At 45.0% G+C, this 144,179-nt stretch overlaps 4 protein-coding genes and 1 long non-coding RNA gene across 11 annotated transcripts in view; 2 read left to right on the forward strand and 3 right to left on the reverse strand.

The window, feature by feature from the left end:
• G3BP1 (G3BP stress granule assembly factor 1) overlaps positions 1-19,864 on the reverse strand; it is a 28,188-nt gene extending 8,324 nt beyond the window's left edge. Inside the window, exons 1-6 of one of the 5 annotated variants that reach the window (XM_043464903.1) lie at positions 19,624-19,864; positions 7,496-7,608; positions 5,109-5,190; positions 4,480-4,653; positions 1,424-1,514; positions 544-637 (exon numbers count right to left, since the gene is read on the reverse strand). In XM_043464903.1, coding sequence (XP_043320838.1) covers positions 544-637; positions 1,424-1,514; positions 4,480-4,653; positions 5,109-5,190; positions 7,496-7,590 — 536 coding nt within the window. In that variant the 5' untranslated portion in view covers positions 7,591-7,608; positions 19,624-19,864. Of the gene's footprint in view, positions 1-543; positions 638-1,423; positions 1,515-4,479; positions 4,654-5,108; positions 5,191-7,495; positions 7,609-9,142; positions 9,167-18,630; positions 18,655-18,942; positions 19,153-19,237; positions 19,367-19,623 lie in introns of those variants that run through there. The other 4 variants (XM_043464904.1, XM_043464902.1, XM_043464906.1 and 1 more) reach the window with 4 other exon arrangements.
• A 4,883-nt stretch (positions 19,865-24,747) lies between these two features.
• On the reverse strand, positions 24,748-25,164 carry LOC122439670 (60S ribosomal protein L36-like). Its single transcript, XM_043464909.1, has one exon. The coding sequence runs from the start codon at positions 25,111-25,113 to the stop codon at positions 24,796-24,798; it is 318 nt and encodes a 105-aa protein (XP_043320844.1). The 5' UTR covers positions 25,114-25,164; the 3' UTR covers positions 24,748-24,795.
• Positions 25,165-33,431: 8,267 nt separating this feature from the next.
• On the reverse strand, positions 33,432-85,303 carry LOC122439672. Of its 2 annotated transcripts, XR_006268959.1 has the most exons (5): positions 85,108-85,303; positions 55,052-55,227; positions 40,524-40,745; positions 34,424-34,576; positions 33,432-33,592 (listed from the first exon to the last, which is right to left on the reverse strand). It is a non-coding gene; the product is annotated as an uncharacterized LOC122439672 (long non-coding RNA). The 2 variants fall into 2 exon arrangements; XR_006268958.1 differs by lacking the exon at positions 33,432-33,592 and having other exon boundaries at positions 34,027-34,576.
• ATOX1 (antioxidant 1 copper chaperone) lies at positions 36,019-68,861 on the forward strand. Of its 2 annotated transcripts, none has more exons than XM_043464911.1 (4): positions 36,019-36,165; positions 44,224-44,299; positions 48,161-48,329; positions 66,926-68,861. In XM_043464911.1, exons 1-3 carry the CDS (start codon positions 36,160-36,162, stop codon positions 48,283-48,285), a joined length of 207 nt encoding a protein of 68 aa, XP_043320846.1. In that variant the 5' UTR covers positions 36,019-36,159; the 3' UTR covers positions 48,286-48,329; positions 66,926-68,861. The 2 variants fall into 2 exon arrangements, with proteins under 2 accessions (XP_043320846.1, XP_043320845.1); XM_043464910.1 differs by lacking the exon at positions 66,926-68,861 and adding an exon at positions 51,658-51,797 and having other exon boundaries at positions 36,020-36,165.
• A 9,417-nt stretch (positions 85,304-94,720) lies between the features above and the next one.
• On the forward strand, positions 94,721-117,344 carry SPARC (secreted protein acidic and cysteine rich). Its single transcript, XM_043464908.1, has 10 exons — positions 94,721-94,866; positions 105,076-105,145; positions 105,966-106,028; positions 106,633-106,720; positions 108,101-108,222; positions 110,020-110,140; positions 111,882-112,015; positions 113,216-113,364; positions 115,515-115,663; positions 116,126-117,344. The coding sequence occupies exons 2-10, from the start codon at positions 105,089-105,091 to the stop codon at positions 116,152-116,154; spliced, it is 912 nt and encodes a 303-aa protein (XP_043320843.1). The 5' UTR covers positions 94,721-94,866; positions 105,076-105,088; the 3' UTR covers positions 116,155-117,344.
• Positions 117,345-144,179: the final 26,835 nt, after the last annotated feature.

Raw genomic sequence — 144,179 nt, forward strand, 5'->3', positions numbered from 1 at the left:
GGTTTTTACAACCAAAACATTTTCTCATGCTAAAAACACATAAGGAATTTTGGAGGGGGAAAAAAAAAATCAGCTGTAATTCAAAGTAGTTTTTAAACTTTCACATAAGTCATAGGAACAGTCTTTTAAAACTGCATATGCTTTCCCCCTGAACTTCTAATTTGGTAGGCTTGTGGTAGGATAACGAATCTTCATTTTCAACCAGCAACCCAGGTGAGTAAAGTCAGTCCTATCACACCTTCTAGTTCTCTCAAAGCACTTAATGCTTATGTATTAACACTTGATAAATCCCAAATCTATTTCCACTTATGGTGAAGAAAAAAACTGAACAAAAAACGACTTATGGATACTATTTAAGTAGGTATCAGAGTGCAATCTATATTAAACATGCTTTATATATTTATGCTAAACACCAAAAGCAAAACCTTTCTTCTGGGAAATTATCACTGAGATAATTCTGAGCATTATGGCTGCCCTCCAGCAAACAGGCCTACACAACTCGTTTCCATGCAGCTCTGGACAGACGAACAAAGTTTTCCTTACCTGACAGTTTGATCATAAAAAGTTCCAGAATCATCAGGTACCACCTCAGGTGTCTGCTGTCTTTCTTCAGGTTCCTCTACTTCTTCTTCAGATTCTAAATGAGAAAAGAAATTTAACATCTTTGTGTTCACTTAATTCACAAACATATTCATTTTCACAATGTTCATCATGACAAAAAAAGGCAATGATATAAGTACATACACATAAAAAGATATAGAAAATAGGGCAACTGGATAAAATCATGGTACAGGATTTAAGGACAGAATTAAGGCTATTTTAATGTCTGGATTACAAGTATGGAATCTGAGGTAATCCAACAAATGGTTCTACCACCTAACTAGCTATATGACATCAGGCAAATGACTCCTATGCCCTAGTTTATTAAATGGGAACAACAGTACATAATGTACTTATCTGTAAGGTTGTTGTATTACAGCCTTAAATAAATACAAAGTACTTAGAGTTCTCAGTCATATAGAAAACACTAAAATACAGTCTCTCTCCAGAGCAATGGGCAGGTGTATTTGCTGACCATTCTAAGGTTTCAATTCCTTAATTAGGGTTCCACTCTAGTAACACTCCACTGCAGTGGAGGTACCATCTAAATTTCTGCAGAGTCCTACGCAAACTGTGACCAAGATGCTACTACTGCTGCCATAACTTGTCTACTAACTTAAAACTTCGATGTGTCCCATCAGTACCAGTGGCGTAGACTTAAGCGGTTGGCCTCAAGGTTAAAATCACCAAGATTTCTTATATCTTAACAATTAAAAGTCACTAATGAAAAATACAGAGAATTACGAAACCATTCAAGAAACTTACACTCTCTTCAAGTCAAACTGATGCCATCCAAAAAAAAAAATTTAGACAAGTAACTTACCCTCCTGAGGTTCAGTGATAAAGCCACCAAAGACTTCATCTTGGTATCTGAAGATATCGTTGTGAACATAGAACTTATTTGCAACAGAGCCCTGTAATGCCAACAAAGTTTCATTTATCAGCAGACTTTTAAAACTCCAAATTACCCTACACAAAATTACCCTGGCCATTAGTTCTCAACTAATGGTGATATTGCCCATCCCAAGAGACATTTGGCAACTTCTGGAGACAGTTTTCCCACTGGGGAGCAGAACTGACAGTTACTGAGTGGAGGGCAGGGATGTCGCTAAGCATCCTACATTGCACAGGATAGCCCTGACAACAAAATTATCCAGGCTCAAATTTTAGAGTCAAGGTGGAAAAGATCCTTGCTCTACCCTCAAATAGATTAAAATCTCCAAGATTTTAAGACTTAACATGTTTCTTAAGAAGCACTCATATATACCGAGTGCTTAAAATACCACCCGATGAATATCTAAAAATTGACCAATTATTTAAGATGCCAAAGCCCAAATCTCAAATCACTTCTTGAAAAATAAATACGTATTACCAACTGCGTATTTTAAAATCCCCTAAATCTGTATCTATGAATACTGACACAAGCACTCAAATGTGGTATAGCTAAAAAGGTTTGCCTACCCTAGATATAAGACACACTTATGTTGAAATCTAACTATGTCATTTACTAGTCATTCAATTTCTAAGACTGTTTCGTCACCTGTAAAATGAGGGATACTAGCTCATACTAGAGTTTTGATTATTAAATGAGACAGTTTATGAAACAATCCATTATACTTAGGTAATATTGAAATCTTCCTCTTTAAAGATAATAAGTAAATTTATGATACTTATTAATATCCCATGATTTCTTGCATATTTAAGTCAATCAACAATTTTAACACTACAGATAATCTAAGCCTTTTCAAGAAATCATGACTAAACTGACTTCATATGATTTTTCAAACAAACTGAGTTATTTTATATTTAAACAGTAAAACGACAGGGATTTTAGATTCACTGTCCTTCAACAGAAAATTATCTTAAGGGTAATGCTATAGAAAACTTTCAGCCAGCAAGTCATCATAGCCCCTTCCACATGCTCACACAGATCAGACAGGATTCCTAACTTTGCTCATTCTGGACCAGGCGAGAAGACACTTCAAATGCACTTAATCAACATAAATCTGTGGTCCTTTCATGATAACATGAAAACTAAAAAAAAAAAAAACAAAAAACAAAAAACCAGGATTCCTTGAAGAAACAACTGATTCCAGAACCGGGGTGGAGACTGGAGCAGGGAAAGTGCAAGGTGATCCTGAAACCTCCTGTGCCATGAAGTGCCCTGTTCCCAAAAAAACCCCATCAAACAAAAAAACCAGACCCACTCAAAACAGTTCACACTTAGCAGATCTGGGACATTTTAGAAATCAATAAAAGTTATTAAATCTATTAAACAAAGATTCCATGATAGATAGGAGAAAAGGTAAAGTTACTTACAGGAGAATGCCAACGAATAGACAAAAAAAAAATTTAGATGATCACCATTTGTACCCATCAGAGTAGCAGCTGATTCTGGCAAGAATTAATGAATGCTTAAAACTAATACCTAAAAAGTTTGATGAAAAACGTAAGTACATGCACAGTCTCAAAAAAGCCCACAAGGAATCAATCCCCTGGTGGTACAGTGGATAAGAACCCATCGGGCCAATGCAGGTCTGGGAAGATTCCACAAGCCTTGGAGGAACTAAGCCCATGAGCCACAACTACTGAAGCTCACACACCAAGAGCCTGTGTTCCACAAGAGAAGCCACTGTAATAGAGTAGCCCCAGGAGGCCACCAGGTAGAGAAAGCAACAAAGACCCAGCGCAGCCAAAAATAAAATAAATAAAAAAGAAGCACGCATAATTTACATACTGATGAGAAAAGCAAAAACATTAACTTTACATGTCAGCCTGGTAACCATCACCTTAACTAAGTAATACTAATAATAGGACTGCTAATTGCTACTGCTAAGTCGCAAGAACACTGGAGTGGGTTGCCATTTCCTTCTCCAATGCATAAAAGTGAAAAGTGAAAGTGAAGTCGCTCAGTCATGTCTGACTCTTTGCAACCCCATGGACTGCAGCCCACCAGGCTCCTCCGTCCATGGGATTTTCCAGGCAAAAGTGCTGGAGTCGGGTGCCATTGCCTTCTCCGAATAATAGGACTAAATGATATCAAATGCTGAAAGACACGTATAATCTAAAACTAATATGGAAATACCAGACAATTTAAACTGACACATTCTACATGGTAACTTGATTGTCCTCTTTAAAAATGTCTACATCTTGATAAACAAAAGATTAATGAATTACCGCAGATTAAAGGAGCCTAAAAAGACATAACAGCTAAACAAAATGTGTCATAATGAGCTGAATCTTGGATAAGGGAAAAAAAATACTATTCTTTGTATTACTGGAACAGTAACTGAAATTTAAATATGGACTATAGATGGATAATTTATTTGGCTGTGCCAGGTCTTAGCTGCGGCACATGGATCTAGTTCCCTGCTGCTTAGTCACTCAGCCGTGTCTGCCTTTTCGACCCTATGGATTGTAGCCCGCCAGGCTCCTCTGCCCATGGAATTCTCCAGGCAAGAATACTGGAGTGGGATGCCACATCCTCCTCCAGGGGATCTTCAGGAATCAAACTTGGGCTCCCTACACTGGGAGCGAGGGGAAGTCTTAGTGACCAGACCACCAGGAAGTCCCGTAAATACCTCCTGACTTTGATTAAGTGAAATGCTCATTCTTAAGAAATGTTCACTTCAGCATCTGAAGATGACTAGCCACAATGTCTCCAACTTACTTTTCAAACAGTTTAGAATTAAAACTGACAGGTATATAGAAAAAGAACTATATAAAAAACAATTATAAATGTGTGGGCAAATGTGGCTCTAGGTAAGAGAACATGTAGGAGTCACTACTGTACTATTTCTTCAACTTTTCTGTAAATTGAAAGTTTCAAACATTAAGTTTTTACGACATGTACGAATTTTTGTATCTTTTTTTTCATACCTCAGGAGCAAGGACAAAGGTCTGCATGAATCTCCTCAAAGCCTGGTTGTTATTAGAGAGCAAGCCCATCACCTGGACCACCACACCATCATTCAGAGTAGCATGAGCATCAACATGGCGGATCTTAGTGTGGCAATTGGTGAAGTTCTGTGACATCACTTTCCTATGGATTTCCTAAGGAATCAAGGCAAGAGATAAGGCAGAATCTCCAAGAATAACAAAAAACTTTCTAACACAACAAAGAGCATTTATCTGTGTACATCTGAATTACAAACTACAGAGACCTCACTATAATTTGTCTTAGTATACTATATTTCCAGTGACACCCTGACTTTTTTAAATTGTCTTCAATTAACATACCTAAAAACGTTTACAATAGGTGATCTCCATGATAAAACCATTTATCTTCAAACATAAAAAAACTTCAGAGTATATCACACCAAATGAACAAAAAAATTTTCAATGACTGATAAATCAAGTAGTTAACTGAATATCTAAATTTCTAAACAGCAGTTAACAATTTTGATTTTCAAATATCAACAAACATTAAGCATGTATCCACCTCAATTCTATTGGTTATTTCCTAGCTGATCAACATCCTACATAAAGCTTGTTATGCTTATGCTTACTTTCTGTCCATAGACGGCATCTGCTGGCTTTCCATTTGAATCCAATCCCCCATGGACATAAGAAGAGTTCTTTCCATAAAACCTGTAAAACAGAAAGATACTTGTCATCTTGAAGCACCGTAAGACCAGGTATTTATTGTTCATGTTTGAACCCATCTGCTTCACTAGTACATTCTTGGAGGCATGAACGTGTTTTCTTTTTCATCTTTGTATGCACTCACCCCCTACATTCATAACATTTGCTTAATGGGCATGAATTTGGTCAAGGAATTTTACAAGTCAAAAGTTCCAGGTCTCAGGAAAGGATGGTGTTGGAAGGGATCTTGTAGTGCACCTCAGGAAGGCCACTTAACACACAAGTTCCTGTTTTCACTCATGGAGAAGAGACGTAGTCTTGAGATAGATAAGGAGATCTATGGACTTCCCTGGTGGCTCAGAGGTAAAGAATCCACCTGCCAATGCAGGAGACTCAGGTTCGATCCCTCAGTGGGAAAGGTCCCCTGGAGAAGGAAATGGCAACCCACTCTAGCATTCTTGGCTGGAGAATTCCATGGACAGAGGAGCCTGGTAGGCTACAATCCAAGGGGTCGCAAGAGCTGGACAAGACTAAATAGCTATTCTCTCTAGTCTTGGAGAGTCCTTTTCTCCTATCTGAGAATGCATGTGATGAATTCCCATTAAAACCCAGTAACTCAGGCAGAAGGGTTTAAGAAGTTCCATTTTTGTTGATGCATTACGAGCTTCAGACTTAATTCTCCATACCTTTAATTCACCTATCTCTTCAACTGTTTTGTTTTCATTACAACAATACTGAATTAGGAAGGTGCCAACTTCTGCCCTACCCTGCCAACACAAACACACACACATGCAATGCCCTAACTCGGGGATAATCACTATTAGGATTTCTTGGCACCTGTACTCCAGACAAACAATCATTCACAAACGAGCCCATATTTTTCTCTATCCTGATTGTTTCCCCCCTGCTCTCCAAAAAAGGACAGATCTGGGCCCTTCAGTTCAGTTGCTCAGTCCTGTCCGACTCTTTGCGACCCCATGAATCACAGCACGTCAGGCCTCCCTGTCCATAGGGATACCCAAACTACCTTTCAACTTTTCAAGTTACTAAAAGGCTCCACATCAGCAGTCACTTAGTTCACCGCTGGCTAATCCACTTTTCATTGTATCTAAAATGTACCTCAGAGATTAAGTGTGAAAAAATACATGTGTTAGAATCAATAAGTAACAATGACAAGAAATATATTTGGTTAGTTTGTTTCAACTCCTACTCCATTTTAAATTCTAAATGTATCTAACTACTAAAAGGAAAGAATACAATTGACCAAAAAATAACAAAAAGGGGGATATGTATGGTTTACAGACTTATTCTATCACTCAATAGTCCTGTGAATACCAGCAAATTTTTAAGCCCTTGGTGTCTTTACCCATGAAATGAAGTTAATTATTCCACAAGGCCTTACACTAAGAGCTTCTTTTTTTTTTTTCAAAGATCAACAAAGGTACAGGAGAAAAAATAGTTCTGTTCCAACAAATATACATGCATTTTAAAATTTCTAAAAAGTATTCTAATAATTCCACATAAATAAGAGTTTTCTATAATGCAGCATTGTTTATAGGAGGAAATATCGTTAACTTATATATTCATCATTAGTGGAGTAACAACAATTTTTTAGAAAATAAAAATTCTATGGGTATTAAAATTAATATGATACATGTACTATCCTTGTAAGATAACATATTATCAAGCTAAAACACAGCATAGTAAAAATATTTGCATCTACACAGAAAAATTAGCATTGTTTTTCTAAAGACTCCCATGTTTATTTCATACATGTTTTAATTTACAACAAACAAATCATTTCCACAAAAAACATACATCCTTATTTTTTTAAAGCATATTAACAGAAATATGTCAGAACAGGGAACAGTCTTGTATCTTCAATACATTCATAACTAAATAATTCACAGTTCACCAAAAGAGAAAAATAAGCAAAAAAAAAAAAATCAGAAGTACAAATATACATTTATATTTCAAGCATTATTTTCCTGATAATGTATAGGAAACTTTGTCCAGTTTTCAAATATTTACATATTCTACTATTATGTAATTTGAATACCCATCACTTTTTGGTAGTTACAAAGCATTTTTATGCAACAACCCTAGACAGCACATAATGAATCAGAGAATCTTTTTTTTTTTTTTTTCAACTGAAGGTTAACTACAATATTGTGTTGGTTTCTGCAATTTATCAATATGAATCAGCCATAGGTATACATATGTCTCCTCCCTCTTGAGGGAATAAGAGCATCTTAAATACTCACATACTAAAACACGCATTAGGTGATACTCAGGGAAAAAAAAATTTTACCTGTGTAGCATGTCTGGGGCCTGGTTCAACAGTGTGTAATACTGTCTCACAAATTCCCGCCCGACCAGCAGGGGACTAGGCTTCTCCATAACCATTGCTTTGGTCAATTCAACCTGGAAAAAAATAAAATAAAATATTTTCTACCTGATAGATCAAGTATAAGGGGAGAAAGGAGCAGGGGAGAAGACTGAATCATTTAGCTGAGACTGACTCACAGACCAAAAAGATCACTTCAGCAATTCCTGGGTTTTAAAAGGAATAAACATTATAAGAAACAAAGCAAACCCACACAGACCAGTGAGATTTTATACATTCAAATTTACTGTAATCAGACACATGCTATGGGGGAAAAAAATCCTATGAAGAATTAACTCATTATCCCCAATATTCAATTTTTATAAACTGAACATAACAACATCAAAGGTACATATTTTCAACATGCATTCCAACTTTCCCAAGCTAGTAAACTCAATTAAGAGGGTTCCACTTGGGGCGGGGTGGGGGGGGGGGGGGAGTGTTCCACCTGTAATATTACAACATATTACCGTGGCAGTATTAGGTTCAAGTGCGACAATACAGCTTTGACAATACAGATACACAATATCACATTTTTAGTTAAACTAAATCAGAAATTTTTACTACCTTAAAAAAATTCTAAATTGCTTAGTTTATTTTATAACAAGATCAAAAAATGAAAACAAGCAAAAAGTAACACGCAAGATGTTTTTATTCAACAAAATAATGCCTGCCATCTCAAAATTAAGACTTAAAGTGAGTGTGCTGGAATATTTAAAAAGGCACCTGGCACATAGTAAGTTTTCAAACACTGTCACTTACTACTTTTAAAAACCCTTTCAAAGTATTTGGCATGAGATCACCCAATTTTTCATTTGAGGAGATAAAATCACCCTGAACTTTATAAACATAAAGGCAAAGAGAGGTATGTAAAATTAACTATAGCATAAAGATGAAATGAGAAATTGCATCACAATTTTCTTAAAAGAATGGGCAAAATGGATTGAGTTTGATTCTTGCACAAGCAGGATGTAGAGATGTTTATCCTTCACTAGTCCATGACTGCATTATTCTTAAATTACCTGTACCATTTATTACTTGTTTCACCAAACTCTAAGAAACTACACTAATAACATCAATCTAATTGTATCCTTTGACACTAAGTAGTTTCATTAAAATTTCTAAATAATACTTTATCAAATATTGCTTACCACATTCAATCTTCTCATGCAAAATGATGAAAATACTTCAGGTTACAATATCAAAGGTTAAGAAAAACTTACAGACCACATCTACAACTTCTCCTTTCCCTTTGAGATTATCTAGATAATTCAAATTAAAACAAAACAAGCCTATCAGCTTGATTACACCATTATCATCAATGTTGTATCTCAGGTCACTCCATAAAGCCAAGAAAGGGTAACATACTGATATTTATATAGCAAATTGATCTTTACTTCATTTGTGATTTTTTTTCCTTTGTTATGATTCTGCAGCTTCTCATAAAAATCTGTATTATTCACCAAGTTTCTTACTAGTTTGACAGTTTATAGGATTGAGTATCTTGCAAACTAGGGTCTCAATTAGCATTTTTAAATGTTTCAAATAGATGACACTTTATTTTAGGATTACCTCATATAGCCTTGCAGACTCCCAAGGATTATATTCACACTACAAGCACTATATGGTTCCATTAAATTGGAAACTCCAGCTCAAGTCTCTCCTTTAAGCCCATCTATAACAAATATCAACCAATCAGCTCAAGGGAAATGGTAGCAGTACTTAAAATAATACTTCTGTCAATTGTATCTCAATAATTGAGGGAAAAAGGGGAAAAAAACAGTATTTGAAAAGTAATTGTATCTCAATAATTGAGAAAAAAAAGTAACAGAATACACACAGTATTTTAGTGATAAGAAACTATACTGCAAAAAAAAAAAAAAAAGAAACTATACTGCTTCAATGCTTTAAAAAAAAAAGGGACTGATTCTTAAAATAGCCAATGGCTTCAAGAATTCTACCTAAGTCATGGTCAGATAAAAAGAACATTTGCAAGAAGGCTGCAAGCTTCCTTTAAGAGTTAAGTTTCTTAAGGGACCATTTCTTATATAACTTTCTAGCTCCAAAACTGTTTCTGACACACTCAGGAATAAAAAGCTTTCTTTCATTCATCATTTTCATCACAAAAGAGGTTTATCTTTTTTTGTTGTTGTTGTTAGAATTTTAAACAAGCAAAGCAGATTTTTGATCATCCATTTGTCAGGCTGAACCGTCAAGGTTTTCCAGAATTCAGATTATGACAGCAGGTACATATTTTTTTTCCCAATGATTAAGAAAAGGCCAAAGAGAAAACTAAGCAAAGGTGCTTAGGGAAAAAAAAAAATTTAAGTTGTCTGAGAGGGAACAGACTGGGAAGGACCTGACGGGAACTGCCTGGGGTGAGAGGACTCACATTTGAGTGATGACTTATTGTATAAAACTAAAAAACTTTTCAAATTGAACCTTTAAATTCTATAATTTTGTGGTTTGTAAATTATGCCTCAAAAATTTAAATAAAAATGCTTTCACATGAAAAAAAAAATTTTGACATGATAAACTGTTTTAGAGTAATTAAGAATACTGAACACCCAACAGCACCAGTTGACTACAAAATGTTTGGGGAAGTTCTTCAGTAATCTAAGACCATATTCCGTAAGTTTTGTGAATAATATCAGCATTTCCAGTAAAAAAACAAACTGTAGGACTTCCCTGGTGGTAAAGAGGCTAAGAATCTGCCTGCCAATATGGGGGATGCAGGGTCGATCCCTGATCCAGGGAGATTCCACATCTTGAGAAGCAACTAAGCCCGTGAGGCCCGAGTACTGGTCCCACACTCCAGAGACTGCGAGCAACAACTACTGAGCCTGCGTGCACTAGTGCCTGTGCTCCACAACAAGAAAAACCACTGCAACTAGAGAAAGCTCACATGCAGCAAGAAGACCCAGCCCAACTAAAAAGAAAACTTTGGCATTTGAACCCAAAAGATTTAGTCTATATGAGACTCAATCAATTCTCATCAGAAATTTGGTAAATTAGCTCTCTGAAATCTCCATCTTCATTTCTGGCCCAAACATAAACCAGAAGCTATGAGGAATATGTTAACATCATACCTCCTGAGAATAAAGTTCTCACCCTGGTTCATAAAGGGTGAAATAAAGGGAAAGGGAAGAAATCACTCACTTCCATTCAAGTTTACATTCCACTAATTTTATATACAACTTTGTAATGTTGTGACTGTCATAATATGCCAAAAGGGGCATGGGGACAAGAAAAACATATTTTAAAAATTATATTTTCTCTTACTTTTTCAAGAAATACTTTAAGGTACCAGGTTAGAGAAAAGGGAATTACAGAACAGTTCTTGCTCTAAAGAAGTAAAGGAAAACGTGGCCACTTAGAAATACTTAAAGAAGCAAAAATAGAAAATACCTTCAGTTTACCAGCTCAAACTGAACTGATAAATCTAGGACCAGTAAGATATAACAAGTGAACTTTGAAACGGAGTGCTCTATTTTAAAACAGTGAATGACTACTTCAGATGCAGCAAAAGGAAACCCTCATATTTTCTTTGACCAGTTCTCCCAAGGCAAAAGTTTAACACCCTCCACTACTGTATTCCTGAGCTAGTAACAATTTCTCTAATGCCTCTCAGTTCTTTCATCTCTAAAATTAAAGTCATAACTGCAGGAACTTAGTGTTTGGTAGTAAGCACTTAATATTAACTGTTACAATATATATGTTACAATTTAATGATATTGTAACTATTAACTGTAACAAAAGAAAACATTTCTACATTCCACCATTTTCTGTCACCCAGAAGACTATTTCCTTAACCATTTTGCTAGCAAAATAAAAACAGGATTATCTCCTGCAAGAATAAGAATTTCTGTCCAGAGTACCCTTGGACTACAAAAACCCAAGCACCTAATATAAAACTATATTTCATTGAACTTCTAGGTTAACTTGATGACAACAGTGTTCGACTCATGAATGCCACATAGGAAGACTCGCCTGTATGCCCACAGATTGTAACTGGTCCAATTAAACTATAAAACCAAATCAAGTGCATGTCTTAGTATCTTAACTTTTAAAACATGCATCGTGAAGATAAAATAATTTTTGTATGTTTACACTATGTTACGTATAAAAGTTTCTACTCTTTAAAAAATATAAACAAAGCATCATGTATATTTTTGCTCAGTGGCTCAGTCATGCCCAACTCTTTGCCACCCCATGGACTGTATCCATGGACTACAGCCTGCCAAGCTCCTCTATGCACGGGATTTTCCTGGCAAGAATACTGGAGTGGGTTGCCATTTCCTACTCCAGGGGATGTTCCCAATCCAGGGATCCAACCTGTGCCTCCTGCACTGGAAGGCAGATTCTGGGAAGCCCCAAGATAGTCACATAGGCACTTAAAAGATTAAAAAATGATACAATTGATAACTACACCAGTTTAACTGGAGTGAATTTGAGAATTCCTGGCAAACTATGATATAAATTCACCCTATTTATAGCAGTCATATAAAGTCAGTATGAACTAGATCTCAGAAACACAGTCACTTGCCAAATATGTACTTATATGATAGCCCTGAAATGTTTAAGTGTATTCAGTATATGTAAAACAGTACATTGTTCAGATAACAGGTAAATATATTTTTAAAATAGTCTGGATGTAAAAATAGACAAATAGATCCACCAAACAGAATAAAGAAATATACTCACACATAAATAGACAACTGATTTCCAAAAGGGCAGACAATTCAGTAGAAAAAGGGTATTCTTTTCAACAAATGGTGCTGAAACAACTGCATATCCATATACACAGAGAACCTCAATTCAAGCCTCACAGTATATTAAAATTTAACTTAATAGTTTTAGATGAAACCTAAAACTATAAAACTTCTAAAAAGAATCTTAATGACCTTGGGTCATTTTTGGATATAACAAAAATGTATTCTATAATCAGACAGATTGATAATGTGAACTCCCATCAAAATTAAAACCTTTCAGGGACTTCTTTGGAGGTCCAGTGGTTAAGACTCACTGCTTCCAATGCAGGGGGTGCAGGTCTGATCCCTGGTCAGGAAACTAGGATTTTGTACACTGGGTGATGTGGCCAAAAAAGTTTTCACTTTGCAAGAGAGACTATCAAGGGAATGAAAAGGCAAAGGCTTGCAGTTAATATCTGGAAAGCAACTTGTATCCAGAATATAAAGAACTCTGAAAACTGAATAACCCCATAAAAAATTAGTGTAAGACCTAGAGACAATTCATCAAAGAAATTATGAAAAATACTGAACATCAATACCACCAGTAATTAAAGAAATGCAAAATAAAACCACAGGAAAGTACCACTGACACATCTGTCAGAGTGACAACTTCAAAGGCTGAGTATACAGTGCTGCAGAAAAGGAAACGGCAACCCACTCCAGTGTTCTTGCCTGGAGAATCCCAGGGACGGGGGAGCCTGGTGGGCTGCCGTCTACGTGGTCACACAGAGTTGGACACAACTGAAGCGACTTAGCAGCAGCAGTAGCATGCAGTGCCGGCCAGGATATGGAGGAAAAGGAGCACTCAAACACTGCTGGCAGGAATGTCAAACAGCACAACCACTTTGGAAAGTTAGGCAGTTTCTTAAGAAGTTCTGTTTTTAACAGCCAAAAGCTGGAAACAAACCAATTTCCACCAGCAGGTGAATGGATAAACAAATTGTGGTATACTTACAGAACAGGACAGTCAATACTAGTCAGCAATTTAAAAAAAAAAAACACATATTGTATGATTCCATATAATAATTCTAGAAAGTATAAACTGATCTTCAGTGACAGAAAGCAGGTAAGAGATCCCTGGGGGCAGAGGAGGAGGGGGAGTGGACAAGAGAGAGAGAATGCAAAGGATCATGAGCAACTTTGGGGGATGATCGCTATTTTCATTGCAGTCTTGACTGTGGTGATGGTTTCATGGATATAAACAATGCCAAAAGCTATCAGATTCTACACTTGAAGTATGTGCAGTTTATTGTATGTCAATCATACCTCAATAAAGCTATTTTTTAACTCACTAATGTAACAGCTTGGAAAGACAAAAGGTTGTCTCACAAGGAGAGAGCAAAATGGGAACCTATACAGGAAAATAAGCAAATTTAAAAGAGTGATGCAAAATATTAACTGTCAATTCTGAGACAGAGACATTTAAGGGATTCTTTTACTCTATTGTAATAACTATCAAAAACACTAAGGACAAATAAAGTGAGGGTTTCTGTCTACTAACGTAAGTGTACTAAACTGTTGTAAAGTTTGCTGCAAGGCTGTGCTATGTATTCAAACACGTGAAATCTGCCTTAACTATAAGAAATAAAAATGCTTTCCAGGAACAAGAGAAACTACTGCAGAAACCAAGCTGCTCTAGCTCACAGCAAGAGCAGCATAACCATTACTGAACCTACTACTGTTTAAGCTATTTTCCAAACTCCTCACATTTACCACCTGTTACCCGCCTTCAAAGTTCTTCCTGACAACTCCTTGGAGAAATGGGACAGGCAAAAATACAAGGTGAGTCTGAAGTACCTGATAAAGGAAATGCTTTAAAAAAAAAAAATAGGCTAACATCAAAAGGACAGAAGTCAAAACTAGAACAACTGAATCAATAAAGTAATAAGTAGAAGAGCAAAAATAAGGTAGAATAACACTGGATTACAACCCCAAAGAATAACTAAAAATCTAAAAATTAATGGGTAAAGTGTTTAAAAAATGGGAAAATGAAGTTCTTAAAAGAACTAGATCCCACATGCTGTAATGAAGAGTTCACAGAGCCACAACTACAGATCCTGTGTAAAGACCCTGCACAGCCAAATAAGTAATTTTTTAAAATGAGAAAAGACACCTTTCTTACAAAAGAATTTTAAATGTAGAAAACACAAGGGAAATACAGAATCACCATGAGAACACCTCAAGAGCTGCAGGCAACATCTACTAATAAATGAAAAAATTTAGCAGGGAAACTAAAGAAACAGAGTATCTACTTAATTTCCAAGTGCTTTTCCCCCAAAATGTTCAGTTACCTACAGTGGTAGCTTTAATACATGTTCGCAAATTCTAAGGCTCTCCTTCCTTAGCGACTAGCTTCTAATGAAAATAATGCAAAGGAAAGAAATACTACCTGGTAGCCACCACATTATCAAGTGATCAAGGTTAAAGCCAACCAGCAACAATATTATGTGCCCCAGGACGTGGTGAGAGGGCTAAATCACCTCTGTGGCATTTCCCCCAAGATCTATAACCTTAGTCTACCTAACACCAAGTACACTCAAATGGAGATCAAGTGTCAAGGTCATTAAACATAAAGAAAATATAACAAACTGGCACAGATCAGAGGAGCAAAACCAAGGAGACTGGAGGACTAACTGCAATGTGGTATCTTGGACTGGATTCTGAAACAGAAAAAAGGACATGAGTAGAAAAACTAAGGAAATACAAATAAGGTCAGCCCTTTAGTTAACAGGACTTTATCAATGTCAATTTCTTACTTTCGATAAATGCATCACGATTAGGTATGATGTTAAAAAGCAAGATGAGTGAAGGGTATACAAGACATGTCTGCATTGCAACTCTCCTGTAAATCTAAAATTCCCTCAAAAACAAGTTTCCCCAAGAGAAAATAACTTAAGAATTGGGAAACTTAATTCACTAACTTTTCTTGGTTTTTAATATCCCTCCCCCAATTCAGCAATAAAACCCAGTCAACTAGATTTACAATTAAGCAAAAATCTGGCCTAAGATGAAAAAATACTTTTATAATACTTCGTCTATGAAATTCCTTAAACATGAATTTCCTATGCTTTAGATCTCATAAGGTATAGGTGGATGTATGCCAGGAGTAAGCTTAAGATAGTTGATACACATGGGGTATACTTGAGGCAAGTTAAAAACAAAAACCTAGAAAGGCAGATGCCACTGATGCCTTCCAAGATTCTAAAACCTTGAAAATTTTTTGAATAAGGAAATATATGTAGCACATATCTACTAGGTACACCACAGCTTTACAAAATACTTTAAGACAATTACTTGGGTTACAGCGCTCTAGGTCTTATAAGCAAAAACATGAGAACACCTAAAATGTGTGAAAGAACTTCAAAAATACATAAAGGGTTATACAAATAAGCAATGATGTTGCCACAGAGCCACTTAAGGATGACATTCCTACCAAGTCAAAGTGTGTCCCATGCAGAAGCCAGTTTTTTCTATGAACCATCTCTAGTATTTGCTTTTTATTAATTATCTGAAATACATCACACAGGCTAAACAGCTAAGCAATATGACATTAGAGACTGGCCAGTGGTCAGAAGTGGAAATCTATCACTTGATGTCATCTAAAGCCTTGATTTTATTTACAAAGGCCACAGTCTTCAAGAGAACTTTTAATTACTTTCTGCTTTGTAAAGCTCCCTCTTCCCACTCTTCATGTGCAAATTTTTCCTAACTCTTCACCCTCTTCACCTAATTAGGTTTGCAATTAAGTTTTCCCAAAGCCAGATAGCATGAATAAGGATACTAAAAAAATAAACAGAATACTGATTTTTGAGATTTAAAAACATAAATGCAGTTGTTCACCACAGAGTGATCAACTACAAGTGACTACAGTTGCTGAACCTCAATAACTCCATGGCTGGAAGGACAGTATTGTACTAAATGTCCTATAGCTGTTAAAAACTGACTAGCCAGAGGTGGGGGAAAAAAGCTTTTCTTACCTACCTACTTTAACAATCATCTTCCTTTTTAAAATCAGAAAAAACCTTGCCAAGGGAGTCTCAAAGCACAATTAAATGAATACACAATGCATACTTGAATTTTGAAATATTTTAAAAAACAAATCTAGCTGCAAAATGTTGAGATATCAAGTGAGTAATGTTATAAACTGGCAAAAAGAAAAATAGGTTTAGGTCACACAAGCAGGCTTTATACCAAATTTCATCTTTTAACACTGTCCCATCCATCTTAAGTATATATCAGTTCACAAACCTATAAAAATTTAAAACTAACCTCTGCCCTTTGCTTTCTAGGCAAAGTACTAAAACAAATTATTAAAAATGTAAATTACCAAAACCTGCTGCGAAGTAGGTCACCAAGAAACATCAAATCTAATGCTCCCTTAACAGACTGTCAGCTGAGAACAGCAAACTTGAGTTAAGTAAAAGAACAAAGAACTACCTACTTTTCTACCACTTAGAAGAGGTACAAAAGCTTACACTCAAAGGATTTAACAACAAAAGTAATCTCTAGTTTGGATGGGAGACTGGAAGGCAGACAAGTCTGATATTATCACAATTTGCTTCAATTAATTTGCTCCAGATAAATGAAAGCACAAGTCATCAACCAGGCTACCAATCTGTGAAATACATTTTCATATTCCTACCCAACTGGAACCCATTTGTCTGAAGTCAAGAAATTTTTTAAAATATCTAAAGAGGAAACTAGCAAAAATTTCCCTCATTTAATGCACAAACTTTCATTCTGATATTTACCTCAAGTAACAATTAGTGGACTCAAATTAACAGTTTCAATGTTGGTTATTAGTGTTTCAACGTTTGATAACTTAAAATGTTACTAGTTAACTGGTAGCTAAATGCAGGTAACTGTAATGGTTACAAGAAGGCAGGTTCTGGAACTTCCCTGGTGGTCCAGTGGCTAGGACTCCAAGATCCCAATGCAGGGGGCCCAGGTTGACTACCTGGTCAGGGAACTAGATCCCACATGCCTCAACCAAGACCCAGTACAGGCAAATTTTTTTTTAATATATAAATTTTTAAAAAAAGAAGGCAAGTTTCAAAGAAAACAATGTTCTACTCCAAGCTATCTGCCATTCACAAAAACACCAACAAAGGTTAGGAGCCTATTCATAAGATATTTTGATCCTGTCTTTACTGCTACTTTCGGTTAAGAAATAAGGAAATTACTGGGTAAATGGAAACACAAAAGTGTTTCAAAGCTTTTTAATTTACTTATAAAGATGTGAATCACGTGTTCCCTCTAGCAAGGGCTTCCCTAGGGGCTCAGACAGTAAAGAATCTGTCTGAATGCAGGAGACCTGGGTTTGATCCTTGGGTTGGGAAGATCCCCTGGAGAAGGGAAAGGCTACCAATCCAATTTTCTGGCCTGGAGAATTCCATGGACAGAAGAGCCTGGCAGGCTACAGTCCATGGGGTCGCAAAGAGTCAGACATGACTGAGCGACTTTCACTTCACTTAGCAGCAAAAAAAATTCTTATATAAAGGTCAATTCTAAAAAGTGTCTGCACACACGAAATAGATTTTAAAGAGAGAAAAAAATGTTGACAGTCATTTCAATCAAAATTAATTCGGAAGAGTTAGCTCCAAAACTCATTGCAGTTTTAGCTCAAGTAGAGACATTTGTGATGCGAAGTAATGATTCAGACCTGAATATTTATTATTCAGGAATATTTATTATTTCATTAAGCCAAGGAATAAACTAGCTTTGAAAAATCTCAAATGTAACTCTAATAGAAAAATTTACACGCAAGTTTCTGAAGGTGTCTTCTACCTTTGCATATAACAGGAGCATCTACAGAATACCAAATAAATGTATGAAGACAAAAGCTTTTCATCCATAGAAGTTCCCAACTGCCAGAAGGGTAAGATTCCCAACACCTCAATCACCCCTAATTCATCCAGCTTAGGCTCCACAGAGGGTCAAGCCTGTGGGCACCAAGCTTTCCACTCCAATTTCAAAATTTCACTTACACATGCTGGCCAGACCTGAACCTCATCGCTCTGCAACCTCATTTTTTTCAACTACATAAAACGAGGAAGTTAATCTTGTGGAAGGTCTTTCTCAAAACCTTGCTCCAATTAAAAAATGGAGGGAAAAAAAGATTCAAGATCTAACATCAGAGCCTAACTTCCTGCTGGCGGTAACTTCCCATCAACAGGCTGTAAGGATCGAATCCGAGAAGGAACACTGTTCAGGATCACCTGGACGTATTGATTTTATTCTACACTTTCCCCAGAAGCTTTTAGGGCAGCAAACCTGTAGGAAGATGGGCAGAAAGGAACCCTTTCTTACCCTTTGTCATAATCCCACGGCCAACCCTCTTCTCCCTGGAAGCCCGCAAGTGGCCCAAGTACAAATAAATGCCTCTGCAGTCGGTCTTCCGAGGCTGCGGTTGTCTCCAGGGACTAGAGAGCTCTGGGGGCAAAGATGCCCTGGGCCGCACAGAGCGCTGGAACAAAGAATGAAGCAGGTTCGGGGACGAGGAGTCAGGAGGCCTGGATTCAAACAAATACCTGCCCCTTATGGCCTGTGTGCCTCTGACCGTGTCACTCCACCTCTGGGCCTTCAAGTCGGCTGTAAAAATAGGAAAATCACCGTACCTACCTCATCGGGGCATTTCAGGAGTAAAAGAGAAACACACAAGTTGCTCCGCACAGTGCCTGGCACACAGTGAGGGCTTAGAAAAATGTTAGTTATTATCATCACTCAATACGCCTGAACTCGCTGCCCACCCTTTACTCCCTGTAAAGAAAATCGAAAACCTAGGAGCAGCATTTCGGCTTCCAGTGTCGAGAAATTCTCACCTCACTTTCGTGCCTCACCTCCCCCTCCCCTCCCCCTCACCCCACCACCATCAAAGAAAAGCCTCCTCTGGTCTAGGTTAAGCTGGAGCCCCCACCAAAGGAGGAAGGCCTCGGCTGGCGCGCGGGGAAAGCGAGCGGGAAAAGCTGACGAGCCGGCCGCGCGGGGCCCCAGGCCCCCGAGATCACCCTGGGGCCCGGGCGGCGGCCGCGGCTCGCTCTCGCCCCGCGTGGCCGTTGGGCGCGGCACGCGCACGCGGCGGACGCGGACACGGCCACGCGCGCCGGGCCGGTGGGGGCGGGGGGCGGAGAGTCGCCGCGCGCCCGTGCGCCCGCCGCGCGCGCCTGCGGCCGTTGGGGCGGGAGGGGGGGTGACGGTGGGCGCGCCTGGCGCGGTCGCCGTTCGGGCTTCTCCTCCCTCCCATCAGAGCCCCAGTTAGTCCTCGTCCTGGGGCCACCCAGCCCCGCCCACGCTCAGGCTTACCTGCACGGCTGAGCGGGAGAGGAACAAGCTCTGCTCCACGGCACGACAGAAGGTAAAAAAAACCCCTCACGCAACTGCGTCCGCACACACGCGTGCTCCGTCGCCGGGCTATATAACGGTGACACAGCCTAACTTGTTGCGGCCAGGTCGGCCAGGCTGGTGGCCAATCCCGACTGCGTCCTCTGGGCTCTTCGAGCAGCAATTGGGTACTGACTCAGGATGAAGGCGTGGCTCTTGATTGGCTTTAACTCATGCCTATGAGACTGTGAAGAGCTCGTTTCCCTAGTAACGAATTGGCACTGATAGAGGCCAATAAGTGAAGGGTACGGTGGGAAGGAGGGCGGGAACTTCTTTGATCGATGTCTAGGGTAGCCAATAAATGCGTGGGGCCGCTCCCATTCGTTAAAATGTCTTCCCCTGGGCGGAGATCAGGTCTCCCTGAAGGAGCGGTTGCTCCACAAGGTGGGGCCCGTGTACTTTGGGGAAGTAAACCCCAAGCAACTAGGAGGTGGGCGCCAGGATGGCCAAGGAAGCCCCGGGCCAATCGCAGCACGGGAAGGAGCTGATTGACGCGGGGGTTGGACAGCACCAAGGAGACCGAGCCCCGGGCCGCCGTGCCCTCTGGGGCGGTTCTGAGGCTCTGCCGGTCCCTGCTCCTGTCTCCTTTTTCCTTTCCTTTCTTCACTACTTGGGTGCGATCCCGGAGACCCCTGATCCCACCTTTTCCGCACAGTTTGGTACCAGGGGAACCTGATGATAAAGTTTCCCGTTGTTTGGTTGCTGTGTTTCTTTATACCAACTTTATTTCCATGTGGCCGCCTAAGGGCACTTGGTGGCTTGCAGCATTAGTCAGCACTATTGGACAACTATTCAGGGAAACCAGAGGGGAAAGTAACTCCCATTGTGTACCTACGGTCCTGTAAAAAAGAAAAGGAAAAAAAAGTCTCACGTGAAGAGCATTGAGTTTAAAGACATATATTTCTATCCCGCGGTTCTCGGCAAGTGCTGCTGCAGGTCATCTCGTGCGTGTCCACCCAGAAACGGGAGTTTGTAAATTCTCATAACGGCTTGGGCCTTCCTGCAACATCCTGGGCGCCACCACCATTGTCATTCAGATTTCCAATGCTATGGCTGTGGGGGTTTATTTCTTCGGGTCGTTACGTCTTGACAAGCTGGCTGACTTGTCAAACTCCTTTGTGAACACCCCGAAGCTTTCGCGAAACACTTCAGGCGCTAAGTGGTGCTCCAGACTGGTCCTGTCCACGTCTCTTACTGTTTTTGGTTTTTTTTTTTTTTTTGAGGGGGGGGGGGTCCTCTATTAGTCACCATGGGCGGTTTTATGGGGAAACACAGGGTCACGCCTCGGTCCCGTTCTCCTTCCAGGTATGTGACCCTGCAGTAGGGGCTCACGTTAAGTTTTGCAAATTTGGGAATGAAGCACGTGGAGCCTCTCTGTTGGAGACAGAGGGGCGCGGACAGCAGCTGGTGGAGTCGAAGGTGCGGCCCCAGGAGCGAAGCGGGAGCATCCCTTTGGCTCCCTAAGCCCCATCCAGCATCGACTTGGCTCATTCAGCATTTATTGCGCTCCAGGGGCTGGGATCAGAGGCAAACGAGACGCTGTCCCTGCTCGCTGTCATCCATTCAACAAGCCCGGACGCCTCGCCGATAGCTCCCAAAACTGGAGAACCGGTGTGTGGGGCTCTGGAGGCACCTGAGGGGACTCGGCTCAGCCAGAAGCTGCTAAAGGTTTTCTGGAGTAAGGAACCTACAGGATCGTGTTAACCTTGCTATGAAATTTGAGCTTTATTCTGAGGGCGGTGGAGAGCCCCCAAAAGGTTTCTTAAATGGGTGGACTAAGAATTTTGCATTTTACAAGACAACTTTCCAAATCGAAAAGCTAATGAGAGCTGGTTGGCAACCCTTGAAATTCACAGATTGGTAATTTAACCCAGTTGGCCTGAGATTGGGGGGGGTCCTGGCTATTCTTGATCACATTTGGAGAGAATTTTAAGTGATACAGACAGTTCTTTTTGTAGAACTTTTGGCAGTCTGTTAAAATTGTGTATATTTCCTTTCTTGCTTGATAGCCATGTGTCTTTACCAAGAGGCTTGTACTAGGTGTTTGTTACATCACTGTCCACTTTATTATGATATTTAAAAACTGAAAACATAACTACTCATGAATTTGCAAACTGACTAACTGGTAATATACCCATAATATAGACTACTGTACAGCAGTTTAAAAGAGAATGAGAAAAAACTAGAAGAGAATGAGGTCAAACTATACTGATATGAGCTGATCTTCAGTTGTTAATTGGATTAACTGACAAAAATCAAGTTGAACAAAATATACAATGAGTTCCAATTTATGTTAAAAATGAAAAACCAGAACTCTTGATTTCTGTATGTTAAAATAGGTATGTTTAAGTGTGGAGGAGGGGGATTTAAATTTAAAACAAGTCATTCCCCTAGGGTTGGGAGTGGCAAGGATAATGTTACTTGAAAGTGTTACAATGATACTGTTTTCAGCTACGGTTTTGTCTAATATGTCTGTAGGAAGAAAGGAAGGGGAAATAGATTACCAGAGAGAGAATGTGGACAAGACCCCTCAGGTGGCTGTGACTGTCTTCCACAGGAGAGGGCAAGCTGGCATCCTCCTATGGTCGTTTCTGTACTGGAATCATAAACCCTCAGGAGGCAGATGCTGGATACTTAGTAAATGTTCAGTGAATAATTTACCTCCATGGAAGTGTCTAGAGTGCTGGTTCTCAACATGGGGGAGATTTTGCCCTCAGGAGACATATGATCTTTTCACAACTATGAGAGGGGCTACTGGCATCTAACGGATGGAAGCCAGGGAAGCCCAGGAGAGCCCCCTGATGAAGGGGGCCACATTAATAGTGCCGGGGTGAGAAACCCTGATCTAATCATCTAAGGGAGAGTACCCACCCTCCTCCTAGTCTTTCCACTGGTAAGCAAATTGTGCAAACCCCTCAGAACATGACTTCACCCTTTTTTTTCTGCCAGTTCTCCCCAAAGCTCTGAGACTTAAGGTGGAAAGGAAACAGCGAGATCCTGTGGGACTCTTCAGGTACATATCCTTTCTATGACCTATTATTTTCTGGGGGAAAAAGACTTCAGCCTCCTTGACCCTCCTTGAGTTCCAAAGGGCTGGTTCAAATTGTTGCTAGTCAGGGAAGGGAGGAGATGCAGAGACAAAGGAGGAGCAGTCAAGAAAGGATAGTGCAGCCTTGGGGTAGGGTCCTGGTTCCTCCTTAAGAAATATACATAACAATATCTTTTGAGTTCTTCCGCAGCAACTAAGGCCCCCACCCAGGAGGAGGATGGTAACTTAAGGATGAGAGTCAAGATCCCTAGAACCATCCCATTACCTCACCACCAACCAATCAGAAGAGAGTCAGAGGGGGGAAGGGCACAATTTTTGAAAGAGTGACATAGCGCAAAGACATAACATAAACCAATTAGAAGCAAATGGGACCAAGATGGCAGACAAGACTAGACCTTGATCCTCAATCAGCAAATGAAATGACACACCCAGAGGCACCATGACAGTTCAAAAGTTCAAGGAGTGGGCAAGGCCCAACTCCAGAAAATCTCCACCCTTCTCCAAAATAGATGAAATCATCCTCCCACTCATTAGCATATGAAATTACCCAGCCTATAAAAACTATTTATAAAAACACACTTCAAGCCCATACTCCCCTCTGCAATGGCCCACACTCTCTGTGGAATGTGCTTCTCTCTGAATCTGAATAAATCTACTTCTTACCTCTCACTTTATCTCTCGCTGAATTTTTTCTGCAATGAGACTTCAAGAACCTGAGCTTCATTACGTCCTAATACCAGGTACCATGGGTTTTGGCTGGGTTCAAGTCCCAAGCTGAGGTAAACAGTTTTACCCTCACCCCAAATTTTGCCAGCAAAAACCTCACACTGAAAACAGGGAGTTTGGGGGTTTTTTAACCTGAGTCACCCATTCCCCATGCATGGCCCTCCAATAAACCTTTCTCTGCTCCAAACTCCAACATTTCAGATTGTTTAGCATCACTGTGCCTCTGGCACATGAACTTCTGTTTATTAATAGTAACAGAAAGATACATGGGCAAGACCCCAGAAAGTACAGTTTTGTGGAGAGAATGGAAGGATGGTGTATTAGGTAAGGAATGGTAAGGAATGCTCCTAAGAATATCATCAGAATCAGTATGTCCAAGACTTGTGGTCCAGTGGCGATGGCTCTGAGCTCCCAATGCAGGGGGCCTGGGTTTGTTTCCTGGTCACAGAACTAGATCCCACATGCCACAGCTAAAGATCTGCAGGCCACACTAAAGATCCTGCGTGTCACAACAAAGACTGAAGTGTATTGCAACTAAGACCTGGTGCAATGTTTTTTTAAAAACTTGAGTCAGCATTTCCCAAATATAGCTAATTACTCAGAAACGGTGATTAACTACTTACAGTAGAAACAGGAAATAACCTAAATATGGAACTATACGAGACTAGGTGGATAAAATACAACCATACGATGCACTCTTACAGTGGACTGTCAAGCAACCATAGAGAAAATGAAGCAGATCTATGTATATGGTTATAAAGATCTCCAAGAGATGTAAGTGAAGACAGGAAGAAAAGGGGGGGGGCGGGGTGGAAGGGGACCATTATTAATGGGACAATTATTTCTATTAAGATATTCTGTATTGCTATAGTTGTCCATGCACAATCCTGTATGGTTTAGCTGTACATGCACAGGTAATATCTTGAAGGTGCAGTCATAAGAAACTGTTAATGATTGCTAACAGGGAGATGAAATTGGGCCAGGGTGGGAGAATGGCTTAGTTTTCATTCATTCAAAGTACCCTTTATAATACTGGAGTGGGTAGCCATTCTCTTCTCCAGAGGATCTTCTTGTCTCAGGGACTGAACCCAGGTCTCCTGCATTACAGGTGGATTCTTTACATCTGAGGCACCAGGGAAGCCCTAGTTTTTTAAACATGTGCATGTATTTTTCAAAAATTCAATGTTAAGTATGGATTTTACTTAACATTGATATGAGGAACCTCATGACAGTGATATGAGGAACTACACATATGAAAACTTTGATCTTTATTTTTTTTTTTTTTTTGGCAAGATTTATTGTGAACAGAGGGGAAGGGCTCAGTCCTTCTTGGCTGCCGCTTTCCTCATGGCGGCCAAGACGTTGCTCAGCTCCTCTCTCTTCCTCTTCGCGCGGATGTGTGTTCCCACCCTTTTCTTGATGAACTTGAGGGCCCGCTTGTCCTTGGAGACCTTGAGCAGCTCCATGGCGCGTCGCTCGTAAGGGGCGAAGCCACACACCTCCCGGATCATGTCCCGCACGAACTTGGTGCGTTTGGTGAGACGCCTGCGGCGGCGGCTGTGCCTCGGCTTGCCCACGTTCTTGGTCACCTTGTGACCCTTGTTGAGGCCCACGGCCATGGGGTAGCGCAGAGCCATGGCTGTTGTTCTACAATGGCTGCCGCGGCGGAAGGAACTTTGATCTTTAAAACAAACAGGATGGAATACTCTACATTACCCCTTTAGGTATACAAGGTGTTTTGAAAATGAGACATTAAAGTTTTAATCTGCCTCCCTCCCAGATTGCTAACCTCTTTTCCTTTTTCCCCTTACCTTACAAAAATCATACAAAGATCCCAAAGACCCTTCACTGGCCTATAAATGCATGCCTAATTGAATCCCTCTCTCTTTTGTTACTGACTGTCTGCAGACACATCACATCTTCAAATTGTGACCATGAGCCAGGCATCCTGCTAATGTTCTCTATAAAACTCATCTCATTTAGTAGTCACAACAACCCTATCTCAGAAACAGGCTCAGTGAGAGTAAGCAACTTGCCCAAGGTCACACACAGAGGGCTAGAAACTAGGACTCCCTGACTTCAAGTCCATGTTCTTTTACCCACTTGTCAGTACTGCCCAGGGAAGGACAATACAGCCACAGGTAGAAAAAGGCAGGACCTCCTCAGAAACCCCTGAGAGGCTGGGATTTTCTTTCCTTCTCTAGGGCAAGGCACCAGGTATTGCTGCATAGACAAAGAGAGATGAATCCACAGCAAATCCCTGTAATCTACAACCAAAGCTCTTTGCTAAAAGAGCACACTCTGGTACCATCTATAGACTTGGGTGTCCTTGCTTCCTGTGGCTTCAAAAAGGGACAAAAACTTGGAATTCAAAATAACGTAGCATATATCAAGCACCTACTGTGTGATGGGCATAGTGCTCTAGGCACCATGTTTGAGTCGCTTCTCACAAAGGCGTTAAGAAACCACCTTCCAAGTCAGCGGACTAGAGTTCAATCCTTGGTGGGGAAACTAAGATCCCACATGCCGCAGGACAACTAAGGCTGCGAGCCAAAACTAAAGGGCCCGTATGCCGCAACTAAGACAAATCACAGTCAAAAATAAGTAAGTAAATAAATCAGTACTTTCTATAAATGTTGACCAGGGTGTGGGAAAAGAGTTACTTTCATATACTACTAGTAGAAATATAAGTTAGCATAACCATTCTGATGACTATTTCAAAGCAACTGTTAAAATCCATCAGGGATGGGGTAGGGATGGATTGGAAGTTTGAGATTAGCAAATGCAAACTATTAAGTATGTATAACTGAATCACTTTGCTGTACCAGAAATTAATTGTAAATTAACTATACTTCAATAAAATAAATTTTTTAAAAATTCATAACCGTATAACTCAGAAGTTCTACTTTTCTACACCTACTCTGAAGAAACACTACCACATGTATACAGTGAGCAAAGATGTTCATTACAGCATTGTTTGTAATACTGAAAAATAATCTAGACATCTGTCAATAAGGGAATATCTAAATTTACAATAATAAATACATACTAGAGGATTTTATGCAGTGATTTTAAAGATTGAGCTAGTTTATGTATATATATGCATTTATATTCACAATATTCATATTTTAAGTATATGCTACAATAATATATAGCATAAATCTCAAGAGGATATTAATTAAAAAAGAGCATGTCACAAATTATGTACAGTATGTCATGTATGCTTAAAAAATACCAAAACTTAGAGCTTCCCTGGTGGTCCAGTGCTTAAGAATCCATCTGCCAGCTCAGAGAACACAGGTTAGATCCCTGGTCTGGGAACGAAGATCCCACATGCTGCAGGGCATCCAAGCCCATGTGCCGCAATGACTGAAGCCTGTGCGCTCTTGAGCCTGTGCTCTGTAACAAGAGAAGCCACAGCAATGAGTAGTCCCCACTCGCTGCAACTAGAGAAAGCCCACGCACAGCAACAAAGAGCCACAAAGACTCAGCGCAGCCATAAATAAACAAAATACCAACAACTATTATTTGCATGTGTTTATCAGTGTTTGTAAATGCATAGGAAACTATCTGGAAAGATGCAGAGCAATCTGATCAGTTACTACCTCTATGGAGGACAGTGACCTAAGAGTTTGAAGGAGATTTCACCTTATCTGTATTATTTTTCAATTTTTTTTTACATTAAGAAACTTTTCCTATATTATGTAACTTTAAAATTAGCTTGTCATAACTCTAAGAGTAGGTTTTGAGTGCTTCTATGTACCAGGCACTGCACTGATCATTTTATGAGCCCTGTCTTTTTCTCACAACAGCACTATGAATACAGGTCAAATTATTAATATTATCTTTATTTTACAGGAAAAGAAACTGAGGTTTGAAGAGGTTAATTGTCCAAAACAGTAAGCATTTGAACACAGGGTTTGTCTGGACTGTCTCATGGAACACAGCTTTAAATCTGGAAGCCTACAGTAGTTTGGCAGAGAATAAAGGAACAAGCTTCAATACTTTGGCCACCTGATGTGAAGAGCCAACTCATTAGAAAAGACCCTGATGCTGGGAAATATTGAAGGCAGGAGGAGAAGAGCAGGACAGAGGCTGAGATGCTTGGATGGCATCACTGACTTGATGGACATGAGTTTGAGCAAGCTCCAAGGGATGATGAAGGACAGTGAAGCCTGGCGTGCTGCAGTCCATGGGGTCACAAAGAGCCAGACACGACTGAGCGACTGAAAAACAACAACAACAAAGGAACAAGAGGAAGGTGTCTGACAAATATCCTCTTTACTTTTGGCCACAGTGCTAGGAGTCCACTGAAGCATGCTGGGGACTGGTGGCCCAAAGAGTTTGTTCCTTGTCTAAAGAGTCCCCAGCAGGCATCAGTTCAGTTCAGTTCAGTCGCTCACCTGTGTCCGACTCTTTGCGACCCCGTGGACTGCAGCACGCCAGGCCTCCCTGTCCATTGCCAACTCCCGGAGTTTACTCAAACTCATGTCCATTGAGTCGGTGATGCCATCCAACCATCTCATCCTCTGTCGTCCCCTTCTCCTCCTGCCTTTAGTCTTTCCCAGCATCAGGGTCTTTTCAAATAAGTCAGCTCTTCACATCAGGTAGCCAAAGTATTGGAGTTTCAGCTTCAGCATCAATCCTTCCAATGAATATTCAGGACTAATTTCCTTTAGGATGGACTGGTTGGATCTCCTTGCAGTCCAAGGGACTCTCAAGTGTCTTCTCCAACACCACAGTTCAAAAGCATCAATTCTTCGGTGCTCAGCTTTCTTTATAGCCCAGCTCTCACATCCATACATGACCACTGGAAAAACCATAGCTTTGACTAGATGAACCTTTGTTGACAAAGTAATGTCTCTGCTTTTTAATATGCTGTCTAGGTTGGTCATAACTTTTCTTCCAAGGAGCAAGCGTCTTTTAATTTCATGGCTGCAGTCACCATCTGCAGTGATTTTGGAGTCAGCAGTCATCAGGGAGATGAAACTGGGCCAGGGTGGGAGAAAGGCTTAGTTTTCATTCATTCAAAGTACCCTTTGGTACTTTGCAATACTGGAGTTGGTAGCCATTCCCTTCTGCCGGGGATCTTCCCGACTCAGTGTTATCTTCTGACCCTGTGGTTTCTCCTCTTTCCTGGTTCCTGGCAGGACTATACTTTCCTGTCCCCTTCATTGTTTATTTTTTGAAATGTTTATTTATTTGGCTGTGTTGGGTTTTAGTTGTGGCACTCCAGATCTTTGTTGGGTCTTGCAGGATCTTTCATTGTAGCATAGGGACCCTAGTTGTGGCCTGAGAGCTCAGTAGTTGCTATACACAGGCTTAGTTCCCCTGTGGCATGTGAGATCTTGGTTCACCAACCAGGGATTGAACCATGTCCCCTGCATTGCAAGGCGGATGCTTAACCACTGGACCACCATGGAAGTCCCTTCCTGTTCCCTTTAAAGATAGACATGACCATGTACTTTGCTTTGATCAAAACAGTGTGAGCAGAAGTGACCCAGATATCTTCCAGACAGAGAAGTCTTTGGAGCTGGTGATTGTTTGCCAAGGTCTTCCCTACCCACACTCACCCCAGTATTCAGTGTTGTCCTATATGGATAATCCCCGTAGACCTGGATCTCTGGGCAAAAACAATTTGCACAGAGCCATTCCTCCAAGGTTCCCAATCTCTGATGGGCAAAATGCATGAGCAAGAAAGAAATCTGTGCTTCAAGCCTTTGAGGTTTGGGGAATGTTTGTTATTATTAATACCACAGCATTATCTGGCCTATCCTGCCAATTACAGATAGGTTTCCAGATCTTCCAGTTTTTCAGAAGATACTCAAATCTGGGTCATCATATGATATCACTGTCTTTCTTTTTTTCTTAATACTTTATTAATGGTATACAACTGTTTTGCTCTCACTTTAAAAAATGCAAGGAAATATTCTAGGACTGTAACTGAATTTATTCTTTTTTTAAAACTTTATTTGGAACTTTAGTTTTTTGGTTTTTTTTTTTTTTTTTTTTAATGTGTCCCTTGGGCTTCCCTGGTGGCCCAGTGGTTAAGAATCCATCTGCCGGGACTTCCCTTATAGTCCAGTGGCTAAGACTCCATGCTCCCAGTATAGGGGGCCTGGGTTCAATCCCTGGTCAGGGAACAAAGATCCCATATGCCTCAACTAAGCCCCAGCACAGCCAAATAAATAAATATTAAAAAAAAAAAAAAAGAATCCATCTGCCAATGTAGGGGACATAGGTTCCAATCCTGACCTGGGAACTAAGATCCCATATGTGGCAGAGCAACTAAGCTCATGTGCCACAACTACTGAGCCCAAGCACCTGAAGCCTGTCTCCAACACGAGGAGCCACTGCCATGAGAAGCTCTCGCACCGCAATCAGAGTAGCCCCTGCTCACTGCAACTAAAGAAAGCCCACGCACAGTAACGAAGACCTAGCACAGTGCCGCCCCGATTAAATGCTTCTCAGTTCTTGTAACAAAGAAGCAACTAATTTTACAAGTAGAGTTTTTAAAGTAGATTTGTTTTTAATTGTAAAATATACAGAACATAAAATTTACCAATCTGACCATTTTTAAATTTATAATTCAGTGGCATGAAGTACATTCAGAATGTTGTTCAACCACACTCAGTGTTCTTAAATGTGGTCAGCTACTCCAAAAATGTTTTGAACACTTTTGGAACTGAATAAAATGTCTACAGGCCAGATTGAGTCAGTTTGAAACTTTGCCAGATGCTAGGCTCCCCCTCCCAAGCCTGCAGCCCAAGCTGCCTTGGTTTTGTACCCCCTCTCTTCTCATGCCTGGGCTTCTCTGCAGGCCCTTTCAGCTCAGAATCTTTGAATCTAGGCTAAGTGTTCCTCAGTGGATAAAGCAATGAAGCACCTAGTGCATACCTGTATAATAACACAGAAAATAGACACTTGGTCTACTAGAGGGAGTAAACAGCAGCTACAAAAGTCTCTCTTTGCAAAGCTTAACCCCAGCATAGGGCTTCCCTGGTAGTTCAACTGGTCAAGAATCCGCCGGCAATGCAGGAGACCCCACCCAGTTTCATCCCTGGATTGGGAAGATCCCCTGGAGAAGGGAAAGGCTACCCACTCCAGTATTCTGGCCTGTAGACTGACAGGCAAAGAGTTGGACACAACTGAGTGACTTTAACAGACACAGACGAACCCCAGCATCTGCCATAGGGTTACTCCAGTAGGTGGAGTTTAGAGGTAGGGTATTCCTGGAAGAAAGCACCAATTAATGTCTGAGAACCCACTCACCACTCAGTTCAGTTCAGTCGCTCAGTCGTGTCTGACTCTGCAACCCCATGAACTGCAGCACGCCAGGCCTCCCTGTCCACCACCAACTCCCAGAGCCCACCCAAACCCATGGCCATTGAGTCGGTGATGCCATCCAACCATCTCATCCTCTGTCGTCCCCTTCTCCTCCTACCCTAAATCTTTCCCAGCATCAGAATCTTTTCCAGTGAGTCAACTCTTTGCATGAGGTGGCCAAAGTACTGGCGTTTCAGCTTCAACATCAGTCCTTCCAATGAACACCCAGGACTGATCTCCTTTAGGATGGACTAGTTGGATCTCCTTGCAGTCCAAGGGACTCTCAAGGGTCTTCTCCAACACCACAGCTCAAAAGCATCAATTCTTCGGTACTCTGCTTTCTTTATAGTCCAACTCTCACATCCATACATGACCACTGGAAAAACCATAGCCTTGACTAGATGGACCTTTGTTGACAAAGTAATGTCTCTGCTTTTTAATATGCTATCTAAGTTGGTCATAACTTTTCTTCCAAGGATCTGCAGTGATTTTGAAGCCCAGAAAATAAAGTCAGCCACTGTTTCCCCATCTATTTGCCATGAAGTGATGGGACTGGATGCCATGATCTTAGTTTTCTGAATGTTGAGCTTTAAGCCAACTTTTTCACTCTCCTCTTTCACTTTCATCAAGAGGCTCTTTAGTTCTTCTTCATTTTCTGCCATAAGGGTGGTGTCATCTGCATATCTGAGGTTATTGATATTTCTCCCAGAAATCTTGACTCCACCAACCACTTCACGTGACCATAGTCTATACATTCCTATCCTAAACAACAGTCAGAAAAGGCCCACTTCCCAGGCCCACTGACTTGTGATGAAGTGACTTACCCAAGTTGACAAGGCTAGTAATGAAATTACTGGGCAGTGTAGAACTCAGAATTCCTGAAGTCTGCTTTTTAAAAATATTTTTCCCTGTGATCTTTTAATACATTTTCCTTATAGAAAATATGGCAAGGGCTTCCCTGGTGGTCCACGGGTTAAGAATTTGCCTGCCACTGGAGGGGACATGGTTTGATCCCTGGTCCTGGAAGATTCCACATGCTGCAGGGCAACTAAGTCTATACACACAACTAGTGAGCCCGAGCTCTAGAGCCTATGAACTGTACCAACTTAAGCCACCACAATGAGAAGCCTGCATAAAAACAACTGGGGTAGCCTCCACTTGCTGCAACTAGAGAAAGCCCAGGCAGCAAAGACCCAGCACAGCCAAAACAAAGAAAAATTTTAAAAGTTAAAATGTGGCAAAGGAAAGTTTCAAAAAGGAAATAAAAATCACCTATAATATTGGAAAGGATAAGAGTGATACACAGAATATGTATAACTGAATCACACAAAAAAAGAAATCTACTTTTTGAAATTTAGTAATGTTTATCTTTTTGCCAGTTTTTCTAGTGTCTTATGACTCTTGAGAGTCCCTTGGACTGCAAGGAGATCCAACCAGTCCATCCCAAAGGAGATAAGTCCTGGGTGTTCATCAGTTCAGGACTGATGCTGAAGCTGAAACTCCAATACTTTGGCCACCTCATGAGAAGAGTTGACTCATTGGAAAAGACCCTGATGCTGGGAGGGATTGGGGGCAGGAGGAGAAGGGGACGACAGAGGATGAGATGGCTGGATGGCATCACTGACTTGATGGACATGAGTTTGAGTAAACTCTGGGAGTTGGTGGTGGACAGGGAGACCTGGCGTGCTGCGATTCATGGGGTCACAAAGAGTTGGACATGACTGAGCACCTGAACTGAACTGATACACATCTAATAACAATGTATAAGGAACAAAATTTTATTTTTTTATTTTGTGTGTGTGTGTGTGTAATAAAGTTTTATTAAAGTATAAAGGAGATAGAGAAAGCTTCTGACATAGGCATCAGAAGGGGGCAAAAGAGTACCCCCTTTGCTAGTGTTAGCAATGGAGTTATATACTCTCCAATGAATCCAAAGAATATCTGGAGGTTGTAAAGGCCTCACCAGACCCACTCCCATAATTTACATTTTAAAATAACAGAGTTGGCCAGAAGGTTTAATCCAAAGATTGTCCTCAGGCAGGATACATCCTTGTAAAGACCAGACCTACTCCCATAATTTATGTTTTAAGATAACAGAATTAGCCAGAGGGTTTAATCCAAAGACTGTCCTCAGGCAGGATACATTATTGTTATATAATCCTAAGGAATGTAGAGGAAAAAAAGTAAAAAAAGTTTGTCCTTTCTTCCTCCTTGAATATCCCAGACCTCTCTCTCCTTGGGGACCCCTAGACTTCTTATCAACTTGCCTAGGAAATGACTCTCATTCCCCCCTTTTCTTTTAGGAGAATTATGTTGCCTAGGGAAAAGGGGCATCGTTCTCATTCCATAACTGCTTCGAGCTGACAAGGGGCATTGTCCCTAAATTGGTGAGGCAACATATTCTCCTAATCCTCATAGTGAGGATGTCTGATCCAGAGGCTCCAAGTAATAGTTGGAGGAGGCTGTGGCACTCATAGGCGCTCGGACAACTATTTGTAAATTAAAAGCTTTTAGACGGTTAGAAAACCCCATTATACAGTTACAGATGTAAGGCAAAATAGTCATTAAACCAAGTTAAAATCAAAATGAAAAGTCACATTATGTCCATAGTTACATCAGTCCATCTTAAGGTTGTTAGATGTCATCAGTTTAAGAAGAGGCATCACATGTGATTGTTGTCAAAGGTATTCGCAGACTTGGAGAAAGTCTTTTCCTTGAAGTGGAGATGGCCACCACAGGAAGCCTTCCACCGATGAAGTGGGGAGTGCTCCACAGACCCAGCAGTTAGACCTATTGTGGAATGCAGCATAGGAGTGAGCCCAGGACAGGAAGGCATTGTCTTGAGGATCAAACGGCAGACTCAGGATTTCTGGAGTCAGCAGAAGTAGGCTCACATAGATTATCATGCCCATTTTGTCCTGAAGGATCCCGGACGAGCCCCCAAGATGAAAGGTTGTTACTGAACGATAAGACGCTGGATTCTTGGCCTCCGGAGGAGACGCGAGGCTGGATCGCTCAGAGCTTTTGTGTAATAAAGTTTTATTAAAGTATAAAGGAGATAGAGAAAGCTTCTGACATAGGCATCAGAAGGGGGCAAAAGAGTACCCCCGGAACAAAATTTTAAATATAGTTGTGTGGGATATAAGATCAATATAAATTAATGTAAATAGAAATCTATTTAAATTATTAATGACATCATTCAAGATGCTCCTATTCTTATTTTTTCTGCAATTGATAAAATATTCTCAGAGAAATGGCTGACCACTCCAGCATTCTTGCCTGGAGAATTTCATGACAGAGGAGCCTGGGGTTGCAAAGAGTCAGACGTGACTGAGCAACTAACATGAGTAAAGGATTTGGCCACTGAGAAGTAAAGAGAACTTGAAAGAATATAGGAGTAGCAGATTTGGGGAACAGCCACTGGCCATATGGCTAAAATAGTACAATGGTTGTGCCCAAAGAAGAATCCTGAACCCCACACAGCCAGGCTAAGATCCAGCCCTTGTAAACGGCAGAGTGGTGGCTATGGTGCCATGCTGGTGGAATTTGCTAGAAATTCACCCTATAGGCTGGAAAACTATTAGGATGCTGGAGAAAGCTATTCATAGAAAATCATCTCACCACAGTTACTGTATGAAAGCACATAAGCAGGGTAGGTCCTGGGGGAAGCTGCTGGCTGTTAGGTCCTGCTGGTCACTTACACATCAGGAGCCTGGTGCTGGGGAAGTCATCCTCAGAAGCTAAGCAGAGACCAGTTACATTTACTGCAAGAGCCTGGAAAAGGAGCACACCAGAATCAGAGAGGAAAACCTTTTCTCCTCCAGTGTCTCTCCAGGGTCGTTATTGGCCATGCTTAATATGCCATTAGGCAATAAAACAATGTTTAAATGGTTCAGATTTTCAGAAGCAGGCAAAAAGGTTGAATTGGAATTGAGACAATAAATCAACAACCAGCACTTTCTCAAAAGGGTTTCATGTATGTACTGAAACTATAGTTTGGTACTTCTCTGGCAGTCCAGTCTCTAAGACTCTGCGGTTCCACTGCAGGGGGCACAGATTCGATCCCTGGTCAGAGAACTAAGATCCTGAATGCTGTGCAACATAGCAGAAAAAACAGAAAATGTCTATAGTTATGTTCAATGTGGTTCCCCAAAACCAGAAGGAGGAAGGAGACTATAAGTACACCTGGAAACTAAGGGACAGTATCTCTAAGGAAAGGACTAGAAATCTGAGTTTTTAATAAGCTCTCCAAGCAGCTTGGCTGATGAGAGAACTTTGACACTACTAACTTGGACGGTGGAGCCCCTTGGATATTACAAGGATAGAACCAGTCTGGTTCTCTGTATGTGTATGTGAAGTTCTGGGTCTTGGTACACCTCTTTGTAAGATACTAGAACTTCTCTGCCTCTGTGTGTCTTCACTCATGGATATGGGTCTCATGCCTTTGTAGCTTGTTTTCCCATCTCCTCTGTGCCTGCCTCTCAGTCTAAATATCTCGGCCTCCCAAGGCATGCCCTCTAATGCCTTCTAACTTTAATACTTACTGCGGACACTTAAGCTTGGTGGACTTACAGTCCATGGGGTTGCAAAGACGTTAGACAGGACTGCGCACACACATCCTCTCCTTGCAAAGCAGGTTCTTAACCACTGGACCACCAGGGACATCCCCCTTTCAACTTTTACATGCTGTTCTGTCTCCTTCCTTCCCAATGGGTCCATCTTCCATCTTGAGACGAAGCAAGACTTCCTCCTCTGCAAGCATCCTCTCCAGTCTGAGAGATCCTTTCATAGCTCCAAAGGCACAAGCTCCTTTAACACTTGTACTGTACTGCATTATCCTCTTGCTTCCCTGGCTCCCTGCTAGGCTATGTCTTTTCCATTACTGCATCTTGGATGCCTAGCACAGTGCCGCCCACGGTTGGCAATCAGCAAATACTGAGTAAGGAACTGAGATTGTCCCTCTAGGGAGGGACGGGGGTGGGGTGGAGGCGGTGTCTGGCCTCTTCACAGCGGGGGGCCCTGTAGTCCCAGCCCCTAATACCAGCCTGACACCGAGCAGGCGTTCTAAAAATGGCCAACCAGCAAGGCAAGCTAGCCGAGCTGTCCCTCCCACCGCCTAGCGCAGATGTGACTGGCGTCCAGGGGCCCTGTCCTGGCCGGAAGTCAGTGGAGAGGCCAACGGCCTTCAGGTGGCTGCCAACCCGCAAGGCCGGAGGGGGCGGAGCCCAGACCGGAGGGGGCGGGGCCGGGACCAGAGGGCGGCTCCAGTAGAGTGCACACCCGGAAGCGCGGCCGCGTCAGCGCTCAGAGCCGGTGGAGGCGTAGTCACCGCCGCAGCCGCCACCTCCTCCTCAATCATGCCGGTAAGTGGTCGCGCCGTCCCCGCCCAGCGCAGACCCGCGGCCTCCGGCTTGCTCCTCGGCTGTACCGCCGTTGGGTCAGACGTCCCTCTTCAAGGGCCCTGGCCGCGGCCGGAACTGTCGCCCCTCTTCTTGCCCCTCCCAACTATCTCCCCCCCGCGTCCCCCGCTCAGCTTCTGCGACCCTCCGGAAAATCGGATCCCCAAAAGAATTTTATCTGGGAGTCAGGCTTCAGCATATGGAAGCTCCTAGCCATCAAGCGATTACAAGCCTAAACCTTTCCTGCATAGACGGGGAAACTGAGACCACCCCAACAGGGACAGGGAGTCGCAGAGATCACACAGGAAGTTGGTGGCGATCAGGAACGAGGATGGCTGATCTCTGCGTGTCCCACCTGGATGCCTCTTCCGGCGGAGCTGGCCTGAAAGAGGGGTTTGTGGTGGCTGTTGCCTCCCATATAGGGCAGGTGTTCAGAGATCTGTGTTTTTCTTCCCTTCCCCTGCCCACTCTGAGTTTCAGGTTGGGCCATGCTGAATGCAGAGAGTGCTTTCAACCTTTCCTACCGGTCACTTTATGAACCTGAACCCATGGGCTCCAGAGAGGTTCCGGGTCCTGCCCAAAGTCACCAGTTGCTCAGTGGCAGAGTTTGGGATGGGCAGAGCAGGTCTTAGGGCAACTTTGCAACTGATTCAGTCTCATGGTCTCATTTTGTAGGTAAAATATTAAGGCCTTTTTCAGATTTAAAGAAAAAAAGGTCCACTGATTTATTCAGGGTGGTGTTGAGAAATGAGTGCAGCTCAGATTAGGCCCCTTATCTTCAGGGTCCAAGTCTCTCCTGATCTCATGTGATACTGCTACTGCTAAGTCACTTGCTCAATAAGAGTAGTCATACTGGCTTGGGAGGAAGTTCTGTTCCTGATCTGATCTTGGGGCTCCTGGCTGGTGTCTTGTGGTGCTTAACACTTTTCCCTAGGGTTGCCTGGTTTTGTGGCTCTGCTCCAAGCGGGTACCCAGAGGTATCCCACAGATGCCCTGTGTCTTAGCAGCCTAGCTTTGGGGAGCTGACAGGTGAGCCAGAGGCTCCTCCGGGCCAGGTCACAAACATCTCAGGTGTCATTTCCCTTGGGTCTCGCCAGGCACCTTGAGACAAATCCTCAGACAACCCAAAGTATGAGCAAAGAACCTGACAGAACCAGCCCTCCCAGTTGAGCAAATCTGCCTGTGACAGTGTCAGAGAACAGCACTAATCACTCTGGGTCTGGGATAGTGGAGGTCACCAGGTTTTGGTGGCTGGGTGGCATGAGGGAAAAGCCAGCTTGAGGGTGGCTCTATTCTAGGTTCACTTCTGGGAATTTATTTATTTTTTATATACTTCTGGAGATTTTGACAAAAGACCCAGAGTGAATGATCAGAATGAAGAGGGCACTTGGCAGTATTATCATGAGATGAACAGCTGAAAGAAGAAGGGTATTAATCAAGGGACTCACCCCAAAGCTGGAAAGGGGACAATGTGTCATCTGAGGGGTTTCTCACACAAACACTTGGAATCTCCGAAACTTCTTTGAAAAATCTGTGCCCCAACCCCCACCCTTGCCAGCTGGTGACCTTAGACAAACTGCTTTACCTCTCTGTCCCTTGATTTCCTCAGCATACAGTGGGGATAAAAACTGCAGCCTCACAAGACTCGTTAGTAGTAACGAAAAGTGCTAGTAAAATTCGTAGCTCAGCCACTGACATAGTCCCGAAGGAATGGTAGCTCTTGTGTAGACCTAGGACAAATTGGGTAGAACTGCAGCAGGCCGGTTTCAACCCTGTGTTAACAAGGACCACAGTGGCTGTTCACTCTGTGTCACCCTGAGTGAGTGACCTAACCTCAGCTGCCAAGAAGTGACAATACTAAGGCCTATCTTGTGGGGTTGTTGTGATGACTAAACAAGGACATGCATAGACAATGCCTGGCACATATAGGCACTCTTATATTATTAAATTCCCAATCATCAAGGTGTTCAAAGACTGAATGTCCCGGATATTTGAGAAAGCATTTCGCCTCTGGGAGGCGTCTGGATAGTATGACTCCATCCCATTCCCGCCCTTCCAGTTCTGAGATTCTATTAAAGAATTGTACAGATGACTGGGCTTTTTCATCTTCTTTACAGGAACTGTTTTATAGGTGGCAGAGCCGAGGCGCTGGCTCTGTGCAAAGTCAAGCATTCAGTGGTGGGGCCAGTCCTGGGATTCTCTGTTAAGAAGGGATTACTCTCTTCATTAAGGAGGCTTTCCACAACCCCCATATTTACTTTTGCAACTCAGAGGTAGTGGAAGAGAGCACTAAATAACGATTGCCCCGCCTGCTGGCTTCTGACCTCTGGACTGTGCAGGATGGAAAGAGACCTGTCCTTCATAGCCACAAAAGAAAGCTCTAGAGATCTATTGACTTTAGGTCCTCAGGCAGCAAAAACTTGTGCTCCTTCCCAAGGTGTCCCCATCTCAGGGTTTCTGCAGCCTTGTTTGCTGGTCCAGAACCAGCAAGGTGTCCCTGGAGCCAGGAAAACCTGGATTCACATCCCCACCTCCGTATATACCCACCACGTGACTTGGTGGCTTAGTTAACCCCTGTAACCTCAGTTTTCTCCTAAGTATAGTAGGGTGATTAGCTCCCTTTCCAAGCTGGGTGGAGACTGACTTAGATACTATATAAAGAGCATTTCACGTAGTGGGTACTCAACAGATTTAGGTTTTATGTTGGCCTTGCAAACCCATTAAAGGTTTAGATTGGTATACAGATGCAAGCTATTGACGAACCTTTTTTTGTTGTTGATGTGGACCATTTAAAAAATCTTTATTGAATTTGTTACAGTATTGCTTCTGCTTTATGTTTTGGTTTTTTGGCTGTAAGGTTTGTGGGATCTTAGCTCCCCAACCAGGGATCAAATCTGCAACCTCTGCATTAGAAGGCTAAGTCTTAACCACTGGACCACCAGGGAGGCCCCACCCCCACCCCCATTGACTAATCTTGATTACCAGTTACTCTAGAGCAGGAGTCAGCAAACTTTTTCTTAAAGGGCCAGACAGTAAATACCTAAGGCTTCATGAACTATGTGGTCTGTTACAAGTCCTCAACTCAGCCATTCTAGTGTGAAAGTAAACGAATGAGCTTAGCTGTGTTTCAGTAAAACTTCACAAAGCCAGGTTGCAGGCAAGCTGTAGTTTGCCAGTTTGTGTGCTGGAGCAGCATCTTAAACTATTACGTGAGCAGGAATGAGCTGGGTGTCTTGTTAAAAACCGAGGATTCTGATTCAGGAGGTCTGAGGGTAGGACCTGAGAGTCTGAATTTCTGGCATGTTCCCCAGTGATGCTGATACTGAGAACCACCTGTTAAAGGCAAGATTTTGGAGTCCTCACTAGAAATCCTCATTTCCAGAATTTGTTGTGGTTGTTGCTGAATAGTCACAAAATTAGCTGAAAGGATCAAGTGTGTTTAACTAGAAGAAAAGGAAGACTATTTTCTTTAAGGCAAGTTTTGCAGATTTGGCCTCAGTAAAATAGTGGTTTTCTGGTTGTGTAATGATGGTGCAAATGATGGTTATATAACTCAGCAAACCAAAGTACAAAACCAAAGTACTTCACTCTTGGCCTCAGTTTCCCCTGTATAGCATGATGATAATCCAGACCGAAAGATGGTTTGAGACTTGGAGAGAGCCTGGGAAGCCATTTAGACCAGTTTTTCTCAGGTGTGTGGTCTTACCCTTCTGTCTCTCCTCAGTGGGTTAAAAATGGAGGGTCCTAGGGCCCACCCAGAGCCACAGTGCCCACTGAGCCAGCCTGCAGACCTGCCTGGTCCCCAAGGCCCGAAGTGATTCTTCTGTGCACTGAGGCTGAGAAAACTTAACTGGTTAATGGTTTAGATAAGGGGACTGGGGCCCTTAAGGGCAAGCATTTTGCCTGAGGTCTTCCAGTAAGACACAGTGCTATACCCAGAATTCCTATTAAGGTAACAGATTTGAAATACTCCATGAAAAATGTAGACAGTTTTTTTGTTTTTTCTTCTTTTTAAGGGATAGAAAAGAGGGAAGTGGAATAAAGTAATAACAATAATAATATGAATAGCTAACTTTCTTTTTTTTTGGCCACATGACACAGTTTAGTTCCCCAACTGGGGGTTGAATCCTGGCCCTTGGCAGTGAGACTGCAGAGTCTTAGCCACTGGGCCACCAGGAAAGTCCCTGATAACTAACTTTTTACCCCAGTGGAACCTACTACTAGGCTCCAATCTCTTTACCTAACATACTAGTTATCTATCACTCCTGATTAATTACCCCCCAAACTTAGTGGTTTAAGACAACAAATATTCATTAACTTACAGTTTGTGAGTGTCAGGAATCTGGAAGCGGTTGTCTCTCACGGGAGGTACAGTAACCACATTGTTCAGGGCTGTGGCCCTCTGAAGGTGGATCAGCTTCCAAAAGGGCTCCCTCACATGGCTGTTGGTTGAAGGGCTCAGTTCCTCACCGTGTGCACCTCTCCATAGGTTTGCTTGAGACTCCTTAGGACATGACAGCCAGTTTCCTCAGGAGTGAATGATCCTAGAGAGAGTAAGGCAGACAACACATGTCTTTTATGAGTTGGCCGCCAAGTTCACCTAACATCACTTCAGCCATATTCTACAAGACACACAGGCTAACCCTGAGACATTGTGGGATGAGACTACTCAAGGGCATAAATACCAAGAGGCAGAGATCATAGAAGAGAAGCAAAAGGCAAAGGAGAAAAGAAAAGATATACCCATTTGAATATAGAGTTCCAAAGAATAGCAAAGAGAGATAAGAAAACCTTCTTCAGTGATCAGTGTAAATAGAGGAAAAACAATAGAATGGGAAAGACTAGAGATCTCTTCAAGAAAATTAGAGATACCAAGAGAACATTTCATGCAAAGATGGGCACAATAAAGGACAGAAATGATATGGACCTAACAGAAGCAGAAGATATTAAGAAGAGGTGGCAAGAATACACAGAAGAACTATACAAAAAAGGTCTTCCAACCCAGATAATCATGATGGTGTGATCACTCACCTAGAGCCAGACATCCTGGAATGCAAAGTCAGGTGGGTCTTAGGAAGCATCATACAAACAAAGCTAGTAGAGGTGATGGAATTCCAGTTGAGCTATTTCAAATCCTAAAAGATGATGCTGTGAAAGTGCTGCACTCAATATGCCAGCAAATTTGGAGAACTTAGCAGTGGCCTCAGGACTGGAAAAGGTCAGTTTTCATTCCAATCCTAAAGAAAGGCAGTTCCAAAGAATGCTCAAACTACCTCACAATTGCCCTCATCTCACACACTAGTAAAGTAATGCTCAAAATTCTCCAAGTCAGGCTTCAATAGTACGTGAACCGTGAACTTCCAGATGTTCAAGCTGGATTTAGAAAAGGCAGAGGAACCAGAGATCAAATTGCCAACATCCATTGGATCATCAAAAAAGCAAGAGGGTTCCAGAAAAACATCTACTTCTGCTTTATTGACTATGCCAAAGCCTTTGACTGTGTGGATCACCACAAACTGTGGAAAATTCTTAAAGAGATAGGAATATCAGACCACCTGACCTGCCTCCTGAGAAATCTGTATGCAGGTCAGGAAGCAACAGTTAGAACTGGACATGGAACAACAGACTGGTTCCAAATAGAGAAAGGAGTATGTCAAGGCTGTATATTGTCACCCTGCTTATTTAACTTATATGCAGAGTACATCATGAGAAATGCTGGGCTGGATGAAGCACAAGCTGGAATCAAGATTGTCGGGAGATGGAGAAGGAAATGGCAACCCACTCCAGTATTCTTCCCTGGAGAATCCCAGGAACAGAGGAGCCTGGTGGGCTGCCATCTATGGGCTCGCACAGAGTCGGATGACTGAAGTGACTTAGCTGTAGCAGCAGCAGTGCCACAAAGTGAAAATATAGGTCACTAACTACAAACTGCCAAAGGGTTCCATTTCCACTTAAACCAAGGTCATACACATTATGTCTGAACTTTTTTTTATTTTTGTCTTCATTCATATCTTGGTAGTTTTCCCTGCTTTCCAATAAAGTTCTTCTATGAGGGCTAAAAAAAAAAAAAAAAAAAGATTGCCAGGAGGAAATACCAGTAACCTCAGATATGCAGATGACACCACTCTTATGGCAGAAAGTGAAGTGAAACTAAAGAGCCTCTTGATGAAAGCGAAAGACGAGAGTGAAAAAGTTGGCTTAAAACTCAACATTCAGAAAACCAGGATCATGGCATCTGGTCCTATCACTTCATGACAAATAGATGGGAAAACAGTGGAAACAGTGACAGGCTTTATTTTTCTGGGCTTCAAAATCACTGCAGATGGTGACTATGAAATTAAAAGATGCTTGCTCCTTATAAGAAAGGTTATGACCAACCTAGACAGCATATTAAAAAGCAGAGACATTACTTTGTCAACAAAGGTCCATCTAGTCAAAGCTATGGTTTTTCCAGTAGTCATATATGGATGTGAGAGTTGAACTATAAAGAAAGCCGAGTGCCGAAGAATTGATGCTCTTGATCCGTGGTGTTGGAGAAGACTCTTGAGAATCCCTTGGACTGCAAGGAGATCCAACTAGTCCATCCTAAAGGAAATCAGCCCTGAATATTCATTGGAAGGACTCATGCTGAAGCTGAAACTCCAATACTTTGGCCACCTGATAGGTAGAACTGGCTCATTTGAAAAGACCCTGCTGGTGGGAAAGCTTTGAAGGCAGGAGGAAAAGGGGACGACAGAGGATGAGATGGTTGGATGGCATCACCGACTAAATGGACATGAGCTTGAGTAAACTCCAAGAGTTGGTGATGGACAGGGAGGTGTGGCATGCTGCAGTCCACAGAGCCGCAAAGAGTTGGGCACGGCTGAGTGACTGAATTGAACTGAACTGAAGAGATCATGGGGCCATTTTGCATGCTGGCTGCTATGCTTAAAATGCTGTGTTCATTTCCTTCACCAGCCTGGAGAGGAACTCTCATCCCCATTTTGCAGATATAGAAACCAAGGCACAAAGGAGTTAAGTTACTTACTCATGGTCACACAGCTACTAATTGCCAGAGCTGGGATCTGAAACCAGGTCTTATTTCCAGAGATTACAATAGAGGAAGTATTGGTATAAATAACCTTTGTTTGAAACCAAAGGAAGAACCCAGGGTTCTTCAACCAGCTCTATCAATTATCTATTCACTCAACAAACTGTATTAAGCCCTTCCTCTGTGCCAGGCACTCACCATTTCATTTACTGGGGATGCAGCAGTGAACAGAACAGAGCTCATGTTCTGGGAGCTTGCCTTCATGCCCTTGGTTTGTTAGATATCCTGGATATGGTAGTATATTGAGCCCACATGGAGAGTCCAGGAACCTGAGTTCTCTTACTGGCCCAGCTTTAGCTCACTGGGAACCCAGGCAAATTCTCTCCCTTTCTAGGACTCCCTTTTCTAGGTGCTGCCTCTGAGGCACCTGGAATGTGACAGTGGTCTCTGTACTTCAGAATCACCGTGGAAGCTTATTGGCCGTAATAGACACCTCAGCCCTCTGGCTTGCTGACCAGAACCTATAGTTTTTAATAAGCTCCCAGGTGATTCTAATGCAGAGAGGGATCTTCTGACGCATAATTACGACCCCCAGATCAGCACTGCTCAGAGCATGCCCCCCCCCCCCCACCAGAGTTACTAGTGATTCTGAGACAACGGCATAGCTGAAAAATCAGAATGTTGAAGGTGAAACTAGAAACCAGCATTTTAAACTTCCTTCTCAGGTGATTCGATACATTGTGTGCCAGCTACTGCTAAAAAACTTCCAGGGATTCTGTCCTTTAACACAACCACCTCTGAGATACAGAGACCCTGAGTTAACTCCACTGTACAATTTAGTAGAGTGAGACTCAGACTACTGACGAGTCTGATGACAGCCCGACCTTGCCTTTCTCTGCCCTCTGTCTTGGGGCCCTGAGTGGGCCTGCGTGCCAGTGGGTGTGCGGGTCCCTCTGCAGGACCTGGCTCACGGTCCCCTTTGTCTGTTTCAGAAGCACGAGTTCTCCGTGGATATGACCTGTGAAGGCTGCTCCAACGCAGTCACTCGAGTCCTCAACAAGCTAGGAGGTGAGTGAGTGGCCCTGGGTTGGGGGTGGGGTGGGGGGACTGGTACACTTATATTAAATGAATGCAGGCGTGGAGCAGGAGAATCTTGAGTTTAAGCTGATCATAATAGTGAGACCAAAATGTACTGAGTTACTTAGCATGTGCCAAGTACTCTGCTTCATGGCATCTGTGGATCATGTCATTTAATCCTCACCACAACCATTTCAGGTAATTTCTTTGACCATCTCGGTTTCAAGCAGGAGGGAACTGAAGTTCAGAGAGGTTGAATAACCTGTTGGGATCACGTAGCCAGTGAATGACACAGCCAGTAAATTTGGCCTGGAGGAGCCCTTGCAGGACTAGTTACTATGTTACATTCATCTCTACTCTGGTAACTTTTGTTATGTGATGCATTTGAGTGTCATTTTCTATTAAGATTTTAAAAGTTGTAACTTTTTTTTTTAAGTTGTAACATTTTAAGAAACAAACTTTCAATCAGTCATGCTGGCAGAACTTCTAAAGCACCCCTTTTGGGTGTATTTAGAAAACCATTCTCCAGTCCCCTCAGTTCTCATCTGGGGAAACTGAGGGCCAGAGTGGGCTAGAGTCTGGCCCTGGGGTTCCATGAGATAACAACAGAGTTGTGATCAGAGTTCTGGGGGCAATCCGTCTTTTAAGATTTTCATTTCTAAAACCCTGGATAATAAAACACCCAATTTTCTTTTTTAGTTTATTCTTAATTGAAGGATAATTGCGTTATAACATTTGTTGGTTTCTGCCATACATCAACATAAATTAGTTACAGGTATTCATATGCCCCCTCCTTCTTAAACCTTCCTCCCAACTCCCACTATTGTTGTTGTTCAGTCAAGTCATGTCTGACTCTTATCAACCCAATGGACTGTAGCACACCAGGCCTTCCTGTCATCACCATCTCGGGGCCATTGAGTCAGACCTCCCACAATGATAACACCCAGTTTTCCAAGGGCTCTCATGGGGTTGTCATCCTGTTAGCACTTAAAACAGTCCTCTGAGCTATACTTTCCATCTGTGGAATGGGGATGTTGACACCAGGCCCCAGAGAGGGAAGTGACCTGCCTAGAGTCCCATAGTGAGTCCATGGCTTATTTCTAGACTGTAAACTGGAACCTGAACTTGAAAAAATCTGAAACAATGGAAAAAACTTGACCACAAACTTCCTGTGTGACCATGGCCTCCTCTTCTGGGGCCTGGCTTTCCCCAGCTAGGGTATGGGAATGTCAGTCTCTTAGCGTTGCTCTGGATGCTTTAAGGTGAAACTCCATGGCTTACCTGGTGGCTCAGTGGTAAAGAATGTGCCTGCCTGTGCAGGAGACATGGGTTCCACCCCTGGGCTGGGAAGATCCTACGTGCCACTGAGCAACTAGGCTCATGCACTACTGAGCCTGTGTTCTAGAACCGGGGAGCTGTAACTACTGAAGCCCACGTGCGCTAGAGCCTGTGCTCCACAGTGAGAGAAGCCGCTGCAATGAGAAGCCCGTGCACCGCAACTGGAGAGTAGCCCCACTCACCACAACCGGAGAAAAGCTTGCGCAGCAACCAAGTTCCAGCGCAGCCAAAAATAAATAAATGTTTTTTCTTTTCTAAAAGAGTGAAACCCTGCTCGGAAGCCCCTGTATACAAGCAACAGGTCTGGATGAAGTGAGGGCCAGCCTGCTTTCACTCTTGCCAGCTCTAGAACACCTGCCTGGGGACCTGGGCTGCCAGAAACACAGCTTTGAAATCCACTGAGTCGGATGATCCCAGAGTGTCTTCCAGCGCTATGATGCCACCAGAATATTTACTCTGAAGAGGAGGGAAGCCCTTTTGAAGCAAAAGACAAAACCCAGAGTGCAGCCAGCCCGGATGCCCTGCCCTCAGCCCCTGGTGTCCAGTAGGTCCAGAGTCAGAGGTTAGGACTAAATCCTGTGCAGTGTGCTTTTTGAGGCCCCTGCGCTGGTGCGTGAGGACCTGCCTCTGAGCTTGGGCAGGTATCGCCCACCTCTCACTGCTGTTCCCACTTGGGTGGCCACTGGAGAAGAGTCAGAAGGGTTCTCTGAGTCAGTCGGGCCACGGAGTGTCTGAAGAATCACAGATTAGTGGCATACTTGACCTGGAGAGCCCACAGGGCTGGCTGACCCCAACTCCTTCATGTTCCGATGGGGAGACTGGGGCCTGTGATGGGCAGGACCCAGCCGGTCAGTGGTGAAGCCAGGCCTGGGACTCTGCCTTTGTTATTTCAACAAGATCCGTTTGTACCTACTTGCATATGCCACCAAGGGTCCTTAAATGGACACAGCTCTTTAGGAGGGCAGTTTTGCAATACCTGTGAACATTTAAAGTACACCAATATTTTGTCCCACAATTTCCATTTTATGAATTCATGGTATAGAACTATTTTCACAAGTTTTATAAGATATGTTCAAGTATGTCTACATTGTTTTGATCAGAGTGAGAAATTGGAAGCAACCCAGTGTCTTTTAGAGGGCACTGAGTAGATGGATGTTGTGTGTGCACCGTTGCTCAGCTGTGTCTGACTCTTTGTGATCCCATGGACTGTAGCCCTCCAGGTTCCTCTGTCCATAAGATTCTCAAGGCAAGAATACTGGAATGGGCTGCCATTCCCTTCTCCAGGGGATCTTCCTCATTCAGGGATCAAACCCGAGTCTCTTGTGTCTCCTGCAGTGACAGACAGATTCTTTACCACTGGGCCACCTGGGAAGCCCTGTGATACAGTAACACTGTGGGATATGGTGTCACTGTCAAAAAGAATGAAGTAAGTCTCTATATGTGCTAAGATGGCAAGGTGTCCTGGACACTGGAAAGTGACATATAAGTAACTTGTTTACAGAGTATGATGCCACTTTGGAAAATCACTTTTCATTTATTTGTCCATTAGGAGAAGCACTGGATGGGACCCTATTGTTCAGTGATTCTTAGAGGCAGGAAATAGTAGGGGGCCTTCCAATTTCAAATTTTATTTAAAAATGTTTGCCTTTTTTTTTTTTAATGGTGTGTCCCTAGCAGTCCAGTGGTTAAAACTTCATGCTTCCACTGCAGGGGGCACAGGTTCAATCCCTGGTCAAGGAACTAAGATCCCGCAAACCACAGAATGTGGCCAAAAAAAAAATTGGTATGTCTGTATTACTTTTGCAATTAAGAAAAAAAAAATTTTAAGCCCTTATTTAAAGGAGGAATGGACAAATTATAGCCTTTGGGCCCACAATCTGTTATTGCACAGCTGAGAATGGTTTTTACATTTTTTAGGCTTGTAAAACAATATGGGGCTTCCCAAGTGGCTCAAGTGGTAAAGATCTGCCTACCAATTCAGGAACCACAAGAGAAATGGGTTCAATCCCTGGGTCGGGAAGATCCCCTGGAGAAGGAAATGGCAACCCACTCCAGATTCTTGCCTGGCAAATCCCATGGGCAGAGGAGCCTGGCAGGCTGCAACACATGCATTCGCAAGAAAGTCAGACACAAAAGTGAAAGTCACTCAATCATGTCCAATTCTGTGACCCCACGGACCAAACAATGCGTGGAATTCTCCAGGCCAGAATACTGGAGTGGGTAGCCTCTCCCTTCTCCAGAGGATCTTCCCAACCCAGGGATCAAACCCAGGTCTTCCGCATTGCAGGCAGATTCTTTGCCAGCTGAGTCACCAGGAAAGCCACAACAACACAAAACAATCTACGGAAGATCATGGGGCAGAGGCCATGCAGCTCACAGTTCTTAAACCATGGGCTCTCTGGCCCTTTTCAGAAGTTTGCCAATCCCTGGTCTAGAGGAGAGGGAAAGGGTGGGGTGAACAATTCAGGAGCCTGACTGGGTACATGTCTGTCCTCCCCACCCCACTTCCTGCAGGAGTTCAATTTGACATTGACCTGCCCAACAAAAAGGTCTGCATCAACTCTGAGCACAGCGTGGACACTTTGCTGGAGACCCTGGGGAAAACAGGAAAGGCTGTCTCCTACCTCGGCCCCAAGTAGAGAGGCCCCGTCCGGCAGCCTGCAGGATGGACCAACATGGGCAGGTGGGTGAAGGCCCCAACACGGCCACCAAATATGTCATTACCCAGTGCAAACCACAAGCTCAGGGACTCCTTCCAGTCTCCCGCAAGCAGACAGAGCACTGCTTGATGTATCCCGGGGACCCCGCTATGACTTTGGGCTATAGTTCATGATCAACAGGGTTTAAATGTAAGCATCTGGCCCTGGGCAGTGTGTCTTTTACTTTGATAATATAACGGTCCCTTCAGAGACGATACTTACTCCCTGAACTTTGTTCACTGACCAGGTAAGTGAATTCACCTTGGCTTCCATCCCCACTTGGAACTGTTGTCAGCTTCCTGAGCATGGGCTTTGCCCAGACTGGTGCAAAAACAGTGTGATCAGGTTGGTAGCTTCTTAAAGCCTACCATATAACCCAGCCATTCCTTGCCTAGTATTTACTCAAGAGAAATGAGAAGCACTGTCCATATGAAGGCTTGTAAATACTGATAGTGGCTTTACTTGTAATAGCCAAAAGCTGGAAACAACCCAGCATCCATCACTAAGTAAACAAACTGTGGTATAGCCATATAATTGAATACTATTGTCCATGCAACAACTTCAGTGAATCTCATGTATAAAAGAAGTGAGTGAAAGAAACCAAGAAAAGGGAACATACTGTATGTTTTCATTTATAGAAAATTATTTAAAAAAAAAGAAAACTTGTCTGGTGAGGGTATGTGGGTGTATTCATCTGAGAAGTTACAGATCATCACATTGTACACTAAAATACGTGTATAACATGACAGTATATACCCCCAATAAAGTCGTTAAAGGTGAAAAACAACAAAAACAAAATAGCAGTGTGTTTAAGCTGGCTGTTCCCTTTGATGTTACATAATCAAAGAAAGGCAGGTGGCACTGTGCCAGCACCCTTCACTGTGGAGCCGGGGCAGACTTTAGTCATCCATGCAGCGTTCCTTCCCTCTGTGCGCAGTCTCAGTCTCAGAACCCTTCAGAGCACAGCCCTCCCGGTGGTCACTGCCCCTGAGTGCCTTTAATGTGTGGATGACAACAATCACAATGTCCCTGATGTTGGCCAGGGCTCTCACTGTAATTAGGAAACATGAGACCTGGAGAAGGGCAGTGACTTGACCGAAGCTTCACACAGATGAGTGCCAGGAGCAGGCTGCAAGTCAGGTGTCCAACTGTCCAGCGGCTGTTCGGCCGCAGCCTCCTTCCTAAAGGTGGGTGTTGGAATCTGAGCCGTGGGGATGTCCTGTGTATCTGGTGACATCACATGCAGATCACAAGATGTCAGGTGTGTCTGTCTTCCTCTTCCCCTTTCTGCCCATGGATACAACCGTGTTCAGGAATGAGCCCAGGATGAATAATCAGTATTCCAGGAGTCTAGTCTTAGTTCTGCCCTCAGTTCACACTCTGACTTTGGACATTTGTCTTTTATTCCTGAGATCTAGTCCTCTGTCCTGTAAAATGGGGCTGTAACCTCTACCTTGCTTTACTGCCTTGTGGGGGTTGCTATGACGTCCCTCTGAATATGAAGGATGATCTTTAAAAGGAGAGTAATGTTTCCACAATACCAGTGTTCATCATGGTGGTTCTTGTGTCCCTGGGATTCTGGGAGGATGGGTGGGACCCTGGGTCCCTCCATCTAACCTAAGTAGCCCTATTTTATGTTGGGTATAAGATTGTGTTTATAGAAGTCCCAATGACAAGGATGGATGGAGGAAAGGAAAAGTTACTCAGTGGCTCCACACATGGGGGAGCCCCAGTGTAGACACACTGAACTGGAAACTCCTGACTTGAGCATGTAAATTTTAACTGAAAAATTAATACCTGGACTTCCCTGGTGGTCCAGTGGTTCAGTGGCTAACATTCTGCACTCCCAATGCAGGGGGCCCAAGTTCAATCCCTGGCCAGGGAACTAGATCCCACATGCTGCAACCAAGACTCAACACAGCCTAATGAATTTAAAAATATATATATATTTTATAAAATATATAATATTATAAAATATAAAATTATATGTTTATTATTTTATATTTTATTATAAAGTTTATTATACTTATATATTTTATTATTTTATTAAATATATTGTAAAATATAAATTATAAAATATACAATATATTTTTATAAAATATATAAAAAATTATATATATATATATATATATAAAAGTAATACCAGCCTGTTGTAAACCATGTATAGCTTAATGTGTGTTTTTTCTCATAGTAGGCTCTTCTTTTCAAATTGAGATGAAGTTCACACAACATTCAGCTAACCATTGTCACATGTACCACTCGTGGGCCTTTATAGTGTGTTCACTTGTTGTACCTCCACTCTCATTTCAAAACTTCGTCACACTGGGAAGACTCCCTGTACCCATTTAAGCTCACACTCAATCCCCACTGCCTCCTCTCTCCATCCCCTGGCAACCACAAATCTGCTTTCTGCCCTTCTGGACTCACCTATTCTGGATGTTTCCCATAAAAGGAAACATTACATGACCTTTTGTGTCTGGCTTCTTTCACTCAGCATAATGTTTTCAGGATTCACTTGAGCTTAGCATGTATCAGTACTTCATTCCTTTCAATGGCTAGATAGTTCTCATAGTAGTTTTCATTAATTTATCTATTTTAGCTTTTTTTTTTAATTATAGGAAGTGTCAAAACTATGCGAGTAGAGTCGTAAAATGAATCTCCACATGCCCATCACCCAGATCCAACACTTAATTAGTCATTGCCATCATTTCATCCGTGGCCCACTCTCACCAGCCCCGTACTCACAGCAAACTCAGGCATCATGGAGTTCGGTCTGCACTTGTCAGTGACGATGTGTAGCATGAAGAGGCTCCTGGGGGTTCATAGGCACAGCACTGGGTGAGAATTGCTGATCAAGCCAGTTTTACTCCCACACACCAGGCAGCATCTGTCTCTGAGTCTGTTTTAAGAGGCTCCCCAGTGACTGATTCGAAGCCAGGTTCAGGAACCAGAGGATGAATGTTTATCACTTATGAGGTCTCCTTGATCATCTGGCTCTTAGCAAATTTGTTTGCTCATGGCTTTTTTTTTTGTTGCCATCCCAGTATAAGTTGAAACAAGACAGAGGAAGTGCTCCAGCAGCCCTGGGAGAGCCCTAGAAGAGGGCCTCTGCAGTGATCGGCTTAGCAAGGTCAAGGTGTTCTTGTAGGAGCGGCATGCAGGGCTGGACATGGGGTTCAGTCCCACTCGGCACCTGGGCTTCCCACTTCACCCCCTGCAGCTGCCTCCTGGTGAATCTTTACTGCTTCTGTAATGTCTCCATGTGCACAGCAGATGGCGCCAGTGTTCCACCTCACTTCTCATTTCTTCCAGGACGCTGATCCTCTCCTGCCTTCCAGACAGACCTAGGACCTGGCAATCCCGCTCAGCAGTGGTAGTTCCTGCGGAGACCCTCATTTACCCTGCTCCTCTGTAGCTCCCCTGCAATAAAGTCAAGGGGATTTTGCTGGTGATACTGTGTCTTGCCTGGTCTTGTCACTTGCTTACGTGCTGTGCTGTGCTGTGGTGCTCTCGTGTTGCTGTGAAGGAAATAACGACAGTGCTTCCTTGGGTTGGCGTTCTTAACAGCTCCCAGGTCCAGTGGACTCTGAACCTTGGCTGTGTGAGCTTTTGCAGATCACTTGCCCTCTCTGGGCTCACTTTTCCTCATCTATAAGTGAAGGTGTTGGGTTAGGTTGGTGATCCTCTTTCTTTTCACTACTTTCTTAGACTCTGTATATTGAAAAACTTTTGTCTGTCAAGTGAATGCATTTAAGGGACGTAAAATTGTATGGTAATGGGAATAATAATGGGAAGATGTGCTTGTGTATCAGAATAATGGGAAGAGAGAGATTGTCTGGGATAGAGTCCAAGCTCCACATCTCCCAGCTGGGCCACATAATCTCTTGGTGTCCACAGGCATAAAATGTGGTAACAGCATCTCTTGCAAATGGTGGTTGTGGGGATTAAATGGGATGACTCGTGTAAATCACTTAGAGAGTGCTTGCCAGTTAGAAATCACTCAGTGAACATTCTCTATCCACGTACACTTTTTTGGTGTGTATTTAATTAATCAAGTATCTACAGAGATGGCAATTAGAATCCCAGTCAGCCTAAAAGTTAGTGCCTACAGAGTTGATTCAGTTATATCAAAACAAAGGGAATGTTTTCACTTGTATAGCTTTATTTACTTTTTAAAAATACTTTCAAGCAGCAGCTCTCAAACTGTTTCATCTCAGGACCCTTTAACACTTGAAAATTTCTGAGTGTCTCAAAGAGTTTATGGTTATGTGGGTTAGAAATTAAAACAGGAATGTTTGAAACACAGGAATACATAAGCACATCTCCCATGAGCCATTGGGGCGAGATGAGGTCATCGCACAGAATTTAGATACTGGAAACTTCACTGCATGATTTTAAGAGAAAGGGGGGGAAAAGACATCTTGTGGGAGCAGTTTTGACCTGGCATTCCTACTGAAAGGTCTTGGGAACCACATCACTGCTTTGATCAGTGACCTGAGATGAGACCTGGGTCTGCCTGTGGCCACCTGTGACCTTGGACCAGTCACCTCTCTTCCAGACGCAGTTTCCTCATCGGTACAGTACACAATATCGGCACCTCAGAGGCCTTAAGTACGACTCTGCCAGCCCTAAACCTGTGCTAGTGTAACTCTGGCCCCGTTATGAAGTACGAAAGCAAGTCTCAGCCATTTCTGCCTTTGTGGTCCCTCAGGGGCACAGGGCTTCTGCCAGCCTTCACGGTATCTAGGTATCTTGGCCACAAGATGGCACTATTCTTTGGCTTTGACCATCCATGGAGATGTTGAAGACCATTTCTGTGGAATCTGGGAGTGCAAACTTGAGTTTTTCCATTTTCACAGCTTCCCAGGAGACCTGGTTGATGCTGGCTGGACCACTGGGAATGCCCAAGGATGGAGACACGGGTGCCTCTTGGGGCGAGTGGTCCTTGGAGGAGTTTCTTTCCTTTGATTTTTCTCCACCCCACCACTCCCTGCTGGAATCCAGGTTTCCAGCTGAGGTCCTAGGTTTCACTCTTCAATGCCCCAAGCAGCTGGAGCCAATAAGATCCCACAGCAGGGTATGTGTGTGTGTTGAAGGGGAGCAAATGTATCCACATGTCACTCTGGTGCTCGCCCCAGTGCCTGACCCCAGCCCACCTGCTCAGCCTTCCCAGCCCTCTCTGCAGCCAGCTGCATCTCCCAGCTGCCTTGCTTTTTGTTCACGCTACCTCAAGATGGAATGATCTCGCCCGCCTCCCCACCACCGCCTGTCTCCACGTACAAATTCCTTTCCCTCCCTTGCATACCACAGCCTCCATGAAACCTCCACAACTGGAAGTAATTTATCTCTCCTCTTGGCCCTCCCAGCATTTATCCTCCTAGCTTCAGGGCTGAGGCAAAGCTTTTCATCCACGTGTCTTTCCTGTCCTCAACGATCAGGCCACACATCTGTTCCCTCAGTGCAGAAAGCAGGCACAGTGGGGATATTTGATGGATATGTAATGAATGGCTGCTATTTGGGGGCTGTTTATTGTGCATCCTGCCCTTATATTTATGTCATTCATTTTTTTAAAAATTTATTTATCTTTTAATTGAAGGATAATTGCCTTACAGAATTTTGTTTTCTGTCAAACATTAGCATGAATGAGTCATAGATGTACATATGTCCCCTCCCTTTTGAACCTCCCTCCCTTGTCCCTTCCCGTCCCACCCCTCTAGGTCAATACAGAGCCCCTGTTTGAGTTCCCTGAGCCAAACAGCAAATTCCCATTGGCCATCTATTTTACATATGGTAATGTAAGTTTTCATGTTACTCTTCCCATACATCTCACCCTCTCCTCCTGTCTCCCAGTGTTCATAAGACTGTTCTCTGTGTCTCCACTGCTGCCCTGTAAATAAATTCATCTGTATCATCTTTCTAGATTCCATATATATGTGTTAGTTTATGATATTTATCTTTCTCTTTCTGACTTACTTCATTCTGTATGATAGTCTCTAGGTTCATCCACCTCATTAGATCTGACTCAAATGTGTTCCTTTTTATGGCTGAGTAATAGTCCATTGTGTATATACCCCACAACTTCTTTATCCATTCATCTGTCAATGGACATCTAGGTTGCTTCCATGTCCTACCTATTGTAAATAGTACTACAATAAACATTGGGGTACATGTGTCTTTTTCAATTTTGGATTCCTCGAGGTATATGCGTAGGAGTGGGATTGCTGGGTCATAAGGTGGTTTTATTCCTAGTTTCTTAAGGAATCTCCATACCATCTTCCATAGTGGCTGTATCAATTTACATTCCCACCAACGGTGCAAGAAGGTTCCCTTTTCTACCCACCCTCTCCAGCATTTATTGTTTGTAGACTTTTTGATGATGGCTATTTTGACTGGTATGAGGTGATACCTTATTGTAGTTTTGATTTGCATTTCTCTAATAATATGACATTGATTTTTATCCAGTCCCTGTAAGACAGTGGACCAGGACAGACTCAGATATGGTAGATGTGTAGGAGGCATTCTTTGAGTTAATCTTACAGAGGCAGAAATTACCTGGTCTGATCCTTTTAGCAGGTTTATATTATTGTAAAAGGTCCCTGTGTGAATACAGCAGACTGAATCCCCTCTTGGGGCTCACTATTCCAGGCTCCCTTCACCTTTGCCTCTGTCCACCTTCCCTCCGTGTCCTCCATAGCCAAAGCCTTACCTTGTCCAGTGCTGACATCCCCAGGGCTGGAGAGAAGCCACACAGGTCGAAGGGTGCTGGAGGCAGAGCCCCAGCAGATTCCAGTGGCTGGACATAGGAGAGGGTAGCAGAGGGTCCACAGAGGGAACCCCTTGACTCTGAGCGAGCTTGAACAAGTCATCTCCTGTCCGTGCCTCCTGTTAAGTAAAGTTTTTGATTTTTTTTTAACAACTTTAACAAGGTATAACTTCATTTGATAAACAGCACACAACTTAAACCTATATATAATATTAATGGATATATGGAAATGTTCATGAAACCATCACCACAATCAAGAGAGTTATGTTTTCACCTGGGAAACTCTCATCAGAACCCTTGGTGATCCTTCCACCCCTCCCTCCACCCCGAAAGCAACCACCGATCTGCTATCTGCCACTATCAGTCAGCTTTCAGTTCCTAGACTTTTATATAAATACAGTCATACAGAATGGACTCATTTCTATCTGGCTTTTTCCCACTCACCACAGTGACTTTGAAATTCACTCATGTTATTGAGGTCTCAGTAGTTTATTTCTTCCTATCACTGAGTAATATGCCATTGCACAGCCATACCACAAAGTATTATTCATGCAACCGTTGATGGACCCTGGACTTGTTTCCAGTTTTTTAAACTACTCTCTGTTGCTGGTCAGGTTCCACGATGGCTCCACAGGGCACAGGAATCAAACCAAGGCAAATGCCAAACCAAGGCAGCTTAACATACGGTTTTAGCTACCCAGCTCCCTCCTCCAGCCCAGAGGGATTGAGCCACACTCTGGACTTGAACAGACCTGGGTTCAAGTTCTACCTCCACTACTTACTAACTGCATGGCCTTGAGGGGAAAGTAACGGATTTTTCTGTGCAACTCACTTCCTCATCTGTAGAATGGGGACCATGATATATCTACCTCAGCTGGCTATTGTGAGATTATATAAGGTGGCTTATGTAAGATTCTGAGACTGAAATAAAAATGCCTAATGCCTGATGGTGGCATTCCACAAATCAAGTCTTTTGAACAAAATGTTTCACCATGATACAATTTGAAGTTTGCAAACTAGAATTTGCAGATCTACAGATCTGGGTCCTTTCAACCCTACAGACTATGAGAAGGAAAAATGGACCCTCAAGCTTCGCGCTGAGTGGGAGGAGAGCGGTGGTTGTTCAGGTCACAGCCCTCTCCGTGGCATTCTCTAATTAGGGATGGTCTCTTCAAAAACACAAGCCTGTAATTTCTGGGGAGTGTCCCGCAGAGCTGCTTTTAGATTTCCGTGTCTTTAGGGGCTGTGGTCACTTAGTTTAAGTGGATGAGAGAGAGCTTGGGGAGCTTATCTGCTCCCCAAGAAGAGAAAGGTCTGCAGATCTCATGACTGCCGGTCAAAACTTTGAAAGAGAGTATCAAAGCCTCCGGAAACAAGGATGCTATCCCCCACTGGTCTGCTCATCCTGGATTCCTAGCATCCTAGTCCTTTTAGGACTAAAAATCCCCAGACAGCTGGAAGCCAGCTGGATCTCAGATGAGAATGCAGGCTCTGCAGACAACAGATGGGTTCAGTGCCAGCCTGGCTGTTTCCCAGTGGCATGAGCTTGGGCAGGTTGCTTAACTGTCCTCAGGATCTCAGTTTTCTCATCTGTAAAATAATAACTATGCCTTTTTCTCACAGTGAAATGAGATGAGGCATGCACACAGCGGGTGCTCAGCCTGGCTACTGTTACCATCATTGCAGGGTTTGGGGGAAGAAGACCTGGCTGGTTGTCCAGTCCAATGTCCACACACACCCTCACCCTGCCTCCCCCCGACGGTGGGGCCCCAAGTCTTGGCCTGCACACCAGCCCTGAGAGAGAGCTCTACAAGCAACTGGCTCAACTCCGGACAGCTCTGGGCGGCGGGGAAATTCTGGTGTTGAGCCCACACGCACCTCCCTGGCACTTCTCACAATGGAGGCTAGGTTTATCATGACACTCAGGCATCAGTCCAGCCCCTCCCCATGATGGTGCCTCAGAGGCAGAACACACTCCCTTACCCATTCCTACTCCCGTCTCTGGCCCACCCCCTCAGCTCTTCCTCGGGCATACAGCTGGAGTCATCAGACCACGTGGTCACCAGCCTCCTTGTTAATGCCCCCCGCTTTTTTTTTAGCTATACCTCAGGGCATGTAGGATCTTAGTTCCCTGACAAGGGATCGAACCTGTGCCCCCTACAGTGGAAGCATGGAGTCTTAACCACTGAATGTCCAGGGAAGTCCTCGCTGATAGTGGAAGCTGAGAAAACACAAGAGGGCCAAGCAGCCCTGGGCCCCTACTGCTCCCAGGCCTCCTCATATGGTTCCTGGCACCCGGCACATGGGTGAGTGGATCCCCCACCCCAATCCAGTTTACATTTCGGGAAGTGTGTTCTGAATCCTGTGGCTCCATAAAAGGCCTGAGGCTACCTGGTCAGGCCGCTGCCCGTCTCAGGCCTGACCCCTCCCCTGCTCAGCCACTGCCCCTCCCAGGGTCCAGTTTGGAAACCATCCTCCCTTAAGCAGCCACTTGCGGGTACCTAACTCTTTTTTTTTTTTTTCTTTCTGGTCTAAACAGAAGCTGTGGTTCCCTCTGTGTTCCTAGCAATTAGAGAGGCCAGAAAAGCCACTGAGATGGTAGGAAGGGCTAGAAGGAGAGGTGGAAGGTTAGAGGCTGGGGGAGAAACGCAGAACCTCTAAGAGCTTCAGGTGCCCTCCAGCTCCCCAGACCCTTCCACCATCACCTCCTGCCTCTGCCTCTTCCTCAGACCAAACTCCAGAGGTAGCAGAGGCCTTGAGGAATTCTAGAATGTTAGAACTGGACAACTCTTTAGAAAGAAAAACTCCTACTGCCTCATGATGGAAGTATCTAAGTTATGATGGTGATACAGAATTAAAACCATTTTATTTATAAATCACTGCCTGCATTATAATCTCTACATGATGAAGAAAGTCTGTGTAACATTTTGGTGTATTTCTTTCTACTCCTTTTTGGTGCTTATGTAAATATTTATGTGCATGCATGCTCAGTCGCTCAGTATGTCCAACCCTTTGCGACTGTAGCCCACCAGGCTCCTCAGTCCACGGGATTCTCCAGGCAAGAATAGTGGAGTGGGTTTCCAAATCCTCCTCCAGTGGATCCTTCCAACCCAGGGACCGAACCCACATCTGATGCATCTCCTGCATTGCTGGCAGATTCTTTACCAGTGAGCTACCAGGGAAGCCCCATAAACATATATATATATATATATATATATATGTAAACATAAAAGGCAATATACTGTAGTGTTTCAAAGCTCAGGGTCTGGAATTAGACTACATGGGTTTAAATCCCAGCTCCATATCTTACTGGCAAATTATTTAACCCACCTAGGTCACTGTATCCTCATTAGTGAATCAGAGATCATTGCCTTTGTATCTCAGGGTCGTACTGAGAATTAAACAAGATAACCCATGTAAATTACTTAATATGGTGCCTTCTTTGTAGTAGGCACTCAATAAGCATTTTTTCAGTGATTTTCTTTATTTATTGCGGGGTGTTCTGAGCCTTCGTTGCTGTGTGGGCTTGTCTCTAGTTGTGCAGGGGCTTCTCTCCAGTTTCGGTGCACAGGTTTCTCATTGCAGTGGCTTCTCTTGTTGCGGAGCATGGGCTCCAGGATGCTGTGGGCTCAGCAGTTGCGGGTCCTGGGCTCTAGGGCACAGGCTCAGTAATTGCAGAGCTCAGGCTTAGTTGCTCTGCAGCATGTGGGATCTTCTTGGATCAGGGATGAAGCCCATGTCCCCTGCATTGGCAAGTGGATTCTTTACCACTGGGCCACCAGGGAGGCCCTCAATAAGCATTTTAATAATTTTATTGGTGCTGATGTTTTGTAACCTGCTTCTTTCACTAAATAGTTTCCATGGATACATTTTCACCTTGGATGTACTATCTGGGGCTGCTTCTTCACTACAATGGCTGAGTTGGATAGTTGCAACAGAGATTGTCCACAAAGTCTAAAATGTTTACTATCTTGCCTTTTGCAGAGAAATTGTATCAATCCATGGACTAGATCAGTATGTCAAACTGTGTTCTATGGAAACCCAAGGTTCCTACAGGTGCCTCAGGGGAAAGAGAAATAGATGGTGAAGTTCCAGGCCCCCAGCACCTTTCTATCAAGACTGATTCTCTTGGGACTTCCCTGGTGGTCCAGTGGTTAAGACTCCATGCTTACACTGCAGGAAGCATGGGTTCAATCCCTAGTTAGGGAACTAAGTTCCCACATGCTACTATGAAAACAAAAAATAAAATAAAAAAACGACTGATCCTCTTATTTGTTAAGATTAACCACCTCACACCAGTCAGATTGGCCATCATTAAGTCTATAGGCTTCCCTGGTGGTCTAGTGGTTAAGAATCTGCCTACCAATGTGGGGGTCACAGGTTCAATCCTTGGTCCCGGAACTAAGAACTCACACGCCATGGGGCAACTGAGTCCATGCACCACAACTACTGAAGCCCTAGAGCCCATGCTCCACAAGAGAACCCAATGCAATGAGAAACCTGTACATGGCAACTAGAGAATAGCCCGTGTGCAGAAACAAAGATCTGATGCAGCCAGCTATAAATAAATACTATTTTTAAAAAGTATACAAATGCTAGAGAGAGTGTGGAGAAAATGGAACCCTCCTACACTGTTGGTGGGAGTGTAGCTATGGAGAAAGTATGGCGGTTCCTCAAAAAATCAAGAGTTGCCATATGGTTCAGCAATCCCACTCCTGAGCATATACCCAGGCAAAACTATAATTCAAAAAGATACATGTTCCCTTATGTTCATAGCAGTATTATTCACAATTCACAGCCAAGACACATTCAAACAATCTAAATGTCTATAGACAGATGAATGGATGAAGAAGATGTGGTATGTATATATACACAACAGAAAATTACTCAGCCATGAAAAGAAATGAAACAATGCCATTTGCAGCAGCATAGATGAACCAAGAGATTATCACACTGAGCAAAATCAGAAATAGTAAGACAAATACCATATGCTATCACCTACATGTGGAATCTAAAATGAACAATATGTGTGAATAAAATGAACAATATCAAATGAATATATCTATGAAATAGAAACATAATCACAGATATATACAACAGATTTGTGGTTGCCAAGGGTGAGGGTAGGTGCAGGAGTGAGGGACTGGGAGTTTGGGATTAGCAGATGCAAACCACTGAACATAGAAAAAAAATAGGTAAACAACAAGGACTGACTGTATAGCTCGGGGAAGTATACTCAATATCTTATAATAACCTATAGTGGAAAAGAACCTGGAAAAGAAAATATATATCTATATAACTGAATCACTTTGCTGTGCACTTGAAACTAACACAACATTGTAAATTAATTGCATTTCAAACATAAATTGGCAAAAAAAAAGAAAAGCGTTCTGTGTGACAGTAAAGGAGAAAGACACAGGAAGCAAACTATAAATTTTTCTATACAACCATATACGGCAAAACATTAAGATTTGTTAAAGCCAGCAGGTACATACAAAGATGTTAACTTAATATTCTCTAAACTTTCTTTGTGTGCTTGTAATAGCTCATAAATTAAAAGAAAAAAGATGATATATAAACATGGAAAACACTGCCAACAGTTCAACAGGATATACAATGAAAAATGAACATCCAGTCATCTTAGATCTGTGGTTCTCTTCCTTGGGGACACTAAGTCACCAATTTCATAAGCATCTTTCAGGAATAGTCTGCAAACGCAAGCTTTAAGATCCAAAAGAGTAACTCCACTGGGAACAACCATCCTTACGTGCATGGACATCTGATCCATTCCCCATATGGGAAGCAGCCTGCACACCAAGGCCTTCCATTTGGAGAGTCTACCTTGTGACTTTGTACTTTGGACATTGACTGGAAACCACTTTTCTTTCTGTGTCAGTGGACCCCAGCCCATCTGGTGCATCTTTTCCAATTGGTGACTTTGTGGGCCTCCCTTGTTAACCAGAGTCAGCTTCTCTGGAGAATGACTGCTTATCTCTATGACATACCCTCCCAAGGACCCCTGGGGCTTCCCTGGTGGCTCAGTTGGTAAAGAATCTGCCTGCAGTGCAGGAGACCACCTGCAATGCAGGAGATACAGGTTCAATACTTGGGTCAGAAGATCCCCTGGAGAAGGGCATGGCAACCCATTCCAGTATTCTTGCCTGGAGAATCCCATTGACAGAGGAGCCTGGTGGGCTACAGTCTATGGGGTCACAAGAGTTGGACACGATTTAGTGACGACCACCAAACCACCAAGGACCCCTAGAATGAAGATTTCATATGCCAAGCAACCTGTATTTTAAGTCACCTGGGAAGCCTATATTTTAAGTCAGACCCTCCCAAATATATTCTCAAAACTTGGTAAGAATCAGTCCAGCCATTTTCTTACAATGGGGTACACAAATAGATAAGAAGTCATAAACTTCATTTTTATATTATACAGATAAATCCTTTACTGCTCTCTGACCCTGAACTTTAGGAAAAACAAGAGAGAAAACATATAAAATGGGAACATACTTAGCACAATGTTCTGTATTTTGGCTTTTGTTTTTTTTTTTTTTTTTTCATTTCACAGCATCTTACAATGATTCCACATTTCATATTAATCCACATAGTTTTGCCCTTCTATTTATAATACAAATATTGTTTCAATTTTATTTGTGAATATACTGGGGGCTAAAATTAGTAATGATCTTATTCTTTCTAAAACAGTGTTAACTTGCTAAGTATAGGAGAACAACTTCATCTCCTTACCTGAGATTTTTTTAGTTTTACCACTAACGTCCTGTGTCCTGGGAAACCCCTCAGTTCTGGGTGAACTGGGATGTTTGGTTGTCGTATTTAAGTACCATAAAAATATCAGACAAGTTTGAATAGGAATTGGTCCATTATAGCAATGTGCACGGTTATCTTCATTTCTGGCCCCAAGTTAAATTATCAACCAAACATTTTCCGCATGGAGGAAGGATTTTCCTAGCACTTTTGTTATTATCATTGGGAACTGCCTCATGTTGTTAGGGGGCTGCATAATATTCCATTGAATGACTTCACCATAATTTTATTAAACCCATCCCCTCCCAATGGCCATTTCATTTCTTTGCAGTGTTTTGCCGGAATAAACAAGCCTGCCATAAATGTCCTTATTTACCTGTTCTATAAACTGGTAAATTCTTCACAATAATTTGTTTTGAAAATAAGGTTTTCCTGCTAAAAACAAAACTCCAAAAGCCACAGGATTAAAGACTCTTTCATTTTGGGTCTCCTGCAAGTCTCTTTTTCTTCAGGTGACTGGGCTGATGAGTTAAAAATGGGTGGGCAGCCAAGGCCCCAGGAAGGAAGCCTAGGCAAAGGGAAGGCTTCCTGGGGGGTGGGGTGGGGGAGGGGGCAGGAGGGAGGAAAACAGCCCGGCGCTGTGGTTCCCAGCTTGGAGCTGGTGTTTATCAAGGCGGGTGGGAGAGGAGCTGGCCAGACTTGGAGGGGTCCAGTGTTGGCTGGGAAAAGGGCCGGGAGACTGGAGCCATTCAGCCGTGTTCTAAAAAGAGCAGGGAGAGGAAGGAAAAACAAGCCCAGACACACACTGGGTGGCTGCCGGCTGGCCAGGGATCTTGGTACAACAAGCCAGGTGCCAGGCGTTGAGGACAAGCCAGTGGGAACCCACTCCAGACTAGGCAGGTTGAGGTCAGTTCCACAACGGCTTTTTGGATTTGTTAGGAATGGGTTTTTACAGAATATGGAATAATTCTGTACTTTTCCAGAAAGATGAGCTACATGGGCCAGAAGGGTGCATTTCTAGCCATGTTGTATATGTGGTCCATGTGTATTAATGCATCCTTTATCCCTCAAAGGGGCTTGGCATCATTTACCATGGTGTTAGTGAAACACAAGAGCCAAAAGTCAAAAAAGTTTGGGAAATGCTAGGTCAGTCAAAATCAAGCAAAATTCTCTAGTCTGGGGATTCACAGAGCCTTCAATATACAAATACCATACTTCATGGGTTTTCCAAAAGGAGAGATTGTGCTGTTTCCAAAACTTGGAGTCCTCAGAACACAACCCTACCCCCAATCACGGAATATATAATAACATCTTTACTAAATGTTGATTGCTAATTTTAACCCATAGGATAAGGCAAAAGCCAATAAGCCTATCCTTAAACATCCAAAAATCTAGGAGAGAGAGGACTGTGGAGTCTGGCCAATATGAGATGCTGTCAGGTCCTACATGAAAGTACAATGGGCACTTTTCACAGTGTAACATAATTGACTTTCATGAGCACAAGGGATTCCCTGGAATTCTGACTTGGGAGTAGCCCCATGCAGGTCACAACATTTGACTGAATATGACGGAAGAGGTCAGGTTTGCTCCAGCCTACATCTGAATTCTATTGGTCCTAGAGACTCAGCAATACACTTAACCACAGTGCTCTCTGAGGACCTTTGTGTATCGGGGTGGGTGCACACAGAACCCTGGGAGAGATGCCCTATGCTGGGTTCTGAGAAATACTGAGATCACTTCATCCAATTAGCATCCCCATTACATGACTCTGTGTCTATGACTCCACCTTTGCTGATGCATCCTTCAAGGTTAAAATGCAAAGCCATCTGGGGAGAACCACTGGCAGCCTTTCTGCCCTAAGATCTGAGTGGAAAGAGCCAGGTTAGGTGCTGGTCAAGGATGAAATGCCCTATACTAAAGAGTCTATATTTGCAAATCTTTCCTATATTTGAGTAACTAGGTAAGGCTGATACCTTGTATCGAGGGTCCCTTCCCCTAGAAAGAATTAGAAAATGAAATGCTAAGGTGTCAGGGAAAGTCTTAGTTTTCTCTGCCACTAATTTGCTGATTGATATTAGGAAGTCCTTTCCCCTCTCTGAACTTCATGTTCTCCCTCTGTAAAACGAGGTGGTCACACTATTTCCGTTATTTTCTAACTTTTGACCAGAGGAAGACTTTGTACAAACAAAGTCTTAAACTTTATCCTGTATATTGGGTTGGCCTGAAAGTTCATTTGGATTTTTCCATAACATCTTAAGGATATTGTGCTTTTAGGAGCAAAGAGGTTGCTGTGATTGAGTCAGATCATATGGAGTTCTTCCGTATGACTGCAAAATTCTATTTCCTGACCTGAGTGATAGTTACAACTGGCAGTTTCCTTGGAGAAGGAAATGGCAACCCACTCCAATATTCTTACCTGGGAAATCCCATGGACAGAGGAGCCTGCAGGCTACAGTCCATGGGGTCACAAAAGAGTTGGACATGACTTAGAGAATAAATAAGCACTAACTCCAAAATAAAAGTGGCTTGGGAATTTCCTGGCAGTCCAATGGTTAGGACTCTTTGCTTTTATTGCCAAGGACCTGGGTTCAATCCCTAGTTGGGGAACTAAGATCCCACAAGCCGAGCACCAAAAAATAAAAAACAACAATAAGAAAATAAAATTGGCTTAAATATGACAGGGTAAAGTATCTGCCTATAATGCAGGTAGACCCAGGTTCAATCCCTGGGTCGGGAAGATCCCCTGGAGAAGGAAATGGCAACCCACTCCAGTACTCTTGTCTGGAAAATCCCATGGACAGAGGAGCCTTGCAGGCTACAGTCCATGGGGTCCCATAGTTGGACATGACTAAGTGACCACTTTAAAAATGACAGAGGTTTATAACTCTTCCATATAAATGAAGTCTGGAGAGAAACAGTCCAGGAACTCAATACAATCAAGTTAGAACTAAATGACCATCATGGCTGACTCTTTGCAACCCCATGAACTGTAGCCTGCCAGGCTCCTCTGCCCATGGGATTCTCCAGACAAGAATATTGGAGTGGGTTGTCATTCCCTTCTCCAAGGGATCTTCCCAATCCAGGGATGGAATCCAGATCTCCTGCATTACAGGCAGATTCTTTACCATCTGAGCCACAAACAGGCAGGTAAATGATCATCAAAGACCCAAGATCTTTTTTTTTTTTTTTCTCTGTTTTTGCCCATCATCTTCAGCATGAGATTTCTAAGTCCAAGGTAGCCAACTGAGCTTCAACATCATGTCCACACCACAGCCAGCGAGAAAAGGGAAGAAGAAGAGCATAGACCCTCACTTTAAAAAAACACCCAGAAGTAGCGCTCACAACCATTACTTATATCCCACTAACGAAAACATCATTACATGGCCTTACCTAGCTACAAGGAAGGCTGGGAAATGAAGTGTTTAACTTTGGTGGCCAGGGACCACCCCCTGCCCCCGCCCCACCCACACCAACTGCAGTTTCCACAACAAAGAGAAGAAGGAAGGGTAGGTTTAGGGGACAATATCAGTGGACTCTGCCACAACATACTAATGAATTTTCATTTCTGATGTGTTTAAAGTTATGGGTGACCAATATTGGTGTCTTCATTGTTTTTCAGTCACAGTTTTAAATACAGCTTGAAGTATACAAAAGGAGATGAATATTAACAGTTTGTGGAACTGGAGAAGCACCCACAGAACATGGCTTAAAAACCCCTGAACCAGAAACTCCCTAAGAGATTTTCCAGCACTGACATTCTAGAATTCAATGAAAGCCCTGCCCCGTTCCATGAGCTAACAGCGGGCTTTCTCTCTGGGGACTGGCAGGGCACTTCTTGTTACCTTCAGGACTGAGAATTGTACTGTTTGTTTCTTCTGAGTCAGCATGGCCCTGGCCAAATATCTTGAAAAGCTCTCTGTCATTCAGTAGCCTTCCCTCTTGGGCTGGGAGTTCCCTAGATGAGGTGTAGTTTACTGAGGCATTGATACCTCAGTGTTTCAAAGCCAGGACAGCTTCTTAGCAGGGAATGGCTCAGACTTTCCGCCAAGAGTTTCAGAGATCTTTAGAGTAGAGGGACCTATTTTTTGGTTCAGCTCTTTCATTATATCAGAGAAGGAAGAGCTGATCCAGAGAGGCTGAGAGACTTATTGAAAGTCATCAGCAACTTGATAGCAGGGCTGGGCACATACTGACTTGTCCTGATGCTTTCCATGAACTGTGATAGCTTGAATTTAATGTACACTTTCTATGTGCCAGTCTCTGAGCTAAGTACATTACTTGCTAATATAATCTCCTCTGGCACCAGAGGCTTTTAATCCATTCCAGAGACACAGGAGGGAAGGGGTGAGGTCATGGGCCTGAAAGACTTGGTATCTTAGAGAAGGTTCTAGAAAGACCCAGGGGCCAAGGTATTATTTCCTGATTCTGACCACATTTCTGAGAGGAATGTTGTGGGGTTTGGGACGGCTGGGCAGCCTGTTGCGAGGGTGGTGGATCTGGAGCAATGAAAGGGGATCAACATAGCTGACCTGCCTCTGTGAGAGCATAACCCTGGAAAATTCCAAAGCTTCGAGCAGCCTAGTCTGGGCAGAGCCACGATCCAAGAAAACAAAGTCCCACCATCACCAGTCATTTAAAAGCTCTATAATCTTTACTTTTATATCTCTAAGAGCATTATAAAGGATCTAGTTAATTAATCTAATTAGCTAATCCATTCCTGTCCCCTTCAAATTCTCTCATCTTCTCACTCCTACTGCTCGACTGCTAGGAAAATACAAAACCCTGCACCTGGCCATGTAAATTTTTGTCTCTTTCTTCCTACGCATGAGAAAAAGAAGAATTTTTTTTAGAACTTTTAACTTTGAAATCATCACAGATTCATAAGAAGCTGCAAAGGTAGTAGCAAGAGTACTCAGGGGTCCCTGTACTCTCTAGGCGATTCCCCTAGTGGTCACTCATTTAAGACTTTCATGTTACATCTTGCCGGCTCATCTAATCCTTGCAACAGCTCTAAGAGATGACTCTAACAACGATCATTTTTCACAGGAAGAAGCTGAGTCTCAAGAAATGAAATACAGTGCTCAAGATCCCCAGCAATTTGGTACAGAATCAGGACTTCGATTCAGACTGTAAAGTTGGCACGTGCTCACATGAAGTCTCTTGTTCTCCCTCCGACTTCGCCCTGACCCTCCCCAGGAAAGAGGAAAAGTCCAGAACAGAGAGGCCCAGCCCCCCAAAGAATGCAGTCCTTCACGTCTCAGGAGTGTGAGGGCCAACTGCAGTTTGCTAAAAGTTGGAGGAGCCTCCCCTACATAGCTTGACTGTAGAGTCATCAGAACTATGTGCATGACCCAGACAGTGGCCCCAGACGCCGTTTCAGTTCTTTTCCAAAGCCAGGACACGTTTTCTGCTCTCCTTCAGGCTGCCCTTTGCCCTCTCCCGGGACCTTCTTCCTCTCTCACCCTCCTGCTCACTGTTTCTGTGAAACCACAGGATGATTCTCCTCTGCCACGTAACAAACATCATCTGCTCTTGTCTTAAAGCTGTGACTGGGGCTCACGTTGTCTCAGAGATGTGAGAAGAGGTTAGCCACCCACTTGAGTAAACACAAGATCTCCTCAGAGCCAGAAATCTGACTTTTTCTCCTGAAAGTGACAGAGCCCCCAAGCCAAAGCGGCATAAGCCCCAAAGGGACTTGACAGGCCCCTGTGAGCCAAAAGGCCAGGAGCAGGGCTGTCTACCATGTAGGGACTGCAGGCTGCTGTGTGTCACAGACATTTGTATCCTAACACATTCATCTCAGTCTGTAAAGCAACCCGTTCCCTCTGGCAGCCTTCCTGGTACCTCTTGCTCCCCGGCTGCTCCCCTTCTCATCTCTCATGCCTGCAATCTGAGAAGACAGGGATAAAGAACAAAGGCTCCTTCCAATCACAAGTTTCCCCAGAACCTTCCGCGCACAGACCGGCCTACAAGTCATTGACCAGCCCTGGGTCACCTGGCCTCTCTCTTCACTGTAAGGAGGTCTAGGAAGCTTGGTGTGTTGGCTGGACGTGGGCAGAGAGCTCCCTGAGCAAAACAGAGGGTCTTCAGATTGAGCAGAAGAGCAGACAGATAGGGGAGGCTGCCCTGGGCTGGCTTAGGGACTCAGACCAATGTCCCAGGATGGCTCTCTGTCTCTCTCATGCTGGCTTCGTGTTCACATGGGCCTCCCAGTGTGATCTTCAAGAGGCTGCTTCCACTCTGGATCTCACGTCCACTCCTAGCCCAGCCCAGGAGGAAAACACCAGATCCTTTGCTATAGACCTGCCTTCCACCTCATGCTCCTCCGTGAAACAGTCAATATTATCATGGAGCCTGGAACACTAAGTAACTTAAGCAATTAAACCGGTCCAGTCCCCATCAAATTCTCTCCTCTCCTCATTCTTACTGCCCAACTGCTAGGAATTAGCCTAGTCACATCCTTTCTCTAAGCTGGACTGAGAATGCAGGAGAGGATGTCATTGCCCAAGAGGGAAATCAAGGTATGGTGCCCAAAGAATGGAAAATGGGTGCTGGTAGCCCCCCAAAATCCCATCAACTATCTACTGCTGAATCTTGGGCATCATCCTGTTCTGAGATTCTTAAATCACTGAAGGTATGTCCCGCCTCCCCAAATATTTGATTAAAATTTCATATTTTAGATCAGTGGTTCTCAAAGTGTGGCCCCAGGGTTCCAGGGGTCCCTTTAAGGGTCCACAAGTTCCAAACTATATGTTCATAATACACTAAGATGTTATTTGCCTCTTTCACTATCATTCTCTCCCAAGGATCCAGGGGAGTTTTCCAGACGTTACGTGATGTGTTGGCTCCAGATGTTGTTTTGCTCTGATACTTAACGGGATGTGTGTTTGTATATTCTTGTTCTTTAAAAAAGTCTTAGTGTTCATTTCTAACACAGTGAATATTGACAAATGCAACTAAATAAAACATTTATTCAAAGTCACAACAATTTTTTTTTTTTTGGCCATGCCACACATCTTGTGGGATCTCAGTTCCCCATCAGGGACTGAACCTGGGCCACGGCAGTGACAGCCCAAAGTCCTAACTACTAGGCCACCAGGAAACTCCCTCACAATAATTTTTAAGGCAATAAGAGGGTTCGAGACCAAAATTTGAGAATCATCCTTCATATTTTGGAGCAGCATATTCTGCTACCCATCAACTGTTTTAGATATTAGGCTCACTTGAACATCTTAAGGAACAACAGGCACACTTATAAGTGTTAGGTAACAAATTTTAACCCATTCAAGACCATCATCAGTTTAATTTTCTGTATCACAGTTTCAGCTGTAAGTATCAAAAACCAAATGAAAAAATAGCAATGCCTTAAATAACACAGAAATATGTTCTGCCCTCAAACAAACAAAATTTGGAGGCAAGTTATCAAGGGCTGGAGTTCTGGCTTCTGTCAGGGCATCCTGAGTGTGGGCTGGAAAAGAATTTCCAGACACACAGTATTTCAGATGGGAGTGAGTTTATTAAGGGCAGGGAGCAGAGATAATGAGGGTGCTGCAAATGCAGCAGGCTGATCTCCTGACAGGCCAGGGAGAGCCAACAGGATGCTGTTAGAACAGAGGGCTGGCTCAAGAGGCAGCTGAGGCTTTTTTCATAGGTTGCATGCTCAGTCACTTCAGTCCCCTCTGACTCTTTGTGACCCTATGAACTGTAGCCCACCAGGTTCCTCTGTCCACAGGATTCTTCAGGCAAGAATACTGGAGTGGGTTGCCATGCCCTCCTCTAGGAGATCTTCCTGACCCAGGGATCGAACCCACGTCTCTTATGTCTCCTGCATTGGCAGGCAGGTTCTTTACCACTAACGCCACCTGGAAAGCCCTTTCGCGGGTTGAAAAAGTGAAATTTAAGTCACTCAGTTGTGTCTGACTCTTTGCGATCCCGTGGACTGTAGCCCACCAGGCTCCTCCGTCCATGGGATTCTCCAAGCAAGAATACTGGAGTGGGTTGCCATTTCCTTCTCCAGGGGATCTTCCTGACCCAGGGATCAAACCCAGGTCTCCCGCTTTGCAGGCAGATGCTTTAACCTCTGAGCTGCAGGTTAGCAGCCAATTTTCATAGTCTCAAGACATAGATAATTCCTGCTGGAAGGGTGGCATTAGGTTAGGGTGCTATAGGGTAAGTACCAAGGTGGGCATTTTTGCCCAATTTGGGGTCAGGAAGCTTGCTGGTGATGATCAAGGGGGCTTTTGGCAACAGTTACAAAGGGTTACAAGGTTACAGAGGTAACCTTGGTTATGGTCTCCACTTCAATGGCCTTGGTGCAAGGCCTCGCACCTCTCTCCTTGGGATAGGACTCCACAGCTTCATGATTCACTCTATTTTGCTGCTCTGCCACACTCTACATGGGCTTTAAATGTCGTGTTCCAAAGTGGCTGCTTAAGCTCCACCCACCCCAATTGCATTCTGTCAGCAAGATATTTCCTCAAAATTGCATATGACACTACTATGTATGTTGTTAGGCCAGAACTTAGTTATATGACCACATCTATCTGCAAAGAATTTGAGGAAATTCAGTTTTTAAAAGTCTGTTCATCACACATGCAGTTAAAAATCAGTGTTTCTCTTTCTGAGAAAGAGAAGTCTACAAAATATCAGGGATTAGCTATCAACTTAAGTTTTTGTGTGTGTGTGTAGACTTTGGAATCAAGCCTCTCCTTTATCCTCTGTTTGTTTTTCAGTTGCTAAGTTGTGTCTGATTCTTTGTGACCCCACGGACCACAGTATGTTAGGCTTCCCTGTCCTTCACTATCTCCTGGAGTTTGCTCAGACTCATGTCCATTGAGTCAGTGATGCCATCCAAACATTCGTCCTCCGTCACCCCCTTTTCCTCCTGCCCTCTATCTTTCCCAGCATTAGGATCTTTACTGGTAAGTTGGCTCTTTGAATCAGGTGTCCAAAATATTGGAGCTTCAGCTTCAGTGCTTCCAGTAAATATTCAGGGTTGATTTCCTTTAGGATTGACTGGTTTGATCGCCTTGCTGTTCAAGGGATTCTCAAGAGTTATTCTCTGTTTAACTGCAAAATATTCTGTGTTTCAAAGTGAGCTGTTTAAAAACTGTGCCCATTTTCAACTATGTATCTATAAATTGATATTCTCTCAATATTATGGCATAAAAAATATATTATTCAATGAATCGGCCATGAGGCTGATTGAAGTCAATGATTGAAACCTAAATCCTAGTTTTAAGTTCTTGTGATCATCAGTGCCTGCTCTTCATGTTGACTGGCTTTCACAAACAGATAAGACAATGTTTATTTAGCTATTTATTTATTTTGGCCAAGCCACTGAGAAGGTTGCAGATCTTAGTTCTTTGACCAGGGATTGAACCTGGGCCCTTGGCTGTGAAAGTCCAGAGTCCTAACTACTGGACTTCTAGGAAATTCCCAAGATAATGTTTAAAATCAGAAAATAAACTTACACTGATAAAACACTACTGTTATTTGTTAATATATTGAAAGTCTGTGTATAATTTCATTTGGAATTGGGGATGTATTATTAAAGAATTGATAGCAATGATTTTCTGAAGGTCCTAGGCCAACAGATGTGTTTTGTTTGGTGACTACTTTGTTCATAGCATTTCAAATTTGAATGTCTTTTGTAGACCAGATACTTTCCAGTTCAGTAAGGCTCCATCCCTCCCTCTTGTGTTAAACTGGGCTATTTAACCAAATCTTAACATATGCCTGCAGGCATCTGAAATTTCTAACAGATCATACAGAAAGGGAAAGGTTTTGTCTCAAGTCCAATAAGCATTTGTTGAACTTGGGAAAAAGAAAGAAAGTAGGTGAGCAGTCTACAGAAAATAATCACTAAAGTATGAATTAAGTACAAGTTGCATAAAAGATGATGGCCTATGTTGAGGTCATATGTTGGAGAGTCTTGAACGAAAGTTGAGAAGTCTGGCCTTAACTACATTGGAAGATGGGAAACCACTGGATGCTAAATTTTCAAGGGTTTAGGATTGTTATGGAGGTACTGGGACATGCCTCTTTAAAACCAAGGGTAAAATGATCTATTCTTAAGATGAGACTAGGGCACGTTAAAGCAAGGCACATGAAAATGGCCTCTTGCTGTTGTTGTTCAGTTTCTAATTTGTGTCTGACTCTTTGCGACCCCCTGGACTGCAGCATGCCAGGCCTCCCGTTCCTTTACCATCTCCGGGAGTCTGCTCAAATTCACCTCCATTGAGTCAGTGGTGCATTTTTCCCCCATCTATTTGCCATGAAGTGATGAGACCGGCCTGGGGTTAGTGTTAATAGAGACAAAGGCTGGGTGTGTCTACCAAGGGAATTTGGAAAAGTCTTTTAGAAAAAAAAAAAAGGATCAGATCCGTCCTAGCCTCCTGGCTGTTCTTAATGGTCATTAGTATTCCAATGAACACTCATAGAAAAGAATTTGATTGGTTTCTTGAGTGTTCCAAGCATACCTGCTTGGGTCATTCAACCCAGGGGCCATAAATTGAATGACCAGGGTTCCAAAGGTGGGTTTTCTGGGTCCAAAGGGAGACTGTGAGCAAGGGTCACAGATAATCAACAAGAATGTTATACTCCAAAATAAATAAAGTAAAATAAACAAAAGACAGTTGTACTCCAGGAAGGCTAGGCAAGCTAGGGAGTTGTTTCTGGGTCTGGTGAATGTATGGAGTGGACAAGAAGTAGTGAAATGTTCCAGTTATTGTACTAAGCCTTTTACATGGAGTATCTGCCTGGATCTTAATTGCTTTATGGGGATAGATACCTTTATCCCTAATCCACAGAGAAGACTGAGGTAGAAAGATTAAAACAATTCTTTGGACAGATTCCTATTGATGGGGTTAGTTTAAAAGTCATGTAGTGACATTTCTTTATGTTATCTCCCTGCAGAGGAATGAGAAAGTGTGGTATCTTTATTTAGCACTTGCAGTGAGGTAAGGGAAGCAGTGGGCTGGTACCTTTTGTCCCTCTGCCTTCACTGACCCTTTCTCTATTTTATTGCACCCAAGTTTTCCCCTGGCCCATCCCTCTTCCCACTCTCAGCCCCCATGTGGGGAGGGAAGACTCTGCTTCAGGATAAGAACACCCCCCTACCTAGGCACTCAGAGGATTGCATCTCTTGGTTCCCAGAGGCAACAGTTGTTCTGAAATGCAGGCAGTTTGGGGAGGAAGAGTTAGGATTTGAATAGATAGGAAACCTGGGAGAAAATGGTCAGGCTCCTTCCAAAATGTGACAATACCCCACTGTCTATTTTTCAGAATAAATGACATTCTCTTGGAAATAGCCGATTTCAGCTAGACTCTAAGCTTTATGAAGGCACAGACTATGTCTAGGCGCATCCCAGCTGCTGCTGCTAAGTCGCTTCAGTCGTGTCCAACTCTGTGCGACCCCATAGACGGCAGCCCACCAGGCTCCCCTGTCCCTGGGATTCTCCAGGCAAGAACACTGGAGAGGGCTGCCATTTCTTTCCCCAATGCATGAAAGTGAAAAGTGAAACTGAAGTTGCTCAGTCACATCGACTCTTAGCAACCCCATGGACTGCATGCAGCCTACCAGGCTCCTCCGTCCATGGGATTTTCCAGGCAAGAGTTCTGGAGTGGGTTTCCATTGCCTTCTCCGGGCATCCCAGCATAAGCACCATCAATAGCAGGTGTTAAACAAATAGGTTGTTGAATGACTAAATGAGTTGTTAGACACGTTGATCATTTACTAAATCACAGCATGACATAACTGGAGGGATCCTTGAGATCTTTTAGCCTGATTTCTCCCATTTTACAGAGAAAGAACCCAAGGCAAGGGAACTTTCTGTGAGACAGCACTGAGTGAGAATGAGATCCCAGGCCTCCTGCCCTGAGTCCTGGGTTCACTTTATAATACCAGAGCTTCTCAAGGTGGGACACGGACCACTTTTTGTCCTGAAGATTATTTTTCGCATGAAACTACACTGAATCAACAGAGTAAATAAACTGTTTTCCTTTAAATATTTTTCCAAGCCTTCTGATCACATGGAGGAGAAAGTTGTGGTTTGGAGTTAGTAAATTGCTAACGTCCCTCACTTGCTAATAATGTTTTTTATTTTTTAACAACAAGTGAGCCCATGTTAGGATCAGAACCTTCACAAGAAACAGAAACAATTTAGTTTAATTCAATATTGTTATCTAAATGTTTTGTGGAAAGTTTCAAGCAGAATTCAAAACAAAGAGAATAATACTATTAACCTTCTAAGTACTCAGCATCCAGCTCTAATCACTATCAAGAGTTCATCAAACTTGTTTATATACCCAGCCCTATCACACACCTTTTCTTAAGAGTATTTCAAAACAAATCTTGTCTTTGCATTATACCATCACAACCATAAATATTTCAGTATGTAAAGCTAACAGATAAGAACTTTCTTTTTGGTGGAGCCACAATTCCATCATCTCACCTAATACAATTGAAAGTAATTCCTGCAAAAAAAAAAAAATATATATATATATATAAAAGAAGTAATTCCTTAGTATATATAGGAATAAAACTACCATATGACCCAGCAATCCCACTGCTGGGCATATACCATGAGAAAACCATAATTGAAAAAGACACATGTACCCCAGTGTTCATTGCAGCATTGTTTACAATAGCCAGGACACGGAAGGAACCTAGATGTACATCAGCAGATGAATGGATAAAGAAGTTGTGGGTACATACAATCGAATTTGTGATATATACATCACTCAGCCACTAAAAGGAACAAATCTTAGTCAGTTCTAATCAGATGGATGAATCTAGAGCCTGTTATACAGAGTGAAGTAAGTCGGAAAGAGGAAAAACAAATATCATATATTAATGCATATATATGGGATCTAGAAAAATGGTACTGAGGAATCTGTTTGCAGGGCAGGAATAGAGACTCAGACATAGAGAACAGACTCACAGGCACAGCAGGGGCAGGAGAAAGTGCCCCTGGGACGAATTCAGCTCTGGGGTGAATTGAGAGAGTAGCACTGAAGTACATACATTACCATATGGAAAACAGATAGCCAGTGGGAATTTGCTCTATAACACAAGGAGCTCAAACCAGTGCTCTGTGACCACCTAGAGGGGTGGGATGGGATGGGAGGTGGGAGGGAGGTTCAAGAGGGAGGGGACATGTATACCTATGACTGATTCATACTGATGTATGGGAGAAACCAAAACAACATTGTAAAGCAGTCCAAGTGAAAATAAATAATTTTTTTTTAAAAAAAGTAATTCCTTAGTATCATTCAATACCCAGTCTGTGTTCAAATTTTCCAGATTATCTTAAAAATCTTTATTTCTATTTGGCTAATTTGAATCAAGATACAAAGAAACCGACACAATACACTCTTCTTACGTCCCATTAATCTATTGTAGTTCCTCCCCCCACCCACCTTTTTTTACACCATTTATTGAAGAAACCATCTCATTTGTCCTGCAGAATTTCTGACATTCTGAATATGGCTGGTTGGATTCTCACAGTGTTCCTAAATATTTTCCTCTAACCCTTCATTTCCTGTAAACCGGTGGTTTGATTCAGATACAGACTGATAAAATTGAGAATGGCTCCTGAGGAATAGAATATTAAGATGAGTTTTTTAAATTGGTTCTCTAGTCTGACTGGATTTAAAGGCACTAATGACCTGTTTTCAGTCTTAAAGGGGATACTTGCCGTCCATGGCAGATGGTGGCACTATTAGCTGGCACCGCCCTGCCAATGCAGGGAACACGGGTTCGATCCTTGGTTGGGGAAGATCCCACATGCCTTGGGGCAACTAAGGCCATGCGCTGAAACTGCCCACACTTTAGGGCTGGCAAGTGGCAACCTCTGAGCCCACAGGTCTAGAGCCTGTGGACCGCAACAAGAGAAGCCAAAACAATGAGAAGCCCAAGCACCACAACAAAGAGAAAGCCCTGCTCACTGCCACTAGAGAAAGCCCTGCTCACTGCAACTAGAGAAAGCCCTGACACAGCAACAAAGAACCAGGGCAGTCATAAACAAACAAATAAACTATCAGCCATAGATTCTCATAACCAAGTACCTAGAGAAGCCAAGGCTCTAAGTGATCAAGTATTTGCTGTCATAGAGCATCTCAGTGAAATGAAGGAGGATGATGCAGCTGATTGGCTGCTTCTAAGGGTGTTGGCAAAGACAAGGAAAGAAAAGTGATGTGCTCAGGGCTCTAAATTCCCAGCATTTTCATTTTTTATTAAAAAAAATTTTATCTCTTAGGATCCAGATGTTGAGTGCTAACGATATCAATATGATTCCTTTACCACATATAATTTCTTTACCTACTGTATCCAGATAATAATATCTGGATAATATCAGTACTAAAATTAAGTCTGTGGAATACATCTTTTCCCCCCAAGTATATATCTTATTAAGGATGAACAGCCAAAATACTATTAAATTTACTTGAAATAATGATTCTCAGGATGGTTATGCCTCCAACTTGATATACAATGAGGTTCAGTTGCTCCTGTATCTTTTCCTTTTTATAATTTACTTATCTCTTTGATACAATTTAGCATTTTAAATTAGGGCTTCTCAGGTGGCGCAGTGGTAAAGAATCCTTCTGCCAGTGCAAGAGATATAGGAGGCACAGGTTTGATCCCTGGGTCGGGAAGATCCCCTGGAGAAGGAAATGGCAAACCACCCCAGTATTCTTGCTTGGAAAATTCCCTGGGCAAAGGAGCCTAGCAGAGTACAGTCCATAGGGTCAAAAAGAGTTGGACACAACTGAGCATGCATGCACAGCACATTTTAAATTATGTAAAACATTTAATAGTTCCAAATTTAGAATTATATAACAAGGTATATTCAGAAAGCTAGTTTTTGCCTTTTTCTCTCTCCTTAAGGAAAACATGAAGAGGAACTAAAAAGCCTCTTGATGAAAGTGAAAGAGGAGAGTGAAAAAGTTGGCTTAAAGCTCAACATTCAGAAAACTAAGATCATGGCATCTGGTCCCATCACTCCATGGGAAATAGATGGGGAGACAGTGGAGGGGACATGTATACCTATGACTGATTCATACTGATGTATGGGAGAAACCAAAACAACATTGTAAAGCAGTCCAAGTGAAAATAAATAATTTTTTTTTTTTAAAAGTAATTCCTTAGTATCATTCAATACCCAGTCTGTGTTCAAATTTTCCAGATTATCTAAAGTGTCAGACTTTATTTTTTTGGGCTCCAAAATCACTGCAGATTGTGATTGCAGCAATGAAATTAAAAGACACTTACTCCTTGGAAGGAAAGTTATGACCAACTTAGACAGCATATTAAAAAGCAGAGACATTACTTTGCCAACAAAGGTCCGTCTAGTCAAGGCTATGGTTTTTCCAGTGGTCATGTATGGATGTGAGAGTTGGACTGTGAAGAAAGCTGAGCACCGAAAAATTGATGCTTTTGAACTGTGGTGTTGGAGAGGACTCTTGAGAGTCCCTTGGACAGCAAGGAGATTCAACCAGTCCATCCTAAAGGAGATCAGTCCTGGGTGTTCATTGGAAGGACTGATGCTGAAGCTGAAACTCCAATACTTTGGCCACCTCATGCGAAGAGTTGACTCACTGGAAAAGACCCTGATACTGGGAGGGGTTGGGGGCAGGAGGAGAAGGGGACGACAGAGGACGAGATGGCTGGATGGCATCACCAACTCAATGGACATGAGTTTGAGTAAACTCCGGGAGTTGGAGATGGACAGGGAGGCCTGGTGTGCTGCGATTCATGGGGTCGCAAAGAGTCAGACATGACTGAGCGAACGAACTGAACTGAACTGAAGGAAAACATTTCTGTTAAGTTTTGGTTTATCTTTCATTCATTTCTCTTTGAAAATATAAGCAAACACGTATACACATTTTCATTTGTCTCTTGCACTCTAAACACTGTTTGGCACCTTGGTTTTTTTTGTTGTTGTTGTTTGGTTGTTGTTCTTGTTTTAACCTAATATGTCCTGGAGGTTGTTTTATAGCATTATATAGAAATTACCAGGGACTTTTCCTGGCAGTCCACTGTTTAAGACTCTGTGCTTCCAATGTAGGAGACTCTGGCTTGATCCCTGGTCAGGGAACTACTGTCCCACATGCCAGGCAGCATGGTCAAAAAAAAAAAAGAAAAGAAAAAAAAAAATGTTCCTCATTCCTTTTTAGACTGAGTTAGAATTTAACATCATCTTCTTAGCACTGTGTCAATTGCTTTCTGTTTATGACAAGTTTATCAGTCCGGTTTCTGGCAGGAAACAGATGGCACTTTCAAAATGGGTAATCTGAGAATTTAATCAAGGGGCTATTTATACAGATGTGGGCCCATGTAGGTAAGCCACAGCGATGGTGCAGGTCCCCATGCCCAGCAATAGCTTGAGACCTGAGGAGGCGACGGGAGAGATGGCTACAAGAACAAGAAGGGAGCCTTGGATGGGAGCTGGGCCCCTGGGTTGAGGGACAGAGTCAGTTTGCTGTGATCCCCCAGGGAAGGAGCTGAGGCAAATTAACACATCAGTCTCACTCTTCTTCCTGCTCTTCCCAGTCTCCTACTGTGCTCCCCACTGGCCCCTCCCAAGTGGAAACAGGCCCTGGGTGCCCACTGAGGTGTGCAGATGCGGAAGGCTGGGGAGTGGATCCCGGGGCAAGCAGGACACAACTGGCACAGCCAGGGATACTTTTCCGTTTAAGTTTTACAAGCTTTCATTTAAATGAAATGCATTTGGGACTGGTGGTCCAGTGACTGAGACTCCCAAAGCAGGGGGCCTGGGTTCCATCCTTGGTCAGGGAACTAGATCCCACGTGCCATAACTAAGAGTTCGCATGCTGAAACTAAAGATCCTGCATGCAGGAACTAAGACCTGACACAGTCAAATAAGTAAAAATATATATTAAAAAATTAAATGGATCTAAGCTTTAAAAAATAAGCTTAAATAAAGCAAATAAGAGGATAGGATTCAGGAGGATACCGCATGGGTGGTGAAGGTGGTGCCTTATGCCTGAATCTGGAAAACCCTGGTCAGGATGACCCACTGTCCCCCTCTCCCTACCCTCTACCTCCCATCCCCGTGTTTTAAAAGATAATCTCCTCTCTCTCCTGGCCATCCCTGGCTGCCTTTCTCTGGACCTTTGAGAGTTGCTGAGAAACATTAGGGGAAACGATGCTTTTCATTAGAGAGGAGAGGCCCTGGGAGGTCACGGGTGAAGGGCTCTGAGAGCTCCTGAAGTAGATCCTTGCCCCCCCCCCTCCTCCCCGCCACCCCCACTTTCGCCCATCCCCACCCCACCCCTCACTCTCGCCCACCCCCCGTGCCCGGGGCCTTCCCCCCTTCCCCTGTCCTGCCCCATCCCCACCCCTACTCCAGACCCGCTCCCTTGGCTGCTCACCCTGGGAGCATAAGGCCTTCATTCTTCTTCTCTGACCAGCTGAGCTGTTGAGGGAAGGTGGATGCTGCGCGTCCTTGGGGCTGAAACTCTAGGTTGGAGACCGGAGAAGGACCAGAAGGGGTGGAAGAATCCCCACCTGTATTCAGTCCAAGCCCCACCTGGCTCGGACTTACAGCCTGAGGGCTGAGTGTGGACCTCAGAGAACTCTCCAAGGACGGGGAGCCAGAAAGCTGTTATGAGTCTGGGGTGGAAGAGACGTAAGAGACCCTTGTAAACGGAGTCAGCCCTCTTGCTTTATCTTTCCCATCCTCCTCTTGGTATAATCCCATTCACTCAAATGAGTGACGGAGCGCCCCCTCTGGGTGGGGCGCGGAGCAAACGCTGGGGCACAATGAAGAACAAGGCGTCACTCCCTGGCCCAGGAAACAGTAGAGTGTGAAGGAGAGATGAAAAAACGATTACACAGCCTGTAGGGGAGGTACCTAAGCTAGTTCTCTGGAATCAGAGAAGCTTTCCAGAGGAAGCCATGTCTAGGCTGAGCACTAGAGGAGGGTAGGAATGAGCAGTTCAAGTCTATAGAGAACTTGGTGGAGAATGAGGATACACAAAGGCAGCCATAGGTTCAAGAGATCCTGGTGTCCCAGAGCAGTTACAGAGGGTCAGTTTATTAGAATGTGTGTTGTGTTGGGTGGGGAGGAACCGTATAGGAAGTGTTGAGAGATGAGGCTGGAGGGTAGGCAGGGGCCAGGCTATGCAGGGACTCAACCTGCCTTAAGGAGCTTGAAGGGTATTCTGTGGGGGAATGAAGTGTTTAGGTAGGGGAGTGACATCATCAGATTCGTGTTCAAGAGTCTCTTCATGGTACTCTAGAGCTGGCTCTCAACTGTGCTTCCACATTTCCACCCTCACTGTTATTCCCTGGACCCCTGCAACAGCATGTTCTCCTCCTGAATCCCCAGCACACTGCGTCTCTGCTCTACACTTGAATCTAACACAGCATTCAATTTAAAAATGCATAGGGACTTCCCTGGTGGTCCAGTGGTATCCAGTGCAGGGGGCGTGGGTTTGATCCCTGGTTGGGGAAGTAAGATTCCCACACGCCTCATGATGCAGCCAAAAAATAAATAAATAAAATTAAAAAAAAAAAAAGCAAATGAAGTTTCAGTGAGCCTTAAGATTCATTAGTGTAAGTTTCTTAAAAATTGTATCATTATTCCTTAAACCTAATCATTGCACCTACTAAGAGTGACTTTCTAAAAATTGTAATAAGAAAAACATAAAATTCATATGGTGAGTTATTGAAAAAGGAAAAACCATCTCTGTTGAAGAAATGTAGGCATTGTGTGAAACACAAGTGCTGTACCAGTGACCAAGACATGCAAGATCCCTGCTCATGCAACATCCCTGCTCATGCAACATCCCTGCTCATGCAACGCTTAGATCCTGAGGGAGAGGGAGATAGAGAACAAGCCCATGAATAAGCACAAGTAAATTTATCCTGTGATAAGAAAGAAAATCCCCCCAGGGTGGATGACAGAGTGACTGGAGATTAGGGGTGGGTTGTTGTTGTTCAGTAGCTCAGTTGTGCCCGACTTTTTCGACCCCATGGACTGCAGCACACCAGGCTTCCCTGACGTTCACTATTTCCTGGAGTTTGCTCAAACTCATGTCCATTGAGTCAATGTTACCACCCAACCATGAGATTAGGTGGTTAGTGAAGGCTTCTCTTAGGAATTCACTGAGCTGAGATCAGATGGCTGGAGGTAGTGTGTCCAGGGTTGTTATGGCAGCTCTTTGGTCATCAGACCCCAGGCTCTTTCTTTCTTCTCCATCCCCTTAGCTAATGGCTTCCATTCTTGAGGTAATTTTGTGGTCCAATATAGCTGCTGGTGCTCTAGCCATTATGCCTTCATTCCAGGCAGCAGGAAGAAGGAAGGAAGGAAAGGCAAAAAGATGGACTTCTGCATGCCAAATCTAAGTATGACTTCAAATAACAACCCTGTCCTTTGGAGTCCTTTTTCATCCCACCAAGAATGAGTGTCTACCTCATGATAGAACTTCACCACCTTGGGAAGGAGAAGGGATGAAGAGGGCCAGCTAAGTCTACTCTACGTGCCAATAGGGATCCAAGGAGAGAGCCCATGTCAAGAGCCTACTGAGGACATTACACATAAGACATTTGGATTGAGCCACAAGAAGAGCTGCCTCTAGGATGTACATCACCTTGGCCAAAGTTGCAGTGGGTGGGCAGGGTAGAGCCCCTACCTGTATAATTTGATATTTTAAAAGAGAGATGGACTACCCAGCTGAGTCAAACTCCTGAAAGGATCCTTCTCAGAAGTGCCATGCATCTCATTAGCTAGCAAATGGCACTGGGGGAGAGAATTCTGCAAGGGTTTCCAGCAGGGAAGGGACACAAAGTGATATGCATTTTAAAAGAGCCATTCTAGTTGCTCTGTGGAAAATGGAGAGTGGTGAGGCAAGAATGGAAAAAAGCATCAAAGAGGGAGTCATAGACTTGGCTCCTCCTCCTGATGATATACAGATTAACCATGTGATCTTGAACAAGTCTCTCCTCCTGCCTGGGCCTGAGTTATGTCCTTTCATAAACTGACAGGGCCTCAGTCTGCTTCTCCTTATGAGGCTGATGTACCAGAGGTGGTTGCCTGTGGGCCTGGCAGCTCTCAGGGCACATTCCATGCCCTGGAGAAGCATCTCTGGGAGGCTCCCCCATCCTCTATCTCCTGGACCCCACAACATCTCTGAAAGGTACCTCCCTTCAGGCCTGGGTGCCTGGGTTCTGGGAGGAGGGAGGAGGCCTGGCCTCAGCTCCTGTTTGTCCCTCGACCTGCCCTGGATGTGTTTGTTCCTGCTCGTCCCCTCCTCCATGTCTGCCTCTTCTCCGCTTCTTCCGGCTCACTGCCCGCCTCCCACACAGACTTCTGACAGCTCCACACCCAGCCCACAGGGCTCCAGGCTCAGTGAGCGCAGGAGCATGTGCGAACCATTCTCGGTCCTGCCTCCACGGCCTTCCATCAAGTCTCACCTTCCCTACTTGTGCTGCTCTTAATGCCATCCATCTCTCTTTGGTGGTTTCTTTTTCTCTCACACTGTCTTTTTGCCTTGCCCTCTGTGTCTGTTTTAAAAGCACAAAACAACAGGCAATTATATGTTCATAAAAAATGCACTAGGGAAGTAATAAGAAGTTGGTATAAAGTACCTCTCACCTCCGTTTCCACTCAATCCATCCCCTCTCCAGAAGCCACCACTATTTATGGTTTTGTGAGTATGCATGGCTGACCCTGTGCTCTGCTATTAGCTCTCCTCTCTCTCTCTCTCTCTCTGACTTTGTGTATGGGTTTAACTGGGTCTCAGTTCCTCTGCCTTTATCTCTTTTTTCTTTTGGCCATGCCACGTGGCTTGCAGGATCTTGGTTTCCCAGCCAGGGATTGAACCTGGGCCCCAGCAGAGAAAGCCCTGAGTCCTAACCACTGGACCACCAGAGAAGTCCCATCTCTGCCTTTATCTCTTTCTGTTTCTCTGTGTTGCTTTTTCCTCCTGATCTCTCAGTGTCCCCCCCCTTCCCTTTCTCTTTCTGCCTCTCACTCTTTCCTTATCTGTCTCATTCTATTTTTTGCTTCTCCTGTCAAAACCAGTTTTTTTTTTTTAAGTTAAAAACTTTCATAAAAATAAAAAATGGGTGCATGCCAATGATTTATTTAACCTGTTCATGAGGGAATAGCGGGCTGGTAAAGCTGATTCCAGGAGAGTTCAAAGAGAGACCATGTCTACATAGCACTGAAGGAAAACTGGAGAGTCTGCTAGGTCATATACAAAACTGGTTCATGTCCTACAAGGCATTAAAGCTCCAGCCTCTGGAGCCTCCTCCACCCTTCCTTTAACTGGACAGAAATCTATGGATTAATATGTAACTTCAGAGCCAGGCCCCCTAATCAATAGTAAACAAGTCAAACAACAGTACATTTCCTAGAGAAGGTGGTCCCTGGATGGGTGTGTTAGTCCAGGCTTTAGTCTGACATCAAGAGGATATGCAGTCACCCTCTGGTCTTGTTGCTGAGTTTGGGTCGATTTCTCCACATTTGTTTCTCTGTGTGTGCCTTTTCCCCTCTTTCCTCACCTTTGCTTCTCTCTTGATCGTGGCATGCTCGGTCAGTGTCTTTCTCTTCTCTGTCTGAGCCTGTTTTTCTGTCTTTCTTGGACTCTGTCCCTCTGTCTGGATCTCACAAACCCATCTTAATCGCCTTGACCTGGGAGTCAGCCACGCTGTGCCAGCACCCACACAGGAGCTGCAGGGAAGGGACCAAGCAGCCATGCCCCTGCCACTCTGTCTGAATTTCTCTTTAGCCTTGGAAGGACATCAGATGGAAATTCTGAGCCCCTGGAGCAAAGGAGCTGAGGGTGTGAGACGTGGCAGGAGAAGGGAGGGCCGGCCAGCTGCTGTGGGCTGGAGCGAGCTCCTGGCTTCAGCTGGCTGGGGCGGGGATGATTTCACACCACAAAAATGTCTGAATCAGGAGAATAATCCAACTTGGGATAAGGCTGGGAAGTGGGCCGTTTAGTGGGGGAGGGCAAGGGGTGGAGATCTCGGTGCTGGGACCGGGGGCCAAGATGGGTGGCTAGCTCCGGCTCCTCATGGCTCTGGGGTGGGGCCCTTACAGTTCTGGGGTTTCAGGAAAGAAATGATTCCTTCTCCCACATTGCAAGTCAAAGTGCAAAGTCTGGCCTCCCAAGAGACAGCAGGACAGATTCAGGGTTGCCACCCTGGAGAATCACAAGGCTCCACTAGAAAACCTGAGGATCTGGGGGAGGGAGAGACACAGGAGACAGTAGAGAAAGAAGAGGAAACACTGAACTGAAAGTCTGCAAGGCCTTGAATTAAATGACATAGTGATTTTCAAGAGTTATTTAGCTGCAGAAGCTGATTAAAATAGCCTAACAACAGCTGCCTTGGGGGGTTCTAAGGAAAGAACCTGAGCCCCCTCACCTTGGTCCTCACCCCCACCATTTGGAAATTGTGACCTAACCCAACAGCCTCATTTTACAAATGAGCCAAGTGCCCAGAGAGGGGAGATGACTTGCCTAAGTCATTTATGGAGTAAGGAACTCAGGCGCCTTGATTCCTGGTCCACTGGTCTCTTCAGAAAGATGGGAAGGGGACTACCTGGTGCTCCAGTGGCAAAGCCGCTGCACTCCCACTGCAGGGGAATGAGATCCCACATGCTGCAGCTAAGAGTTCACATGTTGCAATCAAGACCTGCTGCAGCCAAATAAATGAAAAGATGGAAAGAACAGAAAAAGAAAGGGTTCAGATAAAAAAAAAAAAAAAGGAAGATGGGAAATGAGAAGATGGAGAAGAGGGAGAGATTAGCAGAGAGAAGGAAGCACAAGGCTAGGTCTCTTTAAAGTTTTCATAACCAGAAAGTAAGACATTGGTCTTTCTCCCAGAAGGATACAGAAGAGGGACCTTCGGGAAAGGTGGACCAGCCCCAGCTCCCATCAATAAAACTGTGAGAATGGTGGCTGATAAGAGACACCTCCAGCAGATGGATTTTGTTTGAAAGAGAAACATTTAAAAAGGGGGTAAGGGATCTGAGAGCCTCTGGTGGGTCATGTTCTCTCCAGGTTGATCAAGCCCCCCCACCCCCACCCTCCCTCCCCCTGCTAGATCCAGCACATTGCCTAGAGGAACTTCTCACACCTGTCACCTGCCTGCCCCCAAAGATGATGACCCTGTCTCCCTGGTAACCCTGGTTTCTCCTCCAGGGTTGTACCAGGCAGGTGGATGGAGCCCCTTCCTCATGGCTGCCTACCTGGGGTGAGGAGACTTCAAGCTTCCGGGGAGTGGGTCTGACATTGTCCGGGGCTCACACTTGGCTCATGGAGCTCTTCCCTTTCCCACGGGGCCGGGTACAGCTTGTGAGTTTGTGATACTCTGTGTCTTGGGACAGATTGCTCTCTCTCTCTCTTTGCTCATTTTTTTCTTCACCGGTAAAGCCAGTAGGCTAAAAATAAACTCGTGCATTTCAATTTTTTTCTTAAGTAATGAAATCTTAGGCAAAAGCCTGATATGTCAGACAGGTAAAAGTAGTTCTGCTCTAGGTAACTAACAAGGACCTGCTGTGTTGCACAAGGAACTCTACTCGGTACAGAGTACAGAGTACTCAGTATTCTGTAACGGCCCATATGGGAAAAGTATCTAAAAAAAACAAAGGAGATATATTTATGTACAACTGATTCACTTTGCTGTACACCTAAAACTAACACAACACTGTAAATCAACTGTACTCCAATAATTTTTTTTTTTTAATGTAGTTCTGCTCTGGTTGAAGGCAGAGATGGACTGGGAATCTGGAGATCTGCCCCTTTGGCTTTCTTTCTGTCTCCTTAAGGCTCCTCTATGAAACTCCCATAGAAGCCTGTGTGAACGTCACTGGTGTCGAAAGTCTCGAAGATTCATTACAAGAAGCTGCTGTCTGAGAAATGAAGCCAGGACTGGGGAGAGATGACCTACTGGATCAGCCCCAGAAGAGAGTGAGTCTGCCAGGCAATGGTGGGTGAAAAGAGACTTGGAGACAGGGGTAAGGGGTTAATTGGTAACTGGTTAATCCAGATCTCCCTTCTGTGTCCCCCATCTCCTGAGACCCAGAAAAGAAGGATGGAGGCTCTAGGCTGTCTCCCAGGTCAGCTGAGTCACAGCACCGGTTGCCACGTCGCTGGACTGGCGGGGCTGTCATTACCCCCGGGTCCACAGCAGCTAAAACTGAAGAGAGGCTCGGTTTGTGGGCCACGTCAGGGAACATGTAAGATCTGCCACGTTGCCGGACTGGGTTATTGGGCTTTCCCCCTCCTTCAGAAAAGATTTCCAGGCGTGTGGGGTTTCAGGAGAAAATTGGTGCCTGCGTGTGAGTGTTCCCTGGATCCAGACCAGCAGCTGGAGTGTTACAGGGCCAGGGATGGGAGGAGGCAGAACTAATCCATCGTCGAGCTCCTCCAACCCCACCCAGGGCTACGGGGACATAGCTCAGGCCGGAGGGAGCCTGGCATCCTCAGTCATGGATACAGGACCTCAAAGAAAGAGTAAAAGTCTGTCTACTCTGTACACGAATCTTTGACATTTAGAGAGAATTTGTCTACATTTCTGGGCTTCCCTGGTGGCTCAGATGGTAAAGAATCTACCTGCAGTGGAAGATCCCTTGAAGGAAATGGCCACCCACTCCAGTATTCTTGCCTGGAGAATCCCATGGACAGAGGAGCCTGGCGGACCACGGGGTCACAAAGTTGGACACGACTGAGCAACTTGATGATGACCTGTCTATATCTCTAGCAGGAGGCCTTTCCTCAGCATGCTTTAATAGAGCACTATGCCAAAGAATTCATGAGCTTGGGTCAAGCCCCGGGTCTACCATTCACTGGCCTCATGACCCAGAACAAGTTACTTCACCTTCCTGGGCAAGGACATTGGATCCAACAGACATCCCTCAAAGGCATTTTCATGGACACTGAGTTCTGAGGGACACATAAAGGTTTTCCCTGGTCGGGGAAATAAGATCCTGAATGCCATATGGCACAGCTTAAACAAACAGACCAAAAAAAGAAAAAAAAAAGAAAGGTTTATTTCCTGCAGAACTTTTCAGAGACTTTAACACTGTCTTGTGCCTCAGGAATAGCCATGAGGAAGGTGGCTGATGCCACACTTCCCAAACCCATTTGACCCAAGTTTCCGCCTTTTTATCTGAGGACTAATAGTATGTGAACACGCTTTGGGAAATTTTTAATGCTCTAATGATAAGATAGTTCATATTTCTTGATAGTGCAGGATATGAAACAGTGAGCCAAACACAATACATATGTAATTTCATTTAATCCTTACAAGATCCTCATAAAGGCAGGGGGCTGGGAGGGGGTGTGGATTGTATCATTACAGTTGAGAAAACTGAGGTTGGAGCTGAAATACTATGCCCCAAGTTTTACTGTGGTTTTTTTTTCCTTAATTTTTGGCTGTACCTCACAGTCTGCGGGATCTTAAATTCCCTGACCAGGGCTTGAACCTTCACACCCTGCGGTGGAAATGCAGACTCTTAACCACTAGACCACCAGGGGAGTCCCTGCCCAGAGTTTTAGAATTAAGTCACTTGTCACAGGATCCAGGCCCAGAGATCTGACTCCAAAGTTGGGCCTTTCAACTTTGCTCTTGTTAACTCACTCTCTGAAACCTACTCTCTCTTGAATCTAACACTGACTTTGTCCTCAGGAGGGTCAGAAGTATAATCATGCTTATTTAATAAGACAAGAAAATCGAAGTGCAGAGAAAGGATAGGCCATTCAAGGATAGACTACAGGTAGGACCGCAGAGTCCTACTAAGGGCAGAACCTAACTGCAACTCAAACAGTGTTCATTGGTGGGGGGTGGTAGTTTGTGTCAACTCGAGGAAGTGCAGCCAACATATGGTGAATGCTTTGCCCCCTCAGTGGAGAAGGAGATGCCTCAGTAATCTCTCCCTTGAACCCAGAGAGAGGCAGCTGGTTAGTAGAAAGAGCCTCAGACCAGTTTGGAGTGGTCATTTCAGCTTCACCTGGGCCATCTGGGTGACCATGAGCAGAACATTCTGTCTGTTCAAGCCCTGAATGTGCTGAGTGAATCCTTACTTTTCTATCTGAGGGACTAACTGTGCTGCTCCCTAAGATATGGGAATAAAAGTCCTTTGTGAACTGTAGAGAGCTGAGGGACAATTGGCTGGTGGGAGTGTTGAGAGTGCAGAGGGTGCTGACATGAAATTCCACCCTCCTCTCCCTTTGGCCTTGCCCTGGTCATCGGCCACTCTGCCCAGGGGACCAACGACCAGAGAACAATGGGCTCTTTGTGCCCTTCAGCCAATGGGAGGGCCGGCCCAGGGAAAGATACAGTAACAGGAAGACAGGCTGAGTCAGTCTCCCTGTGCCCAGGCTGTCTTAGTTCGGCAGCCTTGACCTTCAGCCAGATGCACAAATGGTGCATGTCAGAGTTTTGATACATAATCTTAAGTCCAAAGGGATCAGGTGGCACAGTCCCTGCCTCCAGAGACTTGGAGCAGCCAGAGTTGGCCTCTGCTTGGGCCTAGAGACCAGGGCTCTAAGCCTAGCTTTCTATACTGTGACCTTGGGCTCTACAGTCCTCCATTTCCCCAGCCATACAAGGAGGAGTAGGCCTGGATAGAGCTGAAGGGCCCTATCAGCTTTAAACTTTGAAAGACTAACAAAGATTCAGCCTGAGCTCACAGGTTGGGTGGGCTTGGGGCAGATGGGGGAAGGGAGGGAGCCTCACTAAGAACATGGCACAGGCAGGGTTGTGATTAGGGAAGTGACAGAGAGCTGGGGTCTGGAGTTAAGCTACTTGTGTAGATTCCTAGCTTTACAACAGTGGGACTTTGAGGAAGCTATTTAATTTTCTGAACCTTTCTTTCCTCATCTTTGGAATGGGAATGGTAATTGCACCTCCCTGCATGCATGCTAAGTCGCTTCAGTCATTTCTGACTCCTTGCAAGCCCATGGACTGTAGTCTGCCAGGATCCTCTGTCCATGAGATTCTCCAGGTAAGAATACTGGAGTGGGTTGTCTTTTCCTCCTCCAGGGGTTCTTCCCAACCCAGGGACTGAACCCGAGTCTTCTGCATCTTCTACACTGGCAGGTGGGTTCTTTACCACTAATGCCACCTGGGAAGCAATTATACCTCCCTATGGTGGACAAAATAATGCCCCCTCCCCCCCTCCAAAGAAGTCCATGTTCTTATTCCTGTAACTATAAATATGGCCAAAGGGACCAACTTTGCAGGTGAAGTTAGGCTTTGGAGATGGGAAGATTATCCTAGATTATCTGGGTGGGCCCAATGTAATCACAAGAGTCTCTATAAGAGGGAGGTGAGAGGGTCAAAGTCAGAAAAAGGAGATGCAACACCAGAAACAGAGGTTGGAAAGATGTGCTTGGAGGACGGAGAACAGGCCACAGGCCAAGCAAGGCAGCTGGCCTCTAGAAACTGGAAAAGGCATGGACACAGATTCTCCTCTCAGGCCTTCAGAAGGAACACAGCCCTGCCAAGACCTTGATTTTAGGACCCCTGATCTCCAGAAATGTAAAGTCATAAATGTGTGTTTTAAGTCACCAAGTTTGTGATAATTTATTATAGCAATAATGGAAAACTAATATCCTAGCTAAGTGTGTATATTAAGTGAAGTTTAAAAGAGATAATGAACATAAGTGTTTTGCCCAGTGTCTGCTGAGAAATATTGGAAATTATCATCTCTCTTTCTAGTTTACTCATAATTATTCCAAGGGGACCTGGTCTCCCCCAGGCCCTCAAGTTCCCACATACAAAACTTATTTATTTATTTTTTTTCACTTGCAAGGCCCACTCAGGATTTACAGCCTTGGAGATCTGAACCGCTAAGATCCTGACACTGCTTCTGATGTGAGGCCTGAGGGCATGTTTCTTGGCACTGCTTCTATTTACTTAACTTTCTGCTTGGTTGCCTTCCCTCTTGCTAGAAGTCAAATTGACAGAGTCTCCCCATCTGTTTCCAGAGCTCGGACCTCTTGCTTCCTCTCTAGGTAGTTCTGCTTGTATGTGGGAACACTGGTGGCCCACCTGGCCCCAGTTCAGCTCCCAGAGATGGTCCATCACGTGGTTCAGGTGACAGAAACTCTGGAGTTATGAGCAGAAGGACGAGCAGGTTCTCAGTGGGCCTGAGATTCGGTCTCTGAGCCAGGGCTCAGGAGACCTGGTTTTGAGCCCCATTTCCATGGGCTTCCCTTGTGGCTCAGCTGGTAAAGAATCCACCTGCAATTTGGGAGACCTGGGTTCAATCCCTGAGTTGGGAAGATCCCCTGGAGAAGGGAAAGGATACCCACTCCAGTAGTTTGGCCTGGAGAATTCCATGGACTGTATAGTCCATGGGGTCACAAAGAGTCGGACACGACTGAGTGACTTTCACTTTCACTTTCCACTAAGTGACTGGGGCCTCAGTTTCTCTGTATCTACAACCTAGGTCCTAATTCCCATTTCCCTGATTACGTCACAGGATGGCTCTGTCATTCAGAGAAAGGAGATGAAGAACAAGGATGAAGCAGAGGAAGAGGATGGAGAGGAGGATGAGGAAGGCCATGAGGAGAAGGAAAATCTCTGATCTATAATTCTAGACACATTTTCAGTCACATGAAGTCAGGGTCTTGGCACTTATTCTCCTCTTGCCTGGAACACTCCTCCCCCAGCCCTTCTTGCTGACTCATCATTCATTTTTTCCCCCAAACTGACCTCCTCCAAAGGCCTACCCTGACCACACTATCAGTAAATAATTCTCCCATTACCTTCTCAAGTCATCCTGTTTAGTTCATTCACAGAATTGATCACAACTTGAAACTTCATTTATCACCTGCCTCTAGCTATTAGAATGTAAAAGGCATGAAGACAGCCTTTGCCCTACTGATGGATACAGCCTCCGTGGAGTGGAGTCCATGAATGAGTGATGGAGGCAGCTGATGTTCTGGGAGGTATGGGAGCCCAGACACTGTGCACTTGTGGGTACTGTCCTGAAGTTCTAAAGCTGTGCTGGGTGCTATGTCAAGAAGGGAAGGATCAAGGGAGCAGGGGTGGTACCTAAAGGAGCGCAGCTGGTGAGAGGCTGGACAGGGTGATGAGCAGCTGGTAGGGACACCAAGGGGCTGACTTCTCATTCTGCAAGCTGAAAAGCTGATCCAATCTGATGTGGGGTCAGCAACACACCCAACTAGGGCGATGGGCACCCAATGGTGGTGCAGTCCAGAGCCCACAGATGGCAGAGATGGAGGGGAACTTAGGAGGAGTAGAGTGTAGTTAAGCACTTGGGCACTGGTGTCCCTTGTACCTGGATTTGAATCTCTGATTTAATCATGTACTTGGTGCATGAGCTTGGGCAAATTATCGATCTGAAATTTCACTTTCCACATCTCTAAAATGGAGATAATAGTTCCTATCTCATAAAGGTTAGGTCAGAAAATATGCAGCAAGCACTTAGCTCAGTGCTTGGCACATAGTAGGTGTTTAATAAATATTGACTCTTATGACTACTGTGGGGCTTACCTGGTGGCTCAGACAGTAAAGAATCTGCCTGCAATGCAGAAGACCCAGGTTCAATCCCTGGGTTGGGAAGATCCCCTGGAGAAGGAAGTGGCTGCCCACTCCAGTATTCTTGCCTGGAGAATCCCATGGACAGAGGAGCCTGGCAAACTACAGTCTACAGGGTTGCAAAGAGTTGGACATGACTGAAGCGACTGAGCACACACAGGATTACTATTATGCTGTCCAATATCCTAACCGATGGGAAAGGTATAGCTCAGACAGGAACAGGGGTGAGGCTGTGTCACTCAGTAACTCAGTGTCAGAGCAGGGACTGGCACCCAGGACGAGTACCCCTCCCAATTGCACTTCTCTCTCTTCCCTTGGTGGTGGCCGGAGGACCAGCCTCAGTCCTAATTGTCTCCCTCAGTAGGTCCAAGTCATCTTGCTTCAGAGGCTCCTGTCCCCCCAGAGTGCTAGGGGGGACCTAGACAGAAACCTCCCAAGTTTTCTTCTGAGGAATCCAGGCTCAGGGTCTTCCCACAGAGCCTGGGAATAGCCCCCAGATGGGATCTTTGTCCCAGAGCTTTAGCCTAGCCCCAGTCAGCTTTCTAGCTTCTGAACTGAAGGCCTCATGAGAACTCCAGCCAAACACTGGGAATGGTTCTATCAGCTCACTTTCATCAGAATCATTATCTTAGTTTATGAAGAAAAACACAACGTTTAAGTTAATTTTAGTCCCCACGATCCCTGGGAGCTATAGCAACCAATCCTATAAAAGCACACATCTGTTCACAGTGCAAACAGATATCTGAGGAGTCTGCCAGCACCCGGTACTAAACAGCTGAGGCAGAGTTCTTGATTTGTGCAACTGGGAGAGGTCTTGGGGGTCAGCTGGTACAGAGATACTTTCATGGATTTCTGACTCATCCCTTTCAAAACCTGAAGGAAGCCATGGGCCTTCTCTGATGAAATATGCACAGACACCCGGAGTTTCTCAGGTTCAAGAATCTCTCTCCCCCCATTTTTTTTTTAACTTTGCATTTTATAGTGGAGCACAGCTGATAACCATGTTGTGTCAGTTTCAGGTGTATGGCAAAGTGATTCAGTTACACATGTACATGTATCTATTCTTCAAATCCTTTTCCCATTTAGGGTGTTACAGAATACTGAGGAACATTCCCTGTGCTGTACAGTAGGTCCTTGTTAGTCCTCTCTTCTATATATAGTAGTGTGTCTATGTCAACTGCAATCTCCCAGTTTATGCCCCCCCAACCCTTCCCCACTGGTAACCATAAATTCGTTCTTCAAGTCTGTGAGTCTGTTTTGGTTTTGTATGTAAGGTCGTTTGTATCATTCTTTTTAGATTTGCATATAAGCAGTATCATATGCTATTTGTCTTTTTCTATCTGACTTTACTGCACCTGAAGACCAGGGAAGACCAGCATGGGGCACTATTGCAGGCTGAAACCCTAGTAAAAGACAACTTCCGCTCTGAGGGCCAGCTTTGTGCTGGCCGCTGCTCTAGCCCCTTGGAGCACTGCGGCGAATTAGACCCATGAAGTGCCTGTTGCCACGCAGTGTCTGTGGAGCTCAGGTGATGAAACACTCCTGGTCATGACCAGTGCCAGGAAGGGAACAAAGCCACGTGAGGTGCTGAACTAAGCCTGTGAGAGCCTCCATTAGGAGACAACATTAGAACAGAGATCTGAAGGGTGAAAAAACTCCAGGCACAAGAAAATCAGATGGGAGAAAGTTCCCGACAGAGGTTAGAGCAAGTGCAAAGCCCCTGAGGTGGCAATAATGTTTCAGTCATTGAGGAACTGAAAGGAAGCCAGTGTGGATAGAATACAGTGGAAAAAAAGGAGGGAAGTGACAGGAGGAGAGGGTGGCAAAGAAGGCAGAGGCCATATTGTGCAGAAGTTCATGAGAATGTTCTCTGCCTTCTCCCTTTTCATGTTATTCAAACCCAATTCATGCTTTGAGAGCTACCTATTACAGGAAGCCTTCTCTGCCTGCTCTGACTCAGAAACCCTGCCACTCTAAACTCCCGGGGGTAAACCTCAGAATCTGAACCACTCATGTGAGTGGGTGAATGCCTAAGGCATGCCCTCTCAGCAAGATCCAAGCACCTTGAGGACAAGGACCAGATATTAATTCTTATACTTCTCCAGATGCTAGCTGTGCACTCATAAATATTTATACACTCATTGATATTCTCATAAATATTCAACTAAGACCTGTTGCACCAAGAAGTTCATACACATCAAAGTGAACCAGGTTGGGACTTCCTGGTAGTCCAGAGGCTAATCTGCCTGCTAATGCAGAGGACACAGGTTCAATCCCTTGTCTGGGAAGGTCCTACGTGCTGCGGAACAGCTAAACCTGTGTGTCACAACTACTGAGCCCATGCACCTTGGATCCTGCGCTCCGCAGCTAGAGAAGCCATCGCAGTGAGAAGCCAACGCACCACAATGATGAGTATGCCTCACTCATCGCCAGCCAGAGAAAGTCCACATGCAGCAACAAAGACCCAGGGCAGCGAAAAATAAATACCTAATTTAAAAAAGAAGTGACCCGGACTGAATGTAGAATCCACCTGCCTACCCCACTTCTAGGGGTATCTTGGGCAAGTAACAGCCTCTTAGCGCCTCTGTTTCCTGATTAGTAAAACCAGCATAGTAACAGTATCTATGTCAAGGGTTTGCCGAGAAAATTCTAAGTCCCAAGTAAACCTTAGTCATTGTTAGCTCTGTGATCGTAATCCATATCAGCAATCACCTTATCTATTCTATACTGATGACACAGATTCCCCCAGCTAGATGGCCAGCCCCTTCTGTGTCTATCGGTGGCCCAGCTAAGAGTATGAGCAGTTATTTTTAGACAGTATCCCAAGCCATCAGTGATGACGCCATCAGTGGCAGCTTCTTCAGTCTGTACAGAGGCAAGTCCCGGCCTTGCCTTTGCCACAGATACAACCCCCTCGCAGGGCTCTGCCCTCCTCAGCACTGCTTGATGCTAGGGAGTCTTGTAAAGATCACCAGACACTCCAGACTCTTGGGCCTGGAAATTCCCCTTGGGAACCCTGGGTGGGTGATCCCTTGCCCCCTCCAGGCCTCAGTTCCCCTCTGAACAAGGAGAGGGATGTTCTAGGTGATTCCTGCTGGCCTTTGCAGTCCCAGAGCTCTGCTCAGTCAGTCTGTCTAGGCAAGAGCTCCAGAACCCACGTGGCGGGCGGGGTCGGGAGGCGGGTCAGGACAGCCCTCCTAGAGGAGAGGAGGAAGGCCTTGGAAGACCGGAGACAGCTTTGGCTGTGGGGAGAAGGGGAGGGGAGGGGAAGGGAAGGAGGAGACACAGGAGGAGGAGGGACCGCGGGGTGGAGGGGGAGACAGACCCAGCCCAGAGCTCTGAGTGGCTTCCTGTTGCCAGGCTCTAAGCCCCTCACATTCCTGCAGACCTTCAGACTGCCCGGAGCTCGCCTGCTGCCTGCCTGCCTGCCACTGAGGTATGTCCGACCCCTGCCCTGACTGTCCCTCCGCTAGGCCTGCACCCCCTGCACCCTGGTCCGCTCCTCACTTTGTGTACAAGGGAAAGAAGCTGTGTTGGGAGGTCTCCGGGCGCGGGGACTCCATCCTTGCTCTCCCGAAGGGCAGGGGACATGGACTTGCTGCCTGTTAACTTCTCAGGTGAAACTGAGATCCTGTGGTCTCCCTTCTGGGTTTGCAGAAAGTAATCCAACTGTTTCTGAGAGAGTATTTTCTCTCTCTGCGCCTGTCTCACGGGTTTCAGAGGCTGCCTTTACAAATGGGGGCCACTTCTTCCTTTCCTGGGAATATGATCTGCGCACAGCTGCAAGAGGGATGGGCCACCAGAGTCTGCCCTGCTTCCCATTCTAGGAGGAGAAACTTTCTAGATTTGGTTCTTGCACTCTGTTTTCCCAAAGGGAAATTTGGCGTGAGTGATAAACTGATCTTTGGAGGGATAAGAGGGGGTCTTCACCTTTCATCAGCACCTCTGTAAAGGCTCCTGTTGCCCTGGAATTTCTCCCCTCTCAACATCCACCCTCCTCCAACACACACACACACACACACACACCCCGATTCCGGTGCCATTCAGCCTGAAATAGCACTGTCAGACAATCAGTCTTGGGTTAGGCATTGTTCTCATCCCGGGCTCCCCAGGGTGTAAACACTGGAAACTCAGCAGCAGGAGCCCTCCGTTTGTCTAGATTTGAAGACCCCTGATATCGGGTAGTGTCCAGAGAGGCACAGGGTCCGATGGGAGACTGGGTGTGGCGGTGGTGTGCTGCAGAGTGGGAGGGGGAAGACAAGATGGAGCGGGTTTCAGGGCAGCCTCCTCACACCTTTGCCATGAGAAGTCCAAACTCTGCACTAGGCTGCTGTTAGGTCTTCTTCAGGTAAACCCCTTCCTACCTGTGGCTCCACTGGCTGGTTGATGAGTGGGCTTCCTGAGTCCCTAAGCGCACCAAGGGAAAAGGGGGGCCTTGGGGAAGGCATGTCTTCCAGGAAGCCCAGTCCACCCAAAAAGGAACAGAGGGGCACACATTTTCCTCCAGAAAATGCCATTCTATGCAGAACACATAGAGAAAGGGTTTTCTTTGTGGTTGAATTTCTGTGCACCCCAAGTGCTGACAGCAGGATGAGAAGCACATCAGAAGTAGGGGGGCAGACTGAAGACATACGTTTTACATGTGATCTTAGGTAAATGTCTCCCCTGGACTTAGTCTCCCTGTCTGTAAAGTAAGAGGAATGGACTCAATGGTCTTTGGGGTGCCCGATGTCCTCTGAACTTTCCAGTGAAGGTCTCTTAAAGCAGAATTCTCCTTAGGCCTAGCTTTTGGCTAGGTTTCATGGAGATTGCAAGCCCCTTAAAATTGTATATACAGTTGTGTGTGTGTGTTAGAGAGAGATGAGAGAGTGACACAGAGAGAAACAAAGTTCGCGGCAATACCCTAGAGGGTGTTCACAGCCTTCAGTCTTAAAAATATTCTCAAATGACGCCTGCCCCTCCAGGTAGCCAGAGGGCATGATGTGGGAGATGGAGAAGGTGGGGACTGGAAGCCAAGGTGTATTTGCAGGAGGATGAAAAGCTTTGAAATGGGAGTGGTTGGGGTGAAGAGAGAGTTAACTTGCAGCCATCAGCTGCCACATCGACAAAGCCGGGAGCTGGAGTTGAGGGAGGGAGGGGGAGGGAAGGGAGGGTGCCTGGGGAAGAAATCAACTTTTGAAACTTTCTCCAAGTCCCACCCACCAAAAGGCTCTTCTTTGCTATGACTCACTCTAGGAGGAATGCGAGTTGCCACGGTAACCTTTTTTTCAGGGTCTCTGCCTGCTGGCTGGGAGGGGACACTAGAAACTCTTAGAATATCAGGCTCTGTAGGTCTGAATGTCCCCCACTCCACTCCATCCCAAGAGGGCAAATTCTAGGTCCTGCCCTCCTGATCTCCCAATCTCCCGGGACCCCAGGGCAGCTGTGGGGCTGTAAGATGCTTCCTGTTTCCTGGGATAGGCTACTTGAAGACCCGAGTTTTAAAACCACCTCTACCTCAAAGGTGCCAGTTGACCTTGAACTAATGGCTTCTCCTGTCTGAGCCCCAGGTTCAAGGAGAACCAAGGAGAACCTCGGTTCAAAAAGTGATACCACCACCACCTCAAAGGGATACTGTGTGGACAAAACGGGGATGATACACAGAGAAGCGCTTGCTACACTGTGGCCCTCTCACCTATGAGATGGGTTTTTAGAATGGATGAATTGATGGCATCCGAAGAATTGGTGACATCATTCCCTGCGTTTTTGTCTGGCAGCTTTATCATTTTAGGGTTTGGATATAACTTCCCTTTACTAAAAGTGCCGACAGGCACATTTAAGCAAAATAAATATTGTCCAAATTCTTTTGATTTGGGCACCTTCATATTTCCCAAGAGTGTTGCACCCTCCAGTGTCCAAGGCAAAGGCAGAGGTGGATCCTAACTCACAGTGACATTTGGAGAGACACTTCCCCTCTCCAGACTCAGTTTCCCAATCTGTTAAATGGGGACTCTAACCTTGGGTCTCCAGGTGCCCTTTCAGCTCTGAAGTCCTGTGAACCTAACTGCCAGGTGCTGCTTTCATTAGAAAGGACAGTCAGGCCACCTTTTTAACAGCTCCTGGCCCCCTAGTTGAAAAGGAAACAAGAGAGGAGGGGCTAGGGGAAATTGGATTGCATAATAGTCCTCCTAAAATCTTTATCCATCTGTAGAGACTTGTCAACCAACTGCGTGGCTGGGGTTTGCTATTCACAAGAGCAGTTTTCTGTGCTAAAAAATAAGCTATAAATAGAAAAGGATGATGAAGGAAAGGAAAGAGCTTGAGGATGTGAGGTAAACAGGAAAATATTTGATTTTTGACGTTATTTAGACAGGTAGCTATGTGTGCAGAGATAAACAGGGACAGACACAAACCCATGAGGATGCCAAGTATATAAACATTGATTTCACTGACAGGCACCCACTGGCACAGCTGAAAATAAATGTTTCAATACGTGAGCAGACACAGGGGGTCATGCACTCATGGCTCTCTCTGGGCAATACCTTGACTCACAGACAAGTCTTGGATGTCCATCCGATGCATATGCAAACTCTGACCCTCACCTATATGGGCTGAAACCAACAGATGCTGAGTCAGGACCAACGCGCATCGTCACATACAACGCTTCACACAGTGGTCCTCAAGGTCATTGGTCACTTATGCAAATACACAATCACCATTTGTAGCCACACACAGACATGCACAACCAGACCTAACTTCAGGTCATGGTGGGGAGATAGACACCTGAGTGTTAGTTGCTCAGTCATGTTTGACTCTTTGCAACCCCATGGACTGTATGTAGCCCACCAGGCTCCTCTCTCCATGTGATTCTCCCAGCAAGAATACTGGACTGGGTTGCCATTTCCTTCTCCAGGGGATCTTCCCAACCCAGAAACTGAACCCCAGTCTCTTGCACTGCAGGCAGATTCTTTACCATCTGAGCACCTGTTGTATATTATAGACAGAAATTGAGACTCAGGAAGGGAGAATAACTCAAAGTCACACCGCAAACTGATGCCTGAGCCAAATTTTCAGACATCTGGAAACATCCAGATGTTCATTTTGGCTTCTTTTGTTGGTTTCCTTTGAGCAGTTTGGTACTCTCCTGACACTCCTCTCTGTAGTCAACAAGCCCCATGGATAAAAAGTGATAAGAGCTACCTCTCTTCCTCCTTTGCTGGCTTGCCGTGGCCTGATGCAGCCCACATGGCTATGTCATTAGGCAACAGGAGGTGGCTAAGTGGTGACTGCAACCAGTGACTTGACAGAATTATTTAGAAAAACAGCCTCCTTCTTATCCAGGAGATGTCTAGACAGGACATTAACTCTGCTCTCACTTGTCAAGTTATAGACCTTGATGTCTGTAGGCAAAGTAGGAATGGAGATAACAACTCTCGCTATAGCTGGGTTCTTTCAGAAATGTGGTATTTAACCCATTTCATCTGGGGATCTTTCTGGGCCCTTATGTGTTAGTCATGGCCATAGGATCCTAGACTAATCAAATAAAAAAATAAACAATTCCCCAAACATCTTGATATTTCTGAATATCTGGAAGTTCAGCCCAGATACCAGCTTGCCATGTATGACCTCAAGTGAATTATTTTCCCTCTCTGATCCTCAGTCTTCCTATCTCTAAAATCAGAAGCATGGCAAAGAGGTGTTGTTTGGCATGACACCACCAACCCATTGGTAGCAGCTGCCAAAAGAACTGTGTCCAGAATTTGAGTGCCACTCTGGACTTTAGGGGGAAAGGTCATATGGTTGATTAGTAATGTCTGCCACATGCACCGGAGGGGCAGGTGGAGCCACATGTGCCATGGATTTGCTTGCTATCTTTAGGATGTGACAGCCTGGACACTTTGATGTTATTTCTCATCCCTTCCATTTGTGGTCACACAGATGCACCAGTGGCCCCTAGGGGGAGCCAACAGGGAGAGCCTGAAGCTCCACCCTGGGGCTTCTAACCACAGCGAAACGTGGCATCTTAGATGTGTTTATGGAACCTCTGTCAGACTGATACCAGTCTCATGCTCTGGGGCTATTTCTGAGTTGCCTCTGAATATCTTCAAACCTATGCTTGAGCACCCTAAAACAGGGGTCCCCAACTTCCAGGACCTAATGCCTGATGATCTGAAGTGGAGTTGATGTAATGATAGCAATAATGTGCACAATGAATAGAATGTGCTTTAATCACACCCTTCACTCCGTCCTGGTCTGTGGAAAAATTGTCTTCCATGAAACTTGTCCCTGGTGCCAAAAAGGTTGGGGACCGCTGCCCTAAATGTTTCTTTTAGCTTCTTCCCTTCCAGCAAGAATTGTTAGAAGCGGAAGCAGGGAGTCAAGGGCCAAGTTGTGAAAGGTGGTCCTCTGATAGGCTTCTGACTCAGCTGACTTGGAATGTCAGGGCTGAAAGGAACCTTTGGGACTATGGCCTCAGGGTCTTCAAACTCTCTCATAAAAGAAATTAGAGGTTCTCTGAGGTGTCTCAAGGAGTGTCCCAGCGCCAGTCCCCATCTCAACACTGCTTTGTTTTTTTTTTAATTTTAAGCTGATTCATTGAATAGATAATAGTACATTCATATGTACAACAAAGGTGAACGGCTCTTAGTTGTTTCAGACTTGGACATCTGCAGAAGACTTCACTGAGAGAAAGGGCTCCCTGGCTTGTATCACTCTGAACACCACTGATCTAAAACAACCTCTGCACTGTGCAGATGAGTGGCACTAGGTGAAGTCCAAGGAGTAGAGGAGCCTATTCTAATTTGAAGGGTGAGCTGGGAGCAACACTGCCAAGACTCAATCCCAGGGCTCCTGACTTCCACGTCACCTCTGAGTGGCTGTGTGTGCTCCCTGGGGTGTGAGTGCGTGGCCACACTGGCCACAACGGCACCTCTCTGGACCGTCTCAGCCCTCCTTCTGAGTCCTGGCATTCTGGTGGGCCTGGCTCACTCACGAGTTCCTTTATTAGCCTCTAGACTTGTTTTCCTCTCTTTGGGCTTGTTTACCAGGAGCATGTGTTTTGGGAACCCTTGTTGGTAAGCCAAATGGTGGAAGCAAGATGCCTGGTTTGCGTCAGCAGCCCAACTGAGAGGGCAGCCTGGGGCCTGGCTTCATCACTGTGCCCTGTGGAGGCTGGGCTGGTGCCCGAGACCAAAAGGAGTAATGCCTCCTTTGTTCCAGCCCAGCACCTGTTCTCCCTGGGCCATGGACAAAGAGCTGGGATTCTTGTCCTGGATTTTCAAGGGGAATGGAGATTCTGGGATCTTTGTTTTTTAAGATACTCTTCTGATGTTTATCTCTTGTAATCACCCATGAGTCTTTCAAGGTAAGTGTGTTATTTTCATTTTAAAGATGGAGAAATAAACTGAGGCCCAGAGAGGGAAAACCACTTTCTGAAAGTCACACAACTGCTATGCAGCGGAACCAGGATTTGAACCTGTATATTCTGTCTCCAGAGCCCCTGGGCTTACCTCTCTGCCAAAATGCCTCTATAAAAGTTGATAACCACTCTGTCTAATATGGGCTTCCCTGGTGGCTCAGATAGTAAAGAATTCATTGGCAATGAAGGAGACCTGAATTCAATCCCTGGGTTTGGAAGATCCCCTGAAGAAGGGAAAGGCAACCTATTCCAGTATTCTTGCCTGGAGAATCCCATGGACAGAGGAGCCTGGTGGGCTATAGTCCACAGGGTCTCAAAGAGTTGGGCATGATTGAGGGACTAAGCAAGCTCTGTGTTAATATGGTAGCCACTAGCCACATATGGTTACGTAGAATTTAAGTTAATTAAAATGAAATACAATGAAAACTTCAGCCCTTCATTTGCACTAGCAACATTTCAAGTGTTCAATAACCACTGGTGGCCACTAGCCACCACATTACACAATGCAGATATAGAATATTTTCGTCATCTTAGAAAGTTCTATTAGACTGCATTGCTTCATAAACTCTTCTACTCAAATCAGATTTGATGACTGTAACTCAGATTCTGTGCTTCAAGTCCTTAGGGGTCTACGATTCCAAGATCCACAGTCTAAAATTGAATGATTCCAAGGTTTTTCCCTAGTTCTGTCCTTCAGTAACTTTTCAGTGTCCAGAGAGAGCCCACAGGAGGCCGTTTATGTTTCAAGAGAGATGAACTTGGGTGGGGTGGGGGGCGGGCAGCTGTACTTTTCCATCCCCAGACTCTTTCTAAAGGAGGAGAGGTGACCTCAGCTTCGGGTCCCGCTGGCAGGCAGGGACGGGTTTTCAGCCGTCTCCAGAGCAAATAAAGGCAAAAGGAAAGGACTGGATGTTCGGAACAGGAGGCAAGGGCGGTGGCGGGGTGGGAGTGAGCAAAGTCTGCATCTGACGACCACTGGGCCAAGGGAAACACACCTCCTGCTCCCCGGCTCCCAACCCTCCCAGTCTCTTTTCCTCCAGGATACCTTGGGCCAGTTCACAGCCCAACTGGGCCCCCTTCAGGTGAGCACCTAGTGGAGGAACTGCCGCCAAGGGAAACAGCATGTGAGGCAGAGGGCAGGCCAGAGGCGGAGGGGGGCAGCCTTGGTCTTCATTCAGCCCTGCCACCCACTCCTTGGGGCTCTGGGCAGGTTTCTTCCCCTCTGGGCCTCAGCCCTCTCTTCTGTACTATAAGGTAGTATGCCTTCAGCCCCCAAGGGGATGCCGGATTATGAAAACATTCTTAAAACGGATAAACACAGGCATCATTACAAACTAAAGAGATACAGAGTTTTTATTTAATACTGCTCATCTATACAAAGGTGTTTATATTTTCACCAGGGGGGGCATGCCAGACCTAGGTTTGACTGGCAAAGGATGTGTGTACAGCTGATCATTTCTGGATGCTGGGGTTTGGCCCTGTGTTCTGACCTTGCTAGGGTTACTGATAAACCCCTGACCTTTGCAGGACGGGCACCTGGCCTCTTTCACCAGAGGTGGTTTAGAGAACCTCAGAGAGGGAGCTCACGGGTATGCAGGAGTATGGTCATACATTCGAGAACTGTCCACTGCTGCCCTTCCCTCCCATCAAGCGATCTGGATGGAGAGGATGTTGGGACTGGTGAGGGGAAACTGGGCAAAACCCCAAATTAGGAAATCAACTCCTCCTCCAAGACTGTGTGTCCTTTTCTTTATACTTACTTCCCACTTTTCCCCCTGATCCCCACCCCAGTCTCAAAGAAAAACTCTATGAGGCCCAACCCAAGTCCATGAGGAGGAATTTTGTCAGCTTGAAAGGGGCCTGAATGTTGTCTGACTTCCTCCCTCTCCACCTCAGACCCCCTCATCGGACCAGCGGGACTCACAGCCCTCCCATGCCATGGTGCCAGTGTGTGAGACCATTAGAAATTTTAATGCACCGTGAGATCTAGAATGACTTTTCTCTTCTGGCTGCAGCACCAAGGATGGGGGTGGCAGAAAGAGTCAGTGAGCCACTGGGAAAGCACGGCTGGTGAGGTAGGACAGAGAGAAGAGCCGACCCACAAATCTTTCCCTGGTCACAGAGGAGGAGCAGTTCCTCTGCTCAGATGAAGGACACAAACCCTGGAGATGCCAGTCTTCCTGGCTCTCCAAGCTGAAGCTTACTCCCTTTCCAGCCCTAGCTGGGCTGCTTCTCTAACTGTAGGACTTGTCTGTCATTGGAGCCCAGATAAAGTGCCTTTTTTTATTCCTGCTATGAGTCTCTGACCCTTCAACTTCTAACCATCTCAGACAAGCCTTTCATTCATGCTTTCTCTCCTGTTCCTTTCACCCAAAGCCACATGCAGGCATTGTTTTGCTTTTGTCTCCAAGTGGGGAAGCAAGAAAGGAGATTTTTCCACCTCTAGGCTTGAGAGAAGTGGAGCGGGGAAGATAAGCATAGGACTGTGTGTGCAGGGGAGGGAGAGAGGAACATTTCCAAAACCTGGGAAGGGAAGACTGCATTCAGATGGGAGAGTTGGGGACACCACGAAGCAAAACCAAGCTCCCAGGTGGATTTCTTTAGATTTCTGTTGGTTTTATTTCGTATACATGCCATAGAATACTGAGGTTTAGTGTCTATTTCAACCCCAATAGAGGACCATTATGAAGTCTTCCCTTCTGCTGCCTGTTTCTACTACCCAAATACCATAATTTAAGTGAAGATGGGGATAATGGAGGGGATGATGTGTGCCAAGACCAGCATGTGCTTGGGACAGATAAAGGGCATCTCAAGGGCTCAGGCTACCATCTCAAAGCTCAGCTAGTCCAACCCTCTCAAGTAATAGAAGAGGGAAACCAAGATCCAGAGAGGATGAAGGATTGAACCAAAATACCAAGTTAATATTGAGATAGAACCAGAATCCTTGGGATTTAGCTCCAAGCTAAGCGTTTCTTCCATGATGCCAGGGTACCGCCCACCAAGGTGCTTGGTCAGTTGAGAAATCTTGGAAGGAACTAGGGATGAACGAGGGAAGACATGGCCACTGCCCACATTAACTAAAAGCTGCTTAGGCGCAGGGGAGCATGCTTGCTCTATGTGGCCGCAGATGGATAATCACAGTAGACTAGGAGAAGCTTGAAGGGAGGCAAGCTGAACAGTAGAAGGAAGGACTTTCTAAAGCCATTTAGAAACGGAAGTTCATTGAGTTAGAACAAGAAACAAAGCATCCCCACCACAGTCCCTTGGTTAGGGATGCATTTTGTCAGCAAATCATAGAGATTCTGCTCCAAGATGCCCTCCAGTCATGAGATTGTTAGAGTCGAGAGCTCAGCATCTAGAGGAAGGTTTCAGCAGTGACCAGGGTGGGAGAATTTTCTAGAGAATGTTCTAGATCTTAGTTAACATCTTTTAGCTGTGAAGGAGAAACAGAAGGTAACACTAAACATATGCAAGCATTTGGGTAGTTTCCACACAGAATCCAGAGAAGTACCATCCCTCCTGGGCAGAATGGAGGAAAGTATGGCCATAAATTTCCACTGACCACACTCGAAAACTATTGTTCTTTGTTTTAGAATGTAGGCCTCATTGTCTCAAATTGGCAAGGGGTTGCTGCCTATTAAATTCTCTTATTAAGGAGGGGTAGGGAGAAGGAGGTCAGGGGAAAGAGGGGAGAGGAGGAAGAGTCTGGGGTATAGGAAGAAAAGAATCCTAGAACATCAGGGATTGAAGGGCCCTTGAACAAGTTCCAGTTCAGCACTGCCCAGACTTGATTAACCAGTTGTCTGTGTCCAATCACTGTTTAAAAATTTAAATAAATGTACTGAGGAAAGAGACAAGATCCCTACCGTAAATGGAAAAACCTGCGTACTTCTGTCATAAATAGAAGGAAACTGTTAAACTAGACACAAAGGAGACAGAACAACTGTACTGAATTCCAGCTGGATGTCGTTTCCTGCGGAGGCTCTGAGCCAAAGGCCTGCCCTCTGTTCAAAAGGGCAAGAGATGAGTGTTAGATGTTAAAGACTTGTTAGCACCAAACTGAGACTTTCTCATACCATCAGGATTAAAAGAGAAGCAAGTAGAAGCAACTTTCTCTCTGTCTTTCACTATTGTTTACCATGGACCATCTAAAATTATCTTGCATATCACAGGAATTCAGTGTCAGGAGGAACTCTCCATCAAGAAACCTAGCCCTCACTGAATTCTTCATCTCTTTTCTCCCCACAGGGTTCCTAGCATCATGAGGGCCTGGATCTTCTTTCTCCTTTGCCTGGCCGGGAGGGCCTTGGCAGCCCCTGTGAGTACCCGAAAGTCACATCTTCTTGGTCTTACCTCCCACCACCAGCTCAAGGGCATTGAATCTACCAGCCCTGGATGTTCAGAGGGGACAAGCACTTCCCCATCTTGAGTGGTCTTTTTTTCTTTTTTTTTAAGATTTTTTTTCCCTTAAACTAATAAGCTCAAAATAAAAACTGAATGAGGATCATTGGGAGGAGATTCCAGGGAAGAGAGATTTCCATGTAATGTGAAGATGTACTTGTTTAGCAATCAGAGCTTCCCCAGAAAGGGACTAAGATTGTTTTAGAAGGAAGCGAGCTCTTTGTCATATGAAGACTTACAGAAGAGAAGGGGATGCTGATGGGGTGATGGTAGAAGAAGCCCCAGCCAGCCAGGCACCTCAAAGTCATGTGCTATCTTGCTTCTTCTAACTCCAAGTTGACTCCAAGAAGAAATTGCCAAACAATGATGATGATGACAGTATCACACCTGTGGGGAAGATACTGACATCTGTTAAAATTCAGGGTTCATCCCCTATGGGTCTCCGTTTTCCCATCTGAAGGGAGTTGGTCTCCCATCATTATGGGAGTCTAAGCTGCAGAAATGCTTTTGGAGTTTTGATAGACATTCCAGATGTAACTATACAAAGGGAGGTGCTCCTGCAGCCCACAGGGCCTGCATGTTTGGCTTCTGTGCCCGAGTTGCCCACCCATGGCAGGCGTCTCCCACAAGCTTCTCTCCTAGCTCCCCAGCCTCAGTGGTCCAGGCTAAGGCATGTTAGTGGTGGGAAGCTGGCCCGGGCCCCAACCTCTCTGAATACCATTTTTACCTCCCAACAGCAACAGGAAGCCTTGCCTGATGAGACAGAGGTGGTGGAAGAAACCGTGGCCGAGGTGGCCGAGGTAGGTGGTGGGGGCCCCAGACTCATCTCTGCCAACATCCTCTCCCTCTGGGGAATCCAGACAGGGGCTGCTGGAACAGGCCATTGTTCCCCTTCCCACGTCCACACACAGCACAGATGTAAATCCTATGGATCCCCCAATGATGACACACTCCCGAGTGCTCCCCAAACTCTCCCTGGAACCTCATAGGTGGGAGCTATGATTCTGAATTTGTTTTTTACTTTTCAAACTGTGTGACATTTGTTCTCAGATGGTCACCTACAGTCTCCCCAAATGCCAGCTGATGAAAGGGAAAGTACCCTGGTGTGGCTGGAAGGGGAGAGAGCTTGGCACCCGCTCTTGCCCTGACACCCCTGCTGGCCTCTAGGGCATCTCCATAGCATTCTGGGCCCTTGAGGAAGAGCGGGTCCATAGATTCAGCCTTGATCCTGGACCTGGCACTTGTGCCTCCTGGGATCTGAACCCAGCACCCCTTCCGGCATGTCTCTCCCCATCCCCTGTGGGTACCCAAGGCTTTGGGCAAGTCCCCTCCAGCCTTTGCCCCTTTCCTCCAGGTCTGGGGGTGGGATGGGGCATTTGACTCACTCTTCTCCCTCCACCCCAGGTACCCGTGGGAGCCAACCCCGTCCAGGTGGAAGTAGGAGAATTCGATGAGGGTGCCGAGGAAACTGAGGAAGAGGTGGTGGCTGAGAGTAGGTCCCTTCTCCTTGTCTTGTTACACAGGCCTTAGCCCTCTGCCGCCCGGGCCTGGGGCGTGGGCCCAGCCTGTGTGAGGTTCCTTCCCCAGGAAACGCAGGGTAGGGGGGGTCCTCCCTGTGGGAGGGGCTGTGAAGGACAAACTGCCTTGACTAAAAGGTTGGGAGTGATCTCTGGAATTTGGAAAGATCTATTTATAGCAAGGCTGTGAGTGCTAGGAAGGGAAGTCTTAAGCTGGAAGTGGCCTTGTCCCCTTGCAGCACTTTAATCTAGTTCCAGAGTTGGGTTTCAGGTTCCCACTGAGATCCCCAGTCCCGTCCGGTCACTTGATGGCCCCAGACGCTTTCACACTTATAAGCTTATTTAATTGTCAAATGGCCATGAGGAAATAAGGTCTGGAAGCCTGACACAACTCCTATACGGCTTGTGAGAACCAGGACCTGGGGCTTCTGGCTCCCACCCACAGTCCAGATCCCTAACCCGCAGGATGGAGACTCACCGTACCCCAGGGGCTAACAGCCCGGACTCTGGGGGTGGACCAACCAAGGTCTGCCTCCAAACTTTGTGCGATGCCCTCTGACAGCCCTCAAACCTTCTCTGAGCCCAGTTTGCTCATGTCTTGCGTGGGGAAGGGTGAAGACAGTAGACCCCCACCCCAGGGTTGTCGAGGGACTATGAGATAAACGTAGAGGCGCCCTTGCCCAGGACCTGGCAGGGCAGGCATCCAACAAAGGAAGACTGCGACACCCCAGTCAAGCACCGGGAGGAAAGGCTAGACGAGCTCTCACGCTCAGGGCCTGAGTATCCACTGGAGCAGAGGGGCGTCTACTGAGTCCGGTTCCTTCCCCTCCACATCCCTTATCCGGTGTTTACGAGACACAGGCAGACTCTATTGTTCGGTGTGGTCCTGGGGCTCTGATCCCTTTTCCGCTGCAGACACTCAGGTGTGTTTTGCTGGGCTGCACAGCTCCCTGGCTCCGTGACAACAGCTGACTTTCCGAGTCATTCTAGAAAGTCTATTCTAGAATTCTGAAATACTTTGCTGTCATTGATCCATGAACAGCCACGAACACAGTGGTTGCTTCAACCCTCGGGGGAGCCAGATGGCATCCGGTGCTCCTGGGTCCCAGACTGAATCCCCAGCCCCCGCAGGTGCGCCTGGCCCTGACCTCAGACCAAATCTCTAGTTCCCCAGACTGAGCCAACTGCTCCCCGACAAGCTGATTTCAGCAGAAGAGAAGGGAGGGCGCAGGGCTGCCCGAAGGTTGAGTGGGGGCCAGACCCGAGGACTTCTGTCCAAGGAGCCGTGTGGGTTGGGTTGGGATGGATGTGCTAGCCCGGGTGAGGCTAATCACGTCGCCCTTGTGCTCTGCCAGACCCCTGCCAGAACCACCACTGCAAACACGGCAAGGTGTGCGAACTGGACGAGAACAATACCCCCATGTGCGTGTGCCAGGACCCCACCAGCTGCCCTGCCCCCATCGGCGAGTTTGAGAAGGTGAGGCCCGAGGGACAAGGCGGGGGGTGAGGGCTGCAGCCCTCAGAGTGTCTGCCCACAACACTGCCGGCCTAGGGGTCCCACAGGGCAGCTCCAGGCTCAGAAGTCCTCTCGCTAGGTCTAGTCACAGCAAGAGACCCAGCCAGAGGGGGTCTCTGTCTGGGACTCTCCAGCAGTCACTGGAGAGTGACTGTCACTGGACTCTCCAGCAACTGGCGGGAATTTACTCAGCACCACCAGCTTCCAGCCCTACTGAGACTCAGAAGGGAACACACAGGAGGGACTTTCTCACGTGGGAGAATCTTGGCAAAGCATCAGGTCCAAACATGTGGGTTCTGGGTCACAGCAAAGGATGACATCAACCTTCATTTCTACCTCTTGATAGTGTGAGATATTAGCTATGTTCCTGATCCTCTCCAAGTTTTCTCACCTCTAAAGATGGAACAGAAATAGACTTTATCTCATAGAGATATTGCAGGGGTTTGTCAGATAATGCCTGGTACTTAGTAAGTACTCAATATGTACTATTTAAAAAAAAACTTTCAAAGCTGTCCATTCAGTCTCCAATAGGACTCTTCTGTCCATCCATCCATCCAAGTAAATATTTATTGAGCACTCATGCATATCAACCATTGTGCTAGTGGTCACCTAGCTCAGGGCCACAAATTGAGTTCCAGCATCATTTCCACAACCTCCACCTCACCTTCAACCTCTCCCCAGTACAACTTATCCTTTGAGGTCCAAATTTTAGCATCTTCGTCAGCTCTTCCCTCCTCCTCACCCCATCACCCCTATCACACTGGTCACCAGTGCCCAGCAGTTCTCCCTCTGCAGTGATATGTATGCAGTAAGTATGTGCAGGGTTTTCAAGACAAGGCTTCTCTCCTCCTGACACAACTACTTACTGCCACTGCCCTTGTTCAGCCCATAGCAACTCTGCTCTGCCATCCTCATGCGCAGAGATTCACAAGAAGGACCAATATAACTCACCACATATTTGCACGCACTGCTAATAGTTAAGGATACGTAGCTGGCTGAAAAGGGAATTGGATACCGGCTGAGTGTGGAGGGATCCATGCATAGTCTTGCTTATTCTCCCCCTGCCATGAAGGATTTCTTTCCCCAGCTACAAAGATGAGCTGCAACCTCATGCAAGCAAGGCTTCTGCCCAACGAAGCCCATTACAGACTCAGCACCCAGTGTTTAGTTGAAGCCTGGCCATGTAGGCATCCCATGCCTAGCATATACCCAAATTCCAGACTCCAAGCAGGAAAAGAGATGTTCAGCATGAACCATACTGTTTGTATGAGCAACCCAGGCAAATTGAGACACTTGCATCATTTGTAGACATCAGTTTTCTAACAGTGCAAGCAACTGTTCACCAGCCTCGCTCCCAGACACCAGCCAAGGGCCAACATCACAAGAAGGCCTTTCTAAGAACAACAATCCCAGGTCTGTTGTATTAACTCTTTTCTGCATACTCTACCTTTCCCTCATCCTAGCCTTCAATTCATCTTTTCTGTATTTCCCAGGTTTGCTTTCCCTTATCTCAGCCCTGACTCCATCGTTCCACTGCTCAGAGACCAGCAGCGGCTCTCAGCTTGGGCTGAACATTGACTTAGGAGCCTAAAGAGTGGCTCCTTGCCTGGGCCCCACCCTTAACTCACTGTGTGGACCCCAGGCTAATCACATTCCTTGCCTGGCCCTCAGTGTTCCCATCTCTGAAATGGGCACGGATGGCGGTACTGGTGAAGGGCTTTGGGAATGAGGGTGAGGCACTCTATGCTTTGCCAACAGGTGTGCAGCAATGACAACAAGACCTTCGACTCTTCCTGCCACTTCTTTGCCACCAAGTGCACACTTGAGGGCACCAAGAAGGGCCACAAACTCCACCTGGACTACATCGGACCTTGCAAATGTGAGTCTCTCCTCGGGCCTCGCCAAGCCTCCCGTCTTGGGGAAAAGGCACCAAACTGGCACTGATGCTGGTTCTGCCACCCCTGGGCTGTGTGATCTTGGGCACCTCTCTTCCCCTGTCTGAGCTTCAGGGATCCCAGTTATAAAATGAGATGATTGTTTAAGAGCTGGTATCTGTACTCAGGACCCCTCCAAGAAGGACTGAGCAGTGGAGGAAACACAAGATCAGGGCAGATTTCTGGAGCCTCTCACTAGCATCCGAGACAGCTCACTTCTTTTCTGTAATGTTGAGGAAGTTCTTCTATGGGTCTAACCACAATCTTTCCTGCTTCAATGTTGTGAAGCAAAAATGATGTTCTTCCTGGGCCTAAAAAGTGTTTTAAAAATCCTTGAATTTGAATGCGTTAAAATCAAGGCAATCCTGTCAGTTCCCCTTAGGCCCTGTTACTCAACATTGTCATATCCTAGGCCTTTTTACTTTGTTACATTCCCATCTGCCCGCATAAAACATAAGATTAAGCACCTGCTTCTAGAAACCTGGGAGCCAGGTGTTGTGGGCAGGAATGCCAGGGCTTGCCTGGCCTTTGGGGGGTGATCCCAGGGGCAGACTCAGCTGGCCCAGGCTCCTGCTCCTGCGTGTCTGCCTCCCTGTCATCTGAGACAGGCAAGGCCCCCTCTGCTCCCCTCCAAGACAGCATCCACATGGTGTGTCTGGTACGTTCTGACACCAGATGACACCGGGGAGGGCCCTCACCTGCCTCAGGTGTGCAGAGTGCAGAAAGGTGGAGGAGGGGAACCAGGTTCTCCTGTGGTCAGCACCGCTCTTGCAGTTACAGGACCCTGGATGTGAAAAGAGAAGGCGCAGGCCTGGAGAAGGAGGGCGGGGGAGGGACGTTGGTAGGAATCCTTGGGCAGTGAGACTGACACTTGTGCCAAGTGGCTCTTCTGTTCTCTGGGGCGTATCGCTTGCTCCGACTCCTAGCGTTTCCCTCTCAGATGTTCTCTTCCACTCCCCAGCTGCTGGTGAAGAAGGTCGTGGTCCTAACCACAGAGGGGACTTTCCATAGGTCCAAGGATGGGGGAATGATGGACCCCTAGGCCCCCTGGCACCCACATGCCCTGGTGCTGGATGAGGCTCTGATAACGTGGCCTTAAGCAAGCCCCTTCTCTCCACACTGATCTCTAATAATTCCAAGAGGGTGGACTTGGATGAAATCTCTAGGACTGACATTTTGTCACCTTGAGTTCCAAAGACCAGGATGCAATCCTATCGCTAAGAATGTTCTGGTAATTAAGCATACCTGAACCCCCAGCCCGGTTAAGCTGGGCCTATGGGTGAATGCTGTTCCTCAGTCTCCCAGCTTCAAACATCTCTCAGGGGTCAACACCATCATGGTGGGTCCTGGCCTCTGTTTTCAGGTCCCAACACCCAGAAAAGCAGGAGTCTCTGGAGCAAACCATTTCCTTCCCCAGATCAGATCAAGGTCAAGGGAACAGGGGATGTGCCTTTGCACTTGTCCATTTGCAGAGTATTCTTCCCCCATCCCCACCCCCGCCAATCTCCTTTGTTCAAAAGGTGTGAAGAAACTGTGGCCCAGAGAGGCCGAGCCCTGTGCCAAGGTCACAGACTGAAGCAGTAGCAGGAGAAGGGCGGGGGTGGGGAGAGCGACCTGGCCCGCACGTTGGCCCTCGGGCAGGGAGAGTCAGGGTCTGTGCTTACCACCCCCGTGTGTTGACCCTAGACATCCCCCCCTGCCTGGACTCCGAGCTGACTGAATTCCCACTGCGCATGCGCGACTGGCTCAAGAACGTCCTGGTCACGCTGTACGAGAGGGACGAGGACAACAACCTCCTGACCGAGAAGCAGAAGCTGCGAGTAAGGGCCGTTTCTCGCTCTGTCTCGGGGCACTTGCTCGGCCCTGAGCTGGCCCTGACCTCGGGCCCCAGGCTGGCTGAGATCCACAGTCCCGTTCCCAGATCTAGGCCCCCAAATGTAAGCCCGCATCCCTGCTCCAACGAGCGCCTCTGTCCCGGGTTCGAGGACACAGACTCCTCCGTGCAGCCTTTGAAGGCTCCTAGAGCACATTCACGGAGAAGGCAATGGCACCCCACTCCAGTACTCCTGCCTGGAGAATCCCATGGATGGAGGAGCCTGGTGGGCTGCAGTCCATGGGGTCGTGGAGAGTCGGACACGACTGAGCGACGCAGCAGCAGCAGCAGCAGAGCACATTCAGGGGCTTCCCAGGTGGCGCTAGTGGTAAAGAACCCACCTGCCAATGCAGGAGACATGAGAGACATGGGCTCAATCCCTGGGTTGGGAAGATCCCCTGGAGGAGGGCATGGCAACCCACTCCAGTATTCTTGCCTGGAGAATCCCACGGACAGAGGAGCCTGGCGAGCTATAGTCCGTGGGGTCGAAAAGAGTGACTTTTCGACATGACTGAAGTGACTTAGCATGCAGGCAGAGCACATTCACCTCTTACAGGCTCTGAGGAGTCTTGTAATGAAAGGACCTGCTCATTTTGTTTAGCTCCATGTTAAGTATGGGGCATAAACAATTCTATTCCTTTTTCCTTCTGAGTCTGTGGACTTTAAGGGACATATCAAGCACTAGGAGTACTGATAAAATACAGCTCCCTGGGCCCCACCTCAGGCCCACTGAACCAGTGTCTCTGTGAAGCAAGGCCCAGGAAGCTGCATTTTGACACACTCCCCAGTTATTCTGATTGAGATGGCCCCAGGCCTCCACTTCTGTGGATGAGATAATGCTGGTACTCATCTAACCACTTCCTTCCCTCATTTGGTCTCTACACCCCACCCCTACCCCCCCGCCCCGCCCCGCCACACTGCTCAGCATGTGGGATCTTAGGTTCCCAACAGGGATCAAACCTGTGCCCCCTGCAGTGGAAGCACAGAGTCTTAACCCCTGGACCACCTGGGGGTCCCCCTTCCCTCATTCTAAACCCAGACTTTGGCTGGTCTCTGCCTGCTGTGGTCTCCTGTTGGGGGAAGGGACCTTGACTGGCCCCGACAGCCTCCCTGGACCCTTCGTCACACAGCGTCTCTGCTCCCACAGGTGAAGAAGATCCACGAGAACGAGAAGCGCCTGGAGGCTGGCGACCACCCCGTGGAGCTGCTGGCCCGGGACTTCGAGAAGAACTACAACATGTACATCTTCCCGGTGCACTGGCAGTTTGGGCAGCTGGATCAGCACCCCATTGACGGGTAAGACCCCAGACCCTCAGGATCACAGCAGGGAGCTGCCTCCGGCTTGGCCCTGGAGTGGACAGTCACCGGTCAGGGCTGCTAGGTGCACTAGATGTGGTCAGAAAACTCCTCAGGGGTCTCTGCTGCTCCCAGCCCTGGAGGCCCATAGTTTGCCTAAGGGCTGAGGCAGGAGAGGATAGGTGTAAGAGAAAGGATATAGAAGATTTAGTGCCATGAGTCACTCCTTACTGCCCTAAGAGGCAGAAGCCATCAGAACTGAAAACCCCTCCTTAACCCCATGAATGCCAGCCTTGGGTATCCATTCAGCAAGGTAGAAGGAGCTGGGAAGGAGCGCCAGACTGTGAGGTGGCAGGGTCTGTGTGAGACAGCAAGGCCCTGAGACCTGGCCCCAATGGGGCAAACTGGCTCTGGAAGTTCTTAAGACATTCACAGTGCCCATCCCATCTCCATGGCAAGCCCTTGGTTTGATCACTCCTGCCCCGTGTTGAAATGAGTTAGGAAGTGCCGTGTAAACGCCCTGTGGGATAAGCCGATAGTTGGTCAGTGAACCAACATTTATTGAGTGTCTATTACATGTCCAGCATGATTCCAGGCAGGGGATTTAACTGTAGTCAGAACTGACACGGAGGCCCTTGCCCCCATGGAGCTCAGCCTCTGGGTGGTGATGTGTTTCTCACAATGGAAGGAAAAAGTAAGGAAGGTGCCCGGAAGTTGCAGGTGGTGGCTGATGCTTCTGCAGCTGAGTAGGACAGGCCCCCCTCACCTCTGCCTTCTCTTGCTGTGTGCTCCTGGAGCGGCTCAAGAGGAGGGCCGCTCTGCTCACACAGGATGCCCAGGGCTGCTCCCCTCTGGGAGGCTCAACCCTTCCTCCCGGTCCAGTTCACCCTGTGGGTGATCCTGGGGGGCTGGGGTCTCCTGAGTGCTGGGAAACTGCCTCTAGCTTCTCTCCCAGGCTCTTTCCGTGGCTGGGATCCATCTGAGTCATACTGTGAAGGGGAGGGGAGAAGTCAGGGAACATCTGGACTCAGGCTGAGCAAGGAAGGGGCCTGGAGGGAGGCTTCCAGATGAGGCTGCAAGTACCCTGCATCTGGAAAGCAGGCTGGGTCAGAGGATCATCCTGCCCCTCTCCTTGACCCAGAGCTGCCCGGTGACCTTGCCTGAGTCCCTGCCCCTCTCTGGGGCTCACTTTCCTCACTGATATACAAAGAAGGCAGAGAAGCTTCAGTTCAACAGATCCCTTCCATGAGTTGAGCCAGATAGGAGGGCCTGGGGGTCCTTGGGGAAGAGTGTTTTGAGGACAACTAATGGAGGGCTCTGGGGAACAAGGGAAAAAAATCCTATATGTGCTCTGGAGTCCAGGCCAGCTGGGAGAACAGGAACAGAGGAGATTGGGAGAGAAATCAGAAGGCCTCCCTCTCACACGGGACATAGTACATAAAAGATAAAGTTCTACTCACCCTCCGCCTGCCAATTCCAATCTCTTCCCACGCTCCCTTCTCAGAAGTTGGCACCCTCTCCCTTTTTTTTTTCCAGCCACACATCTTATGGGATCATAGTTTCCTGACCAGGGGTCAAACCAGGCCCTTAGCAGTCAAAGTGCAGAGTCTTAACCACTGGGCTGCCAGGGAAACCCCACCCCTCCTCCCCAACTTTTTCAGTACTCTCTTCAGTTTGATGCATCTCTTTTTCACCTCTTTTCTGAGTATTTGCAGATGTATAAATGTGTCTGCAGAAAACATGCATTGTTGTTTCATACCATATTTTGATCTACCAACAGCAGAATTGCTGAATATTTTAAGCTTCTGTGCCCTCAATTCTTAGTCAGTTAGGAAACAATGAAATTCACCATGAGACCTGTGAACCCTATGAACCCACAGACCTCAGACCTAGAAGGGCCCTTAGACGTTATGATCAACTCCTCCCCCTTTGATGGAGGAGGAAACTGAGGCTCAGAGTGGGGCAGTGCTATATGCTCAGAACCACAGCAGGTCAGTGGCAGAGCCGGGGCAGACCCAGGATCCCAGCTTCCCATTCTGCAATGAACATCCTCTCCTTCAGCCCCAAGGGGCAGGCTCCCTCCCCCTGTCTCCCCAAGCAGGGCTATGGGGCTGGCTCAGCCTCAGTCTCTCCCCACCTCACCCCTGCAGGTACCTGTCTCACACCGAGCTGGCCCCACTGCGCGCCCCCCTTATCCCCATGGAACACTGCACCACCCGCTTTTTCGAGACCTGTGACCTGGACAACGACAAATACATTGCCCTGGACGAGTGGGCCGGCTGCTTCGGCATCAAGGAGAGTGAGTGTTTGAGCAAAGGGTCCGCTATCCTCTCCCTCCCACCTCGCTGCTCTCTGTATGTCTGTCCTTCCTGTCCATCTCTGCTCTGTGCCTGGTTAACTCCTGTCTGCTCTCCCTGCCTGGGTGGGCCTCACTCTTTTAGATGACTTCCTGGTCCTTCTCTATCCATCCGACTGTCTCTTTCTCCCTTTTGAAGCATCAGTACTCACTCTGTGTCTAGCACTGCTTTGGGAACTGACAGTCATCTACAGGAAACAGCACATGTAATTAGGCAGCGCAAGTCACAAGGACCAGCCAGGGACGGGGGAGACCGAAGTTCTCAGTCATAGACTCCCTGGGTGACCTTGGACTGGTTACCTGGCCCCCGGCCCCTGGGATGGGTGGGATCTGCCAACTCCTTGGGAAACATTTCCTCACTGACCCCGGCCCCCAAGTCTAATTCTGCTCCTTCTTGCCTTGCAGAGGACATCGACAAGGACCTCGTGATCTAAAGCCACGCCTCCTCCTGCAGAACCCGATTCTCTCTCTTTGACCTTCCCCCTCCTGTTTTCCCCAATGTTTAAAATGTTTGGATGGTTTGTTGTTCTGCCTGGGGTCAAGGTGCTAATATAGACTTAAACGAATACATTAACGGTGCTAAACATAGACATTTTAACCCAAGTCACGACATTCTTAGCTGTAACTCAGCTATCACGGCCTCTTGCTCACCCACTAATGGTCCCATTTTCCCCTTGCCGTGTGCACCTCTGCCCATTGTCTTGGTGGCACATGGGTGGAACACTTGATCTGCTCGAGTCTGCCTTCAACACACGTTGCATCTTCAGATTTTCTACTTTTCTGCTTGAAACTAATATTCACCAAGTCAGACTTTGTGTTAACTTTATTTCAGGGTATTGGCTGCCAGGGGGTCATTCCTAAGTGGCCTGAAGATGGACAAAGGGAAGTAACAGGCACGTGATGTTGGCAAGGATGCTTCTAGGGCTAGAGGATCAGTGGTGGGAGAGACCTGCAGAATCTACCAGCCAGAACCGCAGATAACAAATCTTGTGGTCAGGGGCTGTGACTGAGAGAAGGAAATTGAGGCTGTGTTCTGGAAGTACATATAAACTCTCACACAAACCCAGTTCTTCACCATTTCCCCTTCTCACTTTGCAGTGCCATTTCTTTTTGCATTAGGCAATTTGCTCAGACTTTTCAGAGCCACGGCCCATCCGTTCTCTGGAATCCCCCACACCTCTGAGAGGTGGATCACCACATCCTGCAGGGCTGCTCCCCTCCAAACTACCTTTCGGAGATGCAGGACAGGGAGGCTGTTTCAGCCAGAAAGACCAAAATCAAGAGCGAGGTGCAGAACGTGGTAAAACAGAAAAAGGGCAGGTGGCAAATTGGTTTTCTTTTGGGTTTTCTGTTTTTTTTTTTTTCCACATCTGGATGGCTGTCACCAGAGATCTTTCCTTCAGTCGCTAGCATGTTCCTCCTCTTCTCCCCTCCCCACTTTTTCTTTCTATTAATCAAAAGAAATTTCAAAATCAATGGGATGGTCGGATCTCACAGGCTGAGAACTCGTTCACCTCCAAGCATTTCATGAAAAAGCTGCTTCTTATTAATCATGCAAACTCTTGCCACGATGTGAAGAGTTTGACAAATCTTTCAAAATAAAAAGTACTGATTTAGAAACTGCCTCCCTGAGTGACTTTCATGTGTCTTAGTGACCTCATTTCCCTGACATGGAGATACGTGGTCATAACATGTCCACACATGAATGCACAGATGCAAAGCTTTGCAAATGCATTATTACCCTTTTGTACACACAAGCTTACTTATACATAGGGAATGTATGGTGCCTATAAGCATGGATTTAGCTTTTAATTTTATGACCTGGGGGCTGACCTTTTTCATGATTGCACTTCATTAGGCTAAGCAACTGAGGAAAGCACCAATGAAAGCAATGCCTTCACTAAGCATTCACTCATTCATTCACCCATCCATCAAGAAATGTTATGATGTACTTACTATCGACTGATCCCATTCCAGGTACTACAGACACAGCTGTGGCAAAGCAGATAAAGCATTTGTTCTTCTGGAACTTACAGTCTAACAAGGAATGGGTTTTAAAAATGCCCAACTAAATACAAATGACAGTATGTGATAGGTCACTGAAGGGCTCCTCTGGTGGTTTGGACAGTAAAGAATCCAGCTGCAGGGCGGGACACACAGGTTTGATTCCTGGGCTGGGAAGATCCCCTGGAGAAGGGAATACCCACTCCAGTATTCTTGCCTGGAGAATTCCATGGACAGAGGAGCCTGGTGGGCTACAGTCTATGGGGTCACTAAGAGTTGGATTGAGTGACTAACACTTTCACTTTTCACACTGAAGGGAGAATATAAGAAACCAGCAGGGGATGTCACAGAAGGAATCAAGATTACTCTTGTTCCACAGTAATCACTCCCCAAGCCTGGCTATTTAGATTTAAATTTAACTTAAAATTTAAAATTCAGTCCCTCAGTCATTCCAGAAACATTTCAAATGCTCAACAGCAAAATGTGGTTAGTGGTTACCCTACTGAACAGAGCAGATCCAGAACATTTTCATCATCACAGAGCGTTCTATTGCACCGGGCTGTTCTAGGGCTTCCTTGAAAAAACCTGAGTCACAAAGGAAAAGAATGAAGTGTTGGGAGGGGTAGAGGTGAGAGAGGAGAAGGGTCAGGGAAAGGGCATTCCAGGCCGAGGAACAGCACAGGCACAGGTCTTGAGTGGGTGGGGAACATGATGAGTCCCCCAGCATGGCCTGTGTCCAGGCTGAGGGCTGTCTTGTACTGGATGAAGCTGAACAGGTGGGAAGAGGCCAGACCCTGCAGTCTGGTAGGCCATGTGAGGAGTTTGGATTTTATTTTTTTGTTTGCAGTGGAAGTTATTGGAGGGTTTTAAACCAGAGAAACAGAGACAAGATTAGACTGGCTTTAAAAAGAACACTCTGGCTCTGGAAAGGCCCACCGTTAAGTCCACTGAGCATTTTTCGAGGTTCATGCGTGCCCATCACACTGGTATGATATTTCAGGCTGGTGTTCTGAGGCTCCCCTTTGAGATAGAGAAATAGTTTCAGGAAGTGTGCTCAGTTGCAATGGACCACACACAGAGCAAGGTCTTCAGATGCCAAGTCTAGAGTTGGTTTATTCCTCTCTTATTTTACATTGTTTTCAAACTACTAATAATACAAAGTCATTAAAAAAATCATAAAACTCATGAACTTGTATTACTGTGTTTCTTGTTCACACAATGGGAGGCAAGGACTAGGCAGTTTGATCCTGGCCATTTGAGGAAGGCAAGTCCAGCCTAGTGTCATCATCTAGAGGAATCCAGGCAGAAACTGATAGGGTACATTTTGGAACTGGCTCATTCCTTCACTCTATGATGTTTACCAGATGCCCGCAGTAATGTTTTATGTTCTCCCGAGTAAGCGCAGGCATGGCCTCTGCTGCCCTGGAGCTTTCATTCTGGCTAGGCAGACCATGCACAAGTCAGACCATTTGAGGCAGAAACATGGGATGCAAAGGCCATAGAGCAGAGAGCTCTGACGGAACGTGGCTTGAATGAGTCGTTCCTTCGGGTAGGGAGGGAGCTGCGACATTCCCCTGAGACTGTAGGACGCAGTCCTTGCGCCTTGGTCAGCCTGGGGAGACCCCCTGTATAATACACAGCGCTCACTCTCAGAACAGCTCTGCTCCCCACACTCGCACATGAGGAAACTGAGGTTCAGGCAGGCTGAGTGACTTGCTCATTTTTCATAAACTGGGGGAAATTGGAAACCAGAGCTTTCTCCCCTATATCTAGAATTCTCCCTCTAGGGAGTTTTGCCAAGTTTTCAAGCAAAAGGCAGCATCAAAGAGAGGCAAAGAGCATGAATCAGCCTGGAACCCTGGGAGGACAAGGTGGGGTTGCAGCAACACTGAGGAGCTGAGTTGAGGGGGGCCCTCAGAATCCTTACAGGCAATGTTTTCATGCTCTCCTTCCATCAGTGGCTTTGCTCCCTGTAAGTCAAATCTCTTAAAAAAAAATTAACATTTAAAGGAAATTAATTATCTCATTACCCTGAGAGAAAAATCAGTATCATTTACTATTGGCATAAATAAACTTTAAAAAAAAAATACCAGAAAAAAAAAATACAGTGGAAAAAAATGTAATACAATTACAAATGTTCCCTGTTCCTGAAGGATGCTGTTTTTTGTCAAAAGAAGAAAAGACTTTCTCTTTGATAATCAAATGATCCAGAAGAGAACTGAATTACACTTAATTCAATGCCAAATTGGTAAGTCTCCTAAAATCATTTCCAGTCCTGAAGTGGTGGCTATCTCTCCCTTTGAGCAATTCCTCTTTTTTCCTGAAGGGGGTGGGGGTCCTTCAGAGATCTTCCAGGTCTTCTCTCCCAACAGCTACAGAACTGGTTTGAACCCCATTTAGCCCAGTGACCAAACACTGAGCTTGTTTCCTGGTCTGTAAAATCCTGATGATAATGGCCCCTGCCTCACAGGTCATTGTATCTGGCAGAGAGGAAGATGATGTTGATGACAACATTCCCGACTTAAATGAGAGGGGCCTGCACTTTCCCCACTGGCTAGATGAGTCCTTTATCCCTGGTGCTCTCTCCTTCGCAAAGTTTCAAGACCACATCCTCTTTGTGAAGGTGTTACATGCTCAGGAATGTCACAGTGGTTAGGCTGTGCTGGGCTGCCTGGTGTCTACACTGGTTTTGGTTTTAGAACTGCAAGGGTTAAAATATGTCCAGCCGGAAACAGAAATAAGGGAACCCTCATGAGGTAAAGGGGCCCTGGAGAGGGAGTTAAAGCCTAGTTTCCAGGACAGTGGTCTTTGCCTGGACTAGAGCTTTCCCCTCAGGGGTCCAGCCTCTCCTTCTAAATAATGGTAGAGGGGGAGCTGGATAAGATGGTCCCATCTTCAGAAACTCTATGAGATCTCCCCGTCTCTCCTTCTGAACCAGCGGTCCTCGGGATGAGTAAAGACCTGGAGCCATCGAAGCCTCACAACCCAGTTTCCAGATGGCCCCCCAGAGCCAGACGGACCCAGCAGTCGGCTCCCTGAACGTAATCCCCGAGCCCGCTGAGGAGAGCCAGGGCGCCCTCTGGTGGAGCCGGGGAGAAGGGCTCCCAGAACTGTGGGATGCCTCTGAACTGACTGCTACAGCATCCAAGTCGTAAGAACCTACAGAAGTCATCCAGCCGAAGCCCCTCATCTTCCAAACGTGGAAACTGAGGTTTGCAGGAGCAGAAGATGCCGCCTAAGGCAAGACTGCCAGGTAAAACACAGGACTTCCAGTTAAACTTGAATTTTATATAAACGATTTTTTTTTAATGTATGTTCCATGGAATGTTTAGAACACACTTCTATTAGAAAATTATTCATTACATATGTAAAACTTTGCTAAATCTGGCGACTCAACCTCCAGTCCACTCACTGAGTTAATGTCCGAGCTGGGAATGCAGCCCAGACATGGGTCAGGGCTCTTGCAAGCAGCTCTGCCCAGCACTCAGAGGCATGTGAAATGCTTGCTGACATTATTCTGGGGGAAAGCAAGTGTACGGATATCAGAATCTGACTTAGATGATGCCAGGAATGTTTCAAACAGAACAAGGGACATGGGTCTTGCCCACTCCATCTCCCCTCTTCCCCCAGCCCCCGGTAACCATCCAAAATCCACCTTTTCGAGGTTTTGGTCATAGAGTTTGCTGACATCCCTGCCCCACTCTGATTTACAAGGGAGGAGCCTAGGATCTGTATTTTTGAAAGTTCCCCCAGGTGCCTCTGATGCATAGCAAAGATTAAAACCTTAGGAGGTGGCTGTAAGGAAGAACAGACAACTGCTTGATGGAGCAGATTTTAACCAGGATATGTCAGTGATTGTCAAACTTCACTGTGCATAGGAATCATGGTGGGTGAGGTAGGAAGAGGGAGAACAGATTGTTAAAAATGCACAGCTTGCTTTCCAGAGATTCTGAATGAGTAGACCCAGGTGAGGGCCTTGGAATCTGCACTTCTGACAAGCACTTGGGCTTCACCTGTATTTATGATGTGTTTTGTTTCTTAAGAAACAAAAACAGAACTAAAGCAAGCATGGATGAATGGTAAAGTTATTAAAAGCAGTTGGTGAGCATAGAAATATACATTATTCCACTTGCTAAAACTTAAATATTTCACTAAAGACACTTTTAAAACTTAGGAACATTTTAGGAGAACTGTGACGCAAGTGGTCTGAAGACCATACCTTGAGAAACACTGGCTTAGGAGGCAAGAGAGTGAACAGAGCTTCCTGCTTCAACATATACTGGGTGCCAATCACCCCATCCCCACCCTGCCCATGTCTAAAAGCTGGGAGAGTCAAGGAAGCTTCTGGGAGGAGATGGACAGAGGCTGGTCTTGAAAGGTGGATAAGACCCAGAGGAGTGTTAATAGAAGGAAGTATTATGGGCAGGAAGCAAGCAGTCTGATCAGATGAGAAAGTAAGTGTCAGGAGACAGGGTTGTGTCTTGTTTACAGATGGCGTCTAATAAATGATCCCTCTAGCAATGCCCTCCTTCACAGATCATTGCCTTGTCATACTGAAGGGGTTTGTACAACTCAATGAAGCTATGACCCATGCCAGGTAGGGCCACCCAAAATGGACCGGTCATAGTGGAGAGTTCTGACAAAACGTGATCCACTGGAGGAGGGAATGGCCAACCACCCCCAGTATACTTGCCGTGACAACCTCTAAATTCTGTCAAGAGAATGCATGGCCAATATGAAATCAAACTGATTACATTCTTTGTAGCCGAAGATGGAGAAGCTATAAACAATCAGCAAAAACAAGACCTGGATCTGACTGCGGCTCAGATCATCAGCTTCTCACAGCAAAATTCAGGCTTAAACCAAAAAAAGCAGGGAAAATCACTAGGCCAGCCAGGTACGACTTAAATCAAATCCCCTATGAATATGCAGTGGAGGTAATGAATAGATTCAAGGGATAAGAGCTTATAAACAGCGTGCCTGAAGAACTATGGATGGAGGTCTGTAATAATGTATGGGAGGCAGCAAACAAAACCATCTTGAATAAAAAGACAAACAAGAAGGCAAAGTGGCTATCTGAGGAGGCTTTACAAATAGCTAAAGAAAGAAATGAAATGAAAAGCAAGGGAGAAAGGGAAAGGTACATCCAACTAAATGCAGATTTCCAGAGACTAGCACAGAGAGACAAGAAGACCTTTATCAATGAACAGTGCATGAAACTATAAGACAAAAACAAAAGGGGAAAGACTAGAGATTTCTTCAGGAAAATTGGAGATATCAAAAGGACATTTTGTCCAAAGATGGGCACAATAAAGGACATAAATGGTTGAGACCTAGTAGACACTGAAGGAATCAAGAAAAGATGGAAAGAATATATGGAAGAATTGTGCAAAAAAGATCCAAATGAACCAGATTGCTACAATGGTGTGGTCAGCCACCCAGAGCCAGACATTCTGGAGACTGAACTCAAGTGGGCCCTAGGAAGCACTGCTGTATTGGATGTGATGGAATAAAGCTAATAAGTTAGTGGATGTGATGGAATTCCAGTAGAACTATTCAAAACCCTAAAGGATGATGCCATCAAGGTGTTCCATTCAATATGTCAGAAAATCTGTAAGACCCAGCAGTGGCCACAGGACTGGAAAAGGTCAATCCACATCCCGATTCCCAAGAAAAGGATAGTACTAAAGAATGTGCTGACCACTGAACAATTGCACTCATCTCCCATGCTTGGAAGGAACGTTATGACCAACCTAGACAGCATGTGAAAAGGCAGAGACATTACTTAGTCAACAATGGTCCGTCCAGTCAAGGCTATGGTTTTTCTAGTAGTCATGTATGGATCTGAGAGTTGGACTATAAAAAGGTGAGCGCCGAAGAATTGATGCTTTTGAACTGTGGTGTTGGAGAAGACTCTTGAGAGTCCCTTGGACTGCAAGAAGATCCAACCAGACCATCCTAAGGGAGATCAGTCCTGGGTGTTCATTGGAAGGACTGATGTTGAAGCTGAAACTCCAATACTTTGGCCACCTGATGCGAAGAGCTGACTCATTGGAAAAGACCCTGATGCTGGGAAAGATTGAGGGCAGGAGGAGAAGGGGACAACAGAGGATGAGACGGTTAGATGGCATCACCGACTTGATGGACATGGGTTTGGGTAAACTCCGGGAGTTGGTGATGGACAGGGAGGCCTGGTGTGCTGCGGTTCATGGGGTCGCAAAGAGTCGGACACGACTGAACGACTGAACTGAACCCATGCTAGTAAGGTCATGCTTAAAATCTTGCATGCTAGGCTTCAGCATTATATGAACCAAGAACTTCCAAATGTCCTAGCTGGGTTTAGAAAAAGAAGAGGAACCAGAGATCAAATTGCCAACATTTGCTGGATCACAGAGAAAGCTAAGTTTTTCTGGAGAAAAACTTCTACTGCTGTTTCAACTACACCAAAGCCTTTTGACTGTGTGGATCATAACAAACTGTGGAAAGTTCTTAAAGAGATGGGAATACTAGACCATCTTACCTGTCTCCTGAGAAACCTATATGCGGGTCAAGAAGCAACAGCTACAACCCTGTAGGGAACAACTGATTGGTTGAAGATTGAGAAAGGAGTCTGACAGGGCTGTCTGCTGTCACCCTTTTTGTTTACTCTATATGCTGAGCACATCATGAGAAATGCCAGGCTGGATGAGTTAGAAGCTGGAATCAAGATAGGTGGGCAAACATCAACAACCTCAGATATGCAGATGATACCACTCTAATGGCAGAAAACGAAGAGGAACTAAAGACCTTCTTGATGAGGGTGAAGGAAGTGAGTGAAAGAGCTGGCTTAAAACTAAATACTAAAAAAACTAAGATCATGGCATCCGGCCCCATTACTTCATGGCAAATAGAGGGGGAAAAGGTGGAATTAGTGACAGATTTCCTCTTCTTGGGCTCTAAAATCACTGTGGATGGTGACATCAGCCATGAAATCAGAAGACGTTTGCTTCTTGGCAGGAAAACTATGACAAACCTGGACAGCGTGTTGAAAAGCAGAGACATTACTCTGCTGACAAACGTCCGTATAGTCAAGACTATGGTCTTCCCAGTGGTCATGTATGGTTGTGAGAGCTGGACTGTAAAGAAGACAGAGTGCCAAAAACCAGTCAATCTTAAGGAAAATCAACCCTGAATACTCTTGGAAGGACTGATGCTGAAGCTGAAACTCCTGTATTTTGGTTACCTGATGCGAACAGCTGACTCATTGGAAAAGTCCCTGATGCTGGGAAAGATGGAGGGCAGAAAGAGAAGACGGCATCAGAAGATGAGATGGCTGGATGGCATCACTGATGCAATGGACATGAACTTGGGCAAACTTTGGGAGATGGTGAGGAACAGAGAGGCCTGGCATGCTGCAGTCCGTGGGGTCACAAAGAGTTGCACATGACTGGGGGACTGAAAAACAGCTAGCCGTGTCTCCTAGCACATCCTAGTCAGTCACTCTACTAGTGCCATGATGGCCTCCTTTGTATTCCCGAAAGAGCCAAGGTCTGCCCTGCCTCAGGGCCTTTGCACTTGCTGTCCCAGTTGTTGAAACTACACTCTTTCCCCAGCTTTCCACATTAAAACACTTTTATTACTACCTTTTCACTAGTAACAAAAACATTGCCTCTTCACCACTATCAGAACTCAGTTCAAATGTCATGTCCTCAGAGAGACCTTTCAGGTCTACCCCCTCTTTCCTCTCTTACCCCTCTTTCTTCTCCTTCAGATATGCAGATGACACCACCTTAAAGGCAGAAAGCAAAGAGGAACCTAAGAGCCTCCTGATGAAGGTGACAGAGGAGAATGGAAAAGCTGGTTGAAAACTCAGCGTTCAAAAAACTAAGATCATAGCCTCCAGTCCCATCACTTCATGGCAAATAGATGAGGGAAAAATGGAAACAGTGACAGACCTTATTTTCTTGGGCTCCAAATCACAGAGGATGTGACTGCAGCCATGAAATTAAAAGACGCTTGCTCCTTGGAAGAAAAGCTATGACAAACCTAGATAGCACTTTGAAAAGCAGAGACATCACTGCCGACAAAGGTCTGTATTGTCAAATCTATAGTTTTTCCAGTGGTCATGTGCAGAGTTGGACTATAAAGAAGGCTGAGAGCAGAAGAATGCTCTTTAACTGATGCTTTTTAACTGTGGTGCTAGAAAAGACTCTTAAGAGTCCCTTGGACTGCAAAGAGATCAAACCAGTCTATCCGAAAGGAAATAAACCCTGAATATTCATTGGAAGGACTGATGCTGAAGCTGAAGCTCCAATACCTTGGCCACCTGATGTGAACAGTGGACTCATTGGAAAAGACCCTGATGCTGGGAAAGATTGAGGGCAGGAGAAGGGGGCGACAGAGGATGAGATGGTTGGATGGCATCACTGATTCAGTGAACATGAGTTTGAGCAAACTCCAGGAGATAGAGAAGGACAGGGAAGTCTGGAGTGCTGCAGTTCATGGGATCGCAGAGTCGGACACAACTGAGCAACTGAACACCAACCTGACACTCCTCTCTGCAATGAAAATGTAAGGTCCATGAAAATAGGGACCTGATCTCTTTTTTCACTGCTGTGGCCCTCACCCTGAGCACATTTCTTGGAACATATTAATATTTCATTAATATTTGTTAAGAGAAAATAAGTTAATTAATGAGAGGTGGGACAAAGTCAGCATAGGAAAAGTCTTGGGACCAAGAAAAAGGGCAGGTGGATGTTGGGGTCTGACAGGGAAAAACTCCTTTGACATTGGCCTTGGCAAAGATTTTTTAGCTATGACACTAAAAGTGCAAGCAATCAAAACAAAAATAAAAATTGAGATTACATCAAACACGAAAGATTCCTCACAGCAAAAGAAAATATCAGCAAAATAAAAAGGCAACTACAGAGTGGGAGAACATGTTTACAAGCCGTCTATCTGATAAACAGTTAATGTCTAAAATATACTAGGAACTCAAACAGCTCAGCAGCAAAAAAGCCAACAATCTAATTAAAATATGGGCAGACAACTTGAGTAGACATTCCCCCCAAAAGATATTCAAATGACCGACATGTACATGAAAAGATGCTCAACATCACTAATGATCAGGGAAATGCAAGTCAAAGCCACAACGAGATATCACCTCACATCTGCTAGAATGGCTGTCAACAAAATCACGAAGATGGTGAGTATTTGTGAGGGTGTAGGAAAAGGGAACCCTCATACCCTGTTGGTGGGAATGTGAAGTGGTACAGCCACTATGGAAAGCAGTATGCAGGTTCCTCAAAAAACTAAAAATTGAGCTACCATATGATCCAGCATTCCCTCTTCCAGGTATATATCTGAAGGAAATAAACTATTTTAAGGAGGTATCGCCACCTCTGTGCTCATGGCAGCATTATTAACAATAGTCAAGACATGGAAACAACTTAAATGTTCATGAATGCATGAATGGATAAAGAAAATGTACAAATTTTGGTTACCAAAGGGGGTTAGAGGAGGGAGAATTAGAATTAGGAGTATGAGATTAACAGATACAAACTACTATATATAAAAATAGAGAAGCAACTTGGATTTACTACATAGCACAGGGAACTATATTCATTATCTTATAATAATAACCTATAATGGAAAATAATCTGAAAAATATAACTGAATCGCTTTGCTGTACCTGGAACTAACACAAGTATAAGTCAACTATACTTCAACAAAGAGAAAAAAAATGTACACACACACAGGAATGTTATTCAGCCATAAAGGAAGGAAATCCTGCCCTTTGCAACAATATGGATGAACCCGGAGGGCATTAAGCTAAGTGAAATAAATCTGACAGAGATAAACACTGCGTGTTCTCACTTCTATCTGGAATCTAAAGAAGTTGGACGTACAGACAGTAGCCTGGTGACTGCCAGAGGCCAGGGAGGGGGGTGTGGGGAAAATGGGAAAATATTGGTCAAAGGGCACATACTGCCACCTTTAAAATGAATAAATTCTGGGGAGTAATCTACAATCTGGTGACTATAATCCACAAAAATGTGCTATAAACTTGAAAGTTGTTAACAGAGGTCTTAAATGCTATCATCACACACAAAAAAGAGGTAATTTCATGAGGGGATGGAGGTGTTAACTAGGGCTTCCCTGTTGACTCAGTGGTAAAGAATCTCCCTGCCAAGGTAGGAGACGCAGGTTTGATCCCTGAGTTGGGAAGATCCCCTGGAAAAGAAAATGGCAGCCCACTCTAGAATTCTTGCCTGGAAAATCCCATGGACGGAGGAGCCTGACTGGCTACAGTCCATAAGGTCACAAAGGAGTCAGACCTGGCTTAGTGACTAAATAACAACAACAACAGGTGTTGTGGTAAGCATTTTGCAACACACACATGCATCAAATCACATTTCACCTAATATCTCAAAGCTAGAAAAAATTAAACAAAACCTCTGCATTTCATATACAACTGCTAATTTAGTAATATTTAGTTTTCTATCTGTTAAAAGAAGCCTAAGATTTCTTAGGCTACATATTTGCCAAGGGATATAGAATCTGCCTGCAATGCAGGAGATGTGGGTTCAGTCTCTGCATCAGGAAGATACCCCAGAGAAGGGAATAGCTACCCATTCCAGTATTCTTGCCTGGAGAATTTCATGGATAGAAGAGCCTGGTAGGCTCCAGTCCACAGGGTCACAAAGAGTTAGACACAACTGAGCAATTAACACTGACATGGCTACAAATGCAGGTGGACATGAGTGGGCGGAAGTGATGGCATGGTTATATGAGATGGTGAACAACTCTTGATAAAGCTCTAGACAAAGCAAAGCGCGAGCATCCATTGATTTACAGGATAGCTGCAGTTCAGTGGATCCTAAAACAGTGCAAACCAGAACAACAGAGAAACAAAAAACTCGAGTGATTTGGTTAATGCTTGTAAAGGAGAATGAGATTCCAGGCTCAGATAATTATGAACGGGATTTCTTCATTGGCTCATTCAAAAGTCATGCAGGATGTAGGACAGTTCTTCACTCTGTAGCACTGTCTCCTGCATTGGAGGATGTCCAGGCTCTCTCAGCTCCGCCCGTTAAACACCACTGTCCCCAGAGCCCCAGACAATCCCACACATCTCCAAAAGACCGTCACGGAGTGTACAGCCACCCTTGAGAATCTCTCTCTTAGCACCTTCCTGAAGAAACCAGCAGGGGGAAACCTGACGCAAGAAATGAGAACTCCTAGGGGTGTGTGTGTGTGTGTGTGTGTGTGTGTGTGTGTGTGTGTGTGTGTGTGTGTGTGTGTGTGTGTGTGTGCGCGCCTGTGCATGTGCATGCGCGTGCCCCAACTCCAGGGGGGGTTGCCCCCAGAAGGACACTGAGGGACCACCTGTTCTACCACACACACACACACACACACACACACACACATACTGTGTTTTACAGATAGGGAAACTGAGTCTCGGGGAGGAAAAGGGATTTACCATTTGCTCCATATCTTAGGGAAACAACCAGCAAAGGAATTCAAGAAGCAGAAGCCCAAAGCTTTCATTGCTGTGCCCTGTGATGAAGTACCACAAACCTGATAAAAACCTGCCCAACATTAAACTCCAGACTTTGCAGAAGGGAATAAAATGAAATTAAAATGTCTTCTCTTCAGTTCCCATTTCATTTCCTAAACTGTTGATATTCTTTAGGTATCTTTCTGAAAATATGCTAATAATATATAAAAATACAGGTGTGTACATTTATTTTATTTCTAAAAATTTTGTTGGAGGCTAGTTGATTTACAATGTTGTGTTACTTTCTGCTGTATAGTAAAGTTATACATATACATATATCCACTCTTTTTTAGATTTTTTTCCCATATAGGTCATTATAGAGCACTGAGTTGAGTTTCCAGTGCTATACAACAGGTTCTTATTAATTATCCAACTAGGATAATAAGGAGCCATGAGGGAAGCCCGAGAATACTGGAGTGGGTAGCCTAATCCCTTCTCCAGTGGATGTTCCCAACCCAGGAATCAAACTGAAGTCTCTTACATTTCAGGCAGATTCTTTACCAGCTGAGGTACTAGGGACCTCTTATTAATTACCTATTTTATATTCAGTAGTGTGTATATGTCTATCCCAATCTCCCAGTTTATCCCTCCCCTGCTTCCCCCACTGGTAACCATAAGATTGTTTTCTATATCTGTGACTCTATTTCTGTTTTGTAAATAAGTTCATTTGTCTCATGTTTTTAGATTCCACATATAAATGATATCATGCACTATTTGTCCTTCTTGGTCTGACGTGCGTCATTTAAAAGTACATATGATTTTGTTACTATACCATACGATTTACGTGATTTATTTTTCATCACTAGTAATCTTCCCAGAGCGATGATGCGTATTTGCCTCCTTCTTCTTCCCAGTGTCTGTAAAGTATTCCATAAAACAAAGGTCCCACAGTTTAATCTGTGGGAACTGTGGTGCTGGAGAAGACTCCCAAGAGTCCCTTTAATAGCAAGGAGATCAAACCAGTCAATCTTAAGGAAAATCAACCCTGCATACTCTTGGAAGGAGTATGCTGATGCTGAAGCTGAAATTCCTGTATTTTGGTCATCTGATGCGAACAGCTGACTCATTGGAAAAGTCCCTGATGCTGGGAAAGATTGAGGGCAGAAGGAGAAGAGGATGTCAGAGGTTGAGATGGCTGGATGGCATCACCGATGCAATGGACATGAACTTGGGCAAACTTTGGGAGATGGTGAGGGACAGAGAGGCCTGGCATGCTGCAATCCAGGAGTTGCAAAGAGTCGGACACGAATAGGGGACTGACAACAACCACCACCACCATGCCCTGTGCTGTTTCTTGAGGTTTCTTGACAAGATGCATGCTACAGGGCACCTCATACATACAGCTCTGTGCACATGTGCAAGATTTCTGTAGGATGAATTCATAGAAGTGGAATTGCTGGGTCCAAGAACATATGTGTGTTTAAAACATTGACAGATGTTGCCAAAGTGTCCTCCAAAATGCATACATTCCAATTTCTCCTCTGGTATAGAAAGCCACCTCCCCTGCTAGCCAGCAAGGAGAAGCTCTCACCTTTGGGGTCTCGATCTTTTCATCCAAGGAATAAGGTTGGACTGGATGATACCTGGGTTCCCTTGCAGCCCTAACTTTCTAAATCTGTGATTTTTCTTTTTCCTCCAAGATGTCCAGCTTGGGGAGTGGCACTGAGCCTCGCCTTCAGCAGATCTCTGCTCTAATCCACTCCCCTCCTTTCCCCTTCCCTCCCATCCCTCCCTCCGAGTCCCAGGGGAGTGGAAAATGCAGTTCAGTTCAGTTCAGTCAGTCAGCCTAGTAAGCATCTCCCCACCCATCTGTCCATTTCCCCACCTGGTTTAACAACTTCTGCCTTCCCTCCCAGGGCTCCCATGCGGGTCTCTTGAGATAACATCTTACGAAGTCCTTTGCCAAAAGCATGCCTTTTTCTGCCCCTGGAAGGAATTATTTTCACTTGTTCTGAAGAAGAGTCTCTGCATGTACTTGTAACTCCTGCCAAGAAACCGGAGAGGCCCCAAATTCCTTAGCGCCTGGGTCCCAGAATCGCTTAATCTGCCGGTTGCTCCCTTCCAAGGGGTGCTGAGATGATGGAGTTACAAGCTGCTTAAAGGCTTAGAGAGTGTCAGTTTGAAGGGAGGAGAGAGTGAGGGAGTGTCTGCCGCCACGCTCAACCTCTCAGATGAAAGGGAGAAGGGAGTGTTTATGGGGATCAGTGCAGACACCCTGGAGGGACCAGAGTTCCCCTTGAGCTTCTCAAAGATGACAGAGGATTGGCATCATCAAAGCCCCGAGGAAGATTTTCTACCCGAAAGTCATTTAGCTTCAGGATCCTCCGATGCTCGTGGGGATGGAGGAGGACAGACAGGGCTGTTTCACTTTGCACAACTCCAGGGGGCTCCGCTACGCTGATCACACCGTGAATGGTGCCCCGGAGAAGTTCACAGTGGTGCTAATGACAACAATACAGCAGCCAGCATGATGCCTTTTTTTTTTTTAAAAAATGTTTATTTAGTTATTAATATTTGGCTGCACTGGGTCTTAGTTGCAGTATGTGGAATCTAGTTCCCTAACCAAGGATTGAACCTAGGCCCCCTGTATTGGGAGTGTGGAGTCTTAGCCATTGGACCATCAGGGAAGTCCCAGCATGACTCATTAATTTTGAAAGAACTCTAATGATTTTTTGTTATACTCAAAATGCGTAAGTCTCTCTGCACAATCCAACCCAATTTTCCTGTCCGATTTCATGTCTTGCTATCACCCTGGCTTCCTAAGTTCCAAATACACTTTCTGATCCCCAGTGCCTCAGATGTTTATTTAGGTCCTGCCTCAGGGCCTTTGCACAAGCTGCCTCTAGACCTTCCCAAGGTTGGCTACCTCTAAATGCTCATTTTGCTTTCAGACATGGGCTCTCTCTATTTAGTCCCACCTTACATTCAAAGTTCTCTTCACAAGGAATGATGCCCCTTCTCAAATCCACACTTCCTTTTCCCTACCATATTATTTCCAAACCCCTCACCTCATTCATGCTTGTATCTGTAGAGCTGAGACAATGACTGACACCTTACAGTTGCTCAAAGTTATTTGTTGAACTGTTGACCTAAAACAGACTGCTGGATATTTCTCCAGCAAAAATGAGTTTATTTGGGATCAGCAAAGAATTGCAATTTGGGATCTGTGACTGTGGCAAGCCACATGGAAGTCCCAGCATGGCAAGTGAAGGAGAACTCTTTTATAGAGGGAAAAGGAAGGTGGGAGGGCTGGAGTTAACAAAGAGTCCATGGCTTTTCACTGGCTGAGTCCTTGCCGGGAGTCTTTCTTCTTCCTGTTGGGCTCTGTTATCATTGCGTGGCATGAGAGCTCCTCCTTCAGGTCTCTCAAGTTTATTTAATTGAGGTTTCTAGTTATTAATTTTTTTTTACAGAACAAGCATTGCATTGAGTCCGGACGGTGAGAGCATCATGGAAGCTGTGAAGCCTTATGCTGTTGTTGTTGTTGTTTGGTCGCTCAGTCGCGTCCGACTCTTTTGTGACCCCATGGGTTGTAGCCCACCAGGCTCCTCTGTCCATGGGATTTCCCAGGCAAGAATACTAGAGTGGGTTGTTCATATCCTTCTCCAGGGGATCCTCCCAACCCAGGGACTGAACCTGAGTTTTCTGCACTGCAGGCAGATTCTTTACCACTGAGTCAATAGGGAAGTCTGTAAAGTGCCATGGCTTGGGGAAAACCATCCCGAGTAGCAGAAAAGCCACGTGTGTTAGATTTCCAGAAATTTTACTGTCTCCTACTTTCATGAGAAGTTCTTAAAAAGCAAAGAATTTTTTTTTGGGAGGGGGGTCAACATATCAGTTTCTCCCTCTCACTTACACAGGCTTGTAAATGGTGGGGCTGGGGGTAATCGTTCCATCCAACCCCTTTGCCGTAATGATGGGAAAGCTGAGGCTCTTTCAAAGAGGTAGAAGAGATCGATATTAATGGCTGAGCTGAGGCTAGGAGCTCAGGACCCCTTCTTGCTGGGCCAGCGTACCCTGGTGTCTGTTGCTTAGACAAAGAACAGAGCGGGGACTGTATTTGAGGGACAGCCTGATCTGCCATGAGAAACCTGTCACAATGCCTGGGTATTGTGTCTCCTGAAGATTCCCATTAAAACAGAAACACTTCATCAAAATTTCATCCCTTCGAAGAGATTTGTTTCTGAGATAAGCCATATGAAACAGCAAAGAATGAGACCCTGAGGGAGGAGGAATTCCAAAGGTGGTGGTGGTGGTGTTTGTCATTAATATAAAGGGAAGCTGGGGGGTCTAGACTTGGGGGCAGGAGGGTGGAAAAGAGGTGTGGCACCCATGCCCACCTTTGCCAATCTCATTTTGTCTCATGCTGGCCTCAAACTTGAACCACAGAGAACTGTTCAAATGCCAACAAACAAACACAAAGCGTCAAACAAAGAGGTGCTTGTGTTGCGGATAACCAGTCCCACGGGTGGCTTGGGTGTAGTGGAGAGCAAGCTTGGGTTTGGGAACAGATGGCGTTTAGAAAGCTGAGGAGGGGAGAGGGTCACCCCCTGCTGCCCTGTGCCCACCCCCCCCACCCCGCCCAGCACCCTAGTGGTGACGGAACAAGACTGTTCCCTCCCAGTTCCCTCCCATCAGAGGCACCTCCTGGGGGCCTGAACCACACACTCGAAGCCCCTCTTCATTCCTGCCCTCCTGGAGGGTGGGGTGGGGAGGACGCAGGGGGCTGTCTGTGACTGCTTGGACAGCTGGACTGGGCAGAAAACAAGCAAGTTCAGCAAGACTTTGATATTCTAGCTAGAGAGCTCAGAACTGTCCACACCCTGCTCCCTGCAGTCAACAACTAGAAACACCTACAAGAAACCGAATGGAACAAATAATGTCACCAGTAGAAGTGGACCTGAGCATCCCCTGGTTGGTTCCATTCATCCTCGGCTGCTCCAGGGAGGGAAATGAAGCCAGGACCTGCTGCCAGAGCTTAGTCTGAGGGCTAAGCGGCTCCTGAAACACATAAAGTTTTCCCTTCTCTCCCTATTCAAAGCCTATCTGTTGTTAAAGGCTCAGCTAAGGTCTTTTCCAGTCCATAGCAGCTCTCTTCCCTCTGAGCACCTGTAGCTGTTTTCTTCACCCGGCATTTTGCACAGGCAGCCCCGTGTTACCACTGCTTACCAATGCCTGACATCTCTCCACAGTTCTTCCTCAAGTTCCTCGCAGGCATGGAGCTGAACACACAGCACGAGACCCTGATAAAAAAATCCTGGAGCTGGATGGAACCTGAATCACCATGATTGTTCACTCTCCCCACCCCCATGTGACAGATGGAGAAACTGAGGCCCAGAGAGGGCAAGGGGCTTGCATGAATGAATACATGCCCTCCCAGCTGGGGAGGGCTGGGGTGTTCGCTGAACTAAGAAACAAGGATAAGGGTCATCCCTGTGGTGTGTCCCCACTGGCAGGCATGGAAGACAGCATTTCAACTGATGAATCTGAGATGTCCTTCAGCTTTAGCATAATTGCATTTTAAGAAATCAAATTCTACTTTAGCTCTCTGGGGCCTTTTTTTTCCCCCAAACTTTAAAATTGTTATTTTGTATTGGGATATAGCTGATTAACAATGTTGTGGTAGTTTCAGGTGAGCAGTGAAGGGATTTAGCCATACACACACATGTATCAGTTCTCCCCCAAGCCCCCTGGGGGGCTTTGTGATTAAAGAAATTATATAGGATACTGTTCCTTAAAAGTCAGTGATCAAGGACTTCCTGGTAGCCCAGTGGCTAAGACTCTGTGCTCCCAATGCAGGGGGCCCGGGTTCAATTCGTGGTCGGGAAACTAGATCCCACATGCTGCATCTAGAGATCCCACGTTCTACAACTAAGACCCAGAACAGACAAATAAATAAATGTTTTTTAAAAAGTCAGTGATCAGTCAAGATTTTCTAGTTGTGAGCAACGGAAACTGATGCCAGCGAATACAGCAGAACGGAAATTTACAAAAGGATGGGGGGATGCTTGCTGAACAGAAGGAAAACTGAGTCACCAGGATAGGAAAGGTTCCTATACCCCTGGTTCCCAGGGGGTTTGGGGAATTCTGGTAGGAGGAACCAGCAACAGTCACCACCACCAGAGACCATAGGTTTGATTAGTTTCGACATCTTGTCTTTGCTTCAAGATGGGTAGGCCAGATAGAAAGGTCCAGTTTGGGCCATGTACCCACCTCTTGACCCCAGTTAGGGTAGGCTACCTTGACGACAATACCAAGATCATACACAGGCAACTGGAAGTTCGGGGTCCGGTGCTACACCGGCTTACTACATTTTAGCATAATGCTTCAGAACAGGAGTCAGCAAACTGTAGGCCACTGCCTGTTTTTGTAAACAAAGCTTTACTGGCATACCACCATGTCTGAATGCGCTGTCTATGGCTGCCTCCCTGACACAGCAGCAGCACTGAGTTGAGACAGAGATCATGTGGCCCGGAATCTAAAGTATTTACTATCTGTCTTTTCACAGCAAATGTCTTCTGACCCCTGGTTTAGAATCCTGGGCCACCACACCTTAAGGCGTGACTTGGAGCAAGCCCTTTACCCAGCAGCCTCAGTTTACTCATTTGCTAGTGATGGATTTGAGTTGTCCATTCCTTTGTGTGTCTTTCTAGCTGACCTAATTTAGCACAGTTGTTCTATAATTAAGCTGGTACAAGTAGTTTTTAAAAAACAGTCTTTACTTCACACCCATTAGGGTAGCAATTACTGAAAACAAAACAAAACAGGAAATAAGAAGTGTTGGTGAGGATGCAGAGAAATTGGTACCCTTGTGCACTGTTTGTAGAAATGTAGAATAGTGCATACACTGTGGAAATCAATATTGTGGTTCTTCAAAAAATTAGAATTACCGTACAAGCCAGCAATTCCACTTCTGGGTATATACCCCAAAGAATTGAAAGCAAGGTCTTAAAGAGATATTTGTGTTACACTCATATTCATAGTAGCATTATTCATAACAGCCAAAAGATGGAAGCACCCAAAAGCCCATCTGTGGATGAATGGATGAAGGAAATGTATACACTGCAGTGGAATATTCAGCCTTAAAAAGGAAGAGGATTCTGACATACACTACAACATGCATAACCGTGAAGACATTACGCTAAATGAAACAGGCCAGCCACAAAAAGACAAATGCCTGTGATTCCATTTATACAAAGTACTTAGAGAAATTAAATTGAGAGATAAAATAGAACACCAGGGGCCTGGGGTCGGGGTGGACAAAGGGGAGCTGTTGGTTAGTGGGTATACAATGTCAGTTCTGCAAAATGACAAAGTTCTGGAGATTAACTGTACAATAACGTAAATTAGCACTACTGAACTGTACACTCAAATCATTGTAACACTGGTTAAAATGATAAATTTAATGTTTTTTTTCCTTTTTTGGTCACCCCATGCAGCATGTGGGATTGAACCTACACCCCCTGCATCTCTGCACTGGGAGCATGGAGCTCCCAATGGACCAACAGGGAAGTCCCACATTTAATGTTATTTTCGATGTCTGAAAAAGTCTCGAAAGCTCTTAGGTGAGCAAGTCATGGAAGCTCCCCGAGGGCAGGGATTTTGGTCTGTTCTGTGCACTGCTGTAACCCTCACTCCAGGACTGTGCCTGGCATGGAGCAGAGGTTGGGTACACATATTTAGAGAGAGAGGGAACCCCAGCCACTTTGCCATGGTGTTTTATTCACAACCTCTTTAAGTGTGAGGGTGATGTGGCAATTGCTGACTGAAGGTCAAGCCAAACCCCAGAGGGTCCCTGTGGGACTTGTCCTTCTACCTACTTCCTGCCACCAGCTGAACGGGTGAGGTTGGCACCAGGGCAAAGGCAGCAACTGAGCGTGGGCTGTGACAACCCAGAATCTACCCTGTGCCAGCCCTTGCTAGCATTCTCATGGGTAACTTAAATAAACAACTATGTCCCGGAGCGCCCTTCGTTAATTTGCTCTATCACACGTAAATGTGTTAAACAGCATCTGAAGCCAGGATGAAACAAAACAAATAACTCAGTCCAAGAGGCACTGCTGCTGCTGCTGCGGCTAAGTCGCTTCAGTCGTGTCTGACTCTGAGCGACCCCATAGACGGTAGCCCACCAGGCTCCCCCATCCCTGGGATTCTCCAGGCAAGAACACTGGAGTGGGTTGCCATTTCCTTCTGCAATGCGTGAAAGTGAAGTCGCTCAGTTGTGTCCGACTCTTTGCAGCCCCATGGACCGCAGCCTACGAAGCTCCTCCATCCATGGGATTTTCCAGGCAACAGTACTGGAGTGGGGTGCTGTTGCCTTCTCCGCCCAGAGGCACAGTACACCTCATATCTGTCACAGTAACCCTGTTTTGGCCGTGTCAGGTTAAGGAGGCTTTCTCTTCTCTGAATCTGGAAGGGGGGAAGTTGTGACCTGCCTTTCTTCTTACACAATAGTGGGAGCTCCTCAAATGAAAGCATTTTAGAAAAAGTATAATTCTTATTATAACATCCATTATGGAAGCTTTAAAACATATATAAAAATATACAAGATGTCATAATGAGCCCCCAAAACTCATCCCTTGGCTTCAGCAATGATCAATTCACATTCAATTTTATTTCATCTCTATTCATATCCATTCACTCTATCTTTTCTTTAGTTTATGTAAGCTTCTTTTTAATTTATTTATTTGGCTGCAGCAGGTCTTTGTTGTAGCATGCAGGATCTCTAGTTGTAGCATGTGGGATCTAGTTCCCTGACCAGGTATTGAACGCAGACCCCCTGCATTGAGAGCATGGAGTCTTAGCCACTGGACCACCAGGGAAGTCCCAGTTTATATAAACTTTTATCAAAGCAAAATATACATCCAGAAATAGTGCACACATTATAAATGTATAACTCAATGAATGTTCACAAATTACACACATCCATGTAACCAATGCCCAGTTCAAGAAAAAGAACATCACCAGCTTGCCAGAAGACCTCCTGTGTTACATGGAAAGAAAAGGAAGTCTAGTCCAATGTCTTCATTTCGCAGAGGTGAAAACTAAGCCCCAACAGGGAAAATGGCTGCCCCAGAGTGACAAGGTCCAAGGCGCTACTACAGCTTCATAATCTTGGAGGCGCGATGCCTCTCACACAGAACCCATTGCTCTGGGCTGCAGGCAAAAGCACGTATGGGGCAGAACACATGGGGTACCTAATGCCCTCTGCCTAAGGATGCTGAAGTCAGGGCACGGTCCGCACTTGCCCTTTGCAGGAATGATTTCTACATCCTGGCCGTTCCCAGGGTTTCACATGGACCTCTCCCTTGACCACATACTCCCAAGAAGCTTAACAAGGGACCTTCAAAGATCCAGTCATCATATGGTTTGCTTAGGAAAGAAAAATAAAAAGCTCATTAAACTTTATTTCAAAAAATTCCCTAAATTACTGGGTGGTTATTATTTTAAAAATTCTAAAAATAGAGAAACATAGCATGCCAACATAGAGCATTCCCTTGCCTGAACTGTAAATGGGACAGGAGTACAGGTAGCTACATGACCTATGGGCTTTATATGTGTGTGATTTTTTTAACAGTTAAAAGAGAGAGTTGCCTCTTTCCTTCCCTCTTCCTTGGCTTTCACTCAAAGTCACTGTATTGCTGCCAAAAGTTGGTTGAGGAGGAGAAGGGAAGGGGTAAAGTGGTTGCCCCTGGCTATGAACTATGAAAGCCCAGCTCCTCTTTCACTTCCAATGTGGTGCCTTTGTGTGTGTGATGGAAACGCAGATGCAGGGGATACAGGTTTGATCCCTGGGTTGGGAAGATCCCCTGGAGTAGGGAATGGCAAACCACTTTAGTATTCTTGCCTGGAAAATTCCATGGACAGAGGAGCCTGGCAGGCTACAGTCCATGGGGTCATAAAGAGTCAGACATGACTGAGCAACTGAGCACACACGCATGTCCATTCTTCTACATTGAGAAATATGGTCACAGCATAAAGTTAATTCATTTGTTTGTTCAACAGTTTATTCAGTGTCTAAAAAGTGACAGGCACGAGCTATTCCAGGTGGGCTGGACAAAACCAGAAGCTGTCACTTCCTCTTAGAGTTCACAGCATTGCTCCCCGGCATACACACACATTTATACAGATATGATTATTTACTGACATGGACACAGAGTGAGGGGTTGACACCTCAGGAGCACAGATCAGTGAACTTCTCCACATACAGAAGTTCCACCACTCACATACAGAACATGTCTGGAACCCCAGAAAGTTCCTTTCCCACTCACAGAGCCCTCTTTACTGAAGCCCATTCTGGGGTATATGGATTTTTCACAGGAGTGGGTTTTCTCCCTAGAACTAGACAGAACTTGAGCTTCTCAGTGGAGCCCCTCCTGGGCTGGGCCCCTCTTGCCCTTTGGGACAAGGCAGGCCAGTGGGCACCACTGAACATTGGGGGTGCATCTTCCAAGGACCTCTGGACACCTACCCTCCCTGGGCATGCTAAAGACAGAGGCTCAGGCGTCCCGTGATGACACCTGAGGAGAGGTCAAAGGTGAGGAGAGCCTTCCTGCTCCTCATGGCAGCATTTCCTGTTCTGTCTGGTCTGGGCAGGCCTCAGCAGAGGGGGCAGGGGAAAGGGGCCCAGAGCCAGGAGGTAGTAGGCGGGAAAGAAGGGATTAAAGGCCTGATTCATGTTGCCTGGGTGAAAGGGCAGGGCGCCTGGGCACAGGGGTAATGGATAAAAATAATTGCCAGTTTTGAAGTGGGGGTTGGGGGATGGTGGAGGACATTTGAATATGGACTGTATATTAAATAATGGCATTATAGCAAAGTTAAATTTGCCAATTTTGATCATTTTACTGTGGTTTTGAAAGGGAAATACTAGCACACTGAGGGATGCTGTATTTGACTTAATTTCAAATGGTTCAGATAAAAATCAGTATGAGGACTTCTCTGGTGGTCCAGTGGTTATGACTGTGCTTCTGAAACTTAGCAAAGATCAATAAAACTAAAAGCTGGTTCTTTGAGAAGATAAACAAAATTGACAAACCGTTAGCCAGACTCCTCAAGGAAAAAAGGTAGAAGACTCAAATCAATAAAATTAGAAATGATGAAGGAGAAGTTACAACACAGACAACAAGATAACACAGAAATACAGAGGATCATAAAAGACTACTAGGCATGACTATATGCCAATAAAATGGATAACCTGGAAGAAATGGACAAATTTTTAGAAAAGTATAACCTTGCAAAACTGAACCAGGAAGAAATAGAAAATATAAACAGATCAATCACAAACATGGAAATCGAATCTGTAATAAAAAATCTTTCAGCAAACAAAAGCCTAGGGCCAGATGTCTTAACAGGCAAATTCTACCAAAAGTTTAGAGAACAGCTAACAGTTATGACCTATTCTATTCAAACTCTTCCAGAAAATAGCAGAGGGAGGAAAATTCCCAAACTCATTCTATGATGACACCATCACCCTGATACCAAAACCAGACAAAGACGCCACCAAAAAAAAAAAGGAAGAAAGAAAATTACAGATCAATATCACTGATGAACATAGGTCCAAAATCCTCGACAGAATTCTACCAAACAGAATCCAACAGCATATTAAAAAGATCACATATAATGATCAAGTGAGATTCATTCCAGGGATGCAAGGATTCTTCAATATATCTGAATCAATCAATGTGATACATCATATTAACAAACTGAAAGATAAAAACCATATGATCATCTCAATAGATACAGAGAAAGCTTTTGACAAAATTTGACACCCATCTATGATAAAAACTCTCCAGAAAGTAGGAATAGCAGGAATATATCTCAACATAATAAAGGCCATATACAACACCCAGGATTTCCCAGGTGGCACCAGTATTAAAGAACCTGCCTGCCAAAGCAGGAGACATAAGAGATTCGGATTGAATTCCTGGGTCAGGAAGATTCCCTGGAGGAGAGCATGGAAATGCACTTCAGTATTCTTGCCTGGAGAATCCCATGGACAGAGGAGCCTGATGGGCTATAGTTCACAGGGTCAAAAAGAGTTGGACATGACTAAAGTGACTTGGCACACACACAAATATAGCAAACACACAGCAAATATTTCAATGGTCAAAAACTGAAAGCATTTCCTCTAAATGCTTAAATGAATAAGACAAGGGTACCAACTCTTGCCACTATTATTCAGTATAGTGTTGGAAGTCCTAGCCACAGCAACCAGAGAAGAAAAAGAAATAAAGGCATCCAGGTTGGAAAAGAAATAAAACTCTCGCTGTTTGCAGATGACATGATTCTTTACAAAGAAAACCCTAAAGATGCCACCAGAAAATTACTACTAGTGCTAATCAATGAATATGAGGACAAGATGGTTGGATGGCATCACTGACTCAATGGACATGAGTTTGGGTAAACTTCAGGAATTGGAGATGGACAGGGAGGCCTGGCATGCTGCAGTCCATGGGGTTGCAGAGTCGGACACGACTGAGTAACTGAACTGAACTGAATCAATGAATATAGTAAAATCACAGGATACAAAATTAGTACACAGAAATTCCTTGCACTCCTATACACTAATAATGAAAAATCAGAAAGAGAAGCTAAAGGGACAAACCCATTCATCACTGCAACAAAAAGAATAAAATACTTAGGAATAAATTAACCTAAAGAGACAAAAGACCTGTAAGCAGAAAATAAGACACTAATGAAAGAAATTAAGGACTACACAAACAAATGAAGATATATACTATGTTCTTGGATTGGAGAATCAATATTGTGAAATTGACAAAGGAATCTATAGATTTAATGCAACCTCTGTCAAACTACCAATGATATTTTTCACAGAACTAGGACAAATAATTTCACAATTGTTATGGAAACACAACAGATCTTGAATAGCCAAAGCAATCTTGAGAAAGAAGAATGGAGCTGGAGGAATCAACCATTCTGACTTCAGACTATACTACAAAGCTACAGTCATCAAGACAGCATGGTACTGGCACAAGAATAGAAACATAGACCAATGGAACAAGACAGAAAGCCCAGAGCTAAATCCACACACTTATGGGTACCCAATCTTTGACAAAGGAGGCAAAAATATACAATGGAGAAAAGACAATCTCTTCAATAAGTGGTGCTGGGAAAATGGGACAGCTATGTCTGTATAAAAGAATGAAATGAGAACACTTCCTAACAGCATACACAAAAGTAAACTCAAAATGGATTAAAGACCTAAATGTAAGACTAGAAACTATAAAATTCATAAAGGAAAACATAGGCAGAACACTCTTTGACATAAATCACAGCAAGATCCTCTATGACTCATCTCCTAGAGTAACGGAAATAAAAATAAACAAGTGGGACCTAACTAAACTTAAAAGCTTTTCACAAACTATAATCAAGGTAAGATAACCCTCAGAATGGAAGAAAATAACAGCAAACAAAACAACTGACAAAGGATTAATCTCCAAAATATACAAGCAGCTCATTCAGCTCAATACCAGAAAAACAAACAACCCAATCAAAAGATGAGCAGAAGACCTAAACAGACATTTCTCCAAAGAGGACATACAGATGGCTAATAAACACACGAAAAGATGCTGAACATCACTTATCATTCAGTTCAGTTCAGTCTCTCAGTCATGTCCGACTCTTTGCGACCCCATGAATCGCAGCACACCAGGTGTCCCTGTCCATCACCAACTCCCGGAGTCTACTCAAACTCATGTCCATCGAGTCCATGATGCCATCCAGCCATCTCATCCTCTGTCATCCCCTTCTCCTCCTGCCCTCAATCCCTCCCAGAATCAAGGTCTTTTCCAATAAGTCAACTCTTCACATGAGGTGGCCAAAGTATTGGAGTTTCAACTTCAGCATCAGTCCTTCCAATGAACACCCAGGACTGATCTCCTTTATGATGGACTGGTTGGATCTCCTTGCAGTCCAAGGGACTCTCAAGAGAATTGCAAATCAAGACTACAATGAGGTGACATCCCACACTGGTCAGAATGGCCATCATCAAAAAGTCTACAAACAATAAATGCTGGAGAGGGTGTGGAGAAAAAGGAATTCTCTTGCTCTGTTGGTGGGAACAAGGATTGATACAGTCACTACGGAGAACAATATGGGGATTTCTTAAAAAACTAGAAATAGGACTTTCCTGGTGGTCCAGTGATTAAGAATCCACCTGCCAATGCAGGGGATAGGATTCAATCCCTGGTCCAGGAAGATCCCACATGCTTCAGGGCAACTAAGCCTGTGTGCCACAACTACTGAGCCCATGCCCCACAAGGAGAGGTCATAGAAATGAGACAGTAGCCGCCGCCCTCCACAACTAGAGAAAGCCCTCAGGCAGCAATGAGTGCAACCAAAAATAAAAATAAATAAACAATTTTTTAAAAACTAGGAATAAAACTACCATTTGACCCAGCAATCCCATTACTGGGCATATATCTTGAGGAAACCATAATTCAAAAAGACACATGTACTCCAGTGTTCATCACATCACTATTTACAATAGCTAGAATGTGGAAGCAACCTAGATATCCATCAACAGATGAATGGATAAAGAAGTTGTGGTACCTAAACACAATGGAACATTACTCAGCTATAAAAAAAGAATGCATTTGAGTCCGTTCTAATACGATGGATGAACCTAGAAGCTATTATACAGAGTGAAGTAAGTCAGAAAAAGAAAGACAAATACCATATATTAACACATATATATATGGAATCTAGAAAGATGGCACTGATGATCCTGTTTGTGGGGCCACGAAGGAGACGCAGACACAAAGGACAGATTTATGGTCACAGTGGAGGAGAGGGTGGGATGATATGAGAGAGCAGTATTGAAATATATACGTTACCATATGTAACATAAATAGCCAGTAGGAATTTGATGTATGATGCAGGGAACCCAGTCAGTGT

The sequence above is a fragment of the Cervus canadensis genome, chromosome 4 (assembly GCF_019320065.1).
Source record: "Cervus canadensis isolate Bull #8, Minnesota chromosome 4, ASM1932006v1, whole genome shotgun sequence".
Lineage (NCBI taxonomy): Eukaryota > Metazoa > Chordata > Mammalia > Artiodactyla > Cervidae > Cervus > Cervus canadensis.

Bases quoted from the DNA above. Each gene is read 5' to 3' on its own strand.
- LOC122439670 (XM_043464909.1), bottom strand. From the start codon at position 25,113: ATGGCTCTGCGCTACCCCATGGCCGTGGGCCTCAACAAGGGTCACAAG.
- SPARC (XM_043464908.1), top strand. From the start codon at position 105,089: ATGAGGGCCTGGATCTTCTTTCTCCTTTGCCTGGCCGGGAGGGCCTTG. The intron at 110,141-111,881 runs GTGAGTCTCTCC...TGTTGACCCTAG, and splicing joins CTACATCGGACCTTGCAAAT to ACATCCCCCCCTGCCTGGAC. The intron at 115,664-116,125 runs GTGAGTGTTTGA...CTTGCCTTGCAG, and splicing joins CTGCTTCGGCATCAAGGAGA to AGGACATCGACAAGGACCTC.
- ATOX1 (XM_043464911.1), top strand. The intron at 44,300-48,160 runs GTGAGTGAGTGG...CACTTCCTGCAG, and splicing joins AGTCCTCAACAAGCTAGGAG to GAGTTCAATTTGACATTGAC.